Source organism: Bombyx mandarina, chromosome 23 (assembly GCF_030267445.1).
Source record: "Bombyx mandarina strain Sakado chromosome 23, ASM3026744v2".
NCBI lineage: Eukaryota > Metazoa > Arthropoda > Insecta > Lepidoptera > Bombycidae > Bombyx > Bombyx mandarina.
Genome location: NC_143229.1, coordinates 6,711,749 through 6,855,927, shown reverse-complemented (window position 1 = coordinate 6,855,927; position 144,179 = coordinate 6,711,749). Strand labels below are relative to the sequence as shown.

At 36.5% G+C, this 144,179-nt stretch overlaps 8 protein-coding genes and 2 long non-coding RNA genes across 12 annotated transcripts; 5 read left to right on the top strand and 5 right to left on the bottom strand.

Moving 5' to 3' along the window:
* Positions 1-28,448: 28,448 nt before the first annotated feature.
* Positions 28,449-60,200, top strand: sr (zinc finger domain-containing protein striped). 2 transcript variants are annotated; one of them, XM_028177652.2, is made up of 2 exons: positions 28,449-29,287; positions 56,542-60,200. In XM_028177652.2, the coding sequence occupies exons 1-2, from the start codon at positions 29,020-29,022 to the stop codon at positions 57,483-57,485; spliced, it is 1,212 nt and encodes a 403-aa protein (XP_028033453.2). In that variant the 5' UTR covers positions 28,449-29,019; the 3' UTR covers positions 57,486-60,200. The 2 variants fall into 2 exon arrangements, with proteins under 2 accessions (XP_028033453.2, XP_028033527.2); XM_028177726.2 differs by lacking the exon at positions 28,449-29,287 and adding an exon at positions 54,092-54,420.
* A 3,552-nt stretch (positions 60,201-63,752) lies between these two features.
* Positions 63,753-76,805, bottom strand: LOC114248830 (protein TAPT1 homolog). Its single transcript, XM_089737430.1, has 10 exons — positions 76,508-76,805; positions 76,163-76,427; positions 75,744-76,057; positions 74,053-74,150; positions 73,738-73,976; positions 73,471-73,659; positions 70,728-70,877; positions 69,390-69,510; positions 68,009-68,152; positions 63,753-67,402 (listed from the first exon to the last, which is right to left on the bottom strand). The coding sequence occupies exons 1-10, from the start codon at positions 76,632-76,634 to the stop codon at positions 67,235-67,237; spliced, it is 1,815 nt and encodes a 604-aa protein (XP_089593556.1). The 5' UTR covers positions 76,635-76,805; the 3' UTR covers positions 63,753-67,234.
* On the top strand, positions 73,000-74,556 carry LOC149500138 (uncharacterized). Its single transcript, XR_016325195.1, has 2 exons — positions 73,000-73,100; positions 73,291-74,556. It is a non-coding gene; the product is annotated as an uncharacterized LOC149500138 (long non-coding RNA).
* Positions 76,806-81,276: 4,471 nt separating the features above from the next.
* Positions 81,277-92,318, top strand: Eif2g (translation initiation factor 2 gamma subunit). Of its 2 annotated transcripts, XM_028182259.2 has the most exons (9): positions 81,277-81,901; positions 82,051-82,225; positions 86,063-86,299; positions 86,899-87,116; positions 90,947-91,132; positions 91,208-91,390; positions 91,709-91,846; positions 91,961-92,109; positions 92,187-92,318. In XM_028182259.2, exons 1-9 carry the CDS (start codon positions 81,839-81,841, stop codon positions 92,242-92,244), a joined length of 1,407 nt encoding a protein of 468 aa, XP_028038060.1. In that variant the 5' UTR covers positions 81,277-81,838; the 3' UTR covers positions 92,245-92,318. The 2 variants fall into 2 exon arrangements, with proteins under 2 accessions (XP_028038060.1, XP_089593555.1); XM_089737429.1 differs by lacking the exons at positions 86,063-86,299; positions 86,899-87,116; positions 90,947-91,132; ... (2 more) ...; positions 91,961-92,109; positions 92,187-92,318 and adding an exon at positions 83,098-85,916 and having other exon boundaries at positions 81,647-81,901.
* A 99-nt stretch (positions 92,319-92,417) lies between these two features.
* Positions 92,418-98,342, bottom strand: Cul5 (cullin 5). Its single transcript, XM_089737428.1, has 4 exons — positions 97,514-98,342; positions 96,878-97,439; positions 93,724-95,354; positions 92,418-92,599 (listed from the first exon to the last, which is right to left on the bottom strand). The coding sequence occupies exons 1-4, from the start codon at positions 97,520-97,522 to the stop codon at positions 92,462-92,464; spliced, it is 2,340 nt and encodes a 779-aa protein (XP_089593554.1). The 5' UTR covers positions 97,523-98,342; the 3' UTR covers positions 92,418-92,461.
* Positions 98,343-101,447: 3,105 nt separating this feature from the next.
* Positions 101,448-105,213, top strand: PSMG1 (Proteasome assembly chaperone 1). The gene is made up of 3 exons (XM_028182218.2): positions 101,448-101,673; positions 103,470-103,891; positions 103,980-105,213. Exons 1-3 carry the CDS (start codon positions 101,582-101,584, stop codon positions 104,144-104,146), a joined length of 681 nt encoding a protein of 226 aa, XP_028038019.2. The 5' UTR covers positions 101,448-101,581; the 3' UTR covers positions 104,147-105,213.
* Positions 104,209-122,487, bottom strand: REPTOR (repressed by TOR). Its single transcript, XM_028182217.2, has 7 exons — positions 122,243-122,487; positions 121,227-122,125; positions 120,811-120,997; positions 120,136-120,337; positions 119,539-119,789; positions 118,543-118,656; positions 104,209-118,350 (listed from the first exon to the last, which is right to left on the bottom strand). The coding sequence occupies exons 2-7, from the start codon at positions 121,950-121,952 to the stop codon at positions 118,256-118,258; spliced, it is 1,575 nt and encodes a 524-aa protein (XP_028038018.2). The 5' UTR covers positions 121,953-122,125; positions 122,243-122,487; the 3' UTR covers positions 104,209-118,255.
* Positions 122,488-123,553: 1,066 nt separating this feature from the next.
* Positions 123,554-134,607, top strand: LOC114248803 (peroxisomal N(1)-acetyl-spermine/spermidine oxidase). Its single transcript, XM_028182215.2, has 4 exons — positions 123,554-125,448; positions 125,949-126,069; positions 127,702-128,525; positions 129,772-134,607. The coding sequence occupies exons 1-3, from the start codon at positions 124,088-124,090 to the stop codon at positions 127,888-127,890; spliced, it is 1,671 nt and encodes a 556-aa protein (XP_028038016.2). The 5' UTR covers positions 123,554-124,087; the 3' UTR covers positions 127,891-128,525; positions 129,772-134,607.
* On the bottom strand, positions 126,391-137,341 carry LOC149500137 (uncharacterized). The gene is made up of 2 exons (XR_016325194.1): positions 137,246-137,341; positions 126,391-127,878 (listed from the first exon to the last, which is right to left on the bottom strand). It is a non-coding gene; the product is annotated as an uncharacterized LOC149500137 (long non-coding RNA).
* Positions 135,815-137,253, bottom strand: LOC114248841 (8-oxo-dGDP phosphatase NUDT18). The gene has a single exon (XM_028182254.2). It carries the CDS (start codon positions 137,089-137,091, stop codon positions 136,093-136,095), a length of 999 nt encoding a protein of 332 aa, XP_028038055.2. The 5' UTR covers positions 137,092-137,253; the 3' UTR covers positions 135,815-136,092.
* Positions 137,342-144,179: the final 6,838 nt, after the last annotated feature.

Below are 144,179 nucleotides of genomic sequence, written 5' to 3'. Positions count from 1 at the left end.
GAAAGAATTGTCTGTGACTTGAACAACAAATTAAAAATAATAGCTAATGGTATGTAATAATTCACAGACTTTTTTAGTTTATTTTTGTTCAATTCAATATTTATATATTGTAATAATTATTATTACTTAAAACCATGAATTATTTAATATTTTTAGACATTAATGATTCCATTAGTAAAAATCTCAATGGCCCACCATTACTTATTCTTATTATCTATGGTCAGACGGTTTTGGCAGCAACCCGAGAGAACGTCACTTGAAGTTTTATTTTAATGTTTTGTTAATAGTTTATTGTGATGTACAGTATATAAATTGGGTGTTGTTTTGTGTATTAAACGTCAATAATTGTTGTTCACGATTATTGAGGCATTGGAATAAAACTGTGGCTAACATAGCAGTTTTTTTTTTTCAAGATATAAGATCTGCGGAAACTCACGCTCTGTCAATGTGCTATTCGTCGAGTTGACGTCAAAACTCCCAAAAAGCAATAAAAAGAGATACAACGGCTTTTTATTGACATGAAAATAATATAACTACGACAGACTAGGCTGTATAGGCTACGCTCTTTGCCTGCCGATTGGCGAATTTAAAAACAACCAAAACAATATCGTTGCCGGCCAGCGCTGTCAGATGTACCATTTAAATAGTATTTGTACGACTATTTCAAAATTTTTTCCTTGTACAATCGCAATACGAAAGTCGTACGGCTAAAATACTACTTTTTAAAACCTAGCTGTCTTTTATTTAAATATATAAAAATTCTAGTTTATACTATATTTGGAAACATTTACAGTAACAGTATATAGTTAACAACATACAGTTAGAGAACGAACGAACTTGCTTCGTCAACATCTAAGTCTATGGTCTACATAAATGCTTATGTTCACTTGGTAGTCTGTGGAAGGATGATATTTTATATTTGGTTGGAGACTTTTTGCGATATGATTTAAATTACCCTATTTTATCAAAATTGCAATGCTTACTGCCCACAAATGCAATACCTATCTAACTCATACAGAAATAAGATCCCATCCCTACAGCCTTTGATGATATTGGTCCCTCGAATTGTAGGCAATGAGAATGAGATGCAAAAAATTGATAAATAATGGCGAAATCTGCCAAATACAATAAATAAAAATATTAATTTGACAACAAGCCCTGATAACTTTTGGGGCGATGTTAATAGACATTTTGAAGAGTATAAGTCGATATCCCAATTTTCACTAAAATTAGAAATAGTTTATCCAATGAAAGTATCAATGGTACCTTGCTGGCCAAACAACATGTTTTAAATGAAGCAGGTAAATGTGCTAATTTTAAACCAAGTAAAGAAATGATGGCTAAAATGACAAGCAATGTATTTATGTATGTAATTATGTATAGTAAAAAATATTTTTGATGTGTACTATTGTTTTTATTCAAAACTACGAAATGTACTACTTTTAAAAGGTGGTATACTATTATCTTAATTTTACATCTGACAGCCCCGTTGCCGGCTTCCGGATTTTCATTTCCGAAAGAAGGGTCAATCAAGTCCATTCTCAGAAACCACCTTCATTTTATTATTATTATGAGGATATAATAATAATAAAATATACATAAGGCTTATTTCTAGCAATATTAACCACAATTAACTTATTTAACACTATAACTAATTATGAGAGCAATTATTGATTTCGAAGAAAACTATTAACAACTTAATTTTAGCTGCAGAAAAAAACAGATTTCTCTTAAACCTGGGTGAGAATATAAAAATTGTTTTCTGAATATGAAACGATATTTCTTTGTCTATCAAATTAAATTAAAACCATTATGACTGACAACTTTTTTAGGGGCCCAAACGCCCAAAGAAAATGGGCATTGTCCTTTAAATTTAAATCAATCTAGAGTATACAAAAGCGACAGATTCTTAAAAAGGAGAGGTGATACCCCCAAAACTCAAGTAACCGAGTCTATTGTATCAACTTCCCTGTAAAATCGTTTCCTCATGTTTGATAACATAAAACAGAGCTAAATAAAGTTAATACAATAAGCTTGATTGTACAAATCATAAGAAAAAGAGAGAAGCTATCAGCTCTTTTAGACGAGTAAATGGTCAAAACTGTCTGCAGCTGACAGATAAGCTCGCCCTACCACCAGTAATTATGCAAATTATAATTTTTACTGGTTTTGATTTGTATTATATCATGCTATTCTGCTTGCGGGATTCGAACACCGGCATACTGGCATCGCTCGATCCGTTAGCACCGAGCGTTTTATCCTTTAAGCCATGACGACTTAAAAACACTTACCTACAAATACACACTTAACATGACCACAAAATAAATGTCAACCATGACATCAAATAACCCGATAACGTAAATGACAATTTCAAAATACTACCTTCATGCTTTTTTATGAAACAGTTAGTCCATCTTATTTTAGGTGATTAATAGAAACTATACAGATTCGACACTTATCGTTAGCTAATTTTAAAAGACAAAATAATCAAACAGCCTTATAAAAGTATTTCACAAGACAACGAACATCATTACCATAACATAAAAATACTCGTAAACTGCTCATACTAAATTAAGTCATAATAGTCTCGTTGCTGTCTTTTGCAATAAATTTGCAAGCGATGGATATATCAATCCGTCGTCATTTAAAGTCATTCAACATTCCATATTGCCAATTAATCTGTAATACGATATCAAAACACGTCATACGGATGCCTTAAACCTGCTCTATCAATATCAATCTCTTGACAAGTATATTACAGGTGAGATAGGAGGTTATTCCAGATAACATTGCGAGCAGACAGTTTAAAAACGAACACATTTAGAGTTGTTTCACTTAAATTGTTACTAAAAGTATCTGAGAGAGAGACACAAACCAAATATTTATCATATGATAAAAAATAAACTCGTTACAATGTTGGTACATATAAAATGTGTACCTAGCATTCAACGGGAATTATAATAGTCATAACTTGGGATCCCTTGGTAAGCCGTTATGATTATCGTCCTAATACCTTTGACATGTACGAGTATATATCCCTAAACACACAACTAGTCACTATTGCCTTTGTCAGTCCATCCACGCAAAAAATAAAATTCCGAAGTCATAAAAACAAATTCAATACGATGCTTCAGATGTTTATTCAAATCAACAACATAAAAACGGCGATTTCTGACCTTTTCCTGAGAACCTTACACATTTGTACATTTCACAACAGTTTTATACTGTTTATGTTATTAGACGGGTTTCATGTTACATCCTATTCGCAAACTATATCCCTAGCATGCTAGGTGTGGATGATCCCAGTAAGTAAACCAATTCACAAATACTGCTAAATATATCTACATATATATTTTTAAGAAGGTTACATAAAGTAGTTTTCAAAAGAAAATAATTTAACTAGCCTGTCAACTTATTGAACATGTTTAACTAAATTTCGTAGTTTTGTGTAACATCTAGTGAGGCAATTTATTGAGACAGTTACAGAAATTTATAGCATTTGGAAATAAATACTATTATTTAATAAAAAACGAGATCATTATTCGCTTTATATATAATATATTGAAATATGAATATTATACCTAGTCAGGTCATAAATTCTGTCACATGTTTAATGTAAAATAATTGAAACAAGTTTATTCATTATGTAACCATTCATATACCAAAATGAATTTAACAAAACACAGATTCTTATGACACTAAAGTTTATTCAAAATGACCTCCGTGATTTTGAATACAGGCGTTCAATCTGCGCGGCCAGTCGTCTGTCGCAGCACGAACGAGGTCCATGTCAATTTTGGCGGCTGCCTTAATCAAGGATGTCTTGAGTGACTCCAAATTGAGATGAGGCTTTGAGCACGCCTTTTCCTCCAAGTGTTGCCATATCTTGTAATCTAACGGATTCAAATCTAGACTGGAGGAAGGCCAGTCTTCGTGCCGGATGAAGTCGATTTCACGCGCCGCCAGCCAGTCTTGTGTGCTCTTCGCTCTATGAGCTGGCGCCGAATCTTGTTGGAATACCCAGTGCCTGTTATTGAACATGGTATGAGAAACAGGTTCCACAAGGTTCGTGAGGACTGTATTTTGATACACAACTGCATTCGTTTTTACACCTTTCTCACAAAAATTTACCTCTGTTAAGCCCCAATAAGAAACTCCCAACCATACCATGAGCGAGAATGGAAAATGACCTCGTTGGACACGCGGAATACGGTTGCTCGCTTCTTCACTACTGTGTGCGTACACCTTATCATTTTGTTTGTTGTAGCTCTCTTCTACGGTAAAAATTTTTTCATCCGAAAAAAGAATTTCCCGATATTTTTTTCCCGCGTACCGCTTCAACAAAGCGCGGAATCTCTTCAGTCTCAGGTCCATTAGACGAGCATTCAAACGATGTCCTGTTTTTCTTCGATAAGCCCGAAGCCCTAAGTCTTCTTTTAACACACTTTTCACCGTGGTTCTGCTTAACCCCATCTGAAGGGCCAACAGTTTCTGCTTAAGTTTGGGATTTCTTTGAATTCGCGCCTTCACAGCTTTTATCACTGCTGGATTACTAACAGACCGAGGGCGACCACTTCTTAACCTGTCATCTACACTAGAGTCTTCATTGTATCGTTTGATGGTATCGATAAACGAATCTTTTGGTTATATTCAAATTTTTCAGTATGTTAAAAATTTGAATTGGCGCGTAACTGCAACGATGCAACGCAATAACTGCAACACGGTCTTCTTTAAGCGTCCACTCCATATTTAAAAATGAGTAAAATTCTAAAAGTGTACATTTTTATTTTCAAGAACAATTCGAAATTCGAATTCAATAAACTTTTTTGTGGCCAGCATTCTAAAAGAAAAGTTTTTACTGTGTGACAATACTTATGACCTGACTAGTTATATTAATTGCTGTTCGTAGTAATCCATGCAAACGCTTAAGGAGATAAAATGGAAAAGTTTGAAAGTAAATTCCGAGATTTATAGAAATTTGATAACTACCACTGACGGCTATATAGATGACTGACGGCTGACTAGTGTGATTATAATGAAAATAAAAACTAGACAACAAACACTGATAGGAATATAGAGAATCTATATAAATTGATTAAAACTGGCAATTACATACATTACAATAACATTACAATACCCAAATAAATTACGTGAGTAGCATCAAAAACCACTAAAGCTTTGCAGTTGCGATAGCTCACTCACTCTCATAACACCATAAATAACTTTGTCAATCTGCTAACTTAATAGCACAATTTATCCGTCCCTGGACAACATAACGAGCAATGTCGATAATAAACTAGTAAGGCCACGAGGTGATAACAGTTGTTCGTAAATAATGATTCCCGATTGTGTGTCCGAACCTCATAGACGATCCTTGTTCTTATAGTCTGACACATACTAGGTGCATAATATGTTCCGTGTACCTATACATCGTAACAACATCTGACCTTAAATCGGCAATGTCCTGAGTGGAGTAGAATGCAATCTCAGTCTAATTAACGCAAGCACTCGAACATAGCGTCGAGGATGCAACGATTAGACCGGCTCGCCCATTAAGGAGAAACAATCACATCTCAAACAAGGAATACGTTAGATTAACTCCATTGCAAGTCCATAAAGATTGTTTGTTTATGTCCGTCTTTTGTATGAATCATTTGTGCTTGTCACGTAAAATATATTTCGTATAACTTTTTACTAATGGTAACGATATCTTAACTATGACAGATTGAAGACGATAAATTCACAATACGATCAGTCGGCTTACGTTGTATAGACGTGCCAATTGACCGCACGGTGCTGTAAGCGTTACGGTAGTAGCCAACACAAGGCGTCATCGTCCTTACTACAAGTTACTATGTCGATGTGTTCTCCGATAACTGTACTCCACCGCTGGCCGGACTACTGGCCGCACCATTTATTCATGCTGTAATAAATTCAAATTACCGGATCAACAATAGCACGGATACCATCTCACTACTCGATATAGAGGATTTAAGCTCCATTTGCCATCGACTTTACAGAAGTCTGCCAGGTTCTGCACAAATATCGAAAAATTTATTGAATTATATTAGAATGACATTTAGGTTTGATTTTTTGCAGTAAAGAAAATGAGTATATAAAAGAACGTTTTTACCTGTTTTTACAATAAAATGTTGTTGTTATCAATAAACGTCACGGCTTAAGGTTCTCGCAGACACATGAGTCTTGTAGCGTCCCGCGATATAGCGCAATGAAATCCAACACCGCGACAAATCGAACGCTGTCCTGTCGCGTTTGAAATTTCTGCAATATTTCGCCCTTTTCACGCAGATATCCTCGGCCCGTGTCTAAACCGCCGGACATGAAACACAATATCGCCGAGTGAGCTCCATAATTTATATCCACTGCCGCGATCCAGTATCGTGCAGATAATATTAGCCGTGTGTAATCTTAAAACATTACTTTTTTACAATTTCACGATCGACTTAATGTTATGCCAACATAAAGACGTCCATTTCACTATCGCAATAGAGCGAACGTCGTGTAATTGTGGACTGCCTCACACTAAACTCGTCACATTCCTTTGGCAAGCTTTGCGGCTGTCTGCCTAAATATATTCAAATGAATGCGTGCGATTAGCAAGAGCGGTGCCGGGACATCTGCGTACATTAGCAGGTTTGACCCTACAAAACGAGATTATTGTATTATGTTTTAATTGCAATTAAACACAGACTGTTTGTTTCGGGATATGAGCTTTTATTATACTATGTATTATTTTTGTACCAGTAACAATGATTTTAAACAAATTATTGATACTCAGCCATGATCAGTGATTTGATCTAGATCTTATCTGGAACTAGCTGAAACATCGAAATAAAAATGTCCTAAAATAATAATCAATACCTACATAAATGTTGTCGAAAACAATCATAAAAAACGTTGTGCGTTCAAAAACGCCGCGTTCATGCCGCACGTCTGTCAATACAACCAAAGCCTAATCAATCTCCAGAACACGGCGAATTGTACTGCGACAGGCGACACTTGCGCCACATCTAGCCTTTCTTCTGATGTCTGCGATACTAACATTTACAATTCTAAACTTTATTTTGAATAGAAGATGGACAGACTAAATATTTTTATATGATACTAGCGACCTCGCTTCGCTTCGGAAACATTAAAACAAACATGAAACAAAAAAAAAAAATTAAAATTTTTTTAAAAAAAGTAGCCTATGTTCATCAGGGACAATGTCGGCTTCTAATGGAAAAAGAATTTTTCAAATCAGTCCAGTAGTTTCGGAGCCTATTCGAAACAAACAAACAAACAAATCTTTCCTCTTTATAATATTAGTATAGACTAGTAATTTAACCTGAATAATATACTTTGAAAAAATCTTGTGAAAATCCATGACCTTTTTGCATATCCGTCGAATTTTTTTCCATTGCTAACCCAATTCGTTCAAAAAGCATCAAGGCCTTAAGCCCTGATAAAATATATACAGGAGGTTCGAACTTACACAAATATGTCTATCTTTTTATCTTTAGCTTAATTAAAGACGCGTCCGCATCATAATTTTAAGACCCCGCTATCATTAGATGTTGACTAAATAAAATCTGTTTCAAATCTATTAGGTGATATCTGACTTATCCTGAAGCCTCCAAAGATAAACCATCAATTCATAAGGCCAGAAAATAGGTATTATATTCTGATTTAATACTAAAAAGAAAAAAAGAAAGAAGAAAAGGAAAAGTTAATCTAGCACATGTTCACCACGAAAGAAAGAACACCACATATTGAAATTAAAAACGATAAAAAACGCAAAAAAATGCAATTTATGATTAAAAAAAATTATGTCTCAATTAGGGCAGTATTACCATGAGGTATCCATGGGCTTAGGTAACCACTTCAAATTAAGTCCGTCGTCTGATATTTACGCGTATTTAATTAGCCCACGACATAAGGTATATCCAATTGAATAACACGCAACTGGGGAAATTGGTGCACTCCTAATATTGCTGTAATTTAATGAGGCGTTAAACTTTACGCAAAATACCAGCCCAATTGAAGCTTTGATTTTATGTCACAAGACGGTTGGTAGCATTCACGTGTAACATCTATACGTTCCGGTACCTACTTATCAGATGAGAGGGAATCTCGTCTATCGCTTCTAAAGTAGTTAACAATATTACATCAACATCTTCTTAAGAAATTTGGTCTAATTAAGTCCACAAAACAAACAGAACATAACATAAGTCTTATTTAATTATTGGAAATATCCGATTCTCTTATATTTCAACAAATGTGTATGTAGTATTTTAAAAAATCTATTCTGAATCATTGTTACACTACAAATGACAAGGCAGCGTGTAGGTACTAAAAATAATGAAACACGATAACAATTGGCGGAGTACCAAAATAAATAACACAATCACAACAAAACAATTACGAATAGCACAACTTGTATAATAACAGTAGCATATTTTACTTCACTTTCAAGTATTCGATTCGAAAAATAGAAAAGAAATAATTTATTATTAGTATTTCACAAAATTACAAATTTTATTAAAGAGACAAAACTTAACCATTGTTATATCTTCATAATCAACAATAGCAAAAGTAAAATAGTATTACAGTTTTCAGAAGAAAACAAAATATAATAACGTACTTTTATTTGACAACAATATCTGATATTTTAAGTCATCTAAAGCCTGAGCTTAAAAAATAATATAATTCGATATTATTGAGAATGGAAAAGTTACAGTACACATCGGGAAGAAAAAACCGTGGCTTGAGGGAATGTTTTGTAAATATCCAGTTCAGCATGTTTATGGAATATTCCATTTGATGAAATGTTTTGGCTTCATTCAATGATAAAAGTTAACAAGGGCCAATAGCATTCGACTTCCAGAAACAGCTTATGTTTTGTAAATATCTAATTGGATGTCAGTGAATTCAGCATGGCTTATGGAATATTCCATTCGATAAAATGTTTTGGTTTGATTCAATGATAAAAGTTAAGAAGGGCCAATAGCATTCGACTCCTAGAAACAGATTATTAACTTTTTATGTAAAAATTCTACGTTGATAATATAAAAATACAATGAAGAGAAAACTAAATTTTCTACAACTTGTCTACAATATTCGTGTAGAAAGCATTTTTTTTAAAGAAACAAACAGTCTAGAGACTAGTACTCAAAATCTACCAACTCAACTTTGCAGGATTCTTATGTCTTTTAGTCGGACTTGACTACAGGTTCTTACATACAGAACACACTAAGAACCACATATTGTTTCAAGTGAAATAATTAATAGCGGACTATAAATATATTCTAATATCAGTGATTTAACAAAAGCAAAAATAATAAAACACAACGAATAACAATATCAAAATTACAGGCTTAAGGTTTTTTTTACCCAGGAGGAAATGGCCGGGATTCCGCCCTCCACTGGGGATGGAGGGTGGGGCATATCGGAGTCGGACTGACTAAAACCTCCTGTCACTCAAGAACTCACGTCCTCGCAAGAGACAGAACTCATAATAAGGCAAAAGGGAAAGTGAAGCGCTTAGTGCGGAGTACATCTTTCCCATCACCTTCCCCCTCGGGACGCCGGACCGGCGGTCGTCGGCGCCACGACCACCAGCTCTCTCGGTCGGCAGGCAATCCGAAGCTTGCCTAAATGGCGCCGATTAGAATGGGTTATTCCACAGAATACCCCGCTAGGTCAGAACCCACGACACTTAGAGGGCCGGGGCTTGGGCGAGATCTGCCTCCCTGGCCCCCGTTCGACGGCGGAAAAGTAACGTTGGTGTTTTTTTTCACAGTAATAGTATTTACGGACAGACTGTGTATATACAATTGACATACGTAGAAAAAAAATAACTATTTAAATACTATGTAAGCTATTGTAAATACGATTCATTACATTCCAGGTATTATTCTATTTTTTCTATGGGACCAATAACGTAAGCGTAAAAAAAATTTCTACGCAATAGTCATAATATTTTTTTTTATCTATTATGTTTTCGAAAGAAAATTAAAACACAATATTAAACCACAATAGTAGTTTTCATTTTCATTTCACAAATACGAAATTATTTTTTTGCGACTAATTCATGGAAGAATAGGTAAAAGCTTTCTCTGATATAATGCGATTACCAGCTGACATTTACTGGTGGCAGGGCGCAGGTCCAGCCTATTTCTGTTGCGAAGCAATTTTACGTTCCGCTTTAAATGGCGAAACTGCCGTTATACTTTATAATTCAGACTTAAACCTCAAGACTCAAGGTGAGTGACGCCATTCATGTTATGATGTCTACGGGCGTCGGTAGCCACTTAACAACAGGCGGGCTCGTTTACCTGTATAAAGAAAAAGAAATAATAAAAAAATATAAATTTAACAGTGTTTAAATATGCAGCTGATGGTTGAGTGTGCGAAGGATTTATGCGTCATCCACGATAATGGGGGCATTAATGGAAATTGACACTGAACTCGTTGGGATAAAAGCCCGTGGGACCAGCGCCGCTCAAAGAAATATAATATTTACAACGCAACCCGTTATAATAATCTCATCCTAACACGTTGAAACGACCTGTCTTTACTTCGATCACGGTACTAAGTGACAATAATTAATTCGTCGATGGCATCGGCTTTCGATTACACGTCGGTAGTTAAAATTTAAAGGCTATTTACATCATTTTTTTATTATTTTAATGCTCATTTAATTACTGCTCCACGATCGGTATTCAATTACAAATGCTATCAATGCGCCGTTGTTTAAGATTTAACAAGTAGTCTTAAATATATTATGAAGAATTTAAGGCGTATACCATGTTATTATTAGTTTTACTTTTTTGTTTATTTATTTACTAAGTCTTATTTTCTTAGGCACAAGATTCGCCTGATGTTACTTGTCTTTCAGAACTAATAGATAGTATAAAATGATACCACTAATTTTGATACAGGTTAACGCCTCGATTGAAAGGACCATTATACATAATTGCTTCGTGGTTGATATTAGTAATTAGTATTTATATATAAGTAACAAACTGTACGCCGTCTGCTTCACAATATACCCTACCATCACCGTGCAGTATCGAAATTAAGGATGTGGTCAGGTACGAAATAATGTAAAAAAATCTTTAGTTATATTTAGCTACGATCTTATAACTGGGATCATTACTCCAGCATGACTTACGACATCGTCCTGGGACTGATAGCCGACTGTCTCACACACATTATTTATTGGCGTATAATAGCTTCTAATGGGAGGCTATTCAATCTGCCACCAAGATGGGTTTAATCCTAAGACAGCGCGCTGCGGGACTATCATTTCGAAATGCATGAGAACATTGTGAATATTCATAACACGACGCGACTAGTGATTTTATTGTTATTTAGCTTACATCTCGGACCACGTCTCGAAATTGCTCGTTAAGGTCGATTCGTTGAACGTCGATTGTTTTTTTTAATTATCGATACAAAAGAACAACTCTCGTGATCGATGTAGCAAGAATATTGGATCAACAACCATAACTGGCTATTTTAATAACGACAAATTTTTTCTTTGTAACAATTCAACATACCTATATTATGACTGCCGAAGACGAAAACTTCAATTTACTAATTTATAGGTTGCGAATTGCGAGAACGATGATATCAGAAGCGAATGTGAGCTACAAATAAGCACATTCGAATTTATTCAGGCGTTTCAGCGATAACGCTCAGAAACAAGGGTACTTTTATTTGTGCGACACGACGGGCGCAAGTGAAATTTATTGATACTGTGTTCGATAAACAGTAGACTCGTCCCACGCGAGGTGCGAACACAATGATCAGCTCACACAATAGGTTACTTACCGTTGACTTTACATCGATCCCCAAACTCTGAACTAACGGAGACAATACTTTGCACGTGAACATTCAACCCGATATCATTGACACAGTTTCAGAGGTAATTGTATTATAGTGACAATATAATTGAAGCAACTTTAACTCTCATTCAAGCCTGTGTCTAATAGTTTAACCAATCTAACCAATTTATCTAACCAAGACATATCCTTCTTCAAACGAGGCTTATGGTAAGTACTTAACGGTAGGCAGCGGCTTGGCTCTGCCCCTGGCAAGGCTGAAGTCCATGGACTACGGTAACCACTTACCATCAGTTGGGCCGTATGATCGTCTGCCCACAAAGGCAATAAAAAAAATCAATAGTATCAGCAACATAACATCAAAAAAAACCTCTGTTTGATGAAAAGTGCTGTTTCCAAATTCATTTCAAAACAGCAAGTACCGTTAGTGTCTCTTTAGTACACTGAAGTTTGTATTGTCGATGCCACTATTAGAAACCTTAAAAAACCTTCACATTGACAAAATACACACATAAATATGTCTATGCATAGACATACAAGCAGTCTGAATGCATATTTGATCCAATTTACGGCGTACTATTTACGGACTTCGATTAATATTAAGATGAAGTATAATTTGTAAGTCGTTAAATGAATATTTAAATATCGTTAATTTCATCGAATTTCAATCGACGGTTAGTAGATTATGGTGCGACCATGTATATGTCAAGAAAAAAGCTTCTCGATTTAATATAAGTATTTTTATTAAATAAACACACAAAGATATCTCTAATCGTGATTCGTAATATTTGTATTAAACGACATTAAAATGTGGGAAAGTTTGTTTTTACAAGTTTTATCGTCGCCACAGAATAAAGGTCAAAGTAATCGTTTACATCACGATAAAATGATTTTATAACACTGTATTAAATTCTTGTAATGAAAACCGAATAAATTATACTTTAATGTGTTTTTAAATTTAAGATTAGGGATTGATAATACTTAAAACAAACACATACAGCCTATTTGTAGCGGGCAATAACCGCATGTATAGGGAAAACAGACATCACCTACCGTGAGGTAACACATTAAGCAACACCTTTGAATGTCATTTGCATTCATATATTACGGACTACATACTGGGTAAGTCATTAGACCAACACTTTGTAGTGAAGATAAAAACTGTTTTTTTTACTATCGTTGGACAGATGAGCTCACATGAGGAACCCGGTGTTAAAAGGTTACTCAGGTTCATAGACATCACAACGTAAATGCCACCACCCTCAACGTGAAGTCTAATTCTCAACCAATAAAGCTATCCTACTTTTCAAGCGAAATGTAGGCCTGGCTCCGATGTCTATGCACGCAGGCTCATAATCCGCCTTAGCATTCATCCGCCATGAACCTTCAAAATTCCAGATCATCTATTAAATGATAGTTGGTTTTACAATTTTTCAATAATTCACAACAAAGCCTTAAATACACATTTTTTAAATGTCATTTGGTATGTTATTTTGTTTTGTTGGGCGATCGATTTCACAGCCCATCTGATATTAAATGGCTACTGAAGCGCTTAGACATCACAATGTGGATTCCGCCTCTTGTCAACACCAAAAACTTTTCCTAAAGGGCCGAAAACTTTGTTTAAATCAAATAATCGTCAACAAATAATGCAATAAGAGGAGGACCTTTTTTTTTTTTGGTATCGATGGGGAATCCTAGTCTTTACGGATACCCTGCCGACGGGGGTCGGACCGGGTTATGTCGGACTCCGCGCCTCCGGTGGAAGAAAGAGGAAGAAGTCGCGAACCGAGGTCCGCGCCCTCAACCAATTGGTCCACGGAGACTACGCCTTTAGAAAGGCGCGCTGGGCTAAGTTCAGCTCTCGCCAAACCCGCCCAGCTTAACGACTCCCGACTAAACCCCAACGAGCTCCTCCACTCCGGCTGGGCGGGGACCCAGGTACCGCCATGTGCGCGCCATAGGCCCGCCTTCGCCGGCTCCCACCCCAATGTTACGTTGGGCGGGATCTGCCACCGGGGACTTCTTCCCCCTCTCATCTCCACGACTCGTGAGGGGCGCACTGGAGCCACAGCGCACCACCACCCCACAGGACCTTAGTGCCGAGCACCAGGCGCCCCCGCACCCAGCAATCGACGGCCCCTGCAGGAGCCGGGTGGGGGCTTTCTGCCCGCACCACCCGCTCCGCCTTCACTGCCTACGAACCGAGGTCCACGACCTCCTCCTCACGACTTCCTCCTCGGTTCATCGGCATGCCCGGTTCTTCATAAAGCCCCGGTCTTCCTTGTGCCCGACGGAGGCTGGACGTCCATCGGAGTCGTCGTCTCGCCGAGTTGACTTCGGTCTGCAGCAACGGGTGCGGCCGCGGGTGCAGCGACGTCCTCTCTCCTCGATTTTCTCGGGGGCCTTGCACATGCCTTGCCCCCCGAAGTGTGGTCCGCTGGTTTCCCGGCGGAGGCGCAGACGGCGCATCGCGGTGCCAGTGTGCATCCGGATGCCACGTGGCCAGTCTGTCCGCACCGGTAGCAGTCGTGGCTGCGGTCGACTGACGACGAGCACCGCGCACCCACATGGCCCAACGCGTGGCAGCGGAAGCATTGTAGCCTCCGGGCCTCCAGCAGGTGGACGCGAACAACGCTCCACCCGATGCGCAGCTTCGTCACTGTAACAATCTTCTTCGCCGCTGCTATCGGGCAACGAACGAGAACCTGGCCCATTCCTCCGGATCCGGGCTTGATAGAGCCAGCCTTGACTGCATCGACGGAGCATTCGCCGATGCGCGCAAGCTCGGTGCATATCTCCTCCTCCGTCAGCGAATCGTCAAGTCCGCTTATGCGGATTGCAGCGGTCACCATCGGTCTTGTCACCGTTACTCTCTTGGAAGAGTTAACCTCCTTGAGCTTCTCGGCCAGCAAGTCGGCCTTTGCGATCTGGTCCTCGCCGCTCACTATGAGTATTTTGGCTCCGGTTATTGCTGACCGGACCTTCTCGATGGGGATCCCTAAGGCTCCGGCGTCGATGCTAGCCCTCGCCCCGGCGAGCACCTCCCGGTAGGAGAGCCCCTTTTCGATGGCCTCCGGGTGCAGCCTCCGAATAACGGCCTGCGAGCGCGGAGTTCGAAGTCTCTTCTTTCTACCTTTCTTCTTAGGCTTGAGCGGGGCAGGGTTTCTGTCTCGTTGGCCTTCCACGTTGGTCGTCGGTGCTGGCTCCTTTTCCCTTCTCGGCCGTGCTCCTCTACGCGCAACGGTCGCCCAACTGACCGTAAGGGCAGCGGGGGCCGGAGGGAATGCGCGCGGCTCGGGTGGAGCTGGCGGCTCTGGTGGAGCTGACGGCGTCGTCTTCTTGTTATTGCCCTTCTGTTTCTTGGGCTTCACTTTCTTGTTGGTCTCAAGCTGGGGCAGAGCCGCATAAGGCGGCGTCGCCTCCGACACAAGACCTGCAGTGTCTGGATCGATTTCGCTCTCTCTGCTCCTCCTTCTTGCGTCAGCGGCCAAAGGTGGTCGCAAGCGAGGCTCTGGGAGTAGACGGGCCTCCAGACCCTCGAGTCGGGCGTCCAGCATGGACCCGACTGCTCGCATGATTATCTGCAGGTGTCGCTCGTCGTCTTCGTTTGGCAGTATTGGGGCGGGAGTGGGCTGCGCTGTCGTCTGAGCGAGGCGCACCATTTCCGCTCTTACGTCCTCTACTTCCTTCCTGAGCTGCAGGATCTCCGCCTCCTGTCTCTCGCTGAGTGCCTGCAGCCTCAGGGTTTCCTCGTTGGCCGATCTGGAAGCTAGATCTTCCGTGGCCTCCTTTATTGTTGTAGCCATCTCCTTAAGGGCTTTGATGTACGTCCCCTTCGGGTTGCGCGCTTTCGCCGCGATGGTAAGGGCCATCTGGGCGGTCTCCTGGAGCCTAGTCGCGGGATCTGCTTTTATGTTCCCGGATATTAAATGTACTGCGCGCCTCTTCTCACGCAGGTTGTGCACGCTTTCCACTACCTCCTGTTCAGCGCGAAGCTCCAGCTCTTCACGTTGAGCTTTTAAGTATGCCTGCTTCGCTGCCGCCAATCCCACGTATTGGCCGGTCGTTGGAGGACGACCTCGGCCTCTCTTCGATGGTCTGGTCCTGGACACCAACGATCCTGACCTAGACGCCTCCGATTCGGTACTGCTGTCGGAGCTTGCGTTCTTCGAGCCTTTTGCCCTTTTGCGCGTCGTTCTCTTTGGTGATGAACAGCAGGAGCTGACCACCATGCTGTCCTCCGAGCAAACGCTGCTTTCTCTCCTCCGGTCTTCGTTTTGCACCGTTTCTCTTTCGTCCCTTGTGGACCTCTTCCTTTTCTCCCCGTCCTTCTCGGACTCTTTCCCGGAACAGCTTGTGCCCCCCCCAGAATACGAGGGGCAGCGTGCGGCCGATTTCTCGACCGCACGGAGGGATTCTCCTCCCGCAGAGCAAGAGGTACCCTCCTGGGGTAATAACTTTTTCAGGCTGGACATGCTCATGCTTTTTTATTTTCATTTACCTAGGGTGCGGTCCCCTAGGACGCCCTCGAGACTGGTCTCCCACCAGCCATTCGTCCCGTTGCCGGGCGTCAAAACTTGGGATTGGGTGAGAATAAAGAAAGAAATAAGTGGAAAATATAACAAAACCTAACATAAAAATGTAACCAACAGTACAAGAGTGAAGATAGTAAACAAACAAAACACAAAGAACAAAATAATAACGAAGATAAGGACAGACAAACTCAACATAAATTAAATCAAAAATATAAAGAAAACAAAAAGACAGTAAAAACAAACTCAAAATAATAAGGAAGAAGTCGGGGGCCCGGGCATCCCCGGAAGAAACACCCTTCAACTAGGTGAAAGGCGCAGAGAGCCCAGAACCCCCCCTGCTGGTTTTGGTCCACGTCGCTCAATCTCTCCCGCCATAACACAACGAGAGAGAAGGAGCGATACCCCTGGGAGTATGACTGCTCCCAGAGGCCCGTTATCCGCCACCTACGGACGCGCCCGGTGGAAGTCCAGCAAAACTCCCCCACAGACGGAACCCACGGCACGAAGAGTGCGCATCGGGGGCCCGCCCAGGTAGAGGAGGACCTGCCATCTAGCGGGTGACATTAATCGGACTAATATTAGGATTAAGGCAGAGAGCTCGACTCTAGTATTTGAACAAAGCTTTTATAGAAGTGTGATGCCAACTTTACACGGATAAGTGTGAGAAATTGAACGCCCTATAGTACAACCAGCTTTCTCCAGGCGCAATTATAACGCGCCCGCAGGGTCTCGTTTTACAAAACGTTGCGGCCTACATAGTGTAAGCATACTAGAGCAATACAACTCCATAGACCTATTATTATATTATAAATACTATATATTATATATACTATATATCTACTATATTGATACTATAAAGGAGTTCGTTTAATTATTTATATTTCTGCACTTGTGAAATCACGATTCTAGTGTAAATACTAAACTAGACGATAGCCGAGCTTTGCTCCGTTTTTTTTTTGATAACGCCATCTTGTTGTCTTTAAAGCGGTTAGTTGCAAAAATAGTATTATTCGCCAATAGATGTCGGGAAGAGTTGATTATTGAAAACACGAATAAAATAGTCGTTTGAAGTCGTCGTGGCCTAAAGGATAAGACGTCCGGTGCGTTCGTATTGAGCGATGCATCGGTGTTCGAATCCCACGCGGGTACCAATTTTTCTAATGAAATACGTACTCAGCAAATGTTCACGATTGACTTCCACGGTGAAGGAATAATATCGTGTTATAAAAATCAAACCCGCAAAATTATAATTTGCGTAATTACTGGTGGTAGGACCCACCTATTGTAAGTCCGCGTGGGTAGGTACCACCACACTGCCTATTTCTGCCGTGAAGCAGTAATGCGTTTCGGTTTGAAGGGCAGGGCAGCCGTTGTAACTATACTTGAGACCTTAGAGCTCATATCTCAAGGTGGATGACGCATTTACGTTGTAGATGTCTATGGGCTCCAGTAACCACTTAACACCAGGTGGGCTGTGAGCTCGTCCACCCATCTAAGGTATAAAAAAAAAAAAAAAAATCTAAAAATAAATCGTAGCTAGATCGATTTATCGCCCCCGAAATCCTCTGTATACTAAATTTTATGAAAATCGTTGGATCCGTTTCCGAGATTCAGATTACATACATATATGTATATTAATATACAAGAATTGCTCCTTTAAAGGTATAAGATAAGATATGATAATCTATTGGGATTGAAATATCGCGGCTAGGCCAGAAACTTTGGAGCTTATATTATAATCATGTTACATTAAGGTAAAAAAAAAGCAATTACTATTAAAATATTGCCATTTGTTAATACTTGATAATATGTGAAATACCTAATTAAACAGAAATAACTTAATTTGTCATGAAGTCAATTGTGACTTATAAGTGTGGATACTAATAGATTCTTATTCTATGTTATAACGCCCAGCCTTAGATTTTCTGTAGCTTGACCTATGACTCTATTTCTAGCAATACTACAAAATATTTATATCTCATCGCGTCGTATCTACCCACAACAATTGTTAATTATGACAGTCTTTATGTAACCTATCTTTGTCAAATCTTCATGTTACAAGAGTATTGTAAATCTGCAAAGTATGAATGTCCGTCCGGGCGTACGCCGGATACGCGGTGTTATGAGATGCCCATTGTAATCATATCGAGTGATGCGATTATTTTGGGAATTAAACGCCTCAGGTACAATTTTTTTTAATACAATATGACATTCGATCAAAAAATTCAAACAAAAATATCTTTTGCTAGTGCTCTTTTTGCCCTGCTCGCTGTCACTTTTTTTTCCGCTATAATGACACTAATCTGAAAAACATAATTGACTAGGTAAATAGAGATGAGACTAGGTAGGTGATCACAATATTTTATTAACCCAATTTATGTTGTAAAATTTCCATTTAAAAAGGAACAAATGGAAATTTTCCATGTTTGAGAATTTGAAAGATCAAAAAGCCTTTGGTCGAAAACATCACTGACTTACGACAAATTGCGCTTTATTTATTACTTTAACATAATTTATTTAGATGACTTCAGCAAAGGAAAATAAAATTTAATTATGACTTTTCTAATAAAATTGAAACCATTTTGAACATAAAAATATTCTATAATGAAATGTTCTTTTAAGAATATTCGTCTTATTATTAATTTAATATATCAATCGAAGTTTTTTTTAAACGTTATTTAATAAAAATGAATAACACCGACACAGACGATCCACATTCCCGACACATTTCTATTTGATGACCATTTATAAAGTTCGTTATCGTTAAATTAAAATTTATAAGTAAAACGAATGAGACGTCGCCGACGGTGTTAATCAATACCCGATTATTAGTCATAAAGTTCAATTTCAAACTAATTGAAAAAGGAAAATCATAACGCAATCACAAATTACTAACACTATATCACGTGTTAAGCGGCACTTATCGACACCGAAACAACTAAAGATCATTCACCGTCAAAAATACACAATTTGTGGCTATAAATCAGTGTCGAGTAATTGAGAACCCTAACGCTCAGTAGCTGTTCACCTCCTTTACATTATTATTTATTACATATCGTGTAGTTTTTTTTTATTAAAAATATAATAAATACTAGCTGCATGTGTTAGCGCTGTGTACTGTTTAATATGCGTGTAGTGGTAATCAAATTTATTATATCAATAGATTTAAAAACAATCGTTGTTGAACAGAGAAAGCTTTAACTACGAATTAATTAATTGATTATTCCAATATCCAATTCAAAACATCGGATAAAATGAATTTTAGCACAATTATCAGGGAGCGATGACAATTTAAATATTTGTCTCACTTTATTTTCCTTCCTTTAATGTTTTATTTGCTAACATGGGTGGATGTGGTCACAGCCCGCCTAGTGTTAAAAAGTAGCTTTTTTCGTTTAAATCGAAATTAAATTGAGGATAACGATAAGAGTAACGCCGGTAAGAGTAACGATACCTATTTTTAGTCATGAAACAAAAATAAACCTTTGATTTTTCTAGAACTAAAACATGAGCTGCGTGTAATGGCGGCTCTCTTCCTATCAAAAACACTGCATAGAAATTAGAAATTATTGAACTATAATCGAAATCCTAATTCATTAAAAAAATACTGCTGTATTCGTTTTTAAAATACTAACAATAACTTTCGAACAGATCAGAAAAGACAAGGGCTTGACCGGTGACCAACTGCTCGACCAGGCCGAACATGTACCCGTCACAGTAATTGATAGCCGGATTTGTGGATACTGGCGTGAATAATCATAACCGCTCGCGTGGTTAATTACATCGGCTCTCGGGGCTCGTGCGCGTAATTAAACGACCTCATTATTCCGGCTGCGTCAAACAAACGTTAACAAAACAACCTCCGACATGCCACTTGCAGGATTTTTGTAAGTACCTAACTGTTTACAGATAAAAATTATATTGACGCTTGAAAGGCAAACATGACTAAGCGACAATGCGTGAATTTTACAGTAGACTAATTTAAAGTTGAAATACCTGAAAAAAATTGTATTTTAACGAATCTGGCTGTTGGATTGTAATTATTTTAATAGATCAAGAATTTTTTTTTTTGCGCATCGAATACGGTTATTGCCTATCATTTATATACAAAGCAGTTATTGTCGCTTAGTCACGTTTGCCTTTCAAGCGTCGATATGCTTTTGGAAGGCTAGTTTTATTTCACGACTTCATATGCGTACTTAATGATATTTATGTATATACATACAAAACATTACTGTCCGACCTTACTTAATTAGTTACTTTCGAAAAATACCTAAATTAGGAAACCACTTAATGATACCTTGGATGCATTGAATGCATATATTTTTCTAAAATTACATTTTTGATTCTCTGTCAAAATGAAAAAAGTTTTGCCGGTTGTATTCATGGCACAACGCGGGAGACACCCTTCACTTTTTTCCCTGCTATTCGCTAGTGGCTTATGGAATTATTGCAGCTACGCCCGAACGGGTAGGTGAGCCTAGCAAGAGCAGTGCTACGCAGAGTTTACCCCAGGAAATGCGGCCCAATGACAAGATCCGACGATAAGCTCAGTGGGCTGTGTTTGGGTTAGGAAGGCTTGCTACCAACATTCCCGCCATACATATCCATATCGTGGGTGATAAATAAATAACGAGAGTGATTTTTTCATTACTTTTAAAGTGAACGTACAATGTGAAAACATCTTAACCTCTACAGGAACGTGGGCAGGTATAAACATATACATGTGTATGTTTTTCTTTTTTATTACTTATATAGTTAATTCTACGCTAATATATATATGTTTTTTGGACTTTTCAACCACACTATTTAAAATTACATGAATGCAGTTTTAAAAGTACTTTTGTCTCCATCACAAATTGTAGGGTAGGTGGAGTGAGTGAATAGCAAAACTTTAAATTAAAGACATATGTTGCTGCAAGTTTCAAACTATTACTAATAACAAGTTTACCAGCATAATTCGATAGTGAAATAAAAATAGCGTTATATACAAATGTAGGTTATTACATTATCGCACACCTAAACCAAATAATGTACTGAATAGGAAAATTTTAAAAAGATGCGCGAGCATTATGATTGTCAAGATTCTTCAAAGAAAAACATTTTGACATTAAAATATCAAAGGTTTCGAGTAGGTGTACGTACGATTTTCCCGTAAAGAAATTGGATACATTCATGTAGGCGTTTATAAGGACGGTATATTTTTTTAACAAACATAACCTTTCTGACCTGATTTCTACTAATGTGGAAAAGTGGTGGATCATTTTCATAACAAACGACAATAAAAACAAATTATTATCTTTACAATATTAAAAAGCTTAAGTAACATATTTACCATTGAAACAATAGTTTCCGTTTTGACGCATGCATGCAAATCATAGTGTATACAAGACTTATGTGTGAATGCTCTGAGGAATGGTTCCACATAATTCCTCTATCTCCTTTTTCCATACCGCCTTTCGTCACCCGAGCAGAATTTGGAAGCGCTGCATCCATTGACAGTGCGCTTTCAGAGTCTTCTTTTGCTACAATCCGGCTCTGAAATGTACTCACTTTTACAGTATTTGCGCGCTATGACATGTCCTTTTTTAAACGAGGCTTGTGGCGAGGTTATTTTATAAAAGTTGAAAGTTTGTCAGCGCGTGCTCCCAAAACAGGTAAGAACGATGGACCATTATGAATTTTGGGTTAGTGGTTTTGGCAGATACACGGTACTAAAGGTGTGTAAATACCGATCTAAATTCATTTAAATAATAAAGTACGATTTTTGATTACAGGTTTGGTTTTATTACCTTCAAAATATTATTATCAGGTCTATTGCGATCCCTCACTGAAAGAATGAAGATTGTCTTCGGAATATATTTATTTTTGAACGCCATACGGACATTAGTCGATTTGAAAAATCAACTACAATTATAATTACTCATTTCGAAAACTATCAATTCGTGGTTGGAACTCAGTCGCAACGCAAATTTTCCTAGTTAAATCTAATCTTCATGTTTTTATCGAGTTCTGGGGATAGGGTAGAAATGTAACTGCAGAGGGTCCACCGAAACTAGCTAAATTTTGAAAGTGGTCTATGAGAAAAAAATGTGGGAACATCTGATCTAGACTATGCTTTATTCATTTTAACAATTAACTATAATGTTTAATTTTACTTATATTGTTAACGTCGTCACATCGATATTTGTCTGTCAGATACGAAACTTTGTAATAAAATGAATTTGAAGACGTATAAAGACTTTAAGTTGAATCAATCTGACCGTGATTTGTTCCAGAAGGCGCGTAGGAGTGCCTCAAGAGTTAATAATATTCTATAACCTTAAATGTACACAGAGTCACGGATCCAAAATATAATGCTCTAAACTAAATGATCAACAACAGTGCTGCCAGATCTAATTACTAAAAGTTAATTATGTGGCAATCAATTAGCTTTGCGGGCATCTAATAAAAAAAACAAGTCAGATATAAAACAAAAACAAAATCATGCAAAGATCATCAATGTTACCATAATTAAAAATCCTATTGACTTTGCCTCCATATGAAAACTTGAATAAGCCAAATAAGATAGATAGTAAAGTTTTCTCTTGTCTCACATAGCTTTCGGACAAAGGAGTTCTATCTGAAAAAATTATTACTTGTTATTAATTTTCATTCTTTACTTAAGATACTAGCAGCTTTCACGTTGTTTATATAAAGCAAATAATTGAATTTTTATGTATTCTGAATACTTAGACAAATGTTAGTTGTCATTGTAGGTACTTTGAAAATTTTTATACGGAACATCTCGATGAAAAATAACTCTAATTTCATAATTGGAGTAAGTAAGGTACATTTAATGATAAAAAAAATGTCGTAGAAACATGAATTTATTATGAAACTTAGCGTAATGAACAAGTCTACTTAGTGCTAAGTGGTACCAGAACCCATAGTCATTGTAGCGTGAATCCCACCACACACCTTGCGAGTTCAAGTTAAAATCATATATTTAGTAATAGTAGTAGTAATAGTAGTAGTTAGTAGTTAGTAATAGTTTTAGTAGTAGTAGTAGTAGTTAATATAACAACTGTTCCGCCCTTCAAACCGAAACGCATGACTGCTTCGCAGTTTATTTTTTCTTTAGGCTTTAGCCTTTAACTTCCTTCTTCATCGTTCTCATAAAGTACTTTGTAATCATTGTTAGTTCAGTATTATTAATTATTCATCTGGCAGCCCTGTGCCGAGATTTTTCGAGCGGTGACGCTAACCCACAAGCGCTGCTTCCATATAAGACAGTCTTCCTATTCGCCCCCGCAAGATTACTCTCGACAGACGGAACTCCTAAGATTGAACGATTTTCCAATTAGTATTAATTAATATTAAATCGTATCGTGAAAATTTTAAAATCAACTTAATAAGAAACCTTGAAAGGACCTTGAGGTCTCTAGTACGAAAAAACAATGTAAAGCTTATTATGCTCTTTTGAATAGTCGGTTGAACAAGCTCACTTGTTGTGAAGTGCTTTCTAGAATCTATGGGTTCATAATCATTTGAATACCGCCACCCAAATTTATAACCTAGCAACCGTTTTATGAGTTTTTTGCAAACTGAACCCGTGTGATGCAAAATTATAATTTATAATAATCTATATATTAATACGTGAAGCAAAAACTTTGTATCCCTTTTTACGAAAATTGCGCGGACGGAGGAGTATGAAATTTTCCACACTTATAGAGAATATAGAGAAGAAGTGCACAATGCTAATAATTTTTTTTAATGCATAAAAGATACATTAAGTCAATAAAGAAAACATTACACACACTACATACCATGTATTTGACGCACACACACATGCATACTATTTATTGTCAAACTTTTGTTCATGACGTCTGTGGGCAAATTGAGAATAGATTAAATATTGTTTGTCTTTGTTAATATTTTTTATAGTGTAGTCTTGGCGAAATTTGTGATTATAGAAGTATAAAATACAGTCATAACGGTGTACAAACTTACAATTCCAATTAATTATAGTCGAATTTCGACTACTGCGGGACCTCTAGTTATTAAAAATAACCGAACTCTTAATAGCAAAGATAGAATATACCGGCGTATTTAAAACGTCAATGCCCTTCGCGATACATATATTATTACAACACCAATCACCGTCATATGCACTCATCCATTGACATTAACGTCATCAGTACCTGTGAAAATATCACTGTTATTTTTCGCATTTTGTCAATCATTGAAATTTATCGGTCCCTTATTATTTAAATACGCTGTTATGAAATGATTGTACGTCATTGCGTAAAAACGATGAAACGGCTCCATGTATAGTGCGTCACGACGCCCCCAAAACACATAACTGTGTATAATCGAACCTTACAAAATTTATTTAATAGCCATGTGTGTGTTGTGTGTTGTAGTCCTAGGGTACCCTGCTGGTACATAGGGCCCTCACAAGTTGTCTCCACTTTAACCTGTCTTGCGCTTGCTCCTTGACATCACTCCAGGTCACGTTGGCAGTTCTCATCTCACTCTCTACGGTGCGTCGCCAAGTGTGTACAGGGCGACCAGGTCTTCTCCTACCAAGCGGTTGCCACTCAAACGCGATTGACGCTGCGTTGACTCCGCTGCGCCGTAGAGTGTGTCCTATCCAACGCCATTTCCGATGAGCAATGTCTTGCGCGATGGGATTTTGGTCACATTTAGTCCAAAGGTCTTTATTAGAGATAGTGACCGGCCAGAATATGCGGAGTGTCGATCTCAAGCACTTATTTACAAATACCTGCAGTCGATTCGTGAGTGTTTTAGTCACTCTCCAGGTCTCACATCCGAACAGGAGAACACTCTTGACAATGGAGTCGAACAGGGTCAGCTTGATCCGACGAGTCATGACACTTGACTCCCAGACTGGTTTCAACTGCGCGAAAGCACCCCTGGCTTTCCTAATTCGTATCTCTATATCTTCGTCCGAACCATACTGATTTGATATGGAACTCCCCAGATATGTAAACTTCTGTGCTGACTTCAACACACAGTCTTGGAGCTTTAGGGGAGAAGTGTTTTTTGACATTACTCGCATGTCGACAGTTTTGTTGGTGTTGATACGCAAGCCTCTTTTTTCCGCAGACATACGGAGGTCTTCAAGTTTTGCTTGCATTTGATCCAAAGTCGGCGTCATCAACACTATGTCGTCTGCATAGTCAAGGTCTTCCAAGATGTTTTCGCTCCATTCAATGCCCCGCGGTGTCGTCACCACTTCCATAGCCATATTTATTGTTAATTATTGTTTTTGTCATTGTCGTTTAATTTTAATTCTAAATCCATAATTGTATTCTGAGCATCATATCGAGCAAAGTCGACTACTAATTAAAAGCCTTTGCAGCAGGCACTTGGACTTTTTTTTTAATAAATACACCAGACCCTTCAAGTGCTGTTCAATAAAGCTATTTTCGAAGGTGTGGTTCCAGAGGCTTGGAAAAATGCAATAGTTATGCTACTGTATAAGAAAGAAGATGCCACCAAACCCACTAACTACCGACCGATATAAGAATATCGATATACATATTTAAACTCTTGCTTAGTCACATTTACAAATTATTTACCAAAGTTATTACTTTGCGCCTTTTAAACAAATAAGACTCGGCATTACCAGTAGAACAGGCTGGACTTCGCAGCGGGTTTTCCACAATGGACCATATCCACACTGTTCGACAAGTTGTAGAAAAGTGCACCGAATACAATCTTCCCTTGACAGTTAGCCTTCGTAGATTATGAAAAGGCTTTTGTCACAGTCGAGCACTGAGCGGTAATAAATTCTCTACCGAGATCACTAATCGACACAAGATATTGTGCGGAGACATTAAAATCTGCCTACCTGCTACTCTACAAGTAAAGATATATGAATTGACTAATCCGGTGAAAGGGGACAGAAGAGTGCGGCAGGGAGACATCATATCACCGAAACTGTTTACGTCTTATTTGGAAGATGTATTCAAGCTTATCGTATGGTCCGATAGATGCATTAACATAAACGAGGAATATACCTATGAAATTGGAGCGTAGGGCATTCGTTGTTGGCATTGATTGGCGTTCTTAATACCAAAATCCGCAGAAAAACTGGTTTGACTGACTAGTCAAAGTGATTGCTCGGAAAAAGTGGAAGTGGGCCGGCCATATATGCCGTCGCAGTGACAATGGTGGGGCACAAAAGTACTGGAGTGGAGACCTCGTACTGGACGTCGTAACGTGGGCAAACAGCCAACAAGGCGGACCGATGACCTGGTCAAAGTGGTTGGTAGGGACTGGATGCGAGAGGCAAGAGACCGAAGAGAATGGGGTGCATCCAAAAAGACCTACACTCAGCATTGGGTGGACACGGGTTAAAGAAGAGAGATAATTATAACGGAAAATTTACAAAAATCCAAAGTCACAAAACACCCACAATTCAAAATAGAGATAACATTACTAACTTTATGGGCATTCCTTTCATAATTTTAATTGAAAAATTATTTTTCTAATATTACCGAGTATAACCGAGTAACAAGACAAAGATTCATGTTTCGACCTTGAGAAATTTGAAATGTCTAAATAATTTGGAATATAAGGACCTGTGCTGATGTTTGGTAACGCTAACAAATAGGTTGAGCTAAAGTTAGAAAGCAAATACTATGTGGGCTGAAGCTGAATACAAAATATGATACTTTTTATAAAAAGCCTACATTGTATTCGTGAACCCAAAAAAAGAAGAAAAAAAACTACCCAACAATCAGCGTAGTATATTTGCTATATATACTATAATGTACACTATACCTAATATTATATATAGTAAACTGAATATATTTTAGGAAAAAGTAAATCCGACTTTGTTTTTAATAAGGTCTCTAATCAAATTAAAATCACAAAACCATTTTTAAACCTATATCCGAAAAAAAAACATTCGCAATCTCTATGCTTACGGCCTAAAAATGTAAAATTAGTCTTGGATTAAACAACCAACATTCAGAAGTTTTTGATATGAACTAATGACCTTTTATTATACCTAACTTCGCAAACTTATGTACTCCTTAACAATAAACGTTATTCAATAATTACAAGGTAATCTTTCTATAACAATGTACTTATCTTATTCATCTCGAAAATTTATAGAATGCGACTGCGAATTTATGCGAATAAAGTATAATTTTCCAACGGTGTTAACATATTTAGTCAGTAGACGTTTCACAAAGTATAGACTGTATTTCGGGGTAGTCTACCCACGACTTTCGCCCACGTCATGCACTTTGACATTTAAATTAGGACATTTAAATTAGGCGTGCGCCAAATAACTACAGGTGGTTGTCATGGTTACTGGCGAAAATCCATGACCTTTCCTCTTAGCGTTTGAATCATTTGTACACCTACGCTCTGCTTGTGTTTCCCAAAGTCCAGGAAATTAGTTTAATCGTTCTCTTAAATATCAACTATACCGAGTCGTGTAATTGAAGTTACGACCTCGTTTCGAAAACTATCTTTATGCTTTTATTCGCATTTAAGTATTTCTAGAGCCCTTTAGATATTTTAACAACCACCCAAGATATGTAGATTTGATATTTGTACATAAATAATTGAAAAGTAAATAAAATGTCTTCAAACAAAAAGTAATATACTATGTATAAAATACTGATAATCCTTAATATTAGAGTTACAGAAAATAGATTATTTATAGCTCCAATACGAAACCAAACCTATGACTAGATCTATATTTTTAGGGAAAGTCAATAATTTATTAGGTCTACGTTATGTTGCAAGTATTTAGTTCAGTATATCTATGTACGTCACAATCTGCGCGTGCTACCCGGCTAATTGTAGCACATCCAAAACGGTGTTCGGGAATCGTCGTCACCCATCACGCTAGCAGCGGCTGGCCGCCAATCCAACGAAAATGGAGCATGACTCAGCCAACAGAGAAAGTAACTGACGGCAGCATCAATACACGCTGTAGGGTGCGCTACGTCACGCGCGATCAGCCACGACGAGCCTCCGCGCCCACGCACTACAGACGCCCGCGCTGCTTGCCATCATCATACCGCTATCAGAGCACTACACTTGTGCGTCCCGCGCTTTTCGCGCGCCTCCCTTCAACGTCGCGACGCTCCGCGCCATTTTCTCGCGCATGTGGGCGACACTGACGGTTGAGCGAGGGCGCTCGCTTTGAACGCCATTAACGCGGCCGTCGTGAATGAACGTCGACCTCGACCGGGTGGCTGGCGTCCATTGATAGGGCGCGCAGCGGGCACCGACCGCTCACACGGGGGCGGCGTGCTGCACGCCCTCGATTGCCGAACCAAACGTGCCTCAGTCGAGGATGTGGCGTTCTCCGCGCGACGACACGAAACGCGTGCGAAATCTGTGTTCATTTATCAGTAGCAGCTCGTGAACCTCAGTGATTATAGTGCCGCATCTAGTTCGTATAAGTAGTTTTTTAATATAATATTCTGTGATCGTGTCAATTCACTAGAACTTAAGTTAAGTTAAGTATTAAGGAGTACAGTGTAAAAGCGCCCGCTGCTTTGCTTCCGCATTTAGTGTTGTGAATTTACATGTGAGTGTTCGTCAAGCAGAAAGCGCAAACGGTGGTGTGGTGTGAAGTGTGGTTATGCACCCGAGCAATGCTCTCAGTGATCGCAATGCGTCGGCCGGAGGACGAGGAGTTGGGCGGTCGCTGCGAAGGCGACGAATTTGTAGACATATCTCAAATGCAGTTGTTAGTGGAGGCGGGCCCGAGCGGGCTGCACTACGGAGGCCCGCCGCCGCCGCACGCGCAGCCCCAGCCCTACGTGCAGCCGCCCGCGCACGTGGTCACCACAACAACTGCCTCAGTCGATGATCTCTTCGCTCTATACTTTACACCCACTTCGCACGCTGATCATGTTCTTGGTATAATAAATTTTTCAAACCCGTTTTTAACTTATAACGAAGAAATACGCTCAAACATTTTGACAATAAAGGCCGTCCTTGTTTTATTATTGGAATATCAACATTATTTGCGAATATTATCGATAATCTGGCAAATAAAATTAGTGCGAAAAAGTTATTGTGCTTTAGGTGCGTTTATTCAATTGACTTTAGTCTGATAAATATTATCAATTGATACATAAATTAGTCTAATAAATGTAAATATCAGTATTTAAATCAATGCTAATTTAAAACAAAATATTCAATGTTTGACTTATAGCCCTTTTATAATTATAAGTTGTGCCACTGCATAAAATTGTACAGAACAAAGAAATCTTAACTATGTATTACCATTCAGAGCATAATTCTATAATTCAAATTTCAATTTAATTCTATAAATTAAGCATATTAGAGCATATTACGAGCCCGTACGGGTAGGTAGGTACCTCCTGCTTATTTCTCTTGCAAATCACTAATACGTTCTGATGCGAAGAGTGAAAATTACGTAATTCCAAAAAATTTTGAATTCGGCCTCGTTTGCCATAATCAATGGTGGCAATCACGCTGTGATATTTATTTGCTCCGGTAACCACTTAGCATCAGGTGAGCCGTGAACACGTCCGCTCGTTTTGTGTAATACAAAAAACTTTCAAACCACTTTACGACTACGAATATAGCACAGCAAATGATTCCCAGACAAAAGTTAAAAATTTCAACTCTATTTATAATATTCCTATCCGATTCTACAAGCTGGAATGAAGAAATGCCCGTGTTAAATTAAAATACGTAAATTGTAGGGAATATAAAAGAGGGAAGGAATAATTTACGAAGTAAACGATGAAAATATAGTAGGATAATTGAGGAAAAGTAGTCGCTAGATATGGACAGAGTCGCGTAATCTTATTCCTTAATGAATAACTAGACGAACTAATATCAAAACTGGATCCTCTGACTACGAAAGATCAAAAGAGAACAGGATCTAGTCAGCCATCATGACTTGGCACCATTGTCGCTTTTCTGGCGCAAAGGTTTCCTGTTTGGATGGAGCCCTGCCCCTCCACTGGTAACCGTTGTACTAAGGCAACTCAGACTTTTACTGTATGTTTCATAGACGATGGTGATAGATACGGTATGGTATAAGGCTTTACTAACTGAAACTTCTATAATAAAAACAATCTTCATACATTAAAATCGTTTGGATCTTATATGGATGGTTCAAATACAATTATCATAAATTAAAATCGTTTGAATCTTATACGAATTTGAACCATATTTTTTTTATATGTAAAAAAACGTTACGTTTCTTATACTAAACTTAAGATAAAAATAATTTAATAAAATATCAATTAATAATATATATTGACTGACTCAGTGATATAGTATTTAGCACCACTAACTGCTGGGCCGAAGATGGAAGGTTTGATTCCCACATCGCGCAAACATTCATGTAATGAACAGATTATCTCACTTTGTCTCGGTACCATCGCACCGCCCGCAACCGGAGTAGAGTTCATCCATACTACCTAGAGCCACTGCGTTCATCCACAGTGCGCTTCCAGAGATCTTTTTTGCCACGTACCATCCGGCTTTAGAATGAGCTCCCCTCCACGGTGTTTCCCGAGCGCTATGACATATCCTTCTTCAAACGAGGCTTGTGGAGAGTACTTAGCGGTAGACAGCGGCTTGGCTTTGCTCCTGGCATTGCTGAAGTCCATGGGCGACGGTAACCACTTACCATCAGGTGGGCCGTATGCTCGTCTGCCTACAAGGGCAATAACAAAAATTGTCTCTATATTAGTCTATGGATGAGTACAGAGAAATATCAGTACAGGGAATCCTAGCTTCGGACCAGATGACCTTGTGTGAGGTGACATCGGTTATTATTATTAATAATAATGATTATTTCTCAACCTTTACAATGTAAGAACTATTTATATGTAGTATTTCTTTCAGTGTTAGCGAGTCGTAGACATAATTATAATTTTATTAACACGGAAAAATATTCAAATATCCACAAATAATACATTACTAGTCCGTGACCAAGAGAACTAAAGTATTCAATACTTCGGAAAGTATGTGATGACAATAAAAAACGCGAAATTAAACATTAGAAGCGGATTTAATTATATTTGTATGTAGACATGGCAGGACCGCTCGGTGTTTATTATGTTTTAGTTAGAAGCATGTATTCGGATCAGCGTTCCGGTATATTCTTATCTGAACCGGACGAACCTAATCGACTGCGTCTGCGCAACCATCGCTATCATGTGCGTCGAACAACCCGCAAAACATTCAAATGTGCTAGATAAGCTTAAATCAACGTTAGCTGTTATTTTTTTTGCAAAACGAATGAATCGTACAATATACTGTTCTTAAGCAAGGAGGCAACATATCGGTCTAAGGAATATTACAAAACTTATTTCTTACTCCGTACTTTATCATTGAAAATGTATAAATATATCAAATCGTGGTTTTGTGACGCTTCATCTGCGCTTCGTAAAAAGTCTGTGGTTTTATAAGCCGACTACTTGTGCTGTTATATTTTAAAACTTCATTTAAAGCTCTATAGGTCACTGACCCACGCTATAACCACAAATAAATAACTAATTTAACAGTTTAAAAAGTGTTCTATTGTTTGAATAGTAGGAATTTTATTAGCCGAATTGTTGGTATGATTGGGCATGTAATAGTAATGTTAATATAAAAAAAACAGCAAAGCTCCTCTATTGTAAATTTTTTATTTAATTACGCTTAATTAATATACAATTAAAAATAAATTTGAAGCAGAGATCAATAAAAGTAATACAAATCGCCTTATTTTCACATTTAATTTTAATTTGTATGTTTGTTCTTTGAATAGATCAATCTCTGAAAAATCCTGGAAGAGTATAACGTAGGATACAATGAAGCAACGAAAGAAATATTATAATATACGAAATACATATACAAATTCTATTCTACAAATTCTACTAACTTTTTTTGCCTAATTGATGGACTTAATTACCTTTTTTAAGTGGTTAACGAAACACATAGACATTAACAATGTAAATGCCGCCGCCATCCACTTTGAGACATGAGTTCTGAATCTTAATTTCTATAACGGTTATCCCACCCTTCAAGCCGAAGCATTACTGAAGCATTACTGCTTCACGGCAGAAAGAGGCGGAGTAGTAGTAACTACCCACCTAAAATTTGTTCTTGCTTACGTTATTCGAACAACGGCACAATCGCACCGCTTGATACAAATGCACCGGGCATTTTATCCTTTAGGCCACTTATGCATTCATGCTGGAATGACAACGAAGCTCTGATAACCACTAGCTGCAGAAAATTTTTGAGAAGAAAGAAAGATTGAGATTTTTATCTAAATATGGAATGGGCTATGGAATGAGCTCCCCTCCACGGTGTTTCCCGAGCGCTATGACATGTCCTTCTTCAAACGAGGCTTGTGGAGAGTATTAAGCGGTAGGCAGCGGCTTGGCTCTGCCCCTGGCATCGCTGAAGTCCATGGGCGACGGTAACCACTCACCATCAGGTGGGCCGTATGCACGTCTGCCTACAAGGGCAATAAAAACAAAACTGCCTAAAGTCAAAACAGAAAAGAATCTTTTCCGCGGCCCATAAAGAAAATCTCCCCCGTGGTCATGACCCACCTGCAGTTTTGTGGTTATAGGATCCCATAGACACTAGAATATGTAAAAAAGCGTTTTTTAAATTAATTTAGTACTCCAAGTTATTCCGATTTTGGGTCAGTTTTCAAAAAAAAAGACAACAGGTGCTAAAACCATCAAAAGGACTACATACCGATCCTGCGTACCAAATGGTAAACAGTCGACGTTGCCTTAACCACGTCATTTCGGATCCTCCCGATACACTGTCGGTGCTTTTAGGTACCACAAGCACCGGTCACCCTTCTCATCGAAACCGTTTAATTGCGACGAAGGGTTCGGCAAGTAAGTTAATCCAAAGACATAGCCCACTGAGTTTCTCTGTGAGCCGGTGGTAGATTCTGCTAAGCAGTGCTCTTGCTAAGGCTAATCTAATCAACGTCCTCAGGTTAGAGCCCCGTGAGCTCATCTACTCGTCAGGTTACGCTGGCATTATCCTCTAAGAATACCAACTTAGGTAGGGAAAAAATTCGAAAGGTCAACGTCTCGGTGCATCTGCTTAAAAAATCGATCTGTGTTTAAAAAGAGGCGGTGTCGACATCATATTGCGTTTTGATTGGTGGACAGTATAACGAAAAGGCGTGACTTTCACATTCAATACATTGAAAATATCTCATTTGAAAACTAGACTGGATCGGCTTACAGTAGCTAAAATAGACGCATTATTCTCAAAATACGTGGGTTTCATTAAGACTTTTTAAGGAGCTTAACAACTAACTACAAAACTTAGTGATGATATAGTTCGGATAAATAATAAGACTACTCGTGTTTTCTATAAAGAATATTGAAGCTTATCTTGAAAGTTTAAAATTAGTTTAATTAGCTTAAGCCCTTTTTCACAAAACTTATTCTAGAATGTATTATTAGTCTTTTTTAATTCCTTATCCATGAAGATCCTTAATCCCGATTAATAATACTTAGATGAAAGAATAGTAAATAAAGACCCGTTTCAAATCAAAGAAACGTCTTCATCAACGCAAATTGTCTATCCAACGAACATCCACTTGACGTCGAAGAACAGGAAATGAATATTATACCATACGCATCCCTAAATACTGATGCCATAACTTTACCAGTCGACTTTTGCGTCTTTTCACGCTTTGGAGACGGTTAATCACGTGCAGTCCACTCGACTGACTGTCGGTTGGACTTCGATGTGAAATGATGGGGCCATGTTTCATCCATTGTTACATATCGTCGCAAACATTCGGGTTTTTTACGATTGAACAGCTCTGAACACTGCTCAGAATCATCAATTCGTTTTTTTTGGGTTGTTTGTGAATTTTGTAGTATCCACTTTGAACAGAGCTTTCGCATACCCAAATATTCATTCACGATATGTCCAACACGTTTGATATCTTTAGGGTCTCAACTATCTCAGTCAACTGCACGGTTATCCAAAAATATTTTGTGGACATTTGTGATGTTTTCGTCGGTAGCCGCCAACAGTCCACTGTGCGCATCGTCCTCGGCTTAAACTTAGTAAACCACTTCTCAACGGTTGATATTCTTAATGAGAAGTGCGAATAATGTTTATGAGTGATTCTCCGAACCCTAAATTTTCGATGTCTTGAGGTTTATTTTTGTAACTAACTGACAAATCAGTCTGCAATAAATTTTAAAACATACCTCAGACTATTGCCTATCTTGCACAAGTTAATTTTTTTTAATAACATTTATTTCTGTAGTTCTTCTGACTAATATGGTGTGTCCGTAACCCAGTTTCTTGAACATTAGTAACAATAACATTATTTCTTATTCATAAATTGATGTGAATTATAATTATTACGAAAGAATATTAGTTGTTTCTTTACACCAAAAAAAAATGGTACTAATATTTACGATTGTTTATTTATAAATAAAAAAATAATGAGTGTCCGGCACAAAAGTCTGATTCATATTCACGCGCCTCACTCGAACGTACCCAGCTAAATACGAAACATTAGGCGACCCCTCCCCGCGCTGGCGGTAGCCAGTGGCTCGGCTGACGTGGTCGCGACGTGACGTGTGGCTGGTTCGTGTCGTTGCGGAGATATAAAGGTAAATATCTGATTCATATAGCCTTGGTATATATAATGCCATTGGGGAACAGAAACTTATGTATAAATAATAATAATAAAGCCTTTAATCAGACAATTTTTTTTTTTTTACATATACAATTATTATTAAATTTTTTTTTATTATGTTTTAAGGAAGTAGTGGTATTAATATTAATTAATTTTTTATAGAAGTTTTTTTTTTACCTATATTATTATTAGTTTTTGTCTGTTTGTCTATTATAGACATAGGCCTCCTCCAACTGCCTCCATAAGCTTCTATTTTCAGCTGTTCTGGTCCATGTGCTTCCCGCAACTGCCTTAATGTCGTCCACCCATCTCCTGAATGGTCTACCTCGGTTTCTTTTTCTGTCTCTAGGATACCAGTACATTATAGTTTTACACCATTTCTCCTGTCCTCTTATAGTATGACCGTCCACTTCCATTTAAGTTTCCTTATTGTAACTGAGACATCCTCTGTTTGAGTTTGTTTTTTAATTGTTGATGTTCTTATTTTGTCTGATAATCTTTTCCCCGTGATGCTCCTCTCGCGTTTTGACAAACTTCTAATTTTCGAGCATGTGCCTTTGCTAGGGCCCATGTTTGACATCCGTATGTAAGGACAGGGAGGATGCAGGTGTTGAAGAGTTTCCTTTTAATGGTCATGCTTGTTTCATTGTTTTTCATCACTTCTTTTAGATTCCAGTACCTTTTCCATGCATTGCCTATTCGTCTTTCTATTTCTTTTGAAGTGAGGTCTGACGGCGATATTATTTGACCTAGGTAAACGTATTCATCAACATATTCAATAGTGTTGCTGTTAATTGTTATGGGGTATTTTATATCGTTAGTCATAGCTTTAGTCTTCTGAGTGTTCATAATCAGTCCTACCTTCTGACTTTCCTCGTCTAGTTCTCCAAGCATTGCTTGAAGTTCATTTTTTGTTGGTGAAAAGATTATCAAATCATCTGCAAATCTTAAATGGGTTAAGTTGTCTCCATCTATTGATAGATTGGTTGATTGATATATGTATAAATAACAATCCTTAATTGCATACGTGTGATGATTTATCGATATTAATGAGCAAAATTCTGATTGATATGTGTCTGATTCATACGGTAAAATACCATATTAATCAGAAAGTCACACATATTGTTAATGAAACGTTGCATTGGCGGCACGTTACGCCTGTAACAAGTCATTTCGTATGAACCTAATGTTATTTACATGTCTAAAAACAGTAGCTGTAAATTTCGCAGCAGTCCTAATAACGTCAAATATTGTGATAATTGATATTGTCAAGTGCCATATCATGCTGTGATTGACTAGATTAAGATGTTATGATAAGCATCGTGTGCATTTACTGTGATTTTAATAAATAATTGACTGATTTTTCTAACTAGAATTTCATTTCTATCCCTAATTCTGATTCATATGGCCCCAAAAATTTTAAAGTTAATTATCTCGGAAACCATTTTATCAAAAAGTGCGCCTTTTTCAGACATTGTATCTTAGGTTTTCATCTTTCGTAAAAAGATGTTTTTTAAACTTAAATGTGAAAAAAAATATAGGCCATATGAATCAGACAAAGAACGCAATCACTCTTAAGCAATGTTTTATTAACACACGTAGTTCCTTTTTACTCCCTTTTTTTCAAACTAATAAAAGTCGCTTCACTCTAAACTCTAAACTAACAAAACTATAACTCACAAACTAATAGTACTACAGCTGTCAAATTTATACACGTGTCTTTTGAAGGTTAGGGCAACTAAAATGTTATGGATGTAAAAGTAGTAGCGCCATTTATGTGTTAGCCTACGAACTTTTCAGTCCACCTGTTAGGCAGACGAATAAATGGCACACCTGATGGTTAGCGGTTACCGTCGCTCGTGAACGTCAGCAATACCAGGATCAGAGCCAAGCCGCTTCCTACCTTTAAAATACATACTAGGTTCTTAAAGCGTCATATACATATTAGGTTTTTTTTAGCAATAATTATGATTTTCTACTGCCAAGCACCTTAGTGCGGCGCCTACAACGATACGTATCACTTTTCCCATAAGAGCATCTAGAAATTCGTGGTGATACAGTCAAATAAGCAACCCACACATACCGTCACACCGTAAGAGGCGGCTCGTCAGAGGTGCCCACATCAGACCATTACACCTCTCTGGATGTTCCCAGATGTAAGATAGCGGCACCGTCGCTTTGTGCGAACCGCCCGCTGCCACCGGGGCCACGCACGTGCTTTTGTACCAACCCGTGCCGTCTCACGTCATCATACATAAATTGACAATCTAGCCTTTGCTAGACGAATAAGCATCTATCCGCGCTTCTAAACGATCTGCTTTGCATCTTGCGACATTGTAACCAACCGACACTGACTCATATCAATAAAACACATCTGGCCAATACGGTCGGCGAAAAATGATAATATCTCCGAAAAACGTGTATGCCATTTGTTAAGTAATACAGTAGCTCGCAGGCAGATTCTTGTTTTTTTACATTGATTCTAAGGATATAATAAATAATAAATAATGTAACTCTGAATAAGAACAATAATTCGTTTATACATAAATCGTATATTTTCGATGAAAATCAGATATTTAGTCTTAAAATACTTTATTTTAAAAAAACTATTTTTGGGACGATTCTTGTATTGAGTAATTCTTCAACAAATGTACTCTAAATGTGATTTTTTGAATCCTACACAATAACACCTGCAGCCTATGACTAAAACAATTGCCATCATTAGGGACCATCATTGTCGGGCAATCCCATTCGATAACGATTTAAACAGTCACAACGACAATGCAAGCTTATTTTAAAGACAATAAATTATTGCAAATGCCCAATTTGCGTCGTCCGGTTAACAATGCCCATTCCCATAATTACTTAAATGCGTGTAACTGCGTATTTGACCACGATACGATCTCTACTCGGGCTGCGACGTCATTGTCTCACTCGATACATGCTCTGCAATTACACTATATCGATTACAGTTGACTCAGTTCACTTCGATCCGAACGATTGACTTCGACTATAAAACAATGTTTTTAGTGCATGTAATTAGTGTCGCGATTAACGATATCAGCCTTATACGCTCGACCAATCTCGCTTCTGTATCTCGAACATGTACGCTTAAACGTGAATAAGTGGAATGCTTAAAATCTTTGTTCACGAACTGACTCACACATTTAGGTACATGACTATCGTTTATATCTACGGGTAGCAAAACAGCTTCTGGAAATCACAAACAGCATAAAATATTCATGTCGGCTTGCAATCTACTTTATCTGTGGCCGGAAGTTAGCAATGAAACAAACTGTCAGGGATATTCCCTGTTTGATTTGTTTATTTTATTCCAAAATTATATATTTAATAATTACAATTTTATTGCTTTGAAAAAATCAAAATCAAAATTTAAGATGCTTAAAACTGAAACTGAACAATGGTCAATTTATTGCAGGAACAAACAAACTATGATCAACAAAAATAGTTCCTCTACCTCACTTTCGCGGAGCTCCATATTCCATACACCCCTGCAATAAAAAATTACTACTATCACATAATGTCAAATAAAGTAAATAATTCAGGGCTAAGATAGTTTAATCTGTTGATGAAATTCTATGACCACATTCAGACAGAAGAAGAATCTTGTCAGAAGAGTACCTCACATCCGAGAATTGTATGCTTCTAATATGACTGAATTGACCGATAAAAATATTTATCTTTGTGTTTTTTTTATTGCCCTTGTAGGCAGACGAGCATACGGCCCACCAGATGGTGAGTGGTTACCGTCGCCCATAGACTTCAGCAATGCCAGGGGCAGAGCCAAGCCGCTGCCTGCCGCTTAATACTCTCCACAAGCCTCGTTTGAAGAAGGACATGTCATAGCGCTCGAGAAACACCGTGGAGGGGAGCTCATTCCATAGCCGGATGGTACGTGGCAAAAAAGACCTCTGGAACGCACTGTGGATGACCGCAGTGGCTCCTAGTAGTATGGATGAACTCTACTCCGGTGGAGGGCGGTGCGATGGTAAAAACGAGATGCCGGTATCATCTCGAACAATTCCTCAGAGCACTCCCCATGGAACATACGGTACAAAATACAGAGGGAACCGAAGTCCTACCTTACTGTCCTACTGTACCACCACCTTACTGAAAATCCAGAGGTTCCAAAAATCCGTGAAAAATTTTTGTGTAAAATATCCCTGTTTTCTTACAAAATTTTCATCAATTTCACAAACGTTGAATATTGGGGATTAAACATAATATCCAGTAATATAATATGGTAAAAATTTTAATAATAAAAGCACAGTTTCAAGAAATAATTGCAAGTCAAAAATTCGAAAGAGTTCGTGTTAAACGCGCCATTTGTTTTGCTTGTGTCGTCTATTTTTTTTTAACAAGATAATTTTATAGTATCTGTGTCGTCTAGCTGGAGTAGAGCCAATATTTTACTAGTTTTAAGTTTTATGCAATCGTCCTATTTTTCTAAACGAAGACAGTTGCACGCGACACGCTCTCAAACACAACTTTTTTATTATAATTCTGTTAGAAAAATTTCCACGACATCATTTATCCAAGCCATTATGGCTTGTTTTAAAAGTCGCAGTTATTCCATTTAAGCAGTGATGTCGATCTCGTGCCCTCGGCTTTGACTCACTTCCCAAAGGAAGACTAATGCAATAAACAGTTAATCAGAAAAAGCGGATACTTTAATTGATAGCCGAGAGCGAGACCACGGACCGTTCCGGCGGTGTATACAATATACGACAATTAGCTGTCTCGTCTGTCGCAGTGTATTCAGCTGTCAACATCACCAAGAGTCCTCACTTTGACGGTGACCTTGCTTTTCACGTTAGCGCATTATTATGAAATACTCTACATTATCGCTTACTTCCTGAAGATGACAAGTCATTAGTCTTAAAACTCATTACCGCTAAAACACGTATGCAAGTTACGCTGTTATTTTACTTGTTTCTTTAAAATCAATGCAATTTATATCGTCTTCAATGTATTCGGGATTATGTGTACATATTAAGCAATTAATTAGGGTAATGTTCGAACAAATAAACAAACGTAAGCCCAGTGAAATTTACTAAATACCATTTTGAGTAATAGTGTAAGTTCAATTGAAACACCATATTCACGATCTCTCTTCACCGCAATCGAATTATTTAACAAGATGATTTCAAAATTTATGGTCCTATAGGTGGTAGTTATTGTGGTCTGCTGTAAACTCGCGAAATCAGTTTCACGGTATGTAATCGTAATTAGAGCCGAAGTATGAGTGAGTCAGCTGCAAGTGGCGTTCCATATAGTTGATTATTTACGGGTGGCAGTTGAGCTGTAATTGCGGTCAGGACCCCGCGGAACATCGCTCGTTAATCTAATTAGCGCGACTGGTCCGCGCTAGTCTGTCCGCGTGTCTACACTTCTTTACATCTGCATTAAACTGTACATTTTTACATCTAGAACCTATAATTGTTCTAAACATTTTATAATCATTCATTAAAATGTCGATCGTAAAAATTTCGATCACAAAAAAAATAATTGAGATTTATGTTACGGAGACAACCTTTAGTTCTAAATTAAACTAATTTTTTTTGTTAGTTAGTTTATTTAGTTACTTTGCTTTGTTATGTTAGATTGTAGATTGTTAGATGTAGTATCTACATAAATGAAAATGTATACTTTTTTAATAAACAAAAAATTAACAGCATTTGTTTAACAAAACAGAAATAGCACATTATTGATTATCCATAAATACGGTATTACATTTACTCTTTTGTTCCACCGTTGACCAAGAAAATCGGCTCACAAACAAAAGAGAAAATGGTCGTATTGTTTTTAAACTGTATTCGCAATTTTTCTTTTAATAATATTAAAGTTCATCAGGAACTCGTAAACAAAACAGAAATAATCGATTAAGAAACAGAGGGGAATACATTTCGTCTTTGCTTATTAAAATTCCGAGTTAAAAAACAACCACTATGAGTTTCTGTTTAAAGAGTTTGGCAAAATTATAATACATGAAATACTAAGTGCTTTGACTGTCACAGTTTGAACAAAGTTGAATTTTAAAATTACATTTTATTTAAACATTACTATATAGATAAATTAGTCAGAATTTTTATTGGAATCATTCTGGATGATCAACACTGCGGTTTAGAACATTAGTGTCATGTTTATTTTAAGAAGTTATGTGAGAGTTTATGGAGTAATAATTATTTTTCATTGTTTTTGTTAATTACATCATGAGTCATAGAACAATATTTTTTAAACCTAGACAGTATAATAACCATGACTACGAAACGTGAAACAGAATTACGTCTTACAGTCATCTCAATGAATTTGTTCATTAAAATATGGACAAACTGCTAATGAAAAACGTAGTATGTATATACCTAGTCAGGTCATAAATTCTGTCACATGTTTAATGTAAAATAATTGAAACAAGTTTATTCATTATGTAACCATTCATATACCAAAATGAACTTAACAAAACATAGATTCTTATGACACTAAAGTTTAATCAAAATGACCTCCGTGATTTTGAATACAGGCCTTCAATCTGCGCGACCAGTCGTCTATCGCAACACGAACGAGGTCCATGTCAATATCGGCAGCTGCCTTAATCAAGGATGTCTTGAGTGACTCCAAATTGGGATGAGGCTTTGAGCACGCCTTTTCCTCCAAGTGTTGCCATATCTTGTAATTCATCATTCAAATCTGGACTGGAGGAGGGCCAGTCTTCGTGCCGGATGAAGTCGATTTCACGCGCCGCCAGCCAGTCTTGTGTGCTCTTCGCTCTATGAGCTGGCGCCGAATCTTGTTGGAATACCCAGTGCCTGTTATTGAACATAGTATGAGAAACAGGTTCCACAAGGTTCGTCAGGACTGTATTTTGATATACAACTGCATTCGTTTTTACACCTTTCTCACAAAAATGTACCTCTGTTAAGCCCCAATAAGAAACTCCCAACCATACCATGGGCGAGGATGGAAAATGACCTCGTTGGACACGCGGAATACGGTTGCTCGCTTCTTCACTACTGTGTGCGTACACCTTATCATTTTGTTTGTTTAGCTCTCTTCTACGGTAAAAATTTTTTCATCCGAAAAAAGAAATTCCCGATATTTTTTTCCCGCGTACCGCTTCAACAAAGCGCGGCATCTCTTCAGTCTTAGGTCCATTAGACGAGCATCCAAACGATGTCCTGTTTTTCTTCGATATGCCCGAAGCCCTAAGTCTTCATTTAACACCCTTTTCACCGTGGTTCTGCTTAACCCCATCTGAAGGGCCAACAGTTTCTGCTTACGTTTGGGATTTCTTTGAATTCGCGCCTTCACAGCTTTTATCACTGCTGGAGTCCTAACAGACCGAGGGCGACCACTTCTTGATCTACACTAGAGTCTTCATTGTATCGTTTGATGGTACGATAAACGAATCTTTTGGTTATATTAAAATTTTTCAGTATGTTAAAAATTTGAATTGGCGCGTAACCGCAACGATGCAATGCAATAACTGCAACACGGTCTTCTTTAAGCGTCCACTCCATATTTAAAAATAAGTAAAATTCTAAAAGTATACATTTTTATTTTCATGAACAATTCGAAATTCGAATTCAATAAACTTTTTTGTGGCCAGCATTCTAAAAGAAAAGTATTTACTGTGTGACAATACTTATGACCTGACTAGTTATATGTGTGTGATTTATTCTTCCAGATAAATCTATACATTACTACTTTGACGATTACACACGATATAATATACTAACACAGTCAAAACTAATAAATATATTATTATGTATTAAATAAACAAATACATAACTACTAAGTCTGGCCATAAATACTGTTACAATTAAAAATAAACAAAATATTACATTTTAATTTGGAATCTGTCATTTTTATATGATTGCTCATTGCGATATTAAAATGGAGTGGGGTGATAAAGAGAACCGAATCGCTGTGATTGCATTACACAAAGTAGGTATGGAGCCAAACGCAATTTTTAAAACTCTCCCTACGCTTGGTATTAGTAAAATGTTTGTGTACCGGGCTATTAATAGGTACAATGAGACCTCCTCTGTTTGTAACAGAAAAAGATCTGGCCGTCCACGTAGTGTTCGTACGAAAAAGGTGGTCAAAGCAGTAAGGGAAAGAATTCAAAGAAATCCTGTCCGAAAGCAAAAGATTTTATCTCGGGAGATGAAGATAGCACCTAGAACCATGTCGCGTATTTTAAAAGATAACTTAGAACTTACAGCCTATAAGAGATGTACTGGTCATTTCTTAACTGATAATTTAAAAGAGAATAGGGTGGTAAAATCAAAACAGCCACTGAAGCGGTACGCAAAGGGAGGTCATAGAAAATTTTTGTTTACGGATGAGAAATTTTTTACAATTGAGCAACATTTTAACAAACAAAATGACAATGAATGAAACAAGATAACTGGCCTCAACGTTTAAAGGACTGTATTGCAGCCAATGGAGACCACTTCGAATAAGCTTTTTATACTTTAAATTGTTTTATATTTATGTATTAAACTAACACTTTGTAAAAGTAACAAATGTTATTTGCCATAGAATTTTTTTGTTTTCCTTTGTTACAACAACATTTATGGCCAGACTAAGTAGTCAGGGAACAAATAACAAACGGTCATTTGGCTATAAATTCAAATTCTCTATATTGTGGTAATTACTTTACGTTGATATAAACACATTTACAGATATTTAGCATCAAGCAGCCAAACAGCATATTCATACCCTTGTATACATTGAATGTCCAGCACATAAAGTAGTACGATACAAATAGTGATGAGTCAAATAGCTAACATAAATGTTCAACAGCACATGCCGACGGCAATGAATGAATTGTGTTGGCGTAGACAAAGCTCTAATCCATGTTGTTGAAACCTGCAGGCCTTACCTTGACTCCTACGCCTAAAACTCCTTTTACTGAATAGAACCTTGTCCACTCCTAGCTTATAGACACCTCCATTTTCGACTGTGTAATAAACTTCAAAATAGCGATTAAAATATTTAGAAGATTGAATTCAAATTTAATTAAAAAGGTAAGTAAATAGTGCTTTTCATTGTAGACAATATTTTCTGCAATTAGAATCTGAAAAATCTCTGATTAAGGGAATTTTATAGCAACTAACACGAGAAGTCTAGTGAGAACATATGAGGATTAATTTTAGACAAATCACAATTATGCTTTTTTATAAAAGAATAACCAGCCGTGGTTGAAACTTTGTTGTAAATGGTCAAAAATGAATATGCGACCAACCTGATATGAAAAGCAGTCACCACCGTCCACGGACATTGGTAGCATTGGTAACACCAAGAGTACAACTGGGCTAATGATTATAGTATGAAATAAGTATGACTTTAAATTTAGAAAAGCTATAAAGTATCTACGAGTTCTTACCTGACCTTTAGTACATCCAAAGTGTGAATTAGACAACGACATCTCGATTACTAGCGCATTATAGTAATATTGACAGTTTTTGTTTTGTTATGGCGCTGTTATAAGAAACGGCCTCGGAGTTAATGAATGAATGGGCCGCCCACGGTTACTTCATTCATGCGGAGCCCTGCGTGGTCGAGCTTGCTCTCAATGACGACTTGCATCGCTCTTGCCACACACGTTACCCCACGTCGAACCTTTTCACACACACAACTTCTCATAAACACTCACGTGTTTACTTTACTTATAAGTTTAATTTCCTAACTGGTACTTTGTAATAGGACTTGCCGTCTAAACAAATTAAAAACTTTAAGTCACCTGTTTAATTTATTTATTTACAGCTGATATTCAATAAAATAATGTAATATTCTACATAATATAATGTAGTAGAAACGGTAGTAAGTTCTGTCGAAAATTGAACACCGTTATGTGAACAATGAAGTATTTTTTAACATCAACAGTTCCGACCAAAATTTGCAGTAGGTAGTTATTAGTTAATTAAAATCTAAAATAATTCTCAAGCACCGATAGACTTTCTAAATCTTACCGCTAATGTGCCGAACCTAATCAATAAACTCGACGGATCTACTCTCATTACAATAATATGACGTATACAGAAAAAGGCAGACTACAAAGACTAATATTGATGCTGTCGAGAAAGGTTATAGGTATTCCTACAAATAGAAAAGTTGAAGCTTACAAATACCATTGTTCTAAGGAAGCAACTAAATAAAACGTCTAAAATATTTACCTACTTCAAAATGTCAGAAGTTCATCAAATTAACGATTAATAGAGAAATGTCTACTTTACGTACCCAAACGCAAATGAATTTACGCAACAGGTTGTCTGACAAATGTCACAATCAATAACAAATGACAAAGTTAACGATGAATAAATGAAACAGCGGTAAAGCATCAGTGGAGCCAGTATGAATGGTCTTACCAGGGGTGCTACGTGTAATGGAATGAGATGGGGGGAAATAGGCACGTGTTTCATAGTCATGGCCACGGGATGACGTCCGACCTTTAACAACGCCTGCGCGGTCCGTGGCGCCAGGTTCAAGGACGACGCATCGATCGCGCTTAGTGACACTGTGTGTGGAGCCACGGTCGGACGCTGCTCTTCACCCTGAATGAGGAAATCGATGCGACTACCTATTTCATTGTCAGGGCCGATCGTGAATCTGCCCGATACAGATCCAACACGTATGAATAAAGAGCACACCGAAAGTTCCCGTTTAAAATTATTTAGTGTTTACCCAAAACTATATTAGGTTAAATCAATTTAAATTATAGGTTATTTTTAAATTTTTAATTTTTTACCATTTCAAGTAATGACAGTCACGTTCTGAATTAAATATTATTCAGCTTAGGATTAACGTTTGTATAACAATAGTGACAAGAGCACATTAGTTCTATAAATTCAGTTGCCATTTAATGACACATAAGAAGCTGCTGCTGCAATTGTTGATAATTACATACTTCAGTGATAATTACAGAAAATTCAATTATCGAACGTACTCAAGACTTCTATGGTTATAAAAATGTTTTTTAAAATAATAATTTATAACCTTTTCAGGATTTAATACCTCATATTAAATTGTTTGTTAAATAAAAATCTAAATTCTTCTTTTTCAGTAAATTTATTACATTTTAATATTTAAAAAATATAGGTACATATATGCATATACAAGTATATACATATTGGTAAACTAATCGTTTTAAGTACTGCAAGTATAGAAAGTTTACAAACGTATTTTTTTTAATATTTTAATAATGATTTATCTACAGAAAAAAGAATTATAACACGCGAAACCACTCGTACTTCTTACACGCTGTGATTGCGAGTGGAATTGTCGCGGACGCGTGTCAAATCGCTTCTCGCCCACGACAATCTGCTTGCATTTTGCATTTTGCAAATTCTCTATATAAATCAATGAGGTATCACTTTGATGACCTTTTTTTTTTGACGTACTCTATTAAGTAGATATTTGATATTGAAGATACTAGGCTAGGATGTGCTATTAGTGTATATGGATTGATTTAAGTCTAACTGGTGCGATCGCGAATGCATTATTGAATGAGATTTAGAACTTTGACTTTAATCGCCAAGGAGGATGAAATTGTGATTTCATTGAGATGTTGTCCAATGTTTCTGTCAAATGTCCAATTTTCTACCAACCCGTACGGTCTCAAAGACGCCCTACCACCGATTATATTATAGTTTAAACGAAAATAACATAACGAAATAAAATTTTATTTAAAAAACGAATATTAAATTTTCGTTTCAATTTTAAAGCTCTCTAGGAGACATTAGTTTAACTAGAACCAAATAATATTGCATAGATATCTTTGAACTAAACTATAAAAAGGTTCGTAATAAAAGCAGCAAACATATACTATTGTGTTACAATTATTCAAAGTGCTTTTTACCACAGTGCTTTTTACTGGTGGTAGGACCTCTTGTGAGTCCACGCGGGTAGGTTACCACCACCTTGCATATTTCTGCAGTGAAGCAGTAATGCGTTGCCGTTTGAAGAGTGGGGCAGCCGTTGTAACTATACTTGAGACCTTACAACTTATATCTCAAGATGGGTGGCGCATTAACGTTGTAGATGTCTATGGGCTCCAGAAACCACTTAACACCAGGTGGGCTGTAAGCTCGTCCACCCATGTAAGCAAATAAAAAAAATAAAAAACACCAGCAAAAAGTCGACACGTCCTTACGGATCCATCAGAGCCATTAAATTCAGTACTAGACGCCTTCAGCTCTAACACTAGGAGCAGTATTAGGGACCCCGGTAGCCGTATTCATCGTATTTGTCGAACTCGGCAGAGTTCGACGCGCAACCTAACGCATACATCAGCACGCTGAGTTTCTCGCCGAAATTTCTCAGGCGGAATTCCGATCCGGTAGTAGATTCATTCGCGAAGCAGCTGCTCTAGTTACTAGGTCTCTTTTGGAGACGCAGCTGTTAGCAAATCCCATCCCTCCTGGCACACACGCCTATCTTGGTGAAACTGGAAAAGCCTTCGTGCCACCAGTAATCGTTCTTTCATAATTAAAAGTAGCACTAATAAAAATACTTACTACCAACATAACAATTTCAAACAGTCGGTTTCTTTAATGTAGTCCGTATGAAAGTCTGAGTACAATTTGATATGTCAGAGTTGCAACTATAGGTACCTATACATAATATACACTACAGTATACAGACCATTCATGAATTCCGCGTTAACGACATCACAAACGGGCGCAGTGGGGTGGGGACAAAAACCTGCACAGGGAGGGAATGGGGTGCCTACCCATTTATGAATGAGGCCGTACGTCATCGGTATCGATCGCTAACACCCAGTGGCCCCGAATAAGGCTACCACACAAGGGCAATGTTAGCAGTATTTCAACAGGTGGTCGCCTGACGCATACCGGCCGGTTTTTCACAATCAAACCCATTTTATCACTGCTACAATGACGTCAGTTTTTGATTAAACATGTCAAAAGCTTTTTACGGTTGATTTGAAGAGTTATCTTCACTCGCATAAAATGTACGTTAGTTCGTCAGTTGTCGTCGCCATGTCATTTCAGATTAGAATTTAGGCTGCTTCAGTGAAAAAATGCAAATCGTATGAGAAAATTTAGTACAATGCAAATTTTCACAACGTATTACATTTATTAACTACTCCTTTTTTTTTCAAAAGCTACATTTATTTTCAATGACTCCGTTTAAAATACGAAAAGTACCTAAAGTATCAAGAAACGAGAAGAACATGACATTATTCAAATACTGAATAATATATATTTATAATTCCTGTACTTCTGTCTGTCTGTTTTTAGTTGTAGCACCGATTTTCCAGTTACTGCCTATATGCTAACAAACCTGATTATAATAAAAGCAATACTCGTGTAGTCGTGCAAAATTCACCTTCGTTCACGAACGTCTTCCGCGATAAAAGAATTTGATTTTACTGTCATAATAATACAAAATCTCAATGTGGAAAGTATGAAATTTCAGCAATTACTAACTTAACGGCACGGATTGGTACCAAACAGCTCCTGCCGTACCCGCCGCGAAGCGTTGAGTTATTAATTAATTAGTTAAAATGAGCGGTGGTACTCACGTTGTGATGTCTATATACATATATATATCGACGCTTGAAAAGCAAACGTGACTAAGCGACAATGCGTGAACTTTACAGTAGACTAATAATTTAAAGTTGAAATACCTGAAAACAATTTTTATTTTAACGAATCTAGCTGTAGTAGAATCTAGCTAGTAGCTGTAGGATTGAAATTATATTAATAGACCTAGAAATATATATTTTTTGCGCATCGAATATGGTTATTGCCTATCATTAATGTACAAAGCCCTTATTGTCGCTTAGTCATGTTTGCCTTTCAAGCGTCGATATGTAATCAACCGACACAAAGTGAACTGTATACTCGTCTGTCCGTCTATGCCAATCTCAATATTAGTATACTTTACGAGTAGACATAAAATAATTAAGCTTGATAACTGATCTGGCATTGAAGTTTTGTTTTTATTATTGCTTAGATGAGTGGACGAGCTCACAGCCTACCTGGTGTTAAGTTGTTACTGGAGCCCATAGACATCTACAACGTAAATGCGCCACCCACCAAATTATTTATCGAGAAATAAAAGTAAGCGGTTTGCGTCACGCAGATAATTCCTGCTAAATGGGCCGGGGAGCGGAACACGGGGTGGTGTGACGTCAATGTCTCCTCGAAATCACACCCAGTGCGATACTTTGCGTTTCATCTGTTGCCAACTATCAATTAACCCTCAAAAGACCGATGATAAATACAACATGAACTTACAATGCCTGTTAACCTAATTACTAGGACGGATATTCCTTAAATTGTACTTCTTATCACATGTTTTTAACCGACAGGGCATCCTTAACGCTTTATTAAAAATTGTACAGTTCCAAAAGATACCTTTCGGAATCAATCAGAGAACTTCAATAATGTTCATTACCTATTACTAATACTTTATTGAAACGGAAGCGATTCTTCTGGAAGTTATTTTTTCAAACATTTCAGTATAGTGATTCAGTGCTTTCATCACCCGTGAAATTGCGTGAAGTCAAATCATCGTAACCACATACGTAAATGCTTACGTTCGGAATGCGATTACACAAAGTCTATAAATGTAACGAGATAAACATTCGTTTTCCATGGTGTCTGTTTTGTACGTCAGCAAGTGATGAGCCTCTGGTACAGTTTCGTATGTTAGAGTAATTATAAATATGACAGCGTGTTGTGACGAATGAAACCAGTGAACCGAATCGATTACGTGACGAAGGTGGCTAGCAAAATTTGTACAAGCTAGTACATCTTTATTTGGTATTTGGATTTCGAAAAAACTTTCAATTAGTAATCAAGTTTCAAATTTCAATGGTTACTTTTCAACAGTCGACCTGTTTTGTAACACTATTACGGTTTGAGCGTTTCATTGGAGAATAATTCGTAGCTGTGATAAATAGTATATGAAATGAAATAAAGTTCTTGCTGAATGTCATAATATGAATTCTACCACCAATTGAAAAAAATCTGTTCTGAAAAAAGCAGAGATTTAAAATTGAGCGTGCTAGTATTTTATGTATCCTTAATTGTTTTTAATTTTTAATTGAAAATTTAAAAAAAAAAACTTCAAAATCGTACATTGCATCACATCATCGCATAACAATCTGAATGTAGTAAATAATAAATGAATCAAGTTGAAATAGATCCAGAATTACAGATGAAGTGTATCAGAATCTTTATTGAATTCGACCGATCAAATCAATTTGAAGAATTATTTATTTAATGCGTAAATTAAATTCTAATGTAGTTCAATTGATTCGAATTTTGTAATTAGAGCATATTACGACAAAAACTAAAGACAAATTGGAATACCTATTAAAATCAAATACATTCACATTTTTCAATTCATGACCTACATTTACGCGGGTGAGATCTGCACGGGTAGGCACCCCCAAGCTGATGACGCATTTATACGTTTCCGGAACAGAATCTACGGAGAATAATTCAAACTTTTACCTTATTTCTCAAGGTGGATTGTGGCTTTCACGCTGTCATATCTATAACCTCCAGCTACTACTAAAACATCTGATGAGCCATCTCTGTGCTCGTCCAATCATCTACTGCAATAAAAAAATCTATGAAAATGATTCAATTTTCACTTTTATTATATCCTAAATATCGCTAAACAATTTTTGAACTTTAAGCTTTGACGAAACGGGGTGTTCACTCTTTGTTGCGACATACATCTGTGACATCTTTGTATGCGAGATGTAATGATCTGCTTGAGAGCGCTATTTCACAAGGCCCACGTCGTTGAAAAGCTATTTTCATGCACGTTATCGGTCATCGCTTAGCAATTTGGCTCATGTATGCAGTAAATTATAATTAATTTTACGTCGCCAAATCATTATTCCGTTTAATAAACATTAACATGATAAAATCAAATGATCAGAACAATAAATGCTTGGATTGATTAAAAAAATGTTGGAATAAAATCTGCATTAAAATCGTTTTTAATTTTATATACGCTATATAACCTTTCACCAAATACCAGCGGTACTGGCAATTTGTGTACAGTTCGACTGATGTATTTATAAAAAACAATTTAGCTCCACTATGACAAAACATGGAAATACGGTAGAAGTATTATTAGATGAAGCAGTTCTAATTTTAAAACGGTGTCTTGTATCGATATTATATTTTAACATATTTCTTCATCGTATTGCCTCAGGATAAATTTGTTGTTTTTTTCAATGTAAAATTATGTATGGAAGCTGTGCATCACGTTTTATAACATTGTGTAATCATCGATGAACAAAGAAACTCACAGAAAAGCTAGCGTAAGCCGGAGATCATCATAAGCCCACAATCGTGAACATAGGCCTCTCTTAATTTACAATTCTGAGCCGCAACTCACAGCCATCATCGCGGCTCACATTGAGACATCAGAACAAAGTCCCCATTGCTTCCGAATTTGGACCATACTATCTAAACCAGTAGGTAAGTAGTTCGCAGAAATTAGCAGGACACTGAACACGATGCCCATTATAAAATCACAACGAAGTGTAGAGAGTTATATATTATAAGGTTCCTGGTGAGTAATAGTGTTGGAGTTTTTTTTTTTTAATATTAATAAAAATTCAAAAACGAAAATTGATAAAATCGTACCTTCCTTCAAAGTTTAGTGGGTTTCCTTTTGAAGTACAAAATTTTCAATAACAAACGTTATAATATGAAACAAACAGCGCGTGATTAAAATAGAGATTTGAAGCAGCGCTCCGAAATAGAACCCCGCCTCCGGAGTCCGAACCAAAAGCAGTCAAGTTAATTATAGAACGATTCCCGCAGGGACGTTTTCATCCCGTGATTCACCTGCTGAAAACTCGATTGTTCGCATTTTACGTCAATCGGTTGCGTGGTGTTTACGAGCGACGACGGCGCGGGAGCGTCAGCTGACGGCCAGGAATAGCCCTGACATCGCGGCCACGCTATGCCGCTTGCGCCCGCGCACCCGCAAATAGCGCGCTATAATTAGATGGCGGTGAAATCGTGGGTTTGTTATTTTTCTTTATCGTCTCCGTTACGCGATAATTGGGTTAGCGCGAACGACTGCATGTGGGCCCAATCGGGCGTCGGCGTGTCTCGCCTGCTCGACCGACCACCACGCGCTTTGCAGGCCATTGTCCTGATCAGCTGTTCACTGCCCGAACACTATACTCTACAGTTGTACTAAACCTCCTTCATCCATATTCATTACAACAACAATTACTGTTATAGTCTAATAAAGCGGTGGACTCGTAAATAAATTAACAGAATAAATTTAAACAATTCGTCTAACATATGTAGGTATTACCTACATCCACTAATTTGCACCAATTTTAATCACAGTCGATTGTTGACAAATTGTTACAAAAGGCGGTATTAAATCAATATTCACAGAATACATTCCGAGTAGACATTAAGTTAGACAATAAAGAGAGAGTCAGTAGAGTTAAACAATAAAATTATGTAAATCTTGGTTTATAAGTCCAATTGAAAATAGTAAATAAATGGATTATGAATATTTAAAGTACCTAATGCATTAAGATAGGTATGCTATCTTTTCGAAAACTAAAACTCAAAAAAGATATATTATTACCATAAGTAATACCATTTTCTGTCCGCAATAATGGCCAGAACTTAATATAATCATGTAGTCAAAAGACTATAACCAATTGCGAAAAATTTTAATAATTGTTTTATTTATTTATTGGGTTAGTTATTATGTTATTAGTTATTCAAATGAATCATGATAATTTGAAAATCATTCGTATAGGTTAGTGTTCATACCTGGAGTTAGAATTTAAATTTAGTCATTAAATAGATTTCTATTCAGAAAGATTCATCAGGTTGGAGAGAAAAAATTGAAACTAAAATATTATTTAAATGCACAAAAATATAAATCTTCTTTTATCTACATTTTCACCTTAATTTTATCTACACGTTTGTATGTCACAACATACAAACTATAAAGTATAAAAATTACCTAGAAATGCCTTAGCCATTTGTATATTTGTTTCATTCACCAACATTGTAATTAAACTCGATGTCGTTGTTTTTAAGGAGTTCAAAGAATGTTTATGTCATAGTACCTATCATCAACGCTCGATGTCACGCCAGTGATTTTAAAAGATCAATGTTTTTCTACCATTTTATCGGGTCCTAAATCGACACAAAACATTACAAGTAGCACATACATTAATATAATCTCACACTAAATGCTAACGCAGGTCTACAGATTGCACGCATTGGTGAAACAAGCGTCTCATTTTTTGTTTCTAAAATATGACATTATAACATTTAACATTATTACACTTTACTACATTTACTACTAGGTACATACATTATTACATATCAGAAATAAGCTCATCAAGAAAGGTTGAGGTTGCAGACGTCTTGCCTAAAACAGTCAACAGTGCCAGCAAATACCTACCTACGTCCAAGCCATAGGTAGGTAGGTACCTGCTGTGCATATTATCCTATTCCCCAAACAGTAGGTATTTTAAGAGGAGGATTCTTATGGAGGTTAGTGCAGTATCTATGACTTAATCCTAGTTTTTAGTCGCTCACCTATTAGAATACTTAAAGCAAATAACTTAATTGCACACCATGAAAAATATATCATTTAAAGCACTACGTAATCCAACACAAAAGTACAAAGGGCAGTCTTAAGGCTAAAATAAATAATAAATAATTTGGATATAGTTCAAAACATAACGTTCTCCTACCTATTCTTATTTTCAAGAGCTAGAATAACAACAAACATTACTCTGACGAAACGTAATTAATTTACAAAAAATATTATAATCCGAACGGATGTGAAAAATTATATAGAGTAGCTGGAGGCTTCGCGGGAGTTCGTAAGCTAAGACGTAGTTGCATGGGGCGGAGGCCGGGGGGGCGGCGCGGGCGGTGGGCGGTACCAGGTGGTGACGTCAGCCTCAGGGGGGGCAACGCGCCTCACGATTGGTGGAGATGCGCGCGCCGCTACCGAATATGGGACCGTGGCTCCATTGATAAAAATGCGATGCGGGGTCGCGCGGCGTTAGTCCCCTTCGCACCGGCCGCGTGAGAGGCCGTTTTCACGCTGGCGCTGTTCGTAATACCACTCGGCCCGTGGGCCGAGGAGCAGGTTGTGCCGGACGGGATGGGCACGGATACCGAGCCCCCGGTCGGTCCGCACCTACTCTCCCTGGCCGACGTCGGTACTCTCGGTTTTGATTGTGCACTAAAACCGACAGCGGTTCCATCATCAGGCAATACGACGTCAGACCTCAACACTCCAGTGACAACATCGGATCTGCCCGCTTTTTTCCCGAATCTACTGGAACCGCCGCCAATATCAGGTGCGCCTTCGTTCAAATCCAGCATTTCGCGATGGAAACAGTTACGTACGCCGCGCCGTCGGCATTCGTAGGCGGGTTCGCCCCCGCCGGCCGCCGACCGATAACGTTGTAAATAAACAATGCGCTTTCTGTGATGTTGTGTCCTTCAACGTCCTTCAGTTTCCAGGTTCAAGAACAAGTTTTTCTTTCTCTAAATATAAAGAAAAAAATTACACGAATAGGGACCTACAATAGTTTTCTCGGCAAGGTTCAGTGTTGATAGATATACCTACTAGTGAAAGTTCGGCTCGTGTCATATGTTCGGGTCGATACGCAGGGGTGAATGAAGTCTTCATTCACGGGTAGCCTTCCCCGGTATCACTCCATAGAGCGTTGTTAGCCACCGCATCTGTGTGTTATGTGAAAATTTGTCAAACTATTGTTATTGGATTATTAAAACAGGTATTTAAGAGATTTATGGTTAAAATCAAGTATCTAATAATCGGTATTTAAAGAAATGAATAATTTTAAACACGCCTACTTATATTTTATTTTTGCAATAAAAAATTTCAATTTTAATGTTAAATATGGGTGTTTCCATGGGAGACACAAGAAAATGTTATAAATTACGACCGCTCAGTAAGAAACTACATTTATTTAAAGAGAATATTTACTGCTATATATACCTAATGAATTACAGTGAGAAATAAATTAAAACTTATTTAATTTTAAAATTGGACAGAAAGCAAGAGTTACTCAGTTGAATTAAATATTATAACGACTCGTAAAGTTTAAGCTCACGTTTAACATTTATTTTTCACAAACGGCGAACGAACCCACGGCTTACCAAGTTACCGGGGCCCATAACCATTGCAATGAGAATATTGTCAACCACCTTGAGACTTGAAGTCGAAGTCGGTTATATAATTATATTGAATAACGGTTGGTCCACTCTTCAAACGATAAGGCATGACTGTTTCGTGTCAGGAATAGGCGGAATAGTGGTGATCGGTGTGCTTAGTGCGAGTTTTTATCGTTCTTATTAGCGTAAAAGTTAACTCAAATTTGTATGGAGTTGGGTTGTATGCCTACCTTTGCCACTAGGGGCGCTGTTCCAACTGCATACAAATTTGAGTTAACTTACGGTATAGAGAACGTTAAAAAACTCGCACTGAGCACACCAGTACCTAATATTCGAATGGTAAGTAGGTATCTACGAACAGATAGGTACAATGACAAGTATTATTGATCGTACACTAAGCGATAGCTTAATACCATAATAGGTACCAATACTCGTAATAAACATGTTTTTTTTTAAATATCTTTCATAAAGCACGGTGTCTACGAAATATGAATATATTTTTTTTCATGTACGTTAGGGTTTTCCATTTAAAACTCACTCCAGGTCGTTTAAATATACAAATTTTAAACTATTTTCGAAAATTTGCTCTCAAAATATGTACGATAAATTATAAGGATATGACGTGATTTAAGATATAATTAAGGTTAAAATTATAGTGCAGAAATGTACCTACATACATGCATAAAATACTGTTGGTCTACATTGTTAGAATGCCTGATACGATATCAACTTCCGACAATTTTTATCGGCGCTGCCTTCCGTTCGTTTTAAATAATATTGTACCTACCATATACACCAGTTCATAAAATTAAGTTGTGGTTTAAAGAAATTAACTGTCCAAATCTAGGTACAGCGAGAATGATTTTCCAAATAATGCTGTTCAATAAGGGACTGATATTAAGCTCACTGGTGGTAGGACCTCTTGTGAGTCGGCACGGGTAGGTACCACCACCCCGTCTGTTTCTGCCGTAAAGCAGTAATGCGTTTCGGTTTAGAGGGGGAGGGGGCAGCCGTTGTAACTATACTGAGACCTTAGAACTCATATCTCAAAGTGGGTGGCGGCATTTACGTTGTAGATGTCTATGGGCTTCGGTAACTACTTAACATCAGGTGGGCCGTGAGCTCGTTCACACATCTAAGCAATAAATAAAAAGCTACGTTCTATTTTAATTATCTTATTTAAAGAGCTTCGAAATATCCTCATACCGTCAATTATACCTGCCATTGAAAATGCTACTGTAATGAAATACAAAATTTAAATGTAATTATTTTTGTTACAGGCAGCCTACCAGGCGATGAATTATCATTGGGATGCTCCCCGCGGCGACATAAGCACGAGTCGTCCTTGTCGCCGGGAGCACGTGCTGAAGATGCAAGCAATGCATCCAGCGCAAGTGCCTCCCTATACGGACCCCCTTCTTCCAGCACAGGGAAACGGGCGCCATCGCCACCTTTACAGTGGCTTTTACCACCAGGCCCCGGGCCTGGTAGTGTTGACAAATACTTTCAACAAGAATACGAAGAGCGTGTTGAATTACTTCCCCCAGAGTGTCAAGCATATTGTCCACCGCAACAAACTTGCCCTTCTGCACAACATTGTGAATATAGACCGCCACCACAACCGTCGCAGCAACAACACACGTGGGAACCGCAAGAGTACGCGAGCGCACCGCAACCAACTCCGGGGCCTTCCGGTTTGCCAAAACGCGAGCCCTATCCAAGCCCAGCTGTTCCGAGCGACAGGCCCGTTCAGCTTGCAGAATATAACCCATCCACAAGTAAAGGTCACGAGATCCTATCACAAGTTTATCAACAAAGTGCGCAGCCACTTCGGCTCGTTGCTGTTAAACCACGCAAATATCCTAATCGCCCTAGCAAAACGCCCGTCCATGAACGCCCCTATGCCTGTCCAGTAGATGGGTGCGATCGCAGGTTTTCTCGATCAGACGAACTGACACGGCACATTCGTATTCACACAGGTCAAAAACCATTTCAATGCCGTATTTGTATGCGCTCGTTCAGTCGATCAGATCATTTGACAACGCACGTACGGACACACACTGGAGAAAAGCCATTCGCATGCGATGTCTGTGGTCGTAAATTCGCACGTTCCGATGAAAAGAAAAGGCACGCAAAAGTACACCTTAAACAACGCCTGAAGCGGGAGCGAGGCGGAGGCGGACCAGCTCACCATCACGAGCCTCATCCGCACGCGCCGCTCTAGCATCCGCCTGTGACGTCGACGGTGACCTCTGCAACGATGACCACGCCGGAGCCTGTACCCGGGCCTTCGCATGAGTACAATTATTGCAGTGACACCTCTTCGTCATCGGATTGAACTTTTTACTCGAATTTAACTTACTAGAGGATTTCATCGCATATATGTTAATGAATTGTCTCTGAAAAAGCTTTATTAACTCTACAGATAAAAAAACATTAAATTTATACTTTTTATACATGTTTGTAGTTACATACTACGATAGGAGATTGCCTACTCGTATCTAATTAGTTAGGATAGTTGAAATAATTCACCTGGGAACAAATGGCCTAAAGTGTCCAGAATATAAAATATTTGCACGTTTTCTAGTGAAGCATTGTATGTCCTTCAAAATGAATTAAGTGAATGATTTTACATTATAATTGTTGCTGTATCTCGAACATATCCGAGTTTGCGTAAAGTCCCGCGGCTAAAGGTCCGGACAACCCCTCATAGATATTGATTAGTTCATTTAGTTCATCGTTTCAAGTGTCTGTGTCAGTGGTGAGTGACGTTAAACATCGTGTAAAGCCAACGAGACTATAATACAAATTAATGATTTCGATCTTGTTTGTAGATTAATCGATAACTATGCGGAGGCACAAATCTTACTGGAACTATACTTATTGTAGGTAATTAGATTAATTTATTGATCTTATTTTTGACGAAACTAACGTGAAACTGTGCCATTAATTTAACTTTATTATGTGCCACTGCAAATTTTATTTACATATTTAATTATTTTGTACCAACTAAGCATAACCTGACTGCTGAATAAGTGATATATTATTCTACTATTATTTCGTTAAAGATATTTCTAGTCGAAATGTAATATAGACATGAGAGTATCGACTATTGTGTACTTTATTCGTATAATTATAAATTCAATACTTGTAATAATTCTTCAACAACTGGCCGTCATTGACTTTCTTGCTCAATATATTTCGTTACTAAATTTGCTCAAATATGCTTCATACTTACATATCCTTTAACTTATAGCTAACAATCTTTTTTATTTTCGCTTTCCCCTTGTTTTGTTGCGTTGCTCTCTGTTGACTACACTAGTTACAGTCACGTGTCCAGTGGCATATATTTTTACAAAGTGCGTATTATAGACTAATCTAGAAAATGTAGAATAATGAGCTGTATTATGATCTCTTAATCATTTTATTAATTAATTTTCAATTATAGATATGAAAACCTCTTATTTATAATACTCATAAGTTTTTGTATAGATATAGTTAGAGTGTTGTAAGTTTTCATTTCTCAATACTTCTGTTACTGTGATTAAGATTAAGATTTGCAACTCAATTTTTATGTGGTGTGTTTTGAACGCAATCACTTGTTTTGAATGCATGTATTGTCACATATTTCTGATCATTTTGTTTATTAAATCATTATTCTTAGTCGTGATTAAATCACAAGATCGTGCACACAAATGTGAGTGAATATAATTTATTGAACGTCTTTGACATGACAGCGCCGCATTATTTTAAGTTGTCGTTTATCAAGTACCTAATACAAAATGAATGAACTGTGACAATTATAGAACTTTTATAAAGAATTTCCTCCATTAACAGATTACTATATTTTGATAGGTAGGTAATTTAAAATTTTACTCATCATGCTTAAGAAAATTAGTGGTATGCTGTACGGTCGATACACTGTTTAAAAGTTACGCGTATTGTGGTAGAATTCATTATTTTGGAAAAAGCGGCCTTTGAAACCTCGTACCTTCTCAAAAACCACTGATCGAAATATCCGACAATAAAATACACACCCTATTAACAAGCCGCCCAACTCTTCTCATACATAAAGTAACTAATAGTTTTAAAAACAAATATTCGAAGCTATATTTCCGTTTTAGTACATTTTGTACAAAGATATAGGGCCTATCTATTTGTTGAAAATGTATGACAGATGAGCTGGCAGGTGAATGTTACTCGCAATACCACATACTGTACGCACAATAAAATTACTTACGACTACGTACAAGTGGTATACGAGTTTAGAATTTTTACTGCTGTAGACGAAATGAGACGAAGTCTTATATAGAGAAGGCTAGAGTAGATAGGATTTTAATAAAGCGAATTCATGTTATTCGATTGAGTGACAATTGAAACGGAAAGACTAAAAATTACGCATTTTACGTAATGATGCATCGATTTATCGTTATTGATACGATGTTCTTATTAGGAGTTCGACTGGCCCATTGTTTATTGCCTTTTGGTACTTCGCCTCACCGAGATCCGACGATGAAAGTTCTTTAAAAATTGTTGACTCTCAATGCGTTGATGGCTCTAATGTCTAATGTGCCACAACATATTGTCATACCTACTTACTGCTTACTAGAATTTTCCTTCAATCACTATCGAAATTATATGGTGTTCATCTACCGTTGACAAATTTAAACGAATTCTTTATGAATTTTGTAGTGATTTACTGTTTAACTCTTTTTATGTGTTTCACCTGAGTGAAAGTTGTTGATGTTCTAAGATGTAATTAATTAATTTTAAGTAGTAATGTTAAACTTCTCTAATTTTTACTAAATTATATTTAATTAATATATTTGTAAATACACTGACTAAATTCGGATTTAATGTGTATATAAGAGAAAAGAAAGTTTTATTTAATAATGATGATCCACCTAAGGTGAGAAAAATACAGATTGTTGATAATTTATTTTGTTTGTCTTATTTACCTTTATTTTCAAGTCCCTGAAACAAAATAACCCTACAAATAAGTCTTTATTTTAAGCTAATGGTTTAAGGGTTGCAATCGTTTTGTTTGAACTATAATCATATTAACGAACTTCATTGCGTAACGCCGAATCAGCTAAAATTGGTTGAAAAAGTAACTTTTGATACGCAATCACATTTTGAACTGCAACTTTTCGCTGAAGAAAAGAAGATAATTTATTAACATACAATAATTATTATTGGTAAGTGGTACTGGTAGGATTTACACCCAATAGTACCTATTAGATTTCGCTCAGTTTATTGTTTAGGTATATGCTGATTTCATTAAAAAGCATTTAGTGTACGTAAAATATTATTAATTTCATTATTAGCTTATAATATTTATTGCCAACTAAGTAATTTTATTTTAAAATCTCAAGATATCTTTCCAATCGACGACAAGCTCATACTGCGACGTCAGGCTTTTTTTCAAATATAAGTTTTTGATGAAATTTAAAGGTGTAATAATAGTCACTAATTAACAGTCTAGCATCTTTCATGGATAATAATAATAATAAATAATATATCTGTGAATGCGTACAAACCGCACGCTTAATAATAAACTGACCGACCAATTACGATTTAGGTCCAAAACGAGTTAGAATAACATTTATTACAAAGCCATATATCTATCTTCCGTTCCCATCTCAACATATTTTACGATTGTGTTATTCTAGCCTATGGAGGGTAAAACTACGAGGAGGATACCTAACTCCAAAACCAAACTCCATGTCCTAGACGAAGAAACCGCTATGTTTGTCTCTTTACCTTGTGCAAATTTTGACAAAGCTTGTAACACGAAATTGACTTAAACCATTATGCGCGTAAGATTGTGACAGTCATCTCGCGGTGGTTTATGTATACCCGTAATATATAACGTAGTATATCGCACATACGGTACTATAATATAAAGTCACTTAAGAAATTGTTGTTAAAACTGAACTGAGTATGAGAAAATACATTTTTTAACAGTTATCAGTGAGATGTTTGCTTTTACTGATTAATTTTAAAGTTTTAGTTTATATATTATCGTTTTTATTTCTTTAGTCTAGTCATTCTCAAAGTAGGCGATACCGCCCTCTTGGGGGCTTTGTTGAGGGGCTTAAGGGGCTCAGAAAAATGGGGGGCGTTGATGTGGGTTAGGGGGCGATGTATAATTTGTAATTTCATTTACTTTATATAGTATTTTAAATTTCACTAAAATTAAAACCCACCTACTACACAATATCGGCAGACGTGAGTTCCATAATTTCCCAATTTATCAGTATCCTGCAACAATGACGACTTCCTCGTCTACTGCCAACATTTAGAAAAATCTTCACAGTGATTTCATTAAAAATTCCAGGACATTTTGAAATTGGAAATACCAGATTGGGTGTTAGATCCTTTTTCAAATGTCAACATATCAATATAACCTTAGTTGGAAGAAAAACTTAAAAAACTGAAACGAACGAGGAAATAAAAAATCAAATACAAAAAATGGCTATCAACAATTTTATCTACAAAAGTCAAGTCCGCAGTTGTACCCTGGATTGTGGTCTATCGTTGAACGATTTTTGATAGGATTTCCATCGTCATATTTATGTAAACGTGGATTTAGCGCTAGAGAAATCATTTGCAAGTTACCAAGCGCGGCAACTTACTACTGTTTTTGAGTAAAATCGAACCTGATATCAACAAACTTATTAAATATCATCAAATTCATCCATCTCATTAGATTAGTATAAAAACGAAAACTGAATACATATTTATATTGTTTCTTTTAATTTGATTAAAATATATTATTAATATTATAAAGTTGGGTTTTATTTGCACTCACTGGTAAAAATTTCTAGTTTAGAATGGTAGTTTAAACATCAGAACCGACTAATATAACTAAATTAATTAAAGTAATGAAATTGTGGTTCTTAAGTTTTAGAGGTGTATAAAAAAAGGGGGGCTCTGAAATATAATTAATTTTCAAAGGGGGTGGTAAAAGAAATAAGTTTGATAACCACTGGTCTAGCAGAACTTTATAAGAACTATATATAATAGGATGTTGAATTTTCCAACGTTTCTCCTGAAACATTATATAATTTGCTTAAGTGACGTTATCGCACCGTATGCGCGATATATTTTTAATATACCCGTCCAATAGTCGAGTACATTAAATGTAAACATCTTATTTAAGTTTTATATAAAGTAGGTATTTAACCAATTGTTTATTAAGCCATTTTAGTACAAAAAGTGACGATATCATAAAAAAAGAAAATAAACTTTTACAATTTATAACAAAAATTATAATTAATAACAGAAAATCGTTAAAATTACATTTTAGTATACATATTTACAACTATTCTTACAACACAACATTTATTTTTCATCAGGCTGTTTTCTTTGACATATAAATAATTAAATGAGGCAAGTTGTAAATGAGAAAACATTTTTGCGATTTCCCAAAAATTTGCTTTTTTAAGTTAGGTCAGTCTATTTTTAAGCGTGTGACAGATCGGTAAATCCCTAAATATAGCTACTCGGGCTTTTCGGGATTTTTTAAAAAGACCACTGAAATGGCAACACTTTTACAATATTACTGTTGCGCCATTTCATTTATCTTTTTCTCTGTTTTTCCATTGATTTCATTGAGTTTAATCCACAATCAATTTTATCTCAAAATGGATTAACTAAAAATTCATTTGTTCACATCACTTTTTCCAAGATCTCGACACTGAACACATTCATATGGCAAAAATCAAATTACCATACCTAAAAAATTACTTTATTGCGTTTTTTGGAGTACGACATAGAGTTCGTTATAAAATGTAACCATGAAATGAATGTTCTGTAGTCGTCATAAACCCAGGTTAACCCCATTTACTCGTATCAATCGATGAGACTATTGTAGCCTATGCCGGTGCAAATCTCACAGGAAATCTATGAAAATACACACATATTCACGAAAGATTCACGATAATGCATTATTACCATAAAGATCGTATTACAAAAATAAAAATTAGAAATTAGGGTAATTAAGAATATTAATGCATATTTTATATATATTAAATATATATATATGAATTAATATATTTAATAATTCCACGTAGACATGTACGTTCACCCTGCCTATTTCTATCGTGAAGCAGTAATGCGTTTCGGCTTTAAGTGGTGCAGCCATTGTACTGTAAAATGGGAGACTTTAGTGCCGTCTCATGGTGGGTAGCGGCATTACGTTGATGTAGATGTGCTTTATAACCACTTAACACCAGGTGGGCCGTGAACTTGTCCACCCACCCAAGCAATAAGTGAATAAATACTAGTATAAAAATATATTTCTGCTACAGCTTTCAGAACAGTTTTGTATTTATCGTGAACCACATTGAATGTTTCACTATAATATTAAGCACTACGAAGAGTAATCAATGAATATTTTTTCTTTCATCATATCAAAACTAATTTATTTCAGTCATGCCGTAATTCATGTGGGTGAGAAGGCTTTCAATAAGTGCAGTATTCCATATTTATTCTGTTTTACAAATGGGTACATAAATTTATTATATGAAAGAACTTAGAATAATACAGAACCATTTATGCATCAGTATTGTTGTCGTACCGAACACGGAACTTGACTACAACCCTGATCTCCTGACAAGTCTAATTGCAGCAGTAGCTCAATTAACAAACATTTCTTACAATAAAAATCTTCTATTTTATATTCAATGGATAAGGTATCACTGACTGTAAACCGCCACGTGCAAACGTAAATTCCTAGATAATGAAAATGGTTTTAAATCTAATATTTTCAAACAAATATAGAAGACTTTGCCTCTTGCTAAATTTCATATTCGAAGGGGAGTAGTGCCATATAAGTTTTGATTTGTGAAAAAATGTCAGTCTTTCATTGCGACTATCGAGAAGTTTGCTACGTTTTGAGTTCCTTCCGTGTCGTAGACCGGTTTAAAAAAAACGGATTACTAGTGGCCCGTAAGCAGTTTTACCAGGACAGGTGAGCGACCACGCGCTCAGTCGCCTCAATGTTATATCTTCAATTCCATTTCGGTACAACAATACTACGTTCTTATTTACTAATTTCAAGTTTTAGCAGAATCGAAAAAATATTTATTCAGGTTTGAAATTGTTAGTGTATTTCGCTCTAATAGACGATGAAAAGCAAATAATATATAATTGAAATTTTTTATATTACTTTACAATAAATTTACTACTGATTACGCTGACAATGAAATTTAAATTAAAACAGAGCAATAGTCACTTTATTAAAGCACCAAATCTTATCAGTCTTAATGAATCAAAGTGGTTTGAATATCATGAATTGAGAAGTTATGTACTTACTAGTTTGTATATCGTAAAGATATACAAACTGCTTTACTTACCTTTAATAAATTTTACTTGATCGTCACTTTTTTTAGATATGTTAAGGGACAAGCCCGTTGCCACATAAAAACGCAATGTGTCTAGTTGCAATTAATTGATAATTGAATTTACAACGTCATTAATTAGATTATAGTCAAAGCTTACAAAACCAAGATACAGTTTGTTGTCTCAATCTATTTATCGCATTGTTTGCATAACATCTTGTGTATTGCAGATTTTTTAAATCACAAATGCTTCTTTTATTTTTTATGGTAAGATAAAAAACTTGTACTGAGCAGAACAATTATACTTCAGTGCCTTAGTGTGAGTTTTGTAACTTTCTCGATAGCGTAAAAATTAATTCAAATTTGTATGGAGTTGGAAAGTTTTCCTACGTTTTCCACTAGGGGCGCTATCCTAACTGCATACGAATTTGAGTTAACTTTTACGCTACCGAGATCATTAAAAAACTCGCACTTAGCACACGCTACAGCTATCAATTTACAAAATGGACGCAGTAAGTTTATAAAATTCGGTTCAACGCATTTTGCGTGTTCGTCATTATAAGTCAAAACATATCGATAGACGTAACCATCAATCATAGATTATAACACGATTATCCAGATGACATAATGCAGTGCTTTGCTCTTTGTTTATGGCATTTTGTTCAGCGTCTGTTTTGTCATTAGTCTGTAGATTGACATCAAGAACGGATAAATACATTATAATTAATCGATTTTATTTACTGTTTTAAAATTTAAAAATCAATATTTCACTTTTTTTAAGACTAGATATATAAATAAAAGATAACTAGACAAAGGAAGTTCTAACTAAAACGAATTTTACTGTACTAAGGATACCTACATCAATATTTACATATCAATTAATATTCAGTTGTGCAATGTACTCAACCCATACATTATTTTTTATATTATTAATTAAAAAATAATAAGACAATTCAGACAAAACTACATTTAACCAATTTCAAATTACTGTACTAGTATACAGAAATATGTAGTTAGAAAATCTATACTCAACATATCATTTACTAAGCGAGGAATAATTAAAATACAGAATTTAGTTTTTGCACCTTTTTGGCATACATACACAGGTATGATATGAGCTGCGCTTTCACGCGATAGTAAAACACTGTTACATTTATATTCATAGTATAGTTTGATAACAATTGTAAGGCCATTGGTCAATCAATAGATACCAGTAGCCTTCTTACTACCTCCACATTATTCTTTAGGCTGGTTTTAGTGTCACGCGGACCGTCAGTACGGATCGCTCCGCACATACCGATCAGTATTAATCCTAGGAAGCGTTTTCGAGTAATGCGGACGGGTCCGTACGGACGAACGTCCGCCTGCAGGGAGCGTTTTAGTATCGTCCGGAGCGCACGCATCAGCGCAGTACAATCATGACAATATGTCGTTGATCGATGAAATTCGTTTGAGGAAATGTTTGTGGGATGCCTCTGATCCACAGTACAAAAACCAGATAGACCAGTTTATTTCTTGTATTTGACAGCAGTTCGTCAAAACTTCTCGTCGACATACGAAAGTAGTTAAAGAATTTTGTTTCGTCAGCCCTCGAATTGCCGTGTATTGTGACCAATTCTCCCGCGACGGCTCTCTGCTCTATTAAAGGGTGAACCTTTTTCGCTTAAATTTCTTTTTTCTTGTGTAATATAGGACAATAAGTAATATCACTCGCCGCGTTGGATGCATTGCGCGCGCCTGTCAGGATGATACTAAAACGCCATACGCGGACGATAAGCGCGGATCACGTACGCGCGGAGCGATCCGTACTGACGGTCCGTGTGACACTAAAACCAACCTTAGTAGTAGTAGTAGTAACCTCTTCAATTTAACCTTTAACAAATACCCGCAATTTCCAAAGAAGGCTGATATCCGGCAGACGGCTCGTCATAAAACAGTAAATCAAACCGATACATTATATAAAATAGATACAAATTGTATCCACCCCATCTCGCAAAAAAAAACAATAAATTATTTATTAAATTAGGTGATTAATTTATTAGGACTTCACATCCTAAGCAATTAATGTTGTCAATATAAAATCACATCCAGCATACTTTCACTTCTTATTCTTTCAAATATATCTCAACTTCAACACTATATGATTCGTCTAGTTTTTTTTCATGTATCATATTAGTGTAACACCTTTTTGTATGTGCTTTGTTTGTTCGGATCACGACCTCTAAATCACACTTTTTAATTAATATATGGATTGAATATAATTAGAACCAATTATAATTTGAAATGGATCTTTAAAAAAAATGGATACGTGCATCTCTCGGACTTTGATGTAGAGGTTTACGAACTTGAATCTTTAAGTTACTAATTTAGTAACTAGTTAGTAGTAATTTAGTACTGGTGGTAGGACCTCTTGTGAGTCCGCGCGGGTAGGTACCACCACCCTGCCTTTTTCTGCCGTAAAGCAGTAATGCGTTTCGGTTTGAAGGGTGGGGCGTTTACGTTGTAGATGTTTATGGGCTCCAGTGATCACTTAATACCAGGTGGGCTGTGAGCTCGTCCACCCATCTAAGCAATAAAAAAAAATTTTGAATTGAGACTAGAGAAACATATGACTGGAATTAAACTATTAAAATTCGCTCAATGCTGTTTCGTCTTCTGGCTTCACAAGGTTTGGTTCGGATTCAGATCGACGTTTGAGACCCTCGGCGTCCGGCGAGAGCGGACGCTCCTCCTCGGGCTGGGTCTCTGCGCCCGCAGCGGCCTTTATATCTGGAGCGCTTCTACTTAAATCCACCTAAAAAAAATTAACTTAGTACTTCCAGTTATTTAAAAATCATGAAATTGAGCCAACAATTATAAACAAGAATTCATTTTCTTTTTTTTCTAGCCCTGAGAGGCTGTATCAGCGTCGCCTTAACTAGTAGGTGAGCTGACGGGGCTCAAACCTGACGACGTTGCTAACACGAACCCTAGCAAGAGCCGTACTTCGCAGAATCTACCACCGGATCGGAAACGCGACCCACTGAGAAGATCCGCCGAAAAACTCAGTGGGCTGTGTCTGTGGGTTAAGTCATTAGTAATTTCACATAGCACTGCGATAAAATAGGTAAAAAGGAAGGCATAAGGTTAATTTTGTATACAGTTACAAAATTAAGCATGCATCATTACTCTTCATTCACGTTTTAGCTTTTATCTATATCTATTTGAGGGCTGACAGATAAATATTTAGTACGTACTACGTAGGGACGTTATCCTAAGTCTTTGTAGTGTACTTGTCGTACTAATGAATAATGTTCTGTGAATTGTACATAGCAAACAGAATGAAGACGTTCAGATAGAAGAACATAACAAATTAATTAATAAAATTTGACCGTAGAGCCAAAAAGAGATTATACCGTACCACTTCGGACTCGAGATAATCTGTAACTTCCTGCTTTATTTGTGCATTCATTTTGTCATTGAGATAACAAACACCATTCAAGTCGATGGCACTATTAGAGAAAATAGCTGCAGCACCGACTGAGGCGTCCACTAGTGGCTCGGCCTGAAAATAACATTACACTAACTGAGACAAAAATAATGATTTCTGTTATAACCTAATAATTGTTTTATAAAAGTCTGATTTTTGAGAGTAATGATTACAATCATTAAACGATAAGCAGTCCTTTGGTTATGCCCCCGAAACAGAGAAAATGGCGGCCACTTGGCATGAAGGGGCCGCATGTGCCTCGTCTGTATTGAAATATCTTAAAAATATTAATTACAAAGCCAAAATCGGATAAACAAACTTTAATATCGACGCCTCTGATTTATAGATCAAGTCATTAACCTGTCTGGAGAAGAATGTATTACTTTATGGAGGGTAGAAGAAAGGAGGAGCATTTCAATGTATTAAAAGGGTCCGCTGAAAGGTAGCCAATGAAGGTGGCGCTATAGTAGCAAGTGGAAAGATTTTAAAAACAGCGCCATAAACTATTACAGTAAAATATTAAATTAGGAAGGAAGAAACACTTCCTACGTAAACAATAAAAAAACAAAATGTGTGCAATTCACACGTGGTAGAAGTGAAACCTTCCAAAATTAAAATACAATTATCCTAAACGTCTTAAGTATATGTAAAATTTTGTCATTAGTAAATAATTGTAAGGTAGCGCCCTCTGTGAATTGATATTTTAATTTCACGTATAATCCTAAATTAAAATTCACTACAAGAGCTTTCATACACACGTTAGTATTAAAAAATCTCACAGATGGCGCTGTATTAAATAGTATGTATATTTCTGTCTCATTCTTTGCTGGCTTCATCCTACACATTTTTGTATTTGTGTCTCTTACCTGTCGTTTTTTCCGTTGCATCCGGTTTGAAATCACAACGATTCTAAAGAAGTTTTCACTTCAATAAAAATAAATAGTTGAAATTTTAAATACTGCAAATTTTTAAGTACGAAAAATATTAATTTTTTCAACCCAGCGCACTTCACTCATTTAAATCTGCTATATTCATATCATTTCCATTTCCTGCACTAGCGCTATTTCGGTGAGGCTTCCAACAATAACTTGCTGTTTACAGGTTTAAACTTTTTCAACTAGTCCTTTATACAAAATGGTCGTCCCTAGTTCTACCCTCCATATATAAAATGTATCCAAAAAACTTAATGATTGTGACTGTGTCCTTATATGGATGCGCTGTTGAAATTTGAACTTTATAAGCTCAATGGTTAGTTTGGGCGTCGCGGAAACTATCTATTAGTCAATGAATATTATTAATTGGAAATAATTACCAAAATAGTGTTCTCTGGAATAACAAATTTAAGCTGTACCGATTTTTTTTGCGGTTCCACGACAACTTCTGCGGCTTTAGGAGTACATGGAGATTCTCTAGCATAGAAATCTCTCTGTTCCCTGAAATTTTTTTTTTAATAATAATAAAACTAAGTGTTATTGGAACTTTAATCATGGCGTCAATGCTCATTAGAGTACTTATTGATTAATCTTATCGTTTATATCGAGAGGCGAAAGGTTGTTTGGTTTAAGCGACATTTCACTAAATACGCGAAATAAATTTTTTTGTAATTAAAGGTTTTATTTGGTATCAGCATGAAAACATCAATCAATTGATGTTTTTAATCGAACTTCAATTATGTTTACACCATTCAAACCAAAAGTTTTTTTTTTCATTATATTATTTCCAAAATTTAAGCTTTAAATGACTCTCCTGTAGTTTCAAAAATGTCGCTTAAAGCAAATAGCTTTTCACCCCTCGATATGATCAAGTCCTACAAATAAATGAGCCAATCAAGAAAAAGACCAAGGTTAGGACAATCTTGTTCTTGGTCTTGATTTTGCTTGTTCGGTCTTGATCTTGATCTTGCGTATTCATCTTGATTTTACTTATTTGACTTGATACACGGAGTTCTTTTTTAAATAAATAATAAATAAAATTTCGTAAATCCATTATATCCATATCTAATTTAAGAAATGAAACACTTTATTTTATTACAATCCAAAAATCAATCACTATACATTTTTATATATTGTATAAGATACCAATCATTTGTATTATCAATTATTTATTGATGCCCGTAAATTAAAATAAACATCAAGCCGACTCGTTATTCAAGAACATTCCTGTAGATCCTATTATTCACAGTGATAATTTCAAGTGTTAAAATCTCGTGAAGCAAATTGGAAATTTAACTCATAATTTCAACGGAATTTATATATTTTAGTCTTGCACAGTGTTTTTTTCGAATGATTTTAATAATAATTGTTCTTCCGGTCCTACTAATTTGCATTCGAATTTTCTGATTTGTAAGGTATTTATAACAATTACTGCTTGATGAAATCTAACAATTACCTAATACTTTCCTTGTTAGCTCTAGTGTTTTTAGCTTTAGTGTTTTTGGTCTATTTTTATATTAATATAAAACGAAGAGACAGCCAATAACATTTCCAGTACATAGCGACAAGAAAAAAATTACCGAAACCGGAATCAATCGAATCTTAATATTATTTCTCCTTCGGATGAATAATAATAAATCTGTATTCAACGCCATTGCAATTGTGAAATAATCTTGCCCTTGATCATAAATAAATAACTTAATAGAATATTTTTGTACCTTTTCGGTGTGGTGTGATGGCTTTCATTCTTTTCAGTTTGGTGTAGAACGATTAAGTCGCAGGCTTTACCCAGTATTACGATGGATACAAGCACTCTTAGCGATATCAAGCATAAATATGCAATTAATATCAAAAGGAATGCTGGAAATCTGTAACATTTTTTTTATCCAATTTGCTTTATCGGCAGTATGATTTGAATGCTCGTGAATCCGATACTTAGGTGTAAGTCAGCAAGCGATCGTGATCACATATTCACAAAAAAAGCAGCATTGAGTTCAATTTGCCATTACATCCTTTTTGTATTGCCCTTGTAGGTAGACGAGCATACGGCCCACCTGATGGTGAACGGTTACCGTCGCTCATAGAAGTCAGCAATGCCAAGGATAGAGCCAAGCCGCTGCCTACCGTAAAGTAGTCTGTTATATTTTTGCATTATTAGTGGATATAAATAATTGATTACTTATTTCCCTAGTCGACGGGGACATGATGAATACCGATTTTGCTGTGTAAAACCCGTTTAAAACGAAAAAACTCCCAGTATGTGCTCAATTCAGCCATATATTCAAGCAAAACAAAAGTAAAACATCTTTAAAAAAACCTGCCTATTTGTAAACTACCTTAACCTAGCTAAGAATATTGTGGCTTCATTCATAATTACTCATTATCTATAGTACTACGTAAACGATCCAAGATTTTAATTTTTGTTTCCTATCTATCTATGATAATATCTATGATATCTGTTTTTCTATCTATTTTCTGTTTTTCTTTTTGTCGATGTTTTTTGCATTATAAAAACTTTAAATGGACATAAATTACACATATAGTCTCTAAAAAAAGCTATTAATTTTACAACTTACCACTTCTAATACATAAACTCGCACTAGTAGTAAAAATACTTTTTTTTTAGATTGCTTTTACATGAACTACTCTGTGTTTGCGTGTGTCCATTTTAAGGGTACATATTTCACTAAATGTATTTTATAATATCTACGGAGAGCCCCACGTTATTACAATCAGTGTGATCAAACGAATGAGACCCAAAAATGTATTAATGATATCGTGTAAGAACTGGACTGTCTGGATAGTCATAAATATTAGTGGTAGGGGGTCTTGTGAGTCCGCACGGGTAGGTACTACAACCCTGCCTATGTCTGCCGGCAGGAATGCGTTTGAAGGGTGGGGCAGCCGTCGTCTTCTAAAAACGGTAGCGGTGGGTGGCGGAATTTACAGTTTTGATGTCTATGGGCTCCGGTAATCACATTACACCAAGTGGGCAGTGAGCTCGTCCACCCCAAAAAAAAAAAACTTCTTCCTTTTCTCCACCTTATCCCATTAGGTGGGGTCGGCACTTTTTGCAAATTTTTCTATTTCATTCTCTTCTATCAGCCTTCATCACAACACTCACTTCTCACTCTCTTATATCGACATTCACACACTCCATCCATGTCTTCATCGGTCGACCTCTTCCACCTCTACCTTGCACTACCATTTCCATACATCTGCTAGTCACATGCATCTTCTCTCTATGCATCATATTATGTCGATACCACGTTAACTGTTCTCTCTTTAATTTGTTAATTTATTTATAATTTATTATATATATTTAAATATATGTAGATATATGAATGTATCAATATTTTAAAAAACTTGCAATAGTATCGTCTATACTTTTTTTACACCACAATGAGTGACAATGGACAGAAAGTAAAATCTTTCAAAATTTTAAGGCAAAAACTAACTCTGATTCTACTACTAATGAATTTTTATGTAAAAAATACAGGTATTTGTATATGCAATGGTATTTGTATATGTAAAAACTACAGGATTGCTAAGTCATGGTGTACAGCAGTGCTACTTAATTGCTGATACAAAAAAATCAGAATTATTTAAAAAAATATGGTCAAGGTAGTAAGTAGTCAAAAATGTTCAGGTGTCAATTTTCGAAGGTTTTGAATTTTCTCAGTAATTAAAAAAAAGGGTTATTTTTTTCTTTTTCTCCCCGAGTAATTATGAGCAGGCCCAACCTCTGGTGCCCACTTATCGTTAAATTAAGCAACACGTCGTATGTTTATATAAAAAAAAACAGTAAAACGTACATAGGTAAACGTTAGTACCAAAAATATCTTTAGGAGATTCTCATTTGTAGTATTTTGTTTTAAATTCAGCATCTCAAACAAAAGTTAGCGCTTTTCACAGCCTCGGCAAAGTTACTGTGGCGGATAGCCATCATAAAAACACAAGATATTTGACAGATGACTGAATCTCGCTCAAGACATTTTCAAAATAAACTTGCATGTATATAATGCAAGTTCCGAACAACAACATTCGGACCAGCGTCGGTCTACCGAGCAATACCACCCGATCAGTGGAAGGTCTTCCTTCGTCGTAATTCCCAAATTACTATAACAAATTACATTTCATTACAAATTTTGCTTTTCACTGATTACTCAGTCAGTCAGTCAGTCAGTGAAGTCAGTCGCAGACGACATATTTAGTGGGTTTTTTTAATTTGATTTATTATACCCAGTTCTGAAATTAATTGTTTATTTTTCTATTTTCTAGGTACTTTCAGAGTGCTCTGACACGTCCTCAGCAAGTGATTTAGCTATACGGTATTCCCAGTACATTTATGAGCAATCCTAACCCCTGTCAAACAGTATGGCCATCATACCCTATGATGGCGATCGAAACGATATTATGATAAAATCTCATACAAAAATAAATACGTGATTTTAAACTCACCCATCAACTTTGACAGCGTGTACCAAAACTCGTGTTATTACAACACCTAAAGGTAATGGAATGAAACCCATCCTCCTAGCGACCAAGTCAGAATGATCAGAAAAGGCATACTTTTGTCTTGTTTGTGCTACATCATATGCCAAACTGACAGTGTACTCCCTGTACACTCCGTATGGAATTTCATTAAATCTGTTCAGAAAAACAACTAAAATGGATACACAATATAAAAACATTGTAAATCATTTCATCTATCAATAATGCTTATACCTGGTTATAAAGGCATGTTTCACCCAATCAATAATAACTTCAAAAGTTAGTACAAGTATACAATCAGGTGCCAGAATCCAAAACCTTTCCTCTTTCCACATATATTCCTTCATGGTTTGTAAAACTACTATGAAAAGAAGTACAGAAAGATGTAATCTTTCTCGGACATCACTGCAGGACACTTGAAACAAATTGTTCTTATCGAATTTCTTGAAGACACTTCCTTTTAGCTCTACGAACTGTAAAATAATTCTCAATCGTTAATAAAAATATACTTATGTAACATGAAAACTAGAAAAAATTCATGTCACTCACATTATTTGACATCATAATGATCAGAAGACTTTTGTTATTTGAATTAAACGCTACATTAAGTGTTGTAGCCTGGAATAGCACCAAAATACTGTGTAAAACTGATAAATTTAATTAAGGAAACATTTTACAATAGCAGAACGAGGGATTCAGAAATTAATCATTAGCAGTTTACAGTAAGATCCTGCATAACGCTGTTTCATTTTGTGCTATTGGTTTTTTGGTTTAGTTTAGTTTATAGTTTTTTATTTGAATTGTGGGATTCACCGAATTTGCACACAGCATTAGGCTTCCCAATATCCGAATCAGTTTATGTGTGTTTCCTCATTCCTACCTTGTCAAACATTTCTTGCCATTATTGTTATTATAAATTTATATAATGTGATGATTGATATAGTGACAAATATTGTGATTTTTAGTTTTTAGCATAGGTGATATAATGATAATGATAATTAAAAAAAATGAAAATAAAGCAAAAAAAAAACATTTCCCTGGAAACTAAACAAATGATTAGAAGATTAGATATTGGTGAACATCAATCTCAAATTTGTGCTGAATTGCTTTTAGCAACTTCAACAATAAAGACTGTTCTTAATGCAGAAAATTGGAAATACACAAGAAACTGATTGATCTGAGATGCTAACACACTGACTTGGAGTTTTATTTCGTTTTATATGGTATTTGTTTATGTTCCTACATATTTTATGTAAGATTTTTTTTGTTTTGTTCTAAAAACATAATTGATAAATTTAGTGGTAAATTATCTGGCCAATTTCGTACCCTTCTTCCCCTAGCCCCATTATTTACATGATGAGATAATCTTGTTTAACACTGTTTCATGTTGTGCTCTACTTTGACTGAACATATATGCTGTACTGTATGTTTTTGTCATAGAAATTGTGATTTGCACTCAGACTTGGTTTTTGAATTTTCCTAAGATATTTTCCGGCGCTAAAGAATTTGCTATATACATAATAATATGCAGACTTGGGTAATAGTTTATCGAATACCAAATTTCATCAAAATCTTTACAGTACTTATCCATGGTGCATAAAAATATACATACAATAAAACACTATTATTATGTTAAGATGTACCATATTCAACGTTTGATAAATTTGTTGCTGGGTACTCTCAACTTATTATTATTTTATTTGTTACTAAATATTTTTTTGTTAATAGAATGTAATTTGCAATGAATATTGAATATTCCAATTATTTTAATTTAAATTCCAATTAACTACTTATTTTATTTTTTTTGGCTAATCTCGTTTAGGAATTTATTCTGTCCATATAAAGTTAATCATCTGATAGTAGTAGATCATATTTTAGTTAATCATTTGATAATTCAAATTTATACTGAGAATGCATAGGTAATTACTGGATTTTTAAATAGTCCAATTTGTATTATTCCAGGTGAAACAAGAGCAAGCAGTGTGTTGTTTTTGCAAACTAAAACATTAATGACAATGCAGCTATCTGAGAAAAAAGGTTTCTAATGCAAATGATTAAAGCTTAATATTAATCAATCAAGATAATCAAATTCATACATATAAATACTAAAACTTATTTAAAATAGGCAGTACCAAATAATTAAAATTCTTACTATGATAATCAGTACTTATAACCATTTACAAAATCTATGCACATCTTATAAGATTTTTTTAATATTTCTTTAAATTAGCAAAGGATACAAACATAGGTCATTGCAAATAATAAATGGGGAATAACTCCTAAATGTTCCCTTCTTCTGTCTCTTGGTTCTGTCGCTGTCCAGAACAAAGCATCAATTGTATCTTGGCCAAAAGCTGAGAACAGTCTATCACCAACTTCCAGCATGTTGTAAAATATATATAATTTCATAACACTCTGGCTTTTAACTAGATGATACATCATATTTGTGTCTATGTAACACATTAATATACTGCACACTAACAAAATAAATCCTTTTAAGACATCACAAGTTTCAGCTGGCTTCAAAATACTTTTAGAATGGTGTGAAGACAATCTGCAATCATCCAATAGTAGTGTTTTATTAAGTTTCTACTATGTAATTAAATTGTAGATAAATTTTAGAGATCTCATAAAATAGTTTTTTTTTAAATGAACTTACCCAAAACAGTTTCTAAATAGCCTATTAAAGAATGACCAAAATGCTATTAAGAATCTTAGAGGAAGAAATGTGTAAACAAATAACAAAGAATCTGCACACTGGAAGAAACCATAGGCCATGAATTTTTCTAATTCTTGAGGGATTTTTATAAAAGAATACACTTTTTCTCGTCTTGCTGAAAACCTTTCTTCATCATGTTCAAGTAAATAGCCTCGTGTAAGCTCTACATGTAAAAAAGCAAAAAGAGAGGCAGATTTCTCCTCATCTGTAATCATTAAAAAATATTTGAATAGTGATTGCTTTTAATGTATAAGACATTAAAACTTTTAGTATTTTAATGTTTACCTCTACATCTAATATCTTTTCCAATTGCTGTAGAAGTTATTTCATTAGAAGATTGCTGAACATTGGTTACTGCCTTAAAACGTAACCTTTTGGGTTGGTCGTAAATTTCATTGTTCGTTGTACTCATTTTCTTAATATGTAAGAGATCTCAATCACATTACTAAACAAATTAGGTTGCTGGTGTCTTATTAATCATAATTTAGACTTGTTAAAAAAGAGGAAATCCATGAAATAATATTTATGATTGGAAATATTGGAATATTATTTATCATAGATTATACACTTAATATACTTGATTATTTATTGTACCGGTAAAATGGGGCGATTAGGGATTGAGAGGCGAATCGGGAAAAAACCGGGAAAATCTTTCGACGCTCAATATATGTTTTATATTCGTTGCAACATCTTCCATTTTTTGTAGTTTAATAGTAGAATGTTGAAAGTTCACAAAACAACTCTGAATATGCATGATAATAGCTGCTAACTTATAAAAAATCGCGTTTCAAATTAACTTCCTGTGGTGGTAATTATTTTAGTGCTAGAAACTTTGCTCTCTATTTGCTATTTGATATTAATAGAAGACGACTATGATTTATAAACGTTATTTAGTGTTTGAACTAGCATATATATTAAAGGTAAGTCTCAGTTGTTATTGGTTTTAATGTATTTGATTAAATAAAAATACATGTAAAAATCTGTTGTTTTTGAGGATATTGGGGACGTCTTAGGTATAAATAACAACGAAAAAGGGGTCAATTGGGATGAGAATACGTGATATGGAAACGACCTAAGTATAAATAGGTACAGGTTTGTAGGGTTGTCTATGTAGTTATAACAATATTTTTTAAATTTGTTGGTAAAAATTTGGTTTATTCGAAGCGAAATTGGGAATAAGTCTTTAGTTGAAATAGATAATCAATTTAATATAAGTAAGTCGATTTTGCAGAGACATGTAACAAGATCAATGAAATCTCAAGGTGGACAAAAATGTCTAAGTAATACTTAATAAAATATTTTATATTTGTTCAGAGTGGGGGTATTCATCTGATTAATCCATGGAATAACCGACACACCAAATCTATTAACCCAGATAGAAAAATCAGCCCCTAAGTACTTACCAAGAACGGAGAAATATAAACCGTTTCTAAGAAAGCCCACTATATATGTATAAATAAGTATATATATATATATATATATATATATTGTTGTTAATGCACTGTCGATTGCACCTATAATTGAGGTGATGTCTGCCATGTACTTTTGTCAGTTTTTCAAAATTTTTTATTGATGATCACTTTGTTGGTGCAACTAAATAAATAAATAAATTAAAACTATATATAAAAATAAAAGTAGTGCCAACCCTAGCAAATTTCTCATTTCGTCCCAATTAACCGCAATTTTCGGGTAAATAGGGATTACACCTATTTTTGCATTTTTTGCTTAAACTGGAATGTTAGTTGCATAATTTTAAATTAGACAACAAAGATGCCGCCAAGACTCAATCATTTTGATCCTGATATAGCATTATATACATCAACAACTACCTTAAAATTGGTCATAAAGTTGGAATTTGTCCCTAATCGCCCCATTTTACGGTACCCAATGCACAGTGCACAGTATATATATATTTTTTTTAAGTGATTTTATGACCTGGTAACTAAGACCTTTAAGTCATGTCTTATTTTAATTTATATTCTTATTTTTATGAAAAATGATAATATGGAGTGAAATGAAATGAAAATGATTAATTTGAGACGTTAATCAACTGGGATGAAATTAAATGAAATGAGATGATATGGAATGAAATATAATCTTAGTAAAATGGTGGTCATTTACTAAGATTTTTTCAGTGGACTTTTTGGAGGAACCCGAGAAGTTGCGTCCAGCGGCTTTGTTTCATTTTCCCACATTTGTGCACTTTCACAGATATTAAACAGTTAATAAACCACCGTTATTACACATTTAAACCTGAAGAAACACTAAATAGACAAAATAAAACAAATCACACAACTTCACTCCTCGCGTTCCCGCCAAAAAGTCGTGCACAGTATTTTTTTTTTTTTTTTAAGAGATTTTATGACCTGGTAACTAAGACCTTTAAGTCATGTCTTATTTTAATTTATATTCTTAATTTTATGAAAAATGATAATATGGAGTGAAATGAAATGAAGATGATTGATTTGAGACATTAATCAACTGGGATGAAATTTAATGAGATGATATGGGATGAAAGATAATCGCAGTAAAATGGTGGTCATTTACTGAGATTTTTTCAGTGGACTTTTTGGAGGAACCCGAGAAGTTACGTCCAGCAGCTTTGTTTCATTTTCCCACATTTGTGCACTTTCACAGATATTAAACAGTTAATAAACCACCATTATTACACATTTAAACCCGAAGAAACACTAAATAGACAAAATAAAACAAATCACACAACTGCTCTCCTCGCGTTCCCGCCAAAAAGTCCGTGCACAGTATATTATTAGCAGTGTGACCAGGTTTTATTTGACGAATCTAATGCTTATGGAGGTTAAAATCTACTAAATTCTACCAAAAGAGAACGAGAAATACTCAAAATCTATTATACTTTTTTTGCTGTCGTGTTACAATGTAAAAACATGAATCTCCTTGAGTAAACAATAAAATAATAAAAAGAAACCATAATTAATTAAAGAGACCAATGTTCTTTTTTTAAAATTAATTGCTTTTACTTAAAGGAAACTACGATCAGCGGCAATGACATATTTCGTTATTGATCGTGAGGCTTTAGTATATAGTATTTGGTATTAAAAAATAGATCAGTAATTGAGAGGAACGAAATTTATTCTAGTTACGGACCATAAGCCTCTTATACATATTATGGGAGCACGCCGTAACCTTCCTAAACTAGCCAATAACCAATTGGTAAGATGGGCCCTAGTAGTGGGAAGTTATCAATATGACATTTACTACAGGAAAGGTGAAAATAATACGTTAGCTGACTACCTTTCCAGATTACCAAACCCTGAAACGGAACACTCCGAGACAGAAGGGCTTGTACATACTACGTCTTCTGAGCACTCGAATGACTGACCTTAACCTATCAGAACAGTTACTTATGAAAAAAACTTCAAAAAATCTCATATACTCACAAAAGTTTGTCAAAATTTAAAAACCGGCCGCAGAGAATCAGAATATAATCTAGAAATGAAACTATTCTACAGAAACCGGAATGAATTATCTGTTGAAAATAAGATACTTATGAGGCAAGGACGCATCGTTATACCTACAGCGGCACTACAAGGCCATTCTTACATACCTTCATCGAGGACATCCTGGCATGTCTGCTATGAAAGCACTTTCACGTTACTATGTCTGGTGGCCTAGCCTTGACGAAGACATAGAATTATTGGAACGAAGTTCCTTATCGCGCGTTGTGAAAGGGGGCTAGACGGAAAAAATTCTTACGAAAAGTTGTCACGACACTTTTTAGATCCGTCATTCTGACCAATCAACGTGTAGGCGCTTATCGCGTGACATTGCTCGTATCCGATTGGTCCGCGTAATGAGTACAGTTTCTCGAGATAGCGTTTCAACAATAGTAATTTAGTTCATAGTATTGTTTTTTTCTTCTTCATAATGCCGTAATTTATTATTATAACTTTAAAAAAAAATTACAATTCCTTCACTAATTAATCGAAAGGAACTTCGTTCCATCCGGGTGTCTCTTGACACCTCTGAAGTTTTTTGTCAAGAAATGTACCAGATGCCAACAGAACCGTCCTTGTAAACCTGAACTTCCTGTATTTTCCTGGTCCATACTGGAAGAAGTATGGGAGAGAATCCATATCGACTTTGCTGGACCGTTCGAAGGATCGTATTGGTTGGTATTGTGCGACGCTCTCTCCAAATGGGTGGAAATACGACTGATGAAACACATCAACACCAGATCATTTTGTCTTACACTAGATAACATATTTTATACATTTGGTTTACCAAAAATGATTATATTCGTTATTGGACCTCAATTTACATCTTATGAATTTAAAGAATATTGCACAAAGCAGTTATATGTCACATCATCTCCATATCATCCTCGGACAAATGGGCTGGCAGAACGTTTAGTCAGAACATTCGAAATAAGAATGGCATCGGTAGACAACACAAATCCATCGGTAGACAATACAAATCTCGAGCGCTGACTATTGGAATTTTTTTTACTCCGCACGCGTCCACCGGTAAATCTCCAACTAAGATGATGTTTGGACGACAATTGAATTGCATATTTTCCAACATTCGGCCAGACAAAAGAAGAATAATGCAGTATTTACAAGTAAAAAAATATATTCGTACCACATCATCGAGCTACCGACCAAGTGACGAAATATATATTAAAATACGAAATGATAAAATATGGGAACCAACGGTAATTACATCCCGAAAACATAAATATTCATGTATTGTTTCAACAGCAGGAGGACTAGATAAACGAAGACACGCTGATCACATCAGACCACGGGTGTCCTCCACCTCCGAAACCCCGAGGAATGAAAGGGTGCATTCTTCTATGCTGCCGGCGACTGCTTCTCCAGATATTAGAAATATTAGAATGGAAACAACAATAAGCGAAAGGCTAACTATTAGCAAGAATTCGGCAGCAGTAACATCGCAGTCGCCTACAAATGTACCAATTTCTCTAAATTCACCTTCACAGCATCGAAGTTATACTCCTCACCTATTCCGGTCTCCACTCCTGTGCCATTTGCTCCACGTCGAATTAATCGACGTATACAGGCACCCCGCCGTCTGATCAACAAGATGTAGATGGGGAGGAATGTTTTAACCATCTTTTCCATATTCTATTATTTGAATTATTATACATCGAACACATTGTCATTTTTGCCACCTATTATTAATACATATATCTTACGTTAAGTACCTATGTCTTGAAAACCTTGTTTTATTTTATTAAAGTCATCTGTTTACAAGGACAATAAAAAAAGCATGTTAACCTCAAAATATAAGTAAATGAAAAATACCTTCTTTTTTTATTATGACTTGATTTAATTGTATCTGTGTAATTGGTATAATAATAACTAGAATTTTAACTATTTATTTTCGTTTTGTTTTTAAAATAAATTTTATCAACATTAAAATATACGACAACACCGCGCACGCCTTCGTTAACGTTGACGTTCTCGTTGTGTGCTTCGTAGGTACCTACTTCAGATTTTAAGGTTGCATACGTTTCTGTTTTTGTTTAACATTCACAGCTGTAAATGAAAACTATTATAGAATATTTTTTCTAAAACATTTTGCTAATTCAAATATAATAGGTCTAACACAACCATTATGGCTTCGAACGAAGGGCGAACTACTCAATCAAACTTGCATCAGCAAGACTTATCTAAATTGGTAAGTAAAAATAAAGAAAATCTACGTCAATTGTCCAAGAAATATAAATAATTATTTAGGTATCGTTAAATTCCACTGTGATATGGACTTTTACGAGTGAAACAATTAACTATATAACCTATACAACACCAACACCCTGGTGATTTCAGGATGTCACAAAATTATCTGCTCTCTCTCCCGAAGTCATATCAAGGCAGGCGACGATTAACATCGGTACAATTGGACATGTAGCTCATGGAAAATCTACTGTTGTGAAGGCTATTTCAGGAGTACAAACTGTAAGGTTTAAGAATGAATTGGAAAGAAATATTACGATCAAATTAGGTAAGTTTAATTTTATATATACATAACTGGTTAGTCTTAAATTTATTAACAAGTAACTGTATAGATGTTTTTAACTCAAATTAAACTAAAAAGTTGATTGGGGATTACAAATATATAGTCTTGCCATACAAATTGTTACAAACAAAACACTATTTACAATAAAAATTAAAGAAAACAGTTGTCTTAAGTATCATAACTCATAACTGCTTTATTTTCTATGTTGTATTTTTAAAAATCTAGGCCTCATAAAAATTAACATAACTTAATTTTTTAATGATTGGTCAAAAAGGTAAACAAATTGTGGCTATGGTTTAAGTTCGCTTCATGGATTTAGATCTCGTTGAAGAAATGTCTTTACATAAAATTGTATATTTCGAGATTGGTTTTTTGTTCACAGTTTTTATTGTGCTAAAGTATGACTATCATTTGAATGGCCAGATATTCTTATATTACAAACAGAAGATGTCTTATTGTACCTATTAGTCTAGTGAGTAATAGTTCCTCACATACTTTTGTATTGAGTAATCACACTTAGATTCAATTTAAAGTAAATAAAATATTGGTACCAATATAAGAAAATCTGTACAGGGTAACTTTAAAAGTGAATCCTATTCCTATGAAAACAAATGATATTGAAATTCAATGGATTGATTAAATCACGTGTACAAATTAAAATTCTTATAAAATTAGTATAATAAGTAACACTACTTATGGCCAGATTATTTATTAAACAGATGCTTTGCAATGTACCATGTGTAGTACTTTTCAATAATTTTATTTAAAGTTCTACTCAAGTTCATGTATACATTTTGAAAAATCTTCTGATTTCACATTTTTCAATGTGTTAATTGAAAAAACATGGTATGTTGCAGAGCGCCTGTCGGATTCAGTTGTAAAATTGTATCGCGAAAGAGCAGATGAAAAACATGAAAGTATATTTATTGAAAAAGTTAGAAAAGTAAAAAAGAGAGCTATACCTGTAGAACATGAAGATGCACCAGCTATTAAGAAAAAAAAGAGAAACAATATAAAAAATGCAGAAGAATATATTGTTGAGAAAATACTAGGGTTCAAGTATGAAAATGGAAAAGAATACTTTCATGTGAAATGGAAAGGATGGTCTGATAGTGAAAATACTTGGGAACCTATTGAAAACCTAGATAACTGTCCTGCAATAATAAAAAATTTTTTGGATGAAGAAGAAACTAGATTCTGTGTTAAAATACAAAAACTCAAAGAAGAAATCTCATTTGGCAACCTCTTAGAAGATAATAATCTCATTGAAAGATTTACTGAATTTGAAGATGCAGATCTCAGCAAAATAAAAGAGAATTTACAATTAAAATTTTTGTCAATACTGTTCTTAACTGAGAAAGAGGAGCATTGTGGAGCCACACTGGTTGAAGAAACTAGAGATATCCTACAATTATATGCATTGGTTAGGAAGAGATGTAAACAATTAATGCAATTGAAAGAATGGGAGGATCATTTAAATCAGGTTGATAAGTCAAAAAAAATATCAGTACAAAATAATGTAGATTTTGCTGGACCACCAGAAAATTTCACATACATAAATCAATCAATACCTGGCACTGGTGTCATAATTCCGGATGAACCTCCAATAGGCTGTGAGTGTACAGCTTGTAATTGCAGATCTAAGTCTTGTTGTGGGATGCAAGCAGGCTTCTTTGCCTATACCATTAATAAGAGACTTCGTGTTGCACCAGGCACACCAATTTATGAATGTAACAAAGCATGCAAATGTTCGTCTGAATGCAGCAATCGAGTTGTACAAAATGGACGAAACATTAAATTAACTATTTTCAAAACATCAAATGGGTGTGGATGGGGTGTAAAAACCGAGCAAAAAATTAGAGAAGGACAATTCATATGTCAATATATCGGCGAAGTTATCTCATTCGAAGAAGCTGAAAAACGAGGAAAAGAATATGATGCAAATGGATTGACTTATCTGTTTGATCTTGATTTTAATTCTGTTGAAAACCCATATGTTGTTGATGCTGCACATTTAGGAAATATATCACATTTCATCAATCATTCATGTGATCCAAATCTGGGTGTATGGGCAGTATGGGCTGACTGCCTAGATCCTAATCTTCCAATGCTAGCTTTATTTGCTACTCGAGATATTGAGATTGGAGAAGAAATATGCTTTGACTATTTACAAAAATCATCTGACATTGATGATAATACTGATGATGGTTCTTCTCTCCTAATTAAATCGAGTTATAATGATGATATTAGTCTAAGTAATGTTTCAGAGATAGGGACTGCTTCTTCTCCAGCTTCTCCTTTAAAATCAAGGTTTGAAATTCAACAACAAAACATGGCAATGTTGCGAAACCGTACTGAATGCAAATGTGGTGCTATGAAATGCAGAAAATATTTGTTCTAGTTATAAACTTTATAATAGATTACATTGTGAAAATATAGTAACATACCTTTACAATCTCAAAAAATTGGAGGATATTTGTATATCTTCCTTCAATATAACCTAACCTCTATAAAATGTTCTACAAATGGGCTTAAGGAGAGCCCTTATACTGTGGTGGTGTGGTGGTCATAAAACTTCCAACAAAATAAAAAACCAATGACTGAAAATCATTTAATTTTTTTTGTATTATTATTTGATATGATAGATATCAAATAAGGAAAATATACAAATAGACTGTAAATTTGGTAAGGTTTTTACAAAATAAAATACTAATAATAATCAAAAACACATACCTTGGACAAGCATGATGTATGCGGCTCAAGCTAGCTGCAAGTCTTATTAGCTAGATATGCTGAAAGTATTCATAGCTCACCTATGCGAGTATGTGCGTGTAATATGATGTTTAGCAATTGTCTTAATTAACAGGTCATGGTTGGAAGTGATTCAAAGAAAGAATATAGTAAAGAGCTCCTTATTCGCGGGGTATATAATAATATATTCCGTAAATATGCCGCGAATACAAAAACCGTGAATATGGAATGGTAATGTGGCTCTTACCATAGGACAGAACGTCTCATGTGGCCGCATTTAAAAATGTACAGAAATATGGTTGATTTACATACAACATACTTTAGGCATATTTGTAATAAGGTCTATTTTACTTTATTATCAGTCCATTTGGCGACGCATTTACAAAGGAAAGTCTGTTGGATATATTGGAATGATATATCTATGTTTATGTATCCATTAGATCCGCGAATAAAAAAATCTTTAAAAGCTAACATAGGAATTGAATGGTCTATTATGACGTAATAGATGAATGTATTAGTGCATACCAGACAAAATTTAAAATACACTCACAGAGAACATACTACAAGACTTAGCCAAAATGTATTAGTATCGAGAATCTGTCCGTCTTTTTGACTCATATCGATTTGGCCAATTAATCTATGTAACCAGGATAACAATGGACCAACAGACTAAAAAACCTAAATATATTTAAATACCTCTAAATGTTAATTGTTAGTTATTCTGCTACTTTAAATAAACAAAACCAAACTGGTACCAATTTGTGCCTTCTAGGAATGAAAACAAACACAAACTCATTTTGTTAAATCTTAAGTCTTACCTATTTAACGTTTTTTTAATATAAGTATTATGAAATATTACAATTATGTATATGTATTGTTGTGTATATTTTTAAGATAGACTAAATAATAAAAAATGGTTGCCTAAGTATGGTTTTATTTAAATCGATCTTGACAATATGAAATTAATACTATATTTATTTTGTTTCAATATGGTATTCTATAGAAATCATGAAAGATATTATTCACAGAAAAATTATATTCGTATTAACACATGTCTCGGTTTTTCCTTAGGTTATGCAAATGCAAAAATCTACCAATGCGACAATCCTAAATGTCCGCGGCCAACCAGCTTTATATCCGGCGGCTCATCTAAGGATGACAGCTTTCCGTGTCTTCGGCCTGCGTGTACGGGTCGCTTCCAACTAGTTCGCCACGTGAGCTTTGTAGACTGCCCTGGTCACGACATCCTTATGGCAACTATGCTTAACGGTGCTGCCGTGATGGACGCAGCATTACTACTCATTGCGGGTATTTAAATCAAATTATTTAAAATTAAATAACAAGATTTAAATTAAAAAAATAATGAATTTTTAAAAACTAAGGTAAACTTTCAATTTTATCTTTTTCAATGGAAACTAACCTGACTGTCAATGCACAATAATTGGCATTCTATTAGCATGCATCTTACTATTACAAGTATGTACTTTTGCATTTTAATATTGCATTGACTAAATATGGTTTTGTTACGATGACCGATAATTTAAATAAATTAATAATTGCGAAAAAGCCACACATGATTCAGAATATGGCTCCAAACCAAAATTCCATGTTTTATGAAAACTAGAGATCCATGTCAATACTGATATACCTTTTTTGTACGTGAATATATTGCTATAAAATATAGATAATAAACACCTAGACAAAGAGTAAACAATCCGGCTTATTAAATGAATTTTTGTATGAAATGGCAAACGCGAACCACAACTCTCGGCCCAGGAGTCAGAATTGCTAATTAGTGCGCCCCCAAGTTAGTTGATTATTAAAATTTATTGTTAAAGTTTATTGCTAAACCAAATTTGCGTCATGATTTACCTATTTGCTGTAACTTAAGATTTTCACATTTTCAGGCAACGAATCTTGCCCACAGCCCCAAACTAGTGAACACTTAGCAGCCATTGAGATAATGAAACTAAAGCATATCTTGATATTACAAAACAAGATCGATTTAGTTAAAGAGGGACAAGCTAAAGAACAGCATGAGCAAATTGTAAAATTCGTTCAAGGGACTGTGGCTGAAGGTGCACCTATTATACCCATATCGGCTCAACTCAAATATAATATTGAGGTTTGTTCAATCATACTAATAATATCTTCAATGAAAGTATTATAGATATTAGGTATATTAATTTAATAATTAAGAAGTACCTTGAGTGTAAGCGAAAAGTTACTGAACTGTCATAAACAACATGAACTAAAAATATTTTTTATTTTAGCATTTTACTTCGTAGAATAAAATGAGTTCAGTTAAAACCAAATATGTACCTTATTTATTAGTTATTAATTTAAAATGTTTCAATGGCCTTCAAATAATTTTATTCCACCACCTGATTTATGGTCGAATTTTAGTTTTAGCGTGATTTGTGCACCACGCTTCCATTCAAGTTTAAATAAAAAAGGAATGTATAGAGGCGGCTACCTTAATTTTTAACCGTATGTTGCCGTATACATATGTCATAGCAGATAGTAGTAGTTCTACGTAATCAAGAAGCGATGAGCCTTGTAAGCAGATACTCGTGTTCTGAGATCCCACCATTTCGCAAAAATCAGCGGCGCAGTGAGCGAGAGCTCTTCCCTTGGCATACCGATCCACCTTATTCGAGCTGATGGCGGAAGGAGGGCTTATCCAGACCCAACTTTAGCCCCTATGGGATGTGGTCATTTTCGTTGATTTGGTTTGGATAAACAGGAAATTCGGTACCGCGCACCACGCTAATGCACTTTGGTGCGTAGCAGAGTTCATACTTAAAAGGTACCGGCTGGTGGCATATCGCATTCCGACCCGGCACTCTGACTCTGTGTGCTTAGTGCGAGTTTTTTAACGTTCTCGATCGCGTAAAACAGCCCAATTTTGTATGCAGTTGGAACAGCGCCCCTAGCGGAAAACGTAGGCAATCGATCCCATTCCATACAAATATGAGCTAACTTTTACGCTATGGAGAACGATAAAAAACTCGCACTAAGCACACTGGTCCAGCGAGGGCACCACCTGGCTGGCCTAGCAGATTGCCAAAGATGATGGCCGACGTAGTGTCACTTTCGACGGCGTCAGTCAGGCATCCCCAAAGACGTTACATTGTTAATCATTACGTCCTACCTCTCTCGGGCAAGGCTTGGACGCTTTAGCGAACAGTGCAGGGGTGTCATTTAGTAGTTCGCTTAAAGCGCCGCTAGTCATCTACAGGGACCCACTCTTCGGTAAAGGTAGTCCCAAATACCACGCTCGCTCTTGTAGAAGAATTTGAAACTGGTCCAAAAATATACACGGATAATGCCTGTATGACAAGATTCTGTGAAGCCTACGTGGTCATTAAGCCACTGAGAATTCGAGTCCGAAGCTCGACGTGTGGTATGACGTGAATAAAATCGATATAGAATTATATCGTGTAATAAAAATCAGACTAGTGTTAGGCTCGGGTAGGTTCCAGGTTTGTAACTGTTCGTGCGTACGGTGACCGGAAGTTTCATTTATCTGTTTACGACCATAATAAGACATAAATAGCACCATAGACACTTATTACATACAATTGTTAAAAAAATCATTTATAAAAAAAAAGTGGGAAGATTTTTATAACCGCGATTGATAAATAATAAATAAATCATCGTTCAGTCGTAATAAAACTATGACTACGCCTCTCTTTTATTTTCTAGGTGTTTACAGCAAGATAGGTCAACTGTGTAGTGTTACCAAGCTTCAGGGTTTTTTTTTTTTTTTTTCTACCTAAGCTGAGAGCCTTGAGATCCGGCGAGAAACTCAGTGGGCTGTGTCTGAGAGTTAATTTACTCGTCGAGCCCTTCGTCGCAAGCGACGGGTTCGACGAGAACGGTGACCGGTGCTTGAAGTACCTAGAAGCACCGTTAGTGGATCGGGAGGATCCGAGATGACGTGTTTTGGGCGACGTCGACTGCTTTCCATTCTGTCCGCAGGATAGGGAATGTAGTTAATGGAATGGTTTTAAGTGTATGCGGGCCGCGTGAGCGAACACTACACTTGCATAGGTCATGACGGGGCGTATGCAAGTTTTGTAGAGTGTCACCTTATTTCTAAGGGACATTTTACTTCGCCTACATATCATCGGGTAGAGACGTCCTAGAATGAAGGCGGCACGGTCGCGTACCGTCTTGATGTAGGGGCGGAATGTCATCCTACTGTCGAGGGTGACGCCTAAATATTTGACCTTCGGGGCCCACGGTATGGGCTGGTCGAACATCGTGATTGGGCGAATGGCGGGGGCGGAGGTGTTGACGCGCCTAGTCGGGAGGGGGATGCTCAGCGTGGTGTTCGGAGGGCGACCCCTTTTGAAGAGCACCGCTGTGCTTTTCGTGGGGTTGATGTCGATGCGCCACTTCCGGAACCACTGTCCCATGGTGGTAGCTGCGGTCTGAAGTCGTCGATGAAGCAACGCCTTCTTCCTACACGAGTAGTAGATGGCGGTGTCATCGGCGAAGAGCGCCAGATGGGTCTCCGGAGACCGGGGTATATCATTGATATACAAACTAAATAGTAACGGGGAGAGGGCGGAGCCTTGCGGGACTCCGGCTGTGACGTGACGGGGCCGGGAACGCGCTCCCTCGACTCGATATCGGAACGAACGGTTCGACAAGTAGTCTCGTATGATGAGCACGAGTCTGTCTGGCACTCCCATGATATACAGTTTGTTTATCAAACCGTTGTGCCAGACTTTGTCGAACGCCTTCGCTATATCGAAGAAGAGGGCTCCTGTCGGGATGGGTTTCCGCCTATTCAGCCCTAGTAAGATGTGCTCCGTGAGGCGGTGCACTTGATGTACGCACGAGTGTCTGGCGCGGAATCCAAACTGCTCGTCTATAAGAATATTGTTCGCGGATACGAAGTCCCAGAGGCGTTTACGAAGGAGCCGTTCGTATAGTTTGCCTATCGCCGGGAGGAGACTGATGGGGCGGTAACTCGCGGTTTCATTCTTCGGTTTGCCCGGCTTGTGTATGCCGATAACGTCAGCTTCTTTCCACGCCGCGGGAAAGATGCAGTTCGTCATAGCAGCATTTAAGATGGTGGCCAACATCGTTATTAGTTGGGCTGGTAACAGTTTTAGCGCGCGATTGCGGATGTCGTCGGAGCCGGGAGCTTTCCGTGGTTGTAGGCTATCGATCGCCTCCTTAACCTCGGAAGTGGTAATGGAGGGTAACGCGTCCGAGGGCGGCAGGGACGCTCTGCGCTCGACCTCCCTGTCGACTAACTCGGTGTGTTCGGGGTCCGCGTGTTGAGTGCTGGTGGTGCACTGCTCTTGCAGTGCATCGGCCAGCAACTCTGCCTTGTCATCGTCATCGTAAGCCGGTGGTTGGCCTGAGGGGCGTACGAGAGGCGGCATAGTGGCGATAGTTTCGGACTTGAGGGTTCTAGCTAGTCGCCAGTATGCTTGGTGAGTGGGCGCGAGTTCTTCTAAATAACTATCCCAGTTTTCGTTTCGGGCGTCGCTTAAGCGGGATTTGACCTCCCGCTGTAAGCGACGCATCCGAGTCCGGTTTGAATCCGTGGGATATCGATCGTAGGCCCGGATTGCCGCGTTTCTAACTCTTTCAGGGTTATCGCCAGGCCCGGGCTTTATATATAAATCATATCGAACTATTTGGAGCTATTTGGTTTAAGCGACATTTTTGCAGCATTACAGGAGTCATTTAAAGCTTAAAATTTGGATAAAATATAACAAAAAAAATGCTTCAGATGTTCGAATGGGGTAAAGATAACTGATGTTCAATTAAAAACTTAGAACCTTTGATACCAATACCAAATAAAACGCACCTTTAAATACAAAGATAAATGTCACTTAAAACAAATAGCCTTTCACCCCTCGATATACAGTATTTAATAATAGCATTGAATAAATATTTCAACTAACAATAAAAACATTTTTTTTAAAGGTCCTCTGCGAGTATATAACAAAAAAGATTCCCGTACCCCTAAGGGATTTCACATCGCCTCCTCGTATGATTGTTATTCGTTCATTCGACGTAAATAAGCCTGGTTGCGAGGTTGACGATCTACGGGGTGGCGTGGCAGGAGGATCAATTCTTCAAGGAGTTCTAACTGTCGGTATGGAAATCGAAGTACGTATTGTCTGTCATGGTAAATAAATAATAGTAGTTAATATATTTTTCAAGACATAAACACTTATTTCACAGGTGCGGCCTGGTTTAGTCAGTAAGGATGCAGATGGTAAATTAACTTGCCGACCCATATTTTCGCGCATCGTTTCGCTGTTTGCCGAGCAGAATGAGCTACAGTATGCCGTCCCTGGTGGTCTTATTGGCGTAGGAACGAAGATCGAACCAACGCTGTGCCGTGCTGATAGACTTGTGGGACAAGTATGTTTATTTTAAGCATCTTTCAGCTGTAAAAATTACTTCCAAGATTGATATTTATAAGTTTAATTACTGACGATGGCACTGATAGGTTCTACCGTCCTGTCTAGTTCTACCAATAATCAGTTATCAATTAAAGTTTGAAGGATGGGACATTGGACAACTCCCTAGGCGGGGTGGCAGCATTCACATTTCTGAGGTTTTGGCACCGTTAACCATCTAATATCAGAGATGCGGCGTTACTCATCAAATGCAAAAAATAATACCTATTCTATGAATATTTTTACAATAGGCACTAACCTATTTCTGTTAATTTCGCAGGTATTAGGAGCAGTTGGATGTTTACCAGGAATTTTTGTCAAACTCGAAGTATCTTATTATCTTTTGAAACGTTTGCTTGGCGTGCGCACTGAAGGAGATAAAAAGGCTGCCAAAGTCCAAAAATTAGTCAAAAATGAGGTAATTAACAGTCGTACATTATTTAGAAACTACAGTAATGTCTTAGCACTAGTTAGGGCGTTAGGTTGATCACACATCTATTGTAATTAAAGTTGCACATTAAATATTTTTTAGGTCCTCCTCGTAAATATTGGATCGTTAAGTACTGGCGGCAGAGTAATCGCCACAAAAGTTGATTTGGCTAAAATCGCCCTTACGAACCCTGTTTGCACGGAAATTGGAGAAAAAGTAGCATTGAGTAGAAGAGTAGAAAATCACTGGCGGTTAGTATCAATGCATAACTGGTATACCACATGCGCTTTGAAACGAGTTTTGTCATCATATTATTACTTATTTTCAGGTTAATTGGTTGGGGACAAATTCAAGGAGGTACAACTATAGAACCAGCCAACAACTAATTTTATGTTTTTTTTTACATTTAATAATGTAAACTATGTTCTATGTATTTAATAAAATATTAACATAATATCAATATGCATTTATGTTACCTACCTTACAATTACTAATAAACAACACATGATATTTTGAACTATTAACAGAGACTACAGAGATAGATATATAAACAGAGAGATAGAGTAAATAATTTATTGATTTTATTCATTTACATTATTGACTTTAGGCCATGTATATAAACGTGTTAATATCTTCGTCGTCGCGACGCATGTATTTATGTTCAATAAGCCATTCTAGTTGCTCTTTTATCATTTTCTTCGATGGTAGAAACATATTTTTTAGAATCTCTACCAGCTCGCTCTGCAAGGAATAAAAATAATAAAAATTTGTAACTTATTTATAAAGAGCGGACGGTTAGCGTGTTATGGACATATTGTGATGCGTAGAGATGCACGTAAATAGGAGACGTATGGAAATTGTGGTATCCTGCAGGGGAAAAAAGGTCGACCGAAGAAGACATGGATGGAGTGTGAATGACGATATGAGAGAAAGAGGAGTGAGTGTTGAGATGACGGCTGATAGAGGAGAATACAAACATTGGCAGTGCCGATCCCACTTAGTGGTATAAGGTGGAGACAAGGAGAATGTATTTATTAGTGAACAATATAAGAAAAATCTTCAATTAAGCAGGTGATTTTCGTCACTTCGTCAGCCCTTATCGTCTGAATTTCTGCTGCTTAGAATAAGATGTAATATTTGAATATGTGAACCCATCACACCTTTTCAATGATTTAAATACCATATAACATTTATTGGAGAATTAAGAATCATGAAAGCAATTACGAAAACATTGTCAAAACTTATTTATTTAAGCAAAGGCTTTCTTCCAAACCAATTTATTATACCTAATTATGTTCAAATTTTTCTTTTGTTAAGTCGTGGCAAAATTATAATCAATCATCATTTGTGCAGCATGAACTAGCTCAGTATCTACTTGGTATCAAGTGTGGTTACTGAAATATAAAAACACTACTACTCCATGTGGTAGAAGAACACTTTGCACTATTATGAGTGTAACCTGTAAGGAATACAGTACTTACTGATGCAATCTCCTAACACAAAAAGCTTACCTTAAAAACTTACCTTAAGTATTTATATACATATTTGTTTTTAGTGGAAAGCATTCATGTACACATGTTTGGAACAGATATTCAAAGTTCACACAGTAAAAGCTCCTTATTCGCGCTTTCACTATTCGCTGATTAAAAAAATGCGACCTCAGGCCTACGTTCGCGCCTAAAGATTTCTTGATTCATAGATCTAATCAGTACATACACATTGATATAAAAGATCCCAAGGTAGGAGGTCGAACCGAACATCCTTTGTAAACGCGCTTTTCCATATTCGCACCATATTTTGGGAAAATATAGCCTGCAAATAGAGCTTTTACTGTACATCGAAACAAAAATATATAAGTTCCATACCTGAAGTGCTGTGTTTGTAATGCGTTTCCTCATCTTTAGTATTTTTATGATTGCCTCTTGAGTCCTCAATATTCTTAGCTGCACAATGGAATGATTATCTTCTATTTGAGATCTCTCTGTACTCAACTGAAGTCTTCCAATCAAATTTATTTTACCCCTACGTTGTGGTTTTCCATTCTTAATAAGCGCAAATTCCTGATTTACCCAAAATATTGTATTCTGGACAAAGTCTTTAGGATTTTGAATCAATGGATCATAGCACAACAATTGCCTTTTTAATTTTGGGAAAGCCACAAGAGACCATAAAGTCCTTCTCAGTTCAGGGTCTGGAAGTTCTGTTGCTAATCTCAAATTTTCATAACTTATTTTTTCCATAGGTCTTTGATTCCATGCAAATAGCACTGCCATTTGAAAAGTTGTAACATCCAAGTCAAAACGACCTACTGAATTAGCAAATGTTATAGTGCCATTGCTCATGTGATGATACCACTGCAATTTTCTACCTGAATGCTTTTTTTTATAAAACTCTTCAACTTCAGGAATATAGTCTTCTAATTCTAGTGGCAGACTTACTGTTACTCTTTCAGATCCACGGGCCCAGGCTCCAGCATTGAGTATTTTAATATTTATGGCATCATGACGAGTTGTGTCTGCCCTAAATTGTGTATTCAGATCCTCACTTACTTTTACATCTTGAAACATTCGTGCTAATTTATTTACATAGTCTGCCGGCATACCTACTTCACGTAACCACTCTACCATATCCTCTTCTTTTTCAGAGTCCGCACTTGAGTCTAATATCAATCTTCTTGTTAAATGAACCTTATGATACCTCATAAATACATCTTTATTTTCAATATATTTCAAAACTAACAAAACGTCTCTTAATCTTATTTCTATCTGTTCACTAGTTAATCTTTTACTTAGAGGTGTTTTTCGTAATAACATATCACAATAGTTAGCGAGAAGTTCAGGGCACTTGCTTTCAGGAGCTGTACCTTTACTACCACGGGCAAGAGTTGATGAAGGCAACTCAAGTTTAAAAACAGTTGTATCATTTACCACGCATTTATAGGCCTTATCCCTGGCAGTTAAAAACCTTGGATCATCCAAGAAGGCATCTTTAACTAACATACTAAATTTTCTGAATAAATCCAACAAACGCTCTACATACTTTTCAGAGTCTGTTGTTATGATATCTGCTGATGCAACCATGTCAGCTAAGCCTGCAGATACTATATGGGCTTCTAAATCTCTCAATATCGGCACGACTCCCTCTGGGACCCTATCCAATAAACGAAACATAAGTTGCAACTTTTCTGTCTCACCAGCTTTAATCAATGTAGCACTTTCAGCTAAAAGTGTTGGAAGATGCTCTCCAATAAGTACTTTTTCACAACATTGAGTTAATGCAGCTACACTACCACTTCCTGGCTCCAAATATCGGTGAGCACGAGCCTCTTCTTCTTTGAGACGTTGATCAGCATACTTCATATATGACTGAACTCCATTGGCAAGCAAATGTTCACTTGCTTTCAATTTATAAAATTCTTCTGTGGCTTGCATATATGCAGCTTCAAAATTCTCTCTGTAGATTTGCAATTTGTCTATTGTGTTTGAGCACAAATTAACTGTCAAAAGAAAAAACATTTTATAGAACTTAAAAAGTGTAACCCTCCATATTACCCCTTTTTAATAAAACGGTGTTTATCAATATCATATAAATAGTATATGAATAGTATTTATCAACTTAGTATTGTTATAATATGCTAATAACGTACTATTTTAAACATTATTCTCAAATTGAAAATACAGTGTTAGGTAGTAAAATAGGCACTAATACTGGTAAAATAAAAAATAACATCAATTAAATAGACAGCAATTTGTAACTAACTGTACTTTAATGTTAGCAACAAGAATGTTAGTTAAAGCTTTAAAGCTGTGACCGACCTGATCAAATAAAAAGGCAATTTCATGGCTGCCACTCATTGTAATAAAATGTGCCAAAAAGTGAATAAAGTGGAAGGAATATAGGAAAAGTGATCATGTGATCGACACATTGACTAAAGAATTAATTATTCATGTTGTGTGATGATGATTGCATATCGGATACCAAATATGCAGATGATTTCGATCATTACACATATTATGATGATGAAGATGATGTTCCTGCCGCTAGTACTAGCGATTTTGGAGAAAGTGATGTAATGGATGGCATGTAATTTATGATGGAATGAAGTGCTTAACAAAATATTTTTTATGTATGATTAAAAAAAACATCAGCATATACTTACCTAAAATCTCTATTTATTCCTTGCATTCTAATGTAATTTATCTATATATATATAAAACATATTTAATTGATAGCCTTTTGGAAGTCATACTATTAACATGAGCGAAACCACAGGTAAAAGTATTATAAAATTACTAATATATTTTTCTAAATTGAACAAAGTTAAGTAATTTAAAATTTATATTAAATACATGAGTGAACCATATATTTTAATCCCATGTGTACGATGCGCAGACTGCTCCTCACACTATTGTCAAGGGCTCAAGACATGTGCCGATTGCTATACCATGCTTTTGACACATGACACACATATAAACATAAATGTACGATATTTAGTTTCTAATGAAAATATGCAGTCAAACTAAGGAAATATTATTAATATCATATGTTTTACTCTTATTTAATACAGAGTGCTCAATTTACTTAAATCTATAATTGGAATTGACTTAAACATCATTTAAGAAAAAATATATGTGTGTTAGTGCTGATTCAATCTTTTTTATTTATAATAGTATTGTGGTATTAACTAAAATCATTCAAATCGTGGTTTCAGTAATGCTTTATGAGTTTTTTTTCTTTCAATAATGATCTCAGTATCAAAAGATATGAAAAGTCAGTCTTCATTTTTTTATTTTTTTTAAAGTTTAAATAATTTGTTTAAAGTGAGATAACTATGCTTTTGCTAAATCTGTGATTATAGAGGAATAGTCATTGACAAAAGATCTTTAATAACTTTGAAACTTAAAATTTAATTGAATTATGGTCAATTTTTGCCAGTGACCACTAATAATAGTCAATAGTAAATTTATGAACTACCTACTTTTATCCTTTACTTAGATGTAATAAATATAGTTTACTAACCATATGACTCTCTTACTCCTATTACAAGCTGAGAATCAAATGATTCACCATTTCTTTCAGCTTGTACAAGTTTCATTGCAGAGTCCTGTAATCTCTCCTTGATATCCACAAAGATACTTTGATTCCATGAATCCAACATTAGTTTCCGTACTAAACTATCTTCAATGTTGTTATTGTTATTCTTTTTCTGTGAACTGGATGTGTTAGAACTAGTGACTTTACTTATACTATTAATAGAATTTTCTAACTGTCTAAAGGGTGTAGGCAGATAATTGCATTGGGTAAAAAACTTTCCCCACTCCGCAATATAGGCTTTCAAGAGTGCTTGATCTTCCCGTTGAGCTAAAACGCGAACTTGGGCTTGTTTTATGTACATTGTAATATCTTGTTGAAGCGAGTCTCTTAATTTGTACGGTCCTCTCTCATCCCACAAACATACTGAATGTACTGCACCAAAAAGATCTTGCCATTCGGTTTGTGTAACAGTCTCTTGCTTTAATAGCTTTAAAACTATAGGACGCATTGATGGCCATTTGTCCTCAAAAGTGATCTGTCCTTTTTCCTGAAAATCATGTGAAGGGTAAATTATTTGTTTGTAATATACAGTATTTAATTTTAAACTAATTGTGGGCTTACCTTAAGCATGATTTCAATTTTAAACTTTCGGTTTTTGTACGTTTTCTCCAACCATAGCAATCTAGCAATTTTACCTTTCAAAATGTTGACAGCTAACTTTTTTGTTGGGCTTTTCTAATTAAAGATCGAAAGGGAACATATGTCGTAGAGACCAATTATAAATAAAAATTCGTACTTGCCAGGTTATAATTTATCCAGTGACATAGCACTAAATACAATCCTTGGGCCCACGGTCCGTTCCCAACATCTGTGGACTATCTAGTCCCAGATCGCTCCCTAAGCGCGGGGACCTCGTAAGAGGTTCAGACCCCGGCCCAGAAAAAAAGATTAGGAAATATTTTATTTACTTTTTCAAGTCAAGCATTTCATATAGTGCTATCATGAAAACCTTTACTTAGGGTTTGCGAGTAGCTAATGGCCTGCGAGAAATTGCTCTAGCCCTAGCAAGAGCAGTACCTCGCAGGGCTTAACGATAGGCAGCAGGTTGGCTCTACCCCTAGCATTGCTAACGTCCATAGGCGACAGTAATCACTTACCATCAGGTGGGCCATGGGATGGTCTGCTTACGAAGGTCACAAAAAAAAAACTTCAGAGGTGTCAAGGGACACCCGGATGGAACGAAGTTCCTTTCGATTAATTAGTGAAGGAATTGTAATTTTTTTTAAAAGTTATAATAATAAATTACGGCATTATGAAGAAGAAAAAAACAATACTATGAACTAAATTACTATTGTTGAAACGCTATCTCGAGAAACTGTACTCATTACGCGGACCAATCGGATACGAGCAATGTCACGCGATAAGCGCCTACACGTTGATTGGTCAGAATGACGGATCTAAAAAGTGTCGTGACAACTTTTCGTAAGAATTTTTTCCGTCTAGCCCCCTTCCACAACGCGCGATAAGGAACTTCGTTCCAAAAGAATCGCCACTGAATCGGAATCGCGACCCATTTTTTAATTAATACCCCATAAGTGTACCGGTTTTTTTTTTTGCTACCTATTCTATTAACCTCGAGATATTATACAGAATGAGTAGGTGAGCTCACAGGGTTCTAGCCTGATGACGGTGCTAACACTAGCCTTAGCAAGAGCAGTGCTTCGTAGAATCTAGCACCGGATCGGAAACGCGACGTGCTTTTAGGTACCTCAAGCACCGGTCATCGTTCTCGTCGAACCCGTCGCTTGTGACGAAGGGCTCGGCGAGTAAATTAACCGACAGACACAGCCCACTGAGTTTCTCGCCGGATCTTCTCAGTGAGTCGCGTTTCCGATCCGGTGGTAGATTCTGCAAAACACGGCTCTGCTAGGGTTCGTGTTAGCAACGTCGTCAGGTTTGAGCCCCGTGACCTCACCTACTAGTTAACGCTACGCTGAAATAACCTCTCAAGGCGATAAGTTGCTACTTATTTTGTATTTACTTGCATATTTTTAGTATTTATTTGTATTTAATCGTATGTAATATTGTATATCTTATATTGTATTTATTTTTCACATGTGTATATATGTATATATTTTATGTAAGTTTATTAAGATATAGCACCGGCCATGCTAGTTTGCTTATTCATCTCCCTGCAAGGTTGCCTGGAAGAGATCGCTTTCAGCGATAAGGCCGCCAATTTATGTCACGGTCTATTATTTGTTTTATATGCTTACTCTGTACATGTGGTGTCAAATAAAGAGTTATATTATTATTATTATTATTTATTGATGTCGTCTCTTCACACGATGTTATTTCATAAAGGACAATGCCCATTTTCTTAGGGCGTTTGGGCCCCTAAAAAAAGTTGTCGGGTCATGATGGTTTTAACTTAATTTGATAGACAAATAAATATCGTTTCATATTCAGAAAACGATTTTTATATTCTCACCCAGGTTTAAGAGAAATCTGTTTTTTTCTGCAGCTAAAATTAAGTTGTTAATTGTTTTCTTCGGAATCAATAATCGCTCTCATCATTATTTACAGTATTGAATAAGTTAATTGTGGTTAATGTTGCTAGAAATAAGCCCTTACGTACATTTTATTATTATTATGTCAGCTTAGGTAGAAAAAAAAAGGAATGTGCACAGTGTGGGAAAATGAAACAAAGCCGCTGGACGTAACTTCTCGGAATCCTTCAAAAAGTCCACTGAAAAAATCTCAGTAAATGACCACCATTTTATTGAGATTATATTTCATCCCATATATTATGATCTCATCACATTTCATGGTACGATACCTTTGCCTTTCCATTTGGAAAAATAAAACTACTACTACTACCATATCTAAATTCAGTACCGGTAAAATGGGGCGATTAGGGACAAATTCCAACTTTATGACCAATTAAGGTAGTTGTTGATGTATATAATGCTATATCAGGATCAAAATGATTGAGTCTTGGGGGCATCTTTGTTGTCCAATTTAAAACTATGCAACTAGCATTCTAGTTTATGCAAAAAAAGCAAAAATAGGTGTAATCCTTATTTACCCGGAAATTGCGGTTAATTGGGACGAAATGAGAAATTTGCTAGGGTTGGCACTACTTGGTTTTAATTAATTTATTTATTTAGTTGCACCAACAAAGTGATCATCAATAAAAAACATTGAAAAACTGACAAAAGTACATGGCAGATGTCACCTCAATAATAGTTGCAATAGACAGTGCATTGACAACAAAAATAAAAAATATATAACTAAAACTTGATAACATTTAATTATTTGTGATTAATTTATATTTACTTGGGAAAGTATCCGCGACAGGTTTTTCCTGTAAGTTGTGAGATGATTATAAAAAACATCTATTTCATCACTTAAAGTTAGTTCAGCGCAATCGGACAACTCCGAATGAGCATTGACGGAGACCGCGCTACCGTGGACATTATTGTAGTCCCAAAGGATTGTGTTTAAGGGAGAGTAAGCGCCTAAACGCGAACGAGCGGGCTTTCTTATAAGCGGTTTAAATTTCTTCGTTCTTAGTAAGTACTTAGGGCCTGATATTTTTATCTGGGTTAAGAGATTAGATGTGTCCGTTATTCTATAGATTAATCAGGTGGATACCCCCCACTCTGGACAAATATTAATATATTTTATGATATATTACTTAGACATTTTTGTCCACCTTGATATTTCATTGTTCTTGTTACATGTCTGTGCAAAATCGACTTACTTATATTAAATTGCTTAGCTATTTCAACTAAAGACTTATTCCCAATTGCATAGGCTTCTATTGCTGTTTTTAATATTAAGGGATCATATCTCTTATAAGGCTTTGCACTCTTTGATACGTACACGCGAGGCATATCTAAAAATAGAAAAAAATACGTTACTGATAATATAAATATTTACCAAACAATAAAAATTGATAATTTTGAATAAAAGTTCTAGACAAAAACATCATGAATAAACTAGATTTTTACCAACAAATTTAGAAAGTATTGTTTTAACTACATAGACAACCCTACAAACCTGTACCTATTTATACTTAGGTCGTTTCCAATTCACTTATTCTCATCCCAATTGACCCCTTTTTCTTTGTTATTTGTACCTAAGACGTCCCCAATATCCCCAAAAACAACAGATTTTTACATGTATTTTAATTTTATCAAATACATTAAAACCAATAACAACTGAGAGTTACCTTTAATATATATGATGGTTCAAACACTAAATAACGTTTATAAATCACAGTCGTCTTCTATTATTATCAAATGAATAAAAGAGAGCAAAGTTTCTAGCACTAAAATAATTACCACCACAGGAAGTTAATTTGAAACGCGATTTTTTATAAGTCAGCAGCTATTATTATGCATATTCAGAGTTGTTTTGTAAACTTTCAACATTCTACTATTAAACTACAAAAAATGGAAGATTTTGCATCGAATATAAAACTAATATTGAGCGTCGAAAGATTTTCCCGGTCTTTCCCGATTCGCCTCTCAATCCCTAATCGCCCCATTTTACGGTACCATAGATTATGCACATAATATTTAGATCATAGATTAATTAGATTAAACACATATTAATTAAATATAATTTTCAGTACCGTACCCTTTCCCATAAAAAAGGAGGGGAATAGTTATCGTGGGAAAAATGAATAATTTCGGAGAAATTATTGAACCATCAAGCCGAACTACTTGGGAAGATTGGGATGAAAATAACAGTTCTACAGATACGCAAACCAAGTAAGCCTATGTAATGCATATTCCACTAAAGTTGTATTGTCATGATTTACATTTATTGTCATCAAGTAAATGTAACCAATTTATGTTAGAGCATTAAAATCCCAGTTTAATTTTTGTCATAGCGCAGCTATTCTTAGGAATATCCCTGCAACCTTCCACGAGTATTGGGATCCTTGTGAGTACTGGGAATCGAGATTATAGAGCGAAGAGTTATTTCACGCCTAGATAAAGACTTGTTTTACAAAGCACAAGTTCAGCCTTCGGCATAGAGTACAGCTCCTACCTCTGGGTTGGGACTCCCAAACATCAGCTACTTCCATTTTAATCCACAGAGAAAAGGGTCTCTCAGATTGCTGACATTCCAATTTTCTAATCTGTTCAGTATCTGTTCATTTTGTGTTTTGTACCATCTTTGTTTTTCTGAGTTCCCATAATCTGGTTTTTACCATTGCACAGCCTGAAGTAGAGTTCATATATACTACCTAGAACCACTGCATTTATCCACATCCTGAGATCTTTGCTTCTACTAACCATAAGGCTTTGTAATTTATTTCCCTCCTTTGGTGTTTCCTGAGGCACTGCTGACATCTATGAACAGTGGTAACCACTCACCGCTTTGTAAACAAGAGCAAAAAACAAGAAAAATCTGACCATGACTTTTTTGGAGTTATGTTACCATTTGTGGTATTGCCTAGATGCTGAACCAGGGTTTAACCAACATGATAATGGCTAAGGAATGTAAAAAATAATCCAATTTTAAACACTTCAAGTCACAGTGCCCAAATTCAAAAATCCTTCATTTCTACCTCTAAGGCATTTTTTAAATTCTTTTTTATTGCTTAGATGGGTGGACAATCTCATGGCCCATCTGTTGTTAAATGGTTACCGGAGCCCATAAACATCTACAACATAAATACCGTAACCTTAAGAAATGAGTTCATGAGGGAGATCATTCTATAGACGTTAACTGTGAATGAACTTAGTGGTTCTAAGTAATATGACTGAATAGAGTGAAGAAAAGAGAGAGAAGAAAGAAAACAAGATGTTAGGATCATCTCAAAGAATTACTCAGAGCACCCCTATGAAACATGGTACAAAATACAGAGAGAACTTAAAACCCTCTGCAGACCCAGAAGCTCCAAACTTTCTGTAAGTATGGGATTATTAACAATCCAAACGGCCCTCTTCTGTATGGAGTTAAAAGGAAGTCGCTGGTATTTGGGAGTCCTGGCCTGGTCCTGGCAGGAACAGCACTCCAGGTTTGGCTGGACTTGTGCATTGTAAAGCAAAAGTCTTTATCCAGGCTTGAAGTAGCCTTTTTGTAAAGCAAAAGTCTTTCACTGGTGGTAGGACCTCTTGTGAGTCCGCACGGGTAGGTACCACTACCCCGCCTATTTCTGCCGTGAAGCAGTAATGCGTTTCGGTTTGAAGGGTGGGGTAGCCGTTGTAACTATACTGAGACATTAGAACTTATATCTTAAAGTGGGTGGCGCATTTACATTGTAGATGTCTATGGGCTCCAGTAACCACTTAACACCAGGTGAGATGTGAGCTCGTCCACCTATCAAAGAAATAAAAAATAAAAATAAAAAAAATCCAGGCTTGAAGTAACCCTTTACTCTGTTGAGGACTTCCAGCTTTTTGAACACCAACTTGGCTTTGTCCTCCAGTTGAATACTCTTGGCTCTCCTTGGCTTTGTTGTCAAAGAGAAAATTCAATGCATAAAACTAAATCTTATTTGCCAGTGAATATAGTCGAATTTTGATTCTCAATTTATTCATTATTTATGTTTCAGTTTACAATTTCAAAAACACATTGAAATTCCAAATGATATTGAAATATTTATTTTACTGGAAGGAAAGTATTTAGCCCATTCAATAAAACAGAATGTATGCAATCTGGAACTCATAAACTCTGTACCTGAAATCAGCCTAAAGATTTATAAAATGCACTCCCTCGAAAGTTATGTATGCATTATTTACGATTATGACATAATTTGTAGTAGTGAAATAATTCATTTACTAGAAAAATACATAACAAACAGCAAAGAAGTTATTTCGATGATTACCAAACCTTTAGTTGAATATGCTACCTCAGAAGTCTGTCATGAAGAATGTGTAATTAGAAGATTATCCACTAAAAATTGTAAGAATTCATCATTAAGTAAATATCCATGCTTGGAACAACCAAATATAATATCTGGAATTTCTGCAGGAGGTAATCCTATTTTTTTGATGTAAAACATTTTATGATTATTAGGGAAGCTATAAAGTAAAAATTCGGTTGATATTTTCAATTCTTTCAGTGGTATGCTTAAGAGAACACCTGGACTTGTCAGCTTTGGCACTAGTGTTTTATACTGAAAACCCCGAAGAACATGAACAAAACGAAATACACAAGATACTGGAAAATTTCCATTTCAAATTTAATCCAAAACCAAATGGCATATTGAATTCAAATTTATACATTTGAAATTTTAAAAAAGGTCACTGAAAAATTATACTATTTTTCTTTAAATTAAAAATGAACGTCAATTTGTGAAAACAATATTTATTTCAAATTATTATAAAGTAACATAATATGTAATATGATTTAATTATACATGTCATACTAAAGAATTATACATATATTTGAAACAGTAACAGAAATTTCTATATTTCATAAAATAAACACAGCCCCTTCAAACTTATTACTTACACAAGCTTGGATTTTGTATAATAACAGGACATAAATTTGTCGTTTTTTTAATTAGCTGGTGAATGAACATGTTTCTTAAATAATTACAAAGGTGCTTGTATTTTTTATTCTTTTCTTAAAGACAATTCCTTTTTATAATTTCATTACAGAATACACTTTTATAATACTATACTATTTTTATTCTTTTTTTTCTTTTTTGCTGTACATACATCCATCCATGGGCTTCAATTGCTCTGTTAGTGCAATATAACTATGACCCAGGCTGTGTTTCATTTACCATAATTGTCATACATTAATTTAATACACTGGATTGGTAATATAAAATTGAATCGAAAAACTTTTTTTTATCACAATAGTATATCAATAAATATATTTTATACATTCTAAATATTTACATAACATTATTGTTTTACAGTTAAAATTATTTATGATAAACAATGTAGATCCTAAAGACAAACTTTTTAAAGTCAACCTACAATCAACATACTGATTTTTTAAATTATATTGCTGTTCACTTTGATGTTATGAATTCCTAATATTATTATGTATGTGCTTAATACCAATTAGTACTGAGCAATAAAACTACGCAATTTATTATACAATTCAATATCAGTGTTTCCACAATTACTAAGAAAACGATTAAATTATTGAATAAACCAATAAAACAAAAAAATATTTATATTATAAAAAATAACCCATGAAATTATAGAAGATCACAAGTATTCAAAAACAGAAAATATAATGATAATAGCAGGAAATATTGACGTCAATGTTATACAATAACAAAAAAACAGAACATTATATATTCTTTTATAAAATTAAAACATTAAATATTTCACAGATCCTTTCTCTTATTTCTAGACTAAATTACTGCTTGTTCTAATTCGAAAGTGGGCAAGTTAAGAAATGATCCAACATTTAATTCTATTATAATCAAAGACTAGAATTTAACACTTTTTTTTAATGTTTTGAAGAACCGTTTATTATTATTATTATTTTTATGAATGACGTATTACTGGTCGCCCGTAGGCCTTTCCAGATTCAGCAGGACAGGTGGGCGAGCAAAGGCTCAGTCAGGAGGGATTATTTTAAATTAGCAGTATACTCACTATTATTTATAAAGATAAAAAATGTGCACACTACAGTATATATGCATTACCTATTTAAGACTAATTATGTAAAATTTGGAGAGAACAGATTTCGACGAACTGCTTTACCGAAATCAAGATAAAATATTTGTGAAGAAGTGGAACTACATATCTTCATGTAATAAAGGAGTGAAAATAATGGAGTGTTCTAAGGTACGCTTTACGATTAAAGCTGCGTATCGATTATGCGCTCCAAGAGATCGAACATTGGTGCGCGCTCCAGCCCCGCGAAATGGATATAGTAATCGGCAAACTTCTTGAGCAAATGACCTTGACTGCGCAGAACCGAATTTTAGATCACTTTGGTGGTGAGGGTGAGGCGCGACGGCAGGGGAAATCGTATCGAGCGCGTTATTGGTAGATCAGTCGAACCTTGCGTCCCGCACCGCGCCCTCATTCCGCTTGCTCCGAAAAGTACGCTTGCGTACAGTGGAAAGTCTATCGTTATTAATCGTTAAGTTATTTGTTATAATTGCTTGTGGACTTTGTTGCCATTGCTATTTGATGAGTGTTTGTTGATTTTTTATAAAACATACACTATGCCGTGACAAACTGGTGTAGTACTTAAAAGAAAGGGTAGAAAATTTGTGTACGACGTATATTGCTTCATTATAAAACAGGGGAAGAATGATATGGAAAAATTAAAACAGACTAAGGAAGCAACAAAAACATCAGTGAGTACTGTTAGGTGCATTATTAACGAAGCTAAAGGCTCTGGCTTGCTCGCCGTGTTTCGGACTCCGGGTAAGAAAAGATCAGGGAAGAAGAAAGTTACCGGAATGGATAGTTTCGTTCAATCTGTAATAAAAAGATGTAATCATAATAACTACGTAACAAGCAGCGAAACTCCGTATCGTAGAAAGGCTTCGAAAAATTTAAAGAAGATATAAATTTTAATGGCTCGGAATGAAGCTTACGACGAATTATGAAAGAGCTAGGCTTCAGATGGAAAAAAAGAACAGAAAATAATCGGAAGCTCGTAAATGAAAAAAGTAACATTCGATTACTACGAATCGAATATCTTCAAAAAATAATTAATTATAGACAAAAAAGAAGACCGAATCGACCGAGTTGTAAACTACGCCGATGAGCCCTATGTCGACTCATCACGATAATAGCGACTCGGGTGATGAAAACAGTGATGATGATGATGGTCAAGATTATGATAACGAAAAAAAACCAACCACCAAGACCAAGAACCAAGACCTGACAACAGCTCTAGTTTTGACTTAATAGAAGGAATATCTATTTTACCCCAAGATTAAATTATTACAATTATTAACCTATATGTTTTGTTGATGTTCTAATAAATATATAAACAAATACATATGTTGATTTTAATAATTTAATAGCATTATGACGCAAAGTAAATAATGTTTTTGCACGTGAGTGTACTATGCGCAAACTTACCCCCACTACGTCAACAAATGCTCAAGAAGTTTGCCGGTTATTATACCATTTTGGAACGCGCGCCAATGTGTTCGTTGGAGCGCCCGAACGCGGAGCGGTCCGTTCCGTCGGCTGTCGGTTTTTTACCACGCATCAGTCACGACGCGCGCGCCTATTGCGACGAACACTTATTTTTTTGTGTTTGTGCGCTCCCATTATGGATAACCAAAGTAGCCGTAAGTTAATACAACTGTGTGGTACAAAAGAACTGCTGTGGAATAGCAAAAGTTCTTCATATCACAACAAATCGCTGAGAGAAGACGCTTGGAGAGAAGTCGGTAGTGAAATGGGAGTCCCTGTGCCGGAGTTAAAGAAAAAAATGACTGTGCTCCTATCATCGTACAGAAGAGAAAAATGGAGAATATCTAAAAGTCAAATCACTGGCTCTGGTCACTCCATACTGCATTCTTTTTCGGTACAGCTCTTTCATCCACCAACGCATTTTTCGTTTCTCCTTTATCTTCTTTATAACACTGTGAATAATTACAAAAGCTGCTGCTGCTCGTACACGACTGGCTTCATGATGAAGGGTCAAACACTGGAACGGTTGCCACGCGCGCCAGGCGCGCTTAGTTGATATACTTCAAAAGTTTGGCACGCGTTCCGCGGAACGCACTCTCAGCGCGGTTATTCATGGCACGCGCGCCAGGAGCGCGTAGTCGATACGCGGCTTTAACTTGGCCGCGGTGTATCGCGTTCCGACCCGGCAGGCTTGGTCTGACCTAACGGAATCTCGGAACACCAAGGACATCGCCCGATCAGCATGGTAGGGCCGTCGACTATGGCCCCGACGATCCGTCGGTCGGGCATCTTCGGGATGGCGCCGCGAGTCTGGTTATAGTGTTGACTGCAGGAACCCCTCTACTCCGACCGGGTTCTGACCCCGGACGGAGATCGGACGTCGGGTGTAAGAGTGCAGGGGAGTCGTTTAGTGCGGTAGGGCTCTAAAATTCCTTAGGTAGGCCCGCGGTCTGCTCCCAACATCTGCAGACCGTCAAGCCCCACATACCCCCCCCCCCCCCCCCACCTACGCGCGGCTCGGCTAGGCTCGAAGGAGGTTCGTCTCTTGGCCCGGAAAAAAAGCGCTTTACGATATTCTGGTTTGAAGTTTCTAGATTACTTATTTTAAAATAAGTCATGAAAGATTGTAATATACATTTCTGGAGTCGTAACCATAGGCCTTGTGAACTGTGTTAAATAACATTTTCTAATTAATATAACCTAACCTATACTTACAAAAAGCTCTAGAGTCGTGTTTGAGAATGTAATTCTTTCCATGGGAAGCAGCTCAAGGTTGAGCGATATTCAACATTACTACTGAAGCCCATAGATATACCTGGTTGGGAATGGGGGAAACTTTTTCTCGAACGACATCCCGATATTAAGCGGAAAGTAGCCCATGCGATAAGTCGTAAGCGCTCTCAAGTTACATAGGACATGGTTCAGAATTATTTTGATTATTTCCATGAAGAAGTCCAGGATGTGCCACCATCTAACATCTTGAACTTTGATGAAACTGGATTCCATGACAACCCCGAAAAACAGACCCTTCTTTTGAGAAGATCTTGCAAGAATCCAAATTATACTGAATTCAACTAAGCCTGCTATACGATGTTTTGCTGTAATGCCACTGGAGAATTTGTGCCTTTATACATTATCTTTAAAGCTAAACAAAAGTGGACCAGTTGGATCCAGGGAAATCCTGCTGGAACATTTATGGCAGTTACTAAATCAGGCTGGATAGATGCTGCAACATTTGATGACTGGTTCGAAAACAACTACTGCCAGTTCTTCAACAAAAGGAAGGAGAGAAAGTACTCCTTGGTGACAACTTGAGCTCCCACATAACTCCCAAGAAATTACGACTGTGTCATGAAAATAATATAGAAATTTTACCTTCCAATAAAATTTGTATTATGTTTCCTAAGACGTCCGAAGTCCATTATGAGAGAGTACATCGTATGATTTCCACTGCAGGTCGCTAAATTTGACTACTTCCGTTTCCTAAGTCCCATCTACAGCGCCCTCTATAACGTCTGGAACCGAACCAACAAGCAAAGACAAGCCGCCATATTTGTCATTGTTCGGCTCATAATGATGGATGTAGCCCCAGGAAGACATTATCTGGACTTCGGACGTCTTAGGAAACATAATACAAATTTTATTGGAAGGTAAAATTTCTATATTATGTGTTCCGTTTGACGTCCGAAGTCCATTATGAGAGACTGTTTGTTATCTCCTGGTGGCTTGTATTTGAAATAAAATAAGATTTATTTAAAAAGCAACAATGTGACTTATTGTGTTTAATTAAGCAAAGCTTAAATTAAGCACGTAATTTAAATTAATTGAAGGTAAGCGTATAATATTACCCACTGAATTCAAATCGACCTAATAAGATTTAGGACGAAAATACTGAGAAAGATTTCTCAGAATTTATATCAGTGTTTGATGCATTAATAATAAGTTTTTGATAGAACTTTCTAAAAGTATGCTCATGTTGTCAGTTATCTTTAGCTGAAATATCATTAATTTGGTAATTTCCTACCCAGTTTAAAGTTTTCACCACCGCTCTACAGCTTCCAACTGAGGCCTGAATACCTGAGTCTCCTAAAAGACTTTTTACCCAACTACTAATCCTCGCTGCAGTAGCTGGCTTAGTGGAGCCTTTAGTTGTTAAGAATAGATTAAATATTCCCACTGGTTTGCTGTGTCATATTCACTAGATTGCGTAGCCAGTATACTGCATCGATGATCAATTGGTCAGGAGCAGTCACGAATGTCCAACTGGACTGTTGGTGTGAAGATCAATTAGTTTTCGACCCAAATATCAGTAATTTAGAAGGTTCAGGCTTTGTCAAGGAAATAGATTTCAGTATGTTTCACTGTCGGGCTCGAAGCTATTTTTTATATCCGATAGAGTTTCACAAACGGACGCTATATAACAGACTTATAAACTAGAATGGTCCGGTAGGAGAGACCATGAGATAAATACAGATAACAGAGAAATCTAGCTACATTTTCTAATTCGGGTACACGAGAATTAATACATTTTCTTGACAAAACCTTACCCCTTATTCCGAATAGGGGCGTATGTTCTTATCGTAGACTCTCTCCTGCCGATGTCCATGTCCCTGTCAGCGTGTCCCACCCAAAATGAACCAAGCTTCCAGGTGTAGATTGCTGACAGCCTGGCGGTAGCATTGTCAGTGTCCACCAGACTGATGTTCAGATCTCTGAGCTTCTTGAGTCGCTTGAGGGCAGGTGATTTCAGGTCTGGCCTCCACAGGGGCTTCTTGCACTTGGGTACCACTAGTATGTACCGACCTGAGGTTGAGTTGAGGTGGTCCAGCACTCTGGATATCAGACTGAGCGGCGGAAACGGCCATGCTAGTCAGTAATGCCAAGATCTGCTGAACGCGTTGTAGAGGCAGGCGTTCGAGTTTTGCTTTGATGGGTGGACGAGCTCACAGCTCACCTGGTATTAAGTGGTCACTGGAGCCCATAGACGTCTAGAACGTAAATGCGCCACCCACCTTGAGATATAAGATCTAAGGTCTCAAGTATAGTTACAACGGCTGCCCCGCCCTTCAAACCGAGACGCACCACTGCTTCAGGGCAAAATACCTACTCGCGCGGACTCACAAGAGGTAAACAGTTTTTTTTTTTTTTTTTTTTTTTTTTCATGAGCGGTCCGAGACGCGAACAAGTTCCCCACAGGCTGAATAGCCTAGTAGTTGCTTTTTCTGTGAGATACCACTCCAAGCCGCCGCGATTGCGTAAGAGGTGATCGGCTTCAGTGTTGTACAGTCCCGGTAGGTGGTGAGGGAGAAGTACAACTTTGAGGTGGTCTATTAAGTTAAGCAATTTTCCAGTCAGATCTAGCAATTATCGTGACCGGGTTCCTCCCTCGTTCTTTATGTAGGAAAATTCTGTTCTGTTGTTTACAAGGGCTCCCCACTGAATGTCCGACGCGTCGGTGATGACGTGGTTCGTGGCCATTCTCTGTGGATGAATTGGTGTGCTCTGACTGACTTTCTCTAACCACCAATCCAGCTCTGTACGTACCTCGTCCGAATACTGCTTTGGTAAATGAGGATACCTCCTGAGCTTGTTGCTGTGGTACTGCAAGGACTCGGCAAAGCAACTTTCCCCGGTGGGTGATGAAAGTCGCAAAGTTGAGATATCCTAAGAGGCTTTGCGCCTGCTTTAGGTTCCAACCGCCGGCAGTAAGTCGCACGAGCAAATTCTTGGGCAGGGACTTTGTCTTGGATTTGGTGTCCCATACGATTCCCAGAAAGTCTATCAAGCTCGTCAGTGTCATAACCGGTTGCTTAGATGGGTGGACGAGTTTACAGCTTACCTGGTGTTAAGTGGTTACTGGAGGCCATAGACATCTACAGCGTAAATGCCGCCACCCACCTTGAGATATGAGTTCTAAGGTCTCAGTATAGTTACTTGAGATTTCAACAAGTCTTTTGCCCTTGCAGGCAGACGAGCATACGGCCCACCTGAAGGTGAATAGTTACAGTCGCCGATGGACTTCAGCAACGCCAGGGGCAGAGCCAAGCCGCTGCCTACTGCTTAATTCTCTCCACAAGCCTCGTTTGAAGAAGGACATGTCATAGCGCTCGGGAAACACCGCGGAGGGAGCTCATTCCATAGCCAGCTGGTACGTGGCAAAAAAGACCTCTGGAAACGCACTGTCAATGAACGCAGCGGTTCCAGATAATATGGATAAGCTTTGCTCCGATGGCGGGAGATGTTCTGCCCTGGTGTACAAGCACATAACCACTAGTCGCAGACCCTTCTGGCGAAGTATTTCGGCTATTTAGTTTGTCACTGAAGCAAAAATCCGCGGTGGTGCAGCTAAGCCGAATGGCAGACATATCATCTGAAGTAGACGACCCTGATAACTGATCCCGAGAAACGTCATTGATAGATGATAATAGGCCTGGCTCATATCCAATTTGACATTCCAATCTGTTATAAAACTTAGGAACTCGATGGTGGAAAAGGTGAAAAAGACTGTTTCATGTACTTGTTCAATGCCTTGAGGTTGAAAATTGTTCGATTTTTTATTGGTCTTGGGAAGTATGAAAAGAGGAAATCTGAAAGATGGTGTCGGGGGTGCGGGTTCTAAAGCTCTATTGAATTAAATTTTGGATTTTGATTGACATAAAGTTATTATTAATTTCAATATTACGTTTGGTGGATCGAGTCCAGGTGTTTCGATATAGTCTTAGACATCCGCCTGAAAATGCTGTTGAGTAATTTATTTTTATTTCCTGATTTTCGTTCCACTTTGTACTTGTTCCCCCCTCCCCGTTTTTCTTGCTGAGGAATTATTTGGATAGCATCGCTCAGAATATCTGTTTTCGGCCTCTTTAGATGTATTGGAATGTGGCCTACCTCGACATGGCTTTGCATTGGCAGTACAAGCCGAGGGTTCCGGCGATGCGGGCCGGATGCGAGTAGCAGACGGTGCCGCTTTTGTAATTTATCAATACCACCAATTTTCTGTATATATGCCAATAATAAGTTGGGGTTAAACATATAATCACAAGAAGAAGATATTTTCTCTATATCTTCCCTGATATATCTATCCTTTAATTTCTTTATGAGGTATCTACGACGCTATCGTATAACCTCGGCTCGCTTACCGAAAATTATTTGAAGGATATCGTTAGAAACTTTTATAGGCGAAATCGTTACCGAATAGCTGTTTAAACTTTTCGTAAATGGCGGAAGTATTAAGCTGAACATTCTCTGAATTTGACCAGTCGGCAAGGTTTTGTATGGCAGCATAACGCATTCGTTCTGTGCCAAAAGAGCATTAGATAACGCAGGAAAACATTTTTTTTTTTTTTTGAACCTCCGAATACTGCACCGCGTTCCAAGTCGGCTAGACAAATCTTTGCACATCTGGTTCTTTTATAGAAATGCTCAAATTTCAAAACCTACCCGCTTCTGGTAACGGACGGTCTGGTGGCAGACGTAAAAACTATTCGTCGTTGTCTAATTTCGATTGGAAGTTGAAACCAGATAAGACATTATTATTATAAGATGTTGGTATTTGTAAGTGTAAAGGCGGGACCACTGGTGCACGACCAGCAATAGCATGATTCGAAGTTAAAATAATATTCACATGACTCACCCATTATTGCGACAGTAAGTCAAACCTTTTATTCAGATCTCGCGACCAGTCACTTTTTCGAAGTTTTCTTGCTGGTCCCTAGTCTTTATTTTCCGACGAACCCGAAGAAATATCCGAAGAAATCGAAGAACTATCCTCACTTAAATTTTACTTTGAAAGGCGCGATAACCTCGTCACTCATTGTAGAGCCTTGGAGGTTTCACGAAACGGAAGATAATCATAACACTTGTTTGAAACAAACTTTCTACTTCAAATCTCGAAAGTTGCTTATAACATTTTAAATTACTAACTTCTTAAAATATTAACGACTGCACGTGGGAAAAAACGACGCAACAATGACAAATATGGCGGCTTGTCTTTGCTTGTTGGTTCGGTTCCAGACGTTATAGAGGGCGCTGTAGATGGGACTTAGGAAACGGAAGTAGTCAAATTTAGCGACCTGCAGTGGAAATCATACGATGTACTCTCTCATAATGGACTTCGGACGTCAAACGGAACACATAATATCGAATTTGTTTGCCTCATACCCAACTACACTCATCTTCTGCAACCTCTCGACGTGTCATACTTCAGCTCTCTAAAATCCAACGGGCGGAAGGTATTGGCAAATTGAAGAAAAACGAGATGTGGTAAAGTTGCCAATGTTTTACCAAAAGAGGTTTTCTCTTAGTTGCTTACCGAAACTTTAAAAGCAGGAAACGACACCGTTGCAAATAATGCTATTGCTGGTTTTAAAGAATACGGTATACATCAATTTAACCAGCCGTGGTTATGGAGAGAGGGACTATTTCAAACCTATTGAAGAAGTCCGCCAAGCAGTTGGAGAAAGTTTTAAACAATATATCAATGAAATTAGGGAAGCTGATTTGCAACCCAAACTAAATAAAAAAAATCAGTTGCCTGTTGTTGCTGGCAAGAGTTTTTCTATGGAGGCTGTGGAGAAATATTATCAATGGAAATGATTGGAAAACCCAAGGCCAATAAGCGAACATCGAATTCTGGTGCGGATAGTATTCCTAGGCCTGTCAAGAAGAGGGCGACCGGTTGGGAGCACAAAATAAAGCTGTTAAGAAAGTAGTTACATCTATCGTGGATCACCCAACATCACCTTCTTCCACTGTACTTCGCCCTTCTTCCCCAATACCTACAGCTGGTCCTTCAGGGATGTGTATGGCGACGTCAAAAGATGTCAATCATGACGACACTATATTCGAATTTCCTGATCTATCCTCCGATAGTGTTTTGATGGATCCCATATCAATATCACCATCGTTATGGAATGCTGGCGTCATTCAATATCAACAGATAAATTCTTCATCACCAATTGAAGTCGTTGAAATATATAGTAGCAATATAGAAAATATTGAAGGAAATTATGAAAACCTTAACGGAATCTTAGAAAGGGTGGACTTAAATGGGAAAAAATATAGAAATATAGGATCTGCGTCTACTGATAAGGACGCTAGTAAAGTTAATTTGGGAAAGAAAACAGAAAACAGGATTATTGTGTCGTAAAATATGAAGACATTTTATTTCCGAAGCGTATCATTTGCAAGAAAGGAAATACTGCAAAAATATCCGTCATGAAAAGTCACAACATGGCTGGAAGTGGCCTCTAAAGCGGGACCTCATCACTTGCCACCTGAAGAACATAGTCAGCTTCCTAGATGACCAGAAAATTACCAAACTAAAGGACTATTACTTGGTAGATGATCCGCTACTTTTCATGGAATGGAGCGACTAAACTCATATATTTTTTATTTACCTGGCAACTCAAAAATAAAGATGATTGAGCGATTTGATTAACGTTATTGATGCCATTGGGTAATCTAACATGTGTTTATTGTGAAAATGTGAAGCATATGTTAGATTTAGACTTCATTCGTCGAAAAACTTTACAATTTCTTCTGTAGATTTAGCTATAGCCAAACCTATCTATAAACACTATCCAAGCAACTTTAGCCCTTAACATTTTGACCAATATTTCTTTATTTTTGTTCTCTTATAAAATTAAGTGTATTTATTTATCTACAAAGCAGCTTTGGATGCCAACAAAAACAAATAAAACATCAAAATCCCTAATTTGGATTTTATAAGCAAAAAAAAATCAATTATGGGTCAAAGTTACCCAGTAGCCATTTCAAGAAAATAAAGGCACACTTTTTATTATGTTATGTGTGCTTTCTACTCTATTGTATAAAATACTACTTAAATACCCCTGTCAACAGTTATTCGTTTTGATAAAATGTGGTGGTATTTCTCCCAATACTCAATATGTTAAATTACTTTGTAATTTTTGTAAACTATTCATAATTTTAAATTTCTTTTTAAGCAGTTGTCTGTGTTAAATGCAAAGCCCAGCTAATTCCTTCGTATAATACATACAAAAAATATATAATTATAAATGCCTTTTACGGCCTTTTTTCAAGGATTTTTACAAACATTTACATTATGTTTCTTGTTTGATTTGATCATTACCCTAAAGCCACCGTACATGTTGGCCTCGCTTTGGCGAACACAAACGTCGGAAAATTGAGCAAGACTACTGAAATTTGTTATTTTGAAGAAGAAAAAAAACGTTCTTCTTATGTATAATAGTTCTTTTCGAGGTTGCTTGGGAGATACCACTATAAGCGATAAGGCCTATTGTAATAACTTTTAACTGTTAAAAAAATGATTTATTGCCTATTTCTTACTTTCGATGCTTAAAAAAAAGGTATCGACTTATCTTCAGTAAATGCGCTTTATTCGCGGGGTAAGTGTTCCGAAAATATGCCGCGATTACAGAAATGGTGAATATGGAAAAGCGCATTTACAAGGGATATTTGATTGGATACCGACATGGTCCCGACGGCGGGGACGAGAATGGCGGGCTATCGAACATTATGGCATAAGAAAGAGGAGACCTATGCTCAGCAGTGGGTATCATAGGGCTGATAGTTGACGAGCATAGAGCTATCCAAAATCTCAAGAGAAATCTTTTACAATTTGGGGAAACCTTGTGAATTATAGGTACTGAGCAACCTTTCAAACGATCCAAATTGGTGGTTAAAGTTAAACGTATATATGTTACGGTAAAAGTAGATATTGCGGAAAATTTACACATTTTCCGGTAAATGTGCACATTTGCCTCCTCGTTTGGGTAATGTGCATTCAACTAACATTTACCATTTCAAAGAAGGGAAATGTACACTGAATTCACAATGACCATGTCGTTTTGGTAAATGTGAGCATAGCATACAAAATACGAAATAGCAAGTGCTAGTAATGTTCGCACCACTACAACCTAACTTAACCTAACCTACGATTATATTATATATAATATGCAAAGAAAAGTATGTTTTGTTTGAGATTTACATTTTTAATTAAAATATTTTTCGTTATTAAAGCCTTTTGTATTATGTTTATTTAAATAAATATTTTTTTACTGCAAAAACATTATTAATTTATTTGTATTCCAACTTTTCTTAAAACATGAAGGTAAGCATCGATCGTAGATCGTTAGATTGGCCGCTCCATACTAAAAGGCGCACAATATTATGTCATCACTCAAAGAGGTGCACGCACAACTCTTGTCTTAGTAGGCGGCAAGTGTTAGTTGTGTGGACGCGCGCTTAAAAAAATTATTTTACTTTTTTCTTGTTTAAGCATTTAATTATGCCTTCGGGTTCATTTTGAAATTGTTAAAACACAAGCCGAAACACAAATAAAGACAAAGGTATTAATTACTTTTTATGCGTAATTATTTGTGTAAACAATTTAATTTGATTTATTTAAAACACACGTCTTGAGCGGCTTAGCGGGATGTAGAAGAGGCGTGAGGGGTGGAGAAGCGGCCGGCCGCCAAAGATTATGTACTAAACAGAATGGTTAAAGTTCTGAAGGTAACGATCTCTATTCGGCACTGTTCCTTTTTGTGCAACTGGAATTGAATAAAATTATATACTATGATATGAAATACTTTAAAATAGCAATGACGTAATAACTTTCATTATGAGTGATTTTTGTTTCTATTTTCTACAATCTTAAGTTTATATGTATATCAAATGTATCATTATATTTTTATACAGTACAGGGATTATCTTTTATAGTCTGGGAGCTGGCTACAAAGTATGCGATCATTTTTTTGTCAATTTTAGTTTCCCTCGAGATCCGCGAGTTAAAGAGAATGGATTGAAGTAAGTGGATTTTTGACGGACTTTGATTTAATTAAAGTGATTGAGTAACTGTGCATAATAATTTCTCACAGATTGTTTTTTTATATTATATTATTATTTAACGTATTCTAAGTAAATGATTTTAAGTTATTACTTTATTTTATTATTATTTTCTATCATTCTTCCTAACCTGATTTCGTACTGTGTACTGTAAGAAATCAGGTTATAAACGTATATAAACATAATATATATAAACTTAAGAAATCAGAAGGTTATCACTTCTGATCACTATTCTATTTATTCTATGACGAGTGATGACTTACCCAACGTGCGAAAACTGCGAAACTAATGACAATTCCGCGACGAGTGTGGGCCTATCTAACGATCTACGATCGATGAAGGTAAGAGTATACATTTACCAAAACGTGAAAGCAAGAGTACACATTTGCCGGGAAACGTACATAATATACATTATATTCAGTTCACATATACCTAAAGTTTTGGCAAATGTGCACATTTACCGGAAAAAGTGTACATTTGCCGTAACATATACATAGGGGAAGACGACCAACCTTGGTGAGCTCTGGCCAACATGTATTGTTGATATAAAATTATGTACAAACGTATGCTTACATTTAGTAATATTTTTAAACTTACATACTAACATGACACTGTTTCTTGTGGCATTATTCATGATATTTAAAATACGAAAATTTAATTAACATCATAATTTACATGATAGTTGCCTTGTAAAGCTTTTAATGACTAATATCCTATGCTTTTGTTTTATTAAAAAAATAAAGATTGTCTTGGACAATTAAGTTTATATAATGTATAACATAAAACTCTCATCTCTAAATAACTTTGGAGGTACATAGAACAGCCTTTCGTTTTATATGTACAAATATACATGTATATATATATATATATATACTATATATATATTCACCTCTGGGTCTGTTATTGGATTCAGCTATTAAATATCATTTAGACCGCCATTTGTCTGTCCAGCCCTGACATTGTCTAAAATTCTGTTCACAAATTCTGAAGTCTTACCGGCAATTTTCACTTCTGAAATACAAAAATAATGGCACATTGGCATAGTTTTGCTCACTAGAAAATTGAAGCTTGATGAGAGTTTACTGATTTTTTGTTTTTCTTCTCCCAGAAAACAATAATTTGTTCATAGTATAATAAGACATCATTCATTTTAATAGTCTACACAATGTAGAAAACATTCCATAACAATTCAATAACACTTACCAGTGGCTGTGTTTATTATTCCTTTAACATGTGTATTCCAGTCAACATCACTCTGCATATTAACTCTGCTGTGTATTACATGTTTCATCTGCTGTATTCCATTCAGAAGTCGCTCTGTAAATATTATTTTATTAAACGAAGTGAGTCAGATAAATATTACGTTCCCAGTGGTTGTTTAATCTGGACATAAGTCATTATTATGATAAAATATCTAGAACATGGATGATGTAATAACGTACAATATTTAGTGATAATTTAATTCATTGATTTTAGATATTCTAGACAGTATGAACTCAAAGAAAAATAAGACTATAATAATGTATTCAGATATGTGTTTTTGTACATGCATTCACAAATGAATATTTTTATACCATCTGCATAGGTATATAGTATAAAATTTCAAATAGACTATTATGCAAAATTATTTGTGTGTTTGAACAAATGTAACTCAAAACCTGTCACATTTTGAGGAAGACTTTCAATTTAAATTATGTCCAATGATTTCAAGAGACTTTATTTAATTTAAACTGAATTAAATTTTTAAATTGTTAAAATTAGAAAATAATGTACTTTATAGAATGATTTGAACTGCGTATCGCTAAATCGAAGCACGCCAGGCGCTTGTTCTTTAGAGCCAGAATGCCTCAAAAGCTACATCTCTAAGTTGCTGCTGGTGCGTAGATTTACAAGGAAAAATAGTATTGACTCTTGATGTTGCGTTTAGGTATGAATCACATTTAATGAAACAGATACTTAAATCCAAAAGCGTTTTAAAACAACATCGTATTTACATTTTGCGGGCTGGGACACATGAACGAGATCATTAAAAGAAAACATAGCCATTTGCGAACTTTATTAATGAAGACAATCTAAATTAGGGAAAGCCAGAAATCTATTTCTGCCAGTATTTCTACATAATAATAAAAACTGTATAAAAAATTTGATTTCAATCAACATCTAATGGGATTTTTTTTTAATTTGAAAATAAATACTTACTGTGCTCATTTTCCAACCCGTGTAGTTTAATTTTATTTGCTTCATGCTGGGCTTTTTTCTTTAATCTGCAGGCTCTAGAAGCCAGCTTGTTCTTCTCTTTTCGTGTCTTTGGTCTAACATTGAAAGGCAACTCACTGACAGGTATCATATCGTTTATGACTTTGCCCAAATTATCTAGCTCTTTTCCGATTACATACAGCTTTCGAGGATTAGGAGTTAGGTCATTACCATCGCCTTTCCTTGCTTTACCACTACAAAATTACACATCTAACATGTATATATTTTATCCAAGTTGTTACTTTTACTATAAACATTGATGCCAACAAGTATTGATTGATGTCTATGGATTCAGATAACCATTGAATACTAGTTGAATCGTGAACTAATTTGTTCACGATCTGAGCGATATTTAATAATTATAATCATCAGTGGTTTCAATGAGAAAATAGTTAATTGAGAATTAGCCAAACAAATTTTACATTGAAGTGCTTTAAAACAGCTTAGTTAATATAGCTCATAATTCATATAATTTATTTATTATTTTTAAATTCTATGACTGGAATTTCAGATTTAAATCACTTCTTTTTTATCAGGTACCTGTGTTTGATTCCTCTTACACTGCAGCTAGGACTGAATACAGGATCAGTTACGGAGTTCAATATATGTGGATCCTCTGACTTTTTATTCAAAACCAGTCTTTGACCTTTAGGACCTTTTGCTTGAACATTGTATTGCCAAAAATACTTTTCTTTCTTAGCATTATGCCGTGCTTGTTTAGTTTCAGACTCATCATTGGATTCTAGAAATTCAAAAGATTTTATTTTCTCACATTGTCATGTACATTGCAAATTGGTAGACAAAACAGTTTTGACTGCAAGTTACAAATCATGTAAATTATTCTGCTATTTGACAAAAGAGTTTAGATAATTGTTTATTGCCTATCTAGTTGAAAAATATCACAGCACAGTCTTCATCAAAACATGAATGGTAAACATGAGAGATACAATTTTGATCTATTTTACAGAATAACTGCTGCCTAATCCTTCAAACTGACACATACTGCTTCACAGCAGAAAAGAGGTGATGACCTATCATCACCAGTAAGTATTATGTGCAAAAATTATGTTGAATTGGGTAGAAATTTTTGGTCTGTCTCTAGAAAATATCTGACCTATATTAAAAAAAAAAAATAGACACTTGAACATATCTTAGTATATATTCAGAACCAAACAACAAAATGAGTTGGTTGGAGTTATTATTGTTCAATCCTACCATCTGAGGAGAGATCTTCGTATCTATCACTATCCTCATCAGATTCAATGTCTCTATCATCTTCATCTTGTGAATACTCTCCTGCCCCAGGACTTAATAGACCACCAGACAATGATGAAGCAGACCCTGCCTCAGCCAATGAGCTGGTAGATAGTAGATGTTTACGTGGCTCCCTTCTCTGCCATATCTATAAAACAGAATTATCCAGATAGCAAATGTTTTAAATGTATGATATTACAGTGACAGATCGATGACCAACCCACATTGCTAAAGAGCAGCAAGGCAGTACACATACAAACAGTTCTCTTTGTACAACTGTGACATGCAGTCAATCAAATTTAAAATACTATTTTACATGGCATTTTGAAAATTTTGATTATTAGTTAGGATAATGTTGAATGTAGGTAAAATAATACCTGTTCCATAGTCAAATGTGTTGGTGCAGATGAAGAAAGCTGTGTCTGTTGTGGCTTAATATTTGTAGGGTATGGAGGCAGTACTGTAGATGCTGGTACCGACTGCCCTAAAACTATTTCACCACTGTAGCCATCCATACGAAGTAACATCTCTGGTAACTGGTTCATAGGTTGTGCAAAACTTGATGATGCACTGCTGTGCTGACTTGCTGGTGAAAAAGCCTGTTGAACTTGACCATAAGGACTGCAGGGACTATCAGTTGGCATGGCATTGTTAGTCTGTATGCCAGGTCCACGCCGCGATCCGCTCATGACACCTCCAATTTGTACACAGTAACCACTCTCCTCCGGAAGCAGTAAGTCATCAATATTCAAGTCATCCAATAATGTGTCTGGATTTGCATTAAGTTCAGCCAAAGTTGGTCCTAATATTAAATCGGCTTTATCAACTTGAAAAATATCATCATCATCCATTTTAAATGTGTCGATCTTGGAAGAATTATCTGCTTCAAATTTACCATACTGCATGGAAGGAACACTGTGAAATGAACCAGCCAAGCTGTCCTGAAGGCATAAGTCTATTTCAGAGCTGAAGTCACCGAGATCGTTGCGGCGTTGCGGTATAGGCACAGAAGCAGACATGGGTCCCAGTTCATACGGTAGTTCCTGTTTTATCTCTACGCCTGGCTCAAAGAGAAAATCATGTGTGTAAATAGAATCCGACATTGCACGTGTTTGCGTCGATTGACCTTGACGTATAATAGTCTTGTTGATAGAGACTGGCGCACGCGCCTTGCGCCTCTATCGATTATTTCACAGAGAACCCACGTGTCTGTATTTTTGTTATGTTTTTTTTTATATTTCAATCACGAAAAGATAGACCTTCCCATTATTATCAACTGTAATAATATATCAAATATTTGTATTAACATGGCTCGATTACATAATTTGTAGAAAATTCAAATTAAAAAAAACTAAGATTCTGCAATAATTCAATGACTTTCGAAATTACTCACAAAGCTAACTTTTGATATCAAGAATATCACGTCTCAGTTTAGTTTCCTTTTACTGTAAAAACACCACACTATATTATTATGCACTTGCTTTTGATCAAAACAAAATTATATTATTATCACACAATAACAAAACACTTGCCCAAGATAGTCGAAGTAAACAAAGATTTTATTATTATTAATCAGCGAACTCAAAGGTCATCGAAAGGAGACAGCCATATTTGTACCCTGTAATGAAAAAGAGAGAAAAGACTACCCTATCAAAATTGGCGGAACAGGAAGATGGTGATGTCTATGACACACATATGCAAAAACAGAACACTCAACGATGCAAAGTAGAGTGCCTTGTCTATGAAAAATATTTTGAAGTAGGAAGTCAATATTGCTAATGGTCTTATTGAATTATTATTTTTGGCAAACATAAGCGTGCCCTGTAGAAAAACCCCAACAAATAGTATCTACAAAGGGCTTATGTATGGAGAAATGAAATAAAATAGCTAGATGTTTCTCGGGGTTTTTCATAAAGTTCATTAAACCATTAGTAGGTAATGCCTCACCTTTACTTCATCAGTTTTTTTATTTTATATTATGGCCTGGTTACTAGTTCAGATATTTATTTCCTACCTCGGTGCTGCCTGATCTCAATTAGTTTACTTTCATTCAGTCATACAGTCTACTGGTGGTAGGACCTCTTGTGAGTCCGCACGGGTAGGTACCACCACCCCGGTTTTTTCTGCCGTGAAGCAGTAATGCGTTTCGGTTTGAAGGGTGGGGCAGCCGTTATAACTATACTTGAGACCTTAGAGCTTATATCTCAAGGTGGGTGGCGCATTTACGTTGTAGATGTCTATGGGCTCCAGTAACCACTTAACATCAGGTGGCCTGTGAGCTCGTCCGCCCATCTAAATAATTTAAAAAAAAAAAACAGTCATACGCTGTACGGTGTATGACAATATTAATTTTATTGGTTTTTAATCATCGATCAAAATTTTTGCCACTTACATCTGGGTTTGAAATGAGCTCCCCTCCACGGTCTTTCCCGAGCGCAGTGTGTATTACACTGTAGACAGCGGCTTAGTTCTTCTCCTGGCATTAATGACGTCCATGAGCGGCGGTAACCACTCACCATCAGGTGGGCCGTGTGCTCGTATGCCTACACGTCAACCAAAACAATGGTCGTCGTTGATTAAAGGATAAAACACTCGATGCATTCGTAACAAGCGATACAATAGCGTCCCACAGGCAGGTAAAAAAAATTCTAATGAATTCTGTATATAACGAGTGTTTATAATTAACTTCCACGGTGAAGGAATAACACTGTGTAACATCAAACCCGCAAATCGATATTTTTTGTACTTATTCACCAATAAGTACAAGTAGAAAGTCTTGTGAGTCCGCAAGGTAGTTGTAGGTACCACCACCCTAGCTATTTCTGCCTTGAAGCAAGAATTGCATTTCAGTTTGCAGCCGCAGGCAGCTGTTATTCTGTAGGCTTCATCTAACACCATGTGGATCGTGATCTCGTATACCCATCTAAGCAATAAAAAAACATGTTTCGAGTTTTCAACACTACGTTCCATAAAAACCTGTAAGTCGTCGTGTTCCTATTTAGAAAAGGCATTCCTTTGCCTTTTGCAAATTAGAAATCAAACTTCTTAACAGCCAGCTGAATGTCAAAAATCATTCAAAATATAGTACACAACACAAAATCTCAGAGTAGTAATTACAAAAGCAAGTACCTAGGTACCTACCTATTAATTACTCTGAGCACAAAATAGAGCCCATAGGTCATATACAAATAATACTAAAGCTTTAAGAATACCATAACACTAAATACGAATTCTTATTATGGGTGACGAAAATTTAGGTTCCAGTGAAAAATGTAATAGTTCCAAAAAGTTTAAAGTCGTTATCATTGGCTGTGGAATAGCTGGCTTATCCTCAGCCAACTATTTACTTCAAAATGGCATGGAAGATTTCTTAATATTAGAAGCAAGAAAACGTATCGGTGGACGCATAATATCTATACCAATGAAGAGTCATAATGTTGAGCTCGGTGCTAATTGGATTCATGGTGTTTTAGGAAATCCTATCTTTGAATTAGCAATGTCCCACAATCTAGTAAATATAATAAATATACCGAAGCCCCATAAAGTTATAGCAGCTACAGAAAATGGCAAGCAAGTGCCGTTTGGTATTCTGCATGAAATACATGAGGCCTACGTATGTTTTCTTAGGCGATGCGAAGAGTATTTCTTGTGTCAATATTTACCTCCCCCAGATATACACAGCGTTGGAGAGCATATAAATTTAGAAGCAACTTTATATTTGGAGCGCTTGCCATCTTCTGAGGAAAAGAAGCTAAGAAGACTAATATTTGACTGTTTGTTAAAACGTGAAACCTGCATATCAGGTTGCCACAGTATGGATGAAGTAGATCTTCTTGAATTAGGTAGTTATACTGAACTTCAAGGAGGTAATATTATGATACCTTCAGGTTTTAGTTGTATTTTAGACCCATTAAAGAAAAACATAAATGATAAAAAAATATTGACAAACCATGCGGTGAGGAAAATTATATGGGATTCTGATGTAAATCAATCACTGAAATCACTTGATGATACGGGTGAGGAATCTGAAGATTCTGATCAAACTGTGATAGAAGACAACTCTAAAATTTCACCTGACAAATCGTTAAAACCGAATATAGAAAACTCTTTACAAGATATGACTCAACAACCAAAGAAAAAGTACAATAATTATGTTGAGATTGTGTGCGAAAATGGACAATCATTTCATGCCAATCATGTAATTTGTACTATTCCACTAGGTGTTCTCAAAGAGAAAGCATCAAGTTTATTTGAACCAAAGCTGCCATCATACAAAATAGAATCAATTGAAAAATTATTATTTGGTGTTGTAGATAAAATATACTTAGAGTATGAGAGACCCTTTTTAAACCCAGATATAACGGAAATAATGCTTTTGTGGGAAACTCCTACTACACCTGAAGATATGTCTCAGTCTTGGTACAAAAAAATTTACTCATTTAGTAAAGTATCAGAAACTCTCTTATTAGGATGGGTTTCTGGTAAAGAAGCAGAGTATATGGAAACATTGTCTATGGAAGAGGTGGCAGAAACTTGTACAAAAATATTACGAAAATTTCTGAATGACCCTTTTGTACCGGAACCTCAAAAATGTGTTTGGTCAGTATGTATTATTATATTTTCATATTGGTGATTATAGAGATTTGATTAACTGTTTTTAAGACATACTATTTACCTAATGGAGTATAGTCATTATTGATCTTGGACATTGACAATGCTACAAGTACAAGCCTAACTACTGCTACTTATGCTAAACACTGGAAAGACAATTCTAGGATCAGATGGTATATGATAAATATGGTGTCTGGACCTGAATCTGATCTGGAGTGGCCATTATTTCTGAAAGTAAAAAGTATTATAATATTGCTCAAGCAAAATATATTTATTTGTAACAGTAAATTTTACACAGGAGTGAAAATAATAAAAAATAATAATTTAATGCATAAATAAGTGCAACATATAGTTGTGTGTTTACCACTATATAAAATTATAACTCACAAAAGCCTCAAAAAAATACTAAGTGGAAATTATTCTTTGTTCCTTATACCTCATTATTTTCATTATCATTTTGCTTTATGTAATGAATTATGTTTCTTCAGTACTAGTTGGAGAGAACAGCCCTATACGAGAGGATCATATACTGCAATTGCTGTTGGAGCCAGTCAAAGTGATGTAGAGAGTCTTGCTCAACCAATCTTTAGAAATGTACACGATAAGAAGGTATTAATATGCTAAAACGATAACAACTTAAAATACTCTGAGGTGTTATGTCTCGTGTATAATAGTAAATATGCATCTTATTTGAATTATATTCATTTTTTTTATCATTATTTCTGAAAAAATAACTATTCCTTTTAAATGCACTAAATGCCAAATCAAATAAAAAGTATAAAGCTGTAACATTAATTTACCAATACTCTAAAGTACTAATAGTTGGTCTTTAAAAAAAATTGATTAAAATTGCATTTTTGGACAGTTCAAAATAAATGTTCAATATTTTTTGATGAGATGTAAGTGCAAAATCAAATAAAACCATAACTATACGAGACAACAGTGAAAATAATAATATTTATTTGTTAGTTAATTTTAATCTTTTTGCGTTTCGGGATACACAAAGGAGCGAGTCAAAACGACTCTCTTCCAATCTCGTCCGCATATGTGTGCCCCGCGTAGGACTCTCAGAGACGTAGATGGGGCTGCCGAGGTCAACTCTGCACACAAACGATTAGCATTCCAAAGGCATTCACTGTTTTCATACACTGTTTTTCTATATATTTTTTAAACCAGATTGGGTAGGGTATAAACCTAAAAAACGAACCTGGTTAGTATTCAATACAAAACTGTCTTCAAGACTATCTGTATCCACATACCAAGGGGTGAAAGACGACATTTCGCTTATTACACGACTTTTATCTTTGTAACTAGAGATGCGTTTTATTTGGTATTAGTATCAACATTTCCATGTTCTTAATTGAACTTCAATTAAGCTTACTCCATTCAATTAGGTTAAGAAGTTTTGTGTTATGATATTTTTTCCAAATTTTAAACCTGAAATGGCTCTCCTGTAAAGTTTCAAAAATGTCGCTTAAACCAAATAGCCTTTCACACCTCGAATTAACACCGTTAATAATAATTAATGGTTGCATAATAGTTGTGGCTTGGGCAACTTAATGTAATGATTAGTTCTGGATTCTGGAATGTATTTATCAATGGCAGGATTAAGCGTCTCATTATTTTTACTAGTAATCTTCAGTATACCTACCCCATGATCGTGACACTTGCAACAACGCCACAATATTGAGAACTGATTGAAACTAGAAACCATAGTAAAAACCGGTTAAATAATAGTGTTCACTTTTAACTATTTCACACCATTCTACCCATTCATTAGGTAATCAATCATTAGGTAGGTAATGGTTAATTGTAAAAAGTAGAACCATTGTTTTTATATTTATATTTGATTTCATAACAATATACACTTCTGATCAAGAAATGGAAACACTATCTCGTCATTTATGTATTTGCCTACTTTTAAGTCCTTTTTTTATTGCCAAAAGAGCACTGCCGAATTATTTATTAAAAGTGGATAAAAATCTATATAAATTTAATGTAATAAATATTTAATGCCAAACAAATCAAACTTGTATTTTTAAATATCTAATTGAACATTTTCATCAATGTGTATTACTTATAACACTTATGTAAACATTTAATTATAAAGAAAAAAATATGCATATTTTCTATTGTCATATTTAATTTTGAAACATTACTTAAAAAATATATATTCGAGAGATTTCCTTGTATTCAATGCAGAATGTAAAAAAAAAGTATCGTGGTGAATTTATTTTTCAGCCTGTTCTACTCTTTGCCGGAGAGCATACACACAGCAGCTATTATTCTACGGCACATGGTGCTTATTTATCAGGTCAAATAGCAGCTCGAAGACTTCTAGCACCTGATGAAGCGTCAGAAGGCACACTTGACTGTCCAGATTCAGCGGATCTCAATTCTTGGATACAAGGAATACAGCTGGAAGGGTGATAAAGTTTTACTAAATTCAGTATACACGAAGTGTTTTCGAAGAAATTTGTTTTGTTGCGATACTGGCTTTATCCAAAACATTACTTTTACTAGTAATATTTTAGTAACAAAAAAGTTGCCATTGAATTCATCATCAAATTACTTGAGAAACGTCGTCGAATCTATAAAAGGCATATGAATAATGAGTACCTATAAATTTGGAAAAAACTGAATTAAAGGAAAACACTAAACTTTTCTAGACTGAGACACTTATCAAAATTATAAATAATTTTACAACTCGACATATAAATACGACACAATAAGCAATGTATCACTAATAAATAACAATCTAAACAAGGATATTTATTAAATAGGGGATAGGTACAATGATATCGTTATAGGGGATCTTAATGAAATTAAAATATCATATTGGTAACCAAAAAATTCCTTCAAATATTTAAGATTTACATAAAACTAGCAGACCCGAGAGACAATGTCCTGTGAATGCATACACAAAAATTCATTAAAGTCGATCCAGCCGTTAAGTTCTAGTATACATAAATAACCTAGATACCGACTGCTGCGCCACCTTTGTGAATTTAAAGCATCCAGGTCGCCGCCCAAACAAATTCATTCAAATCGGTCCAGCCGCTTAGGTTTTTTTTTTTTATTCCTACCTAAGCTGAGAGCCTTGAGAGGCTATATCAGCGTAACCCTAACTTTAGTAGGTGAGCTCACGGGGCTCAAACCTGATGACGTTGCTAACACGAACCCTAGCAAGAGTCGTGCTTCGCAGAATCTACCACCGGATCGGAAACGCGACCCACTGAGAAGATCCGGCGAGAAACTCAGTGGGCTGTGTCTGAGAGTTAATTTACTCGTCGAGCCCTTCGTCGCAAGCGACGGGTTCGACGAGAACGGTGACCGGTGCTTGAATTACCTAAAAGCACCGTTAGTGGATCGGGCGGATCCGAGATGACGTGTTTTGGGCGACGTCGACTGCTTTCCATTCTGTCCGCAGGATCGGGAATGTAGTTACCGGCGGCCACGATGAGAGGGTTCTCGTGTCGTGCCGCTTTATCGAAGTGGCGCATGGACGCCGACTGCAGATACTTACTGATGGACTCTAAGTCCAGGTCGTCATGGAGGTCGACATTCCTGACGAACCACGGGGCTCCGACGGCTATCCTGCAAAAACGGGATTGAATGATTTGAAAGGATTTTAAGTGTATGCGGGCCGCGTGAGCGAACACTACACTTGCATAGGTCATGACGGGGCGTATGCAAGTTTTGTAGAGTGTCACCTTATTTCTAAGGGACATTTTACTTCGCCTACATATCATCGGGTAGAGACGTCCTAGGATGAAGGCGGCACGATCGCGTACCGTCTTGATGTGGGGGCGGAATGTCATCCTACTGTCGAGGGTGACGCCTAAATATTTGACCTTCGGGGCCCACGGTATGGGCTGGTCGAACATCGTGATTGGGCGAACGGCGGGGGCGGGGGTGTTGACGCGCCTAGTCGGGAGAGGGATGCTCAGCGTGGTGTTCGGAGGGCGACCCCTTTTGAAGAGCACCGCTGTGCTTTTCGTGGGGTTAATGTCGATGCGCCACTTCCGGAACCACTGTCCCATGGTGGTAGCTGCGGTCTGAAGTCGTCGATGAAGCAACGCCTTCTTCCTACACGAGTAGTAGATGGCGGTTTCATCGGCGAAGAGCGCCAGATGGGTCTCCGGAGACCGGGGTATATCATTGATATACAAACTGAATAGTAACGGGGAGAGGGCGGAGCCTTGCGGGACTCCGGCTGTGACGTGACGGGGCCGGGAACGCGTTCCCTCGACTCGATATCGGAACGAACGGTTCGACAAGTAGTCTCGTATGATGAGCACAGCCGCTTAGGAGGAATATAGTGACGCATACACGTACAGTAGAATTAAATATATAAAGATTATTAAAGAAAATTAATAGTTGTGACAATTTTACGCATCATGCTGAACATAGCGGTGTAGTGCACGTTTGATAATTGGACCGTCATTTAATTTGGTCACGAATTATGTCTCATGTAATGAATTTACATTCTGTGTTAGTGCGAGTTTCTTAACGTTGTCGATAGCGTAAAAGTTAATCCAAATTTTGTATGCGGTCGGAACAACGCCTCTAGTGGTAAACGTTCCAACTCCATACAAATTTGAGTTAACTTTTACGCTATCAACAACGTTAAAAAACTCGCACTAAGCACATTGCTGAGCTTTATAGAGTATGTATGCTAGACATATTTAAAAATAGGAGCTGTCCTGTTCCCCGTGCGCCGCGATAGTGCAGCGCATGATTGATAATCATCACCCGAGTAATCATTCACGATAGGAAAAAATTACAGCGTGACTGCTGTAGGAATCATGAGCAGTCCATCAATGAATCATAAGAGAATTGTTGCTTTTCTTCTTGCTCTCAATTTTTTCAGTTCTTTCGGTTATGAGGAAGTCGCCATTACGTTTCACGATATCGCCATTGACTTCTGCTATTGCATTTAAAAACTTCGAAAAATCGAAACAAGCACCACGTGAGATAGTTCAATTTAATAAAGCTAGCCTGGTATAGCGTGCACTATTTAAAGTTTGTGCAAGTGAACAAAATTAGAGAAAAGATACTTTGTGATTTCTTTGTTCGCCTGAAACTATAATTTTGGGGGTGTCACATCGTCCTGATTTACAAGAAATAGTTACTAGAATCAACTGGAATATATGGTTGCAAACTATCTAGTTTACAGATTTCTATAAGAGACTACCGAATGCACTGTTGAAATGTAATCAATAACGATTTATTTATATTCCGAGTATCTGGCTCATGCGGATTAATGCCTTCGTCCAAATAAGAGGCTCAGAGCTGTTGAAATCCCGCAGATTGGTACCAATTTTTCTCATCAGATCCGTGCATTACCTGTTCATGTATAACTTCTACGATGAAGGAATAAAATCGTGTGATTGAAATCAAAGTACTCAAATAAATTTGCGTAATTTCTCGTAGTAGAGTGTATGGTAAGCCCGCACGGGGAAGTGCCACAAGCGTTTTATTATACATTTTAGACTTGGACCCCATGTCTCGAGGAGGATGGCGTCATTCACTAAGTCTAGGGGTCCCGGCAAACATTTAACGAGAGATGGACCGTGAGCTTTTCACTTGTTTATGAAATAGGTAATAATATTAAGAATATACAAAAATTTAATGACAGCGCAGGACTTATTGAAGTTTGTATCGCTTGATTCGATAATACAAAGCCTATGAAACTTTTCTTCGTGCAAATCAGATTTTTTCTTCATTTAATCACTTCGACTTCATTTAGTGGTATAACGACAAAAAGAATATAATACATAACTCATTATATTATTAATAAAAGCATTGCCTAGTCACACCTCTAATAATATATATTGGGTTCCTAACGACTGAACTAGGTACCTACATATGCAAATTACGATTTTTATTAATACAATCGACTGAAGTGTCTGATCTAGCAACTTTTATTTAAATTCTTTAATGCGACCTTAAAGCAGATCGATTCAAACGTATGCTGAATCGAATCGTAACTATCGGATCAATCAAGAAGATGCTTCCCCATTTGATAATTAATTTGTATAATATTAAAATTAGTACAAGTAGTAATTTTTATTTAAATAAGATTTTGTTTGTTTCTCGAGTGTGATATTTAAACTATCGGGTAATTTCTGTGCAATTTTAGTGAACATTATTTCAAATTGAATTGAGTTTTTTTGATCGCGAAGAGATTAAAATTTATTGAAATGTAGATACATATTTAGTAGTAGGTACATTTTACTAGTAATATGAAATTTATTGTTATTGTGAAAAATGTTGCTGTGAAATTTCGATTGAAATGTTCAGAATTTTTTTATAAATAAAATTTAATTATTTATTTCGGGGTCTTTGGAAGTTAAGGTAGGTACATTAATCTGAGTCGAGTGTAAATATGAATATGAAATGGTGGAGCCGTAAATGATTAGAGTTATTTCCTATAAAAGTAAATACAGTCAAAATCTGTTATAACGACATCGAAGGGACTGCTCATATTCAGTCGTAAAAACCGATAGTCGTAACAACCGGTGACGTTTAATGTGTATCGTGCAAGTACAAACAAATCGATAGGGAATTATTGGAAAAATATATTTACATAATACGCGATTTTTCTTCAATATTAATTTGTTTTCTTTTCTTTGCGACATTTTGAAAGTTTCACGAATAACTCCACAAAGTTTTGGTGCGTCTTGTGTATAGATAAGTGACAAACTAACTGAAGAGATATGAAGAAACGGGCTTTGACTACCGCATGCACGTGTTTTGTTTCTAAGAATTAGAAAAGACCCTACACTAAACTAAATCCTATTGTTTTCTTTCCTGATTTTAAAAGCCATTGAAGACAAATGTGGATACCTATTCAAATTGTTTACAATACAGCTTAGCCGGTCGCTCTAACAGATCTAATTCTCCGAAATATTAGTTAAATGTGGTCGTTTTATAAGGTATGTCGTTATTACCAATGTCGTAGAAAGCAATATTTTTAATAAGGCGGTCATATGGCATTCAGCCGGGACCTTTGTTCTTGGTTATTATAACCGGCATGTTGTATTAAACGATGTCGCAGTAAACGGTTTTGACTGTAGTCATAAGCCGTAGCACACATAATGGTGTGCGAGAAAAGCACACACACAGTACACCACGTCACATGGTACGGAACGCACTTGGTGATTCAGAGCTCTCATTTTTTGAAAATAGTATTTTAAATTATTCACCAATATAAAATAATTATTCACAAAATGAAATTTTTAACACTACAAGTCCGACTGGCGTGACTTTTGTGAATTTTCGTGAGTTCGTTGTTCCGGGCTGTTGGCGAAGATGATATAGAAATAATGTTTACACTGATTTGGTATGAGGTTTTAATATAAAAAGCGACACAATATGTAACTAACATAAAATACAAAATGAGTTGAGAATCGTACAGTTAAACTAAGACCCGCAATATTTTACTAGTCGTCGTCGTCGCGCGCGCTGAGGGCGTGTGTTTTCGCGCTCAGAGAGCTCTGTCTCAGCGGGGGGGTAACGCGGCGGCGGGGGGCGGTATCGCACGTTCAGAAATTTCGTTCCGTTATAAATGTTTTTGATTGAAATGAAATGACTATTACCTATTTAATATTGCTTAGTAATGAACTATGCAGAAATTATCAATTGGAATATACTAACGATGTTTTATACATTTGTAAACTGCCTAGAAATCATCGAGGAATTAAGTACCTACCATTGTAAAATACTAATCATCGATATTTTTACATATATTACATACTTATTTTTTATATTATAATATTAGTGTTCAAAGCTGAAATAGAAGAATAGATATGTTTTATGTTGACACAATAATTATTCTTGAGTTTTTTTTATGTAGTACAATTCCTAGCAGTGTTTAGTAGTGGAAACCAGAGGATTAGTTTTGCAAAGTAATAAAACAATTACACAATAGGTTTATACATTTTTTCGAAAAACTCTATCCACGTTTACATAAATTACGATACCTTAACTTTTTATGGACTTTGCATTACACACTTCTTTGACTGCCTTAACAAATGCAGAAAAATTATTCACTATAGATCCTTGTTGTGTCAATTGCACTAGAGGCCTGTTTCGCTTGCGCGAACCAGCAACTCGAAGCGATTTCGGCCAAATTAAACAAACAAGTGTATACAAACAATAAAATTTCACCAGTTTATTCATTTTAAGTCGATAACAACTCGATTTAAGACAGCGACCAACTCGAGTTAAGACATCAGTACCTACTGCTTGAGTTCACACTGGAAATCGGCGCTGCTCGAGTTGACACCAAATCGGTCGGGTGTCGATTTATGTGTATTATGTATGGGCGTCGTCGCTTGAGTGCAAAGGGTTAATTCTCTTGTTTTCCTCGCAAATTTCACGAGCTCCTTGTTGTTGTGTAGCTACCTAGAAAGGCCGGTATCAGGCTACATTACTTTGAAGTACCTAGTAAAAACTTCTGACAAGTTTTTGAACTTGATGATAAAATCAATTAGTCTTATCTTAACAAACCGTTTACTCGAGCTGTTTTCACATCGTCTGGTGATTGCTATTGCTAGTTAAATTATAACGTGGGTAATTTTCTTGTATCGAAAGAACTTTATAATAAATAGAATTGAAACATAACGCTGTCACAGTTAATAAGTAGCATAAAGCGTATAAACTGACCATTCGACGACATCATGGAAATATTTACTGCTCTAAATGAACCTAAAAGTATTTTATCTTATCAATGCAGCAGCACTATATTGCGTGAGCTCAAAATGAAGCACAAAAACATGACACGTCCCTAGAGTTCATGCGAGAAGGGAGGTTTGGCGCCTTAGCTGTTTGAAATTAGAAAAAATGGCATACGATGCTTTAATATATAAACTTTTTTGAACGTATTCTTGTGAATAAATAACATCTTATCGTGTTATCAATCACCAGCTGAAAATATAAGCCAGTAGTAACCTGTCTTCTTTTTTCCATTTTTCGTGGACAATACAAGAAGTAATTTATGTAATGCTTCTCAACTAATGTTTAGTTCCAAAAAAAAAAACAAAATTATCAAGTTTATGTATTAGATATAAAGCTAGATTGTAATAGATTTTCTAGTCAGCGTAATGTTTTTATATTGCTTTAATTAAATGATCAGCATAACTCCCATTGTTTTATTATTTTTAGTCAAGCTCCGTTGAAAACACAAAATAACAGCAAAGCAAAGCCGCCGTCGCCCAAAACATGTCTTGTTGGATCTCCCGGATCCACTCTCAGTGCTTTTAGGCTCTATAATCTATAAGCACCGGTCACCGTCTTCGTCGAACTCGTAGTCTCGTAGACGCCGCGCCGACGCAGAGTTCGACGGCAAACTAGCCCATAGACACAACCCACTGAGTTTCTCACCGGTGTGCTTAGTGCGAGTTTTTTAACGTTCTCGATAGCCTAAAAGTTAGGTAGCTCATATTTGTATGGAATGGGTTCGTTTGCGTACGTTTTCCGCTAGGGGCGCTGTTCCAACTGCATACAAAATTGGCTAACTTTTACGCTATCGAGAACGTTAAGAAACTCGCACTAAGCACATAGATCTTCTCACCTCTCAGTGGGTCGCGATTCCTATCCGGTAGTAGATTCAGCGAAGCACTGCTCTTGCTAGAGCTAGTGTTCAAGTGTCTAGAGTTAGTGTAGCAATTCTCTCAGGTTGAGCCCGTGAGTTCACCTATCAGTCCGCGCGAAGTTGGAATAGCCTCTTAGGCTGCCAACGATTAGGTAGGAAAAAAAAAACAAACGATCGATCATCTCGTTTCGACTATTAATAGTGAAGATCTTCAAAATATATTCATCTTTCTTAATCTACAATGATGTTGCATATGGTCTAACTTTCTGTATCTTCATTGAAATGTTTGGATATAAGTATTAACTATTTTCAATTTCTTATTTAAAAATCCAAATATAACAGTATATCTACAATAAACAAGTTTTCAGTAGTTTATTAACATTTTATTGAGTTTATGTTAAGCTACCATTCTTACCACAAAACAATAACAATCAATTTTCTGAGGGTTATCATATATGCATTTTAATTTAAAATTTATCAAGTAATGGAGAGCAACTATATTATGTAATTATGTGCAAAGCTTTAAGTATTAGACCAATTCCAAAAATAGGCCTAAGGCCATTTTGAAATTCAGTTCAAAGTTGTCCCCTAAAACTAGTATAATCATTCATTTAATCAGGAAACATTTATAAAAGTAATCTTATGGAGATTAATTTTAAAAAATTTATTCACCAGTAAAATACTTTAAGAACAGATTTGATTAGAACTTGAAATCTAAACTTTAAAAGATAAGTATTAATGAAAGTCAGTTAATATTGTAAAATAAAATGTAATGCAAACATGTAATAACTACATAAAGCATTTATTAAGTATCAGATTATTAACATAGTGTAATAAGTTAAAATATCTTATAAGAATGGACGGAATACTATTATTTGTTAAATTAGATTAGTACACTTAGTTTAATTATTAATTATGTATGTAATTTTATGAACATAAAAATAGTGTAGCTTAATATGATAAAATCAGTAATAGTTTTATTAAGGGAAATAAGTAATAATTTAAGCCAATATTTATTTTTAGTTTAAGTTTTAACGGACAACATGTAACTCAATAGTGGAATTTTTGTTTGTTATCATTATAAGTAGCTTTTTCTCCAACTCTTGGGATACTTCTTGCCAAGCACATTTACCGATAAGAGGGACTTCCTCAAGAGGAGATCTAAATGCAACTAGGAGTGTGAGACAACACCCATCAGCACTTGGATCTGCCTCTACATTAAGCAAACCAAGTGGTCGATGTTGACTCACATCTGCTCCAAACATTTCAACCATAAATCTTCGTAAAGTGGAGTGTAGACTTTTATTAGGATTTATTTCAGAAGTTGGGAAATGTATTGATGTTTTTTCACTAAGTAGTACATGTAATCTATTTGTACTTCTCTTTTTTATCACAACTATTAACCTGAGCAAATCTTTTGTATGAGGTGTGGAGGCAGGCAAAATCTCTTTATGCCAATTGTTAGGCTTTGTTTGTTTATAAAGCTTAGCCTTTTCAATTAGGTGTATGATATCATTAGCTCTTAATGTGATTTCTTCTAAACTAGATATCCATTTAGCTTGTAATGATTCTTTGTCAGCTCTTGCTGGTGTTTTCAATTCACCTCCAATAATTTCTCCTGTAAGTACAAACCTGTACCAGGAACCCCCAGCGGTTTCTACAACAAGTAAAGTTTTGAGGTCACACTGAAGACCAGTTTCCTCTAACACTTCTCTTACGGCAGCCTGTACAATTGTTTCTCCTTTTTCCATTCTGCCAGCAGGTAAATACCATTTCCCAGCACAGCTTTCTTTTGCTTCTTGCATCATAAGTACTTCATTTAACTCGTTTATAATAACACAAGCAACGACGTAGGTGACGTTGCCGCCAAGTACCGGTTTGAAATTAGATGGAGTAGTAGGCGTAATTCCTTGAGATTCTGCTACTGAGTTTTGATCTGCTATTGTAAAGTCACAGAAATCTTTCCCCTCTGAATCTAAACCCAAACCTTCAATCAATAGATTAAGACTGTTATTTACTTCGCGCGACATATTTACAGAGGTTTCCCTTTAATGTTTTTAATCAATGATTAAACATAGTGTATTTCTTCTTTGCTTTAAATCATAGTTGCGCGTAACCGAATAGTCATGATCAAATAAAGTTAGGACATATAAATCAAGTTTTGAAAATTATTAACAAACGTACCACTTTTAACTAGTCTCCGTATCAATAAAGATGAAATCACTGACTTGCGACTTTCTAACGTGTACAATTGTACATACCTACTTATGTACCTACCTAACAAACACATACCAAGTAGAAACTAACTGACAGCTGTGTATTATCTATGGCTTAAATAATAGGTTGGGGAAAAAGTCTTTTTGCATTTTAATGTGTATGAACTTGTAATAAAATCTCTTTGGTTATTAAACTATTTGTATCTGGCTGGTTTTGGTATCATTAAAAGTTTAAATTTTAAAGAAGATAATTCCTAATTCAAATTAGAAAAATTTGTGATTTTTATTTATTTTTCGTACTGTCAAGATGAGTGAATCTAATGAAAAAATTCGATACATTTTAAAATTTTACTACAAAAAAGGTACAAATGCAACGCAAGCCGCAAAATAAATTTGCGATGTTTACGGACCTTTTTTTTTTTTTTTTTTTTTTTTTTTTTTTTTTTTTTTTTTTTTTTTTTTTTTTTTTAACGCTGGGGAATCCATTTACGGATACCGTACAATGGGGTAAATAGGGACAAAATCGACCTTCAGATTGAATTTTAAAATAGTTCCAATTAAATAGTCACTGCTCAACCAAAGAAATAAGTTGAGTCTTGAACGTACCAAGGTGATAAAAACCGTTACATTATTTTAATTGTTCATTTTAAAGAAATAATCGGTAAAATAATGGCCGTCCCAATTTACCCAGCGTCCGGGGTAAATTGACACGGTTAAGGGTTAAATTGGGATATTTGTAAGGGTTGTCAACTCGCAGTACTGCGATATATAGGTAGGTGCCTTAAAATTATTTATATGGACCGAAATGATGAACACAATCCATAATTTAAGCACAATACACAACATAGTGTAAATTAAGCTAGTTTCTATTCCGAAGCGATGTGACGTGAATGATAATCAACAATACAATGATCAAAAAAAGTATGTGCATGTTATATTTTATAAAATTATTATTTAATTTCCTTAAAAATCACAACTCTGAAACAAAATCATAAAATAGAATAAAAAATAGAAAACAAAAGGACTGGAAATGCAATAATACAATTTTATTTAATCAACATTTTCAAAATAATCTTTGAGCAAGAGTAAGATATCAGGTGAATAAGATAAAAAAACAGCTTTATCTGATTACTGCCAATAATAACAAAAATAAAAGAAATTCTTTCTAAGCGAAATAACTAAACTCAATTAATTCACTCACTCATAATTGGATATCTCGGATTTTTAATTAATGGTACATTTAAAATCTGAGGCCTGTTTTTATTTGTGTGTGTTCATTGTGAATGTTAACAAAATCATGATTCGATGCGTGAATAGATTCTGAAATAACAAAAGTTTTGATTCGTTTGAGTTCTTTTAACTTTTAATTTTTTTTATTGCTATAAAGAACATACGACCGGGCAGATATTACAAGGTAAATGTCGCGAAAAAAAAGTAATTATATATATACTTTTCTTTTACCTATAATACTTACATAAACTAACTGATAAACACATTAACCTTCTTTACATCACGCAATTAAGTGATAGTATAGGCTAAAAAATCTATTATAAGATATCAGTGACAACCCTAACAAGCCATCCCTATTTTGTCTTTTGGCGTTCCAATTTTGTGTTTTCTCGTCCCTAATTTTTCCAGTCTCGTTCCAAATTACCCTACATACGTCCCAATTTTCCCCAAAAAAAAAGGAAAAAATATACATTTTTTATTTTGTCGAAATATTGTATTTAAAATAAGAATATTGCAACTTACCGTTTGTTGTGGTATTTCCAGGTGTATTAAAAACTTATATAAACTGTGATCTTATTGAAAAAACAACGATAATATTACTTTTTTTAAAAGTTCTTTAAGCTGTTTTAAAACGCACTTTTCAACCACTATTTTCAATTTAATTTGACGAATTTTTGGGACCAACTTAACTCATATTTAGTACTTCCATAGTTAACTTGGTTTTTCTTCTATACATTGATAAATATTAACATAAACAAAATTAGGTAGATTCCGTGCTACAGGTACTTTGAGAATCTTCCGCAGGTTTGTCCCAATTTACCCCAGGATCCCAATTTACCCCATGTCATGGTACCCGGTCCGGGGGGGTAACGAACCGGGTTATGTTTATGGACCTAGTGCAGTGTCTGTTTGAGTAGCACACATTTGACTTAAGCGTTTTTAATCTGGAAATTTTGATGTCAAAGATGTACGTATTACGGGTAAAATGGATGCTATTCTTGAAAAAGTGGAGCAAGATCGGCATATCAGTAGTTACGACGTAGCTGAAGAACTGGGAATTGACCAAAAACAGTTTTGGCGCATTTGAAAAAAACTGGGTACACATAAAAGCTCGATATTTGGGTACCTCACGAGCTCACTGAAAGAAACCTTATAGACCGTGTACTCATTTGTGATTCTTTATTACGAGGTAATGAAACCAAATCATTTTTGAAGAAACTGATAACTGGTGATGAAAAGTTGCATCATGTACGACGAGAAAGTGCGAAAAAGGTCGTGGTCATAGGCCGGTCAGGCTTCACAGACTGTGGCGAAACCCGGGTTAACTCGCAACAAGGTGATGCTGTGTGTGTGGTGGGATTGGAAGGGCATTATTTATTATGAGCTGTTATCACCAGGCAGGATCATCGATTCTGAACTCTACAGCAAACAACTGATGAGATTAAAGCAAGAAGTTGAGAGAAAGCGGCCGGAATTAATCAACCGAACCTAGTTTCTGTAGTTGCAAAGACTTCGGGTGGTTTTTCTGGCAGTACGACTTTTACTTCCAGTCGATATAAGCCACCTTGTTTTTGTTTTTTCCCTATTAAGCATACTTTCCCGTTGACAATGACGTTGCATTCAGTTGTCCTGGATGAAAAGGTGCTATTCGGGACTCGGTCGTAAAGTGCCAGTACGGAGAAGAGGTTCTTGCTTATGGCCGGAACGTACCAGACGTCTTGCAGCCTGATGTCGATTTGTTTTCCGTTAACATTGATATAATTTAAAATTCTCGGTAGCACAGAGTCCAATCTTTAAATCGCAGAGTGCAGGCAGTTACGAAATAATATACTAATACACTTTTATAAATTAGTATTAGTTACGTCGATGTTTTAGAATTTATTATCGAAATCACAGTTTTGTTATTTTATTTTACTTCACGAAGTGACCGATATTTTTTCACTTATTCTTATGACACCTCTTGTCACTGCTTTTTATGTATCTGTTTTCTTTTAATAAGGAGTTTCTATACTATCAACTCTAATACTTTCCCTAAACATTTACATAGTACACAATCCTAGCGCCTGGCGTAGAACTGCATATGACGTACGAGGTAGTGGTTTGGTAAGGATGTCTGCGACTTGATCCTTTGTTCCGATCCTTACAACGTTGCAGATACCGTCAGTTACCAATTCTTTTACGTAGAAATGTCTGAGCCGGATATGCTTCGTTCTTTTGTGAAACTCGGGGTTGCAAGAACTACGCAAGATACGTTTTACCTTGAGCCAATCTGTCTTTACAGGTTTCTCCAACTTTCTTGAGACAACTCCGATGGCATAAGCAATGTCAGGGCGAGTACCAACCATTAAGTATGCCAGAGCACCGACAGCTTCTCTATATGGGAAACAGGAAGCTTCCGTTTCTTCTTTCCCTTCTTGAATAGTCTCTCTCTCAATCGGTGTGGAAACGGGATTACAGTCACTCATTTGAAAGCGGTCTAATACCTTTTTCGCGTATGCCTCTTGGTTGATGAAGATGGAGCCATCCTTTCCTCGATGGATTTGAAGACCAAGATAATATGTAGCCGGTTTCGTCGTTATGCGGTCTCTTCAAATCTTCTAAGAAGGCGTTAGCCGTGTCTTCATCAGTGGCAGCTACTAATCCGTCATCGACGTACAACGTGATCAGTAGTTTCTTCACGTTAACTTCTTTTGAATATAAGCAGCAATCAGCTTCGGACTGTTTGAAGTTCATATCCAATAGGATCTCTTGAAAGCAAGAGTTCCAGCACCTTGGTGCTTGTTTAAGTTCGTACAGGCTACGGTTAAGCTTCCAAACGGTAGACGTTCCTTTCGTGAGGTTGCACCCTTCTGGCGGTTGAACGTATATTTCTTCCTCGAGCTTTCCGTTAAGAAAGGCTGTGCGGACGTCGTATTGGACCAGATGTAAGTTTTCATGCGCACTAACACTGAGTAGTGCTCGTACAGTAGTCAGGCGTGCCACAGGACTGAAGGTCTGGCCATAGTCTACTCCTTTCCTTTGTCTGTACCCTTTTACGACAAGTCGAGCTTTGTATTTGTCGATCGTGCCATCTGCATTTCGTTTGATCCGTAAAACCCATTTGCAGGGAAGTGCTTTTCGTCCTTTTGGCAATGCACACGGCACCGCGGCGTCCAAACGTTCAGGTCTTCGAAGGATTTCAATTCGCTATCCATTGCCCTTTGCCATTCTTTGCGATCGTCCCTTTTCATAGCGTCTGCGAAATTATTTGGGAATGTTTCAGTGATACAGACGTAATCTCTTAGTCTCTCAGGACGTCGAATCAGTGAGCGATCTCTCAGATTATAGCCGGTTGGCGGTGATTCAGCATCATAAAATAATTCTTCTGGAACTGTCGTTTCGTCTTCATGGTCATGGTCTTCGTAGAGGACTTGATCCGATTCTTCTCCCTCGAGAACATGATCATGGTCGTTGGAGTTTGTTTCGGTAGTTGTATCTCCCTCGTGAACGTGTGTTTGCTCTGGAATTGCAACTTCTGTTTCTAAGTTCGTATTTGGCGTTATGGTAATCGGGTATTCTCTTGTCTCAACTTCTGTTTTAGGAATTTCACTATTACAGATGGGAAGAGGTTTCTCATCGAAGATTATGTCACGAGAGCGGACGAGCGTCGAGTGTTTTCCGTCTGTGACCCAGATACGGTAGCAATCTTCGTCGTACCCGATATGTCGACCTTTTATCGCCTTTTTGTCGAATTTTCTACGCTTCTGCTTTGGAATATGGACGTATGCGATTGAGCCTATTATTCGGAGATGTTTAATAATAGGTTCTTTCCATACCAAAGTTCATGCGGAGATTTATCTGAACTTGTGGGACCTGTTCTGTTTAGTATGTATGCAGCGGTATTAATGAGCTCTGCCCATAGCACTTGCGGTAATGGCTCATAAGCGTACATTATTGATCTTGCTGTCTCAATTAGGGTTCTGTTCTCCCTTTCGCTTACTCCATTTTGTTCAGGTGTATATGGGGTGACGAGTCGCTGTGCTATTCCATGAGTGTCTAAAACACTTTTTATGGACGCGCTGTCAAATTCACCGCCGTTGTCACTTAGAAGGCATTTTATGGTGTGTCCGACTGTTTTTATTTGACGAACATCAAAACTAACTTGTCTTTGAACTCGGACTTCTTGCGTATGAAGTACACCATACGATAGCCAGTAAAGTCGTCTTTGAACAGAACGTAGTACTTATAGTTTGAGAAGCTAGGTTGAAACGGCCCGCAAACGTCGGTGTGTACGATTTCTCCGGCCGCGGTAGCTCGGGTTCTTGTACCGAATTTAAGTCGATGCGCCTTTCCAAAGATGCAGCCTTTTTTTATTTTTTTTTATTGCCTTGGTAGGCAGACGAGCATACGGCCCACCTGATGGTGAGTGGTTACCGTCGCCCATGGACTTCAGCAATGCCAAGGGCAGAGCCAAGCCGCTGCCTACCGCTTAATACTCTCCACAAGCCTCGTTTGAAGAAGGACATGTCATAGCGCTCGGGAAACACCGTGGAGGGGAGCTCATTCCATAGCCGGATGGTACGTGGCAAAAAAGATCTCTGGAAACGCACTGTGGATGACCGCAGTGGCTCTAGGTAGTATGGATGAACTCTACTCCGGTGGCGGGCGGTGTGATGGTAAAAACGAGACGTTGGTATCATCTCGAACAATTCCTCAGAGCACTCCCCATGGAACATGCGGTACATAATACAGAGGGAACCGAAGTCCCTCCGCAGACCCAGAGGCTCCAAACGATCCGTGAGAATGGGATTATCGACAATCCGAACGGCTCTCTTCTGTATGGAGTCAAATTGAAGAAGCTGGTATTTGGGAGCCCCGGCCCAGAGATGGGAGCAGTACTCCACGCGAGGCCGGACTTGTGCTTTATAGAGCAAAAGTCTTTGTCCAGGCGTAAAGTACCGCTTGGCTCTGTTGAGGACTCCCAGCATTTTGGACGCCAACTTGGCTTTGCCTTCTAAATGACTCCGAAACTGGACATCGCTCGAAATGTCGACCCCAAGTATCCCGATACTCTCGGAAGGTTTCAGGGATACTCCTTGGAATTGCGGCGCCATGAAGGGGTCCTTCTTCGCAGTGAACGCGCAAACTTGTGTCTTTATCCGAAACTCGCCCCAGAGAGTTCTCCACTTCAGACACAAGTTTTGATCGTCTCTCTTGCACCATGCTCCGAGAGAGACTCTGATGGCCGATATATCGCGCATCCCCCGTGCTGTCATCCGCATAGCAATGCATGCCATCAATAGACAGCATGTCATTGATATACAGGATGAAAAGCGTGGGGGAGAGCACCGAACCTTGTGGAACGCCAGCGTTAATGGTCATGGTATCAGAGCAGTCACTGTCTACAACGACCGTAATGCTCCGCCCATCCAAGAAGCTAGCGATCCACTTGCAGAGACCCTCGGGGATTCCGTAAGATGGAAACTTCGATAGAAGTGCCCTATGCCAGACCCTGTCGAAGGCCTTCGCGATATCAAGGCTCACAGCAAGAGCCTCGCCCTTGCTCTCCAAGGCTTCAGCCCACCTGTGAGTAAGGTATACAAGAAGATCGCCAGCTGAGCAGCCGTGACGGAAACCGCACTGTCGGTCACTGATCAGCTGGCGATCCTCCAGATACTTCAGGAGTTGTATAT

What these genes read in the sequence shown, in the direction of transcription:
- REPTOR (XM_028182217.2), bottom strand. Translation starts at nt 121,952, where the DNA reads ATGTCGGATTCTATTTACACACATGATTTTCTCTTTGAGCCAGGCGTA. An exon ending in GTAAGAGGAATCAAACACAG is followed by an intron (nt 119,790 to 120,135) that starts GTACCTGATAAA and finishes GTAATTTTGTAG; the next exon opens with TGGTAAAGCAAGGAAAGGCG. An exon ending in CGGGTTGGAAAATGAGCACA is followed by an intron (nt 118,657 to 119,538) that starts GTAAGTATTTAT and finishes TAATATTTACAG; the next exon opens with AGCGACTTCTGAATGGAATA.
- PSMG1 (XM_028182218.2), top strand. Translation starts at nt 101,582, where the DNA reads ATGAATAATTTCGGAGAAATTATTGAACCATCAAGCCGAACTACTTGG. An exon ending in TCTACAGATACGCAAACCAA is followed by an intron (nt 101,674 to 103,469) that starts GTAAGCCTATGT and finishes TTTATGTTTCAG; the next exon opens with TTTACAATTTCAAAAACACA. An exon ending in ATCTGGAATTTCTGCAGGAG is followed by an intron (nt 103,892 to 103,979) that starts GTAATCCTATTT and finishes CAATTCTTTCAG; the next exon opens with TGGTATGCTTAAGAGAACAC.
- LOC114248803 (XM_028182215.2), top strand. Translation starts at nt 124,088, where the DNA reads ATGGGTGACGAAAATTTAGGTTCCAGTGAAAAATGTAATAGTTCCAAA. An exon ending in GAACCTCAAAAATGTGTTTG is followed by an intron (nt 125,449 to 125,948) that starts GTCAGTATGTAT and finishes ATGTTTCTTCAG; the next exon opens with TACTAGTTGGAGAGAACAGC. An exon ending in GAAATGTACACGATAAGAAG is followed by an intron (nt 126,070 to 127,701) that starts GTATTAATATGC and finishes TTTATTTTTCAG; the next exon opens with CCTGTTCTACTCTTTGCCGG.
- Eif2g (XM_089737429.1), top strand. Translation starts at nt 81,839, where the DNA reads ATGGCTTCGAACGAAGGGCGAACTACTCAATCAAACTTGCATCAGCAA. An exon ending in AGCAAGACTTATCTAAATTG is followed by an intron (nt 81,902 to 82,050) that starts GTAAGTAAAAAT and finishes TGGTGATTTCAG; the next exon opens with GATGTCACAAAATTATCTGC. An exon ending in AAATATTACGATCAAATTAG is followed by an intron (nt 82,226 to 83,097) that starts GTAAGTTTAATT and finishes GGTATGTTGCAG; the next exon opens with AGCGCCTGTCGGATTCAGTT.
- LOC114248841 (XM_028182254.2), bottom strand. Translation starts at nt 137,091, where the DNA reads ATGTCGCGCGAAGTAAATAACAGTCTTAATCTATTGATTGAAGGTTTG.
- sr (XM_028177652.2), top strand. Translation starts at nt 29,020, where the DNA reads ATGCTCTCAGTGATCGCAATGCGTCGGCCGGAGGACGAGGAGTTGGGC. An exon ending in GCACGCTGATCATGTTCTTG is followed by an intron (nt 29,288 to 56,541) that starts GTATAATAAATT and finishes TTTTTGTTACAG; the next exon opens with GCAGCCTACCAGGCGATGAA.
- Cul5 (XM_089737428.1), bottom strand. An exon ending in AGGAGTAAGAGAGTCATATG is followed by an intron (nt 95,355 to 96,877) that starts GTTAGTAAACTA and finishes TTCTTTTGACAG; the next exon opens with TTAATTTGTGCTCAAACACA. An exon ending in TTACAAACACAGCACTTCAG is followed by an intron (nt 92,600 to 93,723) that starts GTATGGAACTTA and finishes TATTCCTTGCAG; the next exon opens with AGCGAGCTGGTAGAGATTCT.
- LOC114248830 (XM_089737430.1), bottom strand. Translation starts at nt 76,634, where the DNA reads ATGAGTACAACGAACAATGAAATTTACGACCAACCCAAAAGGTTACGT. An exon ending in TCATTATGATGTCAAATAAT is followed by an intron (nt 73,977 to 74,052) that starts GTGAGTGACATG and finishes ATTATTTTACAG; the next exon opens with TTCGTAGAGCTAAAAGGAAG. An exon ending in ATTATCTCGAGTCCGAAGTG is followed by an intron (nt 67,403 to 68,008) that starts GTACGGTATAAT and finishes AATTTTTTTTAG; the next exon opens with GTGGATTTAAGTAGAAGCGC.